Below are 122,377 nucleotides of genomic sequence, written 5' to 3' on the forward strand. Positions count from 1 at the left end.
TTTACAAACCAAAAAGCCCCACCTTTTGAGATAAGAATTCAATATTTGACAAAAACTTCTGGGAAAATTGAAAACCAGTATGGCAAAAAGTAGGCATAGACCCATACCTAACATCATATATAAAGATAATGTTGAATTGGGTTCATGATCTAGATACAAAGAATGATACTATAAACAAATTTTTACCTCTCAGATTTGTGACAAAAGAAGAACTAGAAATTGTTATTGATCATAAAATAGATAATTTATATTATATTAAATTAAAAAGTTTTTTGTACAAACAAAACTAATGCAGACAAGATTAGAAGGAAAACAATAAACTGGGAAAACATTTTTACACCAAAGATTCTGATAAAGCCCTCATTTCTAAAATATATAGAGAATTGACTCAAATTTATAATCATTCCAGCTATTCTCCAATTGATAAATGGTCAAAGAATAAGAACAGACAATTTTCAGATGAAGAAACTGAAACTATTTGTAGTCACATGAAAAGGTGCTCCAAATTGATCAGAGAAATGCAAATTAAGACAACTCTAAGATACCCTAAACACATGTTAAAATGGCTAAGATAACAGGAAATGATAATGATCAATTTTGAAGGGAAGGGAAAACTGGGTGATACATTGGAGGGAATGGACCACCATTCTGGAAAGAATTTAAAGCTCAAAAAAGTTATCAAACTATCATACCTTTGACCGGTTTTCTGATTTTCCCAAAGTGGGGAGGGGGGGCCCGGCGGTTTGGGAGTTTTTGGTGGGAAAATAAAGGAGGGATGGATACCGGAAATTGGAGAAAGGGAAAAAATTTTGGATAATCTGAAACTATGTGAAAAATGGGAAGAGATTTGGAGCGGGGCGAAATGGAGCGCTTAAATGGGCCAATTGGGATGACAATTTTTTTTTATTTTGCCTTTTTTTAAGGGTAAGTGGGTAATTTAAATTAAAATTGCCCCTTTTTTCTTTTTACCTTCCCCATTTGTGGGGATGACCGTAGATGTTAAATAATTAAAAAAATTTAGATAAAATAAGTAACATTAAAAAGTTATTTTGTTAAAAAAGAATGTCGAAATTTGTAAATTAAGTGAAGGAAAAAAATGGGGGCATAGGGATTGGGGTAAGTTGGTTTTTTGGTTTTTTTTTGGCATTATTTGTTGAAATGATTTGGTTATTTTGCGGGGGATGGTTTGGTATGAATGGTTTTTAGTTTGTTGTTGGTATATTTCCCTGGTTGCTTTTACCAGTATTGGTGTTTTCCGGTTTGAAAACCCTGTTGGTTTTTTCAGAACGTTTTCCATAATATTTTAAACTTTTTGCCTTTATGTGGGGAATTGTTTGTTTTGCCATAAAGAGGGCCCAAAAAATTTCATAAGGTTTTCCCTTTTTATAATTTTTTGGGATAAATGTGTAACATTGGATGGGTATGAAGGGATAATTTTTGAGATAGTTAAAACCCCGGTTGGGATTGTTCCAACCCCCAAAAGGATAATTAGTTTTTTCCCAATTTCCCCCAACAATTTTTTCCCTTTCTTTGCCAATTGCAGGTGTGTAGTGGTATTTAGGTTGTTTTAATTTGATTTTCTGATTAATAGTTGGAGATTTTTTATGATAGAAAAGTTTCTTTTTTATTTGAAAGTTGTTTTTTTGAATTTTTTTAAAAACTGTTTTTTTTGGTTAATTTTTTTGGTGGCCTTTTTTTGACTGAAAAATATTTTTTTATTGTTTTTAATTTGGCCTTTTTTGTTTGTCCTTTTTATTTGTAAAAAATTTTTTTTTTGGTTTCTAATTTTGTTTTTTTGCTGTTTTGGTTTGGGGTAAAAATTTTTTTTAAACCCGGTGGTTTAAAATTTTTTGCTTTTTTGATTTTTGGGTATGATTTTGTTTTTTTTTTGTTTTTTCCAAGTAATTTTTTCCAAAAGGTTTGGGGAAAGATATTTTATTTTTGGTTTTTCCCTTAAAATTCTTTCCCTTTATCCTTTATTTGTTAAAAATGTTTTTTTTTTTAATTTTTTTTGGTCGTGTTTTATTTATTTTTTTTCTTTTTTGGAAATTTTTTATTTTTTTTCCAAAAATTTTTTCTGGGTCATTAAAATAGTTTTTGGGGTCTGATTGGTTGGCCTAAATAAATGTTGGGTTTTTATTGTTTTTTTATTTATTTGTCAATAAGAGGTTAATTTTTCCAATTGGTTGACGCTTAATTTTGTGTGAAAAGTTGTTGTAATTTTGTTAAAGTTTTGATTTTTTGGCAGATGGGTTAAATTTTTATATTAAATAGTTATTTTGGTTTTTTTTAACTTGCTTTGGATTTTGTTAGTGAAAAAGAATCATGACGTGGGTTTTTTTATAAAGAAAATAAAGGTGGGATTTTTTAAAATTTTTGGAATTTGGGGTTTTTTGTATTATGTTCCGGAAAGAGTGATAATTTGCTTTCTCCTTTTTTTTTTAATTTTTTGTTTTTGCAAAAGTAGGTTTTTCCCTTTAGTAACGGTGAGGAGGGTTTTTGGGGGTTGATTTGCTTTTCATATGTGTTCTGGTGGTTTTTAAAGATGCTGTGATTTTTAAAAAGTCCTTTTTCCACCCGGGTTTTTAATAGGAATGGGATGTTGGATTTTTTCAAATGTTTTTCGATTATTGAGATGATTGGTTTTTTAATTTGTTTTGGCCTTTTTAAAGTTTTTTTTTTAAAAGTGCATTTGGTAAAAATTTTGCTTTAATTTTTTTGTGAGATTTTGTTTTTTTAAAATTTTATTTAAGTTTTAGCCAATTTCTAGGAGATTGGTTTTTTTTTTTGTTTTAGTTTGGTTTAGGTTCATCCATTTGTTCAAGAAAATTTGGTGGACCCTTTTTTTTTTTATAAATAATTTATATAGCTTGGGATTTTTTAAATGTTTTAAAAATGTAAACCATTGGCCTTTTTTTTGGGGAGTTGTTTTTGCCTTTTTTTTTTTTTGAAAGGGATTTCCAATTTTATTCCTTTTTGTTTGGGAAGTTTTTTTTGAGGTAGTTCCTTTACTTGGTTATAAATTTTTGGATAAAGTTTAAAAATAATTTTTTTTTTCTTTTTCCTTTTTGGTGGAAAGTTCTCCCTTTTCTTTTTAAGATACTAATTTATTTTTTCTTTTTTAATCGGGTTTCTTTTTTTTTTAAAACCAACCTTGTTTTATTAATTGTTCAGTTTTTTTTTCTTTTTAATTTTTTTTAATTTTAGTTTAAATTGTTTTGATTGGGTTTTAATGGTTTTTTAGTTGGTTCATTAATTTTTCTTTTTTTTTTTTGGTGTCAGGTTTTTTTTTACACTTTTGGTGATCCCCTTTTGGTAGATTTTCTTTGTTTTTTGGGAAATTATTATGTATTTTAAATTTGTGTTACCCAATTTTTTAAGATGGATTGTTTAGCCAATTTTTTTTTTTTTCCCAATTTTGTTGAGTGTTTTTTTGATTTTGAAAGAAAGATTTCTTTTTTTTGATTTAATTTTAGGTTTTATGTCCTAAAATTGGTAATTTTGAAAGGTTAGAACTGAAGATAGATATTCCTTTTTTCTTTCCCCAATTTTTCCAAAGATCCCATTAATTTTCAATATTTTTTCTTTTTTTCTTTTTTTTTGTTTTTGAGGTTTTGATTTGTTTAATTTGAGGTGAAGGTTGAGATTCCTATAAAGTTTTGTTGTTTTCTTTTTTCAACCTTTAATTTTTTAGGAAATGGATGCCAACCACGGTATTATTTCTTTGATATTTTGTTGTTTAATGTTTTTTAGAGGAGGTTTTTCCCTTTTTTTTTGAAATTTTACTTTTTGCTTGATTGAGATGGTGGTCCCCGCTTTTTGATTTTACCTGGCTAGTTTTTGTTTTTATTTCTTTTATGTATTTTTTAAATGTTTTTTTTAAAAAATTTGGGGTTTTGAGTTTATCAGTTTTTTTTCCCTTTTGGGGGGTTTCCCTTAATTTTGGTAAAAATTTTTTGTATTTCTATTAAATTTAATTATGTTTTTTTCTTGCCTCCCCAACTTTTTTTTAAAATTTTGTATTTTTGGGTTGGGCCCCTTTTTAATCCCTCCCTCTCCCCTTTTTTTTCTTTTCCCTTTTTTTTTTTTCCCTTTTCCCTTGTTTTTAATAAAGATTTTTTTAAAAAAATGTATTATTTTTTTTGGAAATTTGATGGAGGATTCAAAATTTCCCCTTTTTTAAATGATGTTTTTTGCCTTTTGTGGGGTTTTTTTTATTCCCCACCTTTTTGCCATTCCCTTTTTCCTATTATTTCCCTTTTTTTATTTATATCATAAATAAAATTATAATGATTTTTTGTATATAAAAAATAAGTTTCAAGAGTTATTTTATTTTCTATTTTTGAGTTTTGGGTTTGGAGATAAATTTTTTTTTGTTTTGTTTTTTTCTTGAAAAATTATTTTTATTAAATGTCATCTTTTCCCTGGAAGAAAATGCTCCCGGGTGTTTTTTTGGCTGATCCCAAGTTTTGTGCCTTTGAATATTATTCCAGGCCCTTTTCCTTTAATGTAGAGGCAGCCAGATCTTGGGTGATCCTTATTTGGGCACCTGGTATTTAAATGGTTTTTTTTGGCTGCTTTAAAATTTTTCCTTAATCGATAGTTCTGAAATTTCCAATATTCCTTGGGGTTTTATTTTAGGTTTTTTCAGTTTTTCATGAATTTTCAATGCCTATTTTAATTCTGATTTTACATCTTTCGGATTTCTTGTAAAATAGTATCTAGGCTTTTTTCATATTTTTCAGAAAGTCCAAAATCCTCGATTATCTCCAGATCATTTTCCAAGTCTTCGTTTTTTGCGACGTAATTCTGGTTTTTCCATTTTATTTTTTTTTTTGCTTGACTGATTTTTGCGTCTCAATGAATCATTAGTTTCTTTTGTTCAGTTCTAATTTTTTGAATTATTTTCTTCATTAGCTTTTTTACTTCTTTCTGTAATGTCCAATTGAGTTTTAAATGAATTGTTTTGGTCGGAATTTTTCCATTTCACTAATTTTTTTTTTTGTAATTATTTTCTTTTTCCAATTCACAGATCCACTTTTTTGGGAGTTCTTTGTTTTTCCAATTGCAAATCCACTTTCTTGCCAGTTCTTTTTTTTTCCAACCCACAATTTTTTTCCCCTGCCTTCCGGGAATTTTTAACTTTTCCAACGATTTCAGGAAGTTTTGTTTTAAGGCTTCCTTTTTCCTTTCCCCATTTATCTTCTAACTCTTTTGGACTTTTAATGGTCTTTCATGAACTCATTAAAGGAGGACAGTCTGATGCTTTTTGTGTTTGAGGTCTCTTGGTTTGCTGACCTCTCTTTTCTGCATAGAAGCGTGATCGTTCTTTCATCTTTTTATTCATGTTTAAAGCCTTTTGGGTATGTCTCCTAGGCAAGGGGGTTACACTTCCTCTCAGAGCAGGGAGAATGTAAACCACCCGTCTGAGGTGTGGAATGTCGGGTAGAGTCTTCCCTTCCCCCCAACAGGAAGTGGTTCAGATGGCGGTCGGGCCCAGTTGGGCTGTGGGTTAGCGATTGCCCTCGGCTAGAGCTGGGGGGTAAATGTCACTGCCCCAGGCCGGAGCCTCTAGTGGGACTGTGTTTGCGTGACCGCAGACCGCGACCACTGCAAACTCTGCCCAAAGGTCTGCCTGATGCAAATCGGCCCTGGAAAAGCTCTTGGCCCCAAGCCGAGCTCCCACGTGCAGATTAGGCTAACCGGCTCGCCCCTCCGGGCAGGATCACAACTGCCCCAAGGAAAACCCCCGATGGGGTTGGGGCTCGAACCACAGATCTGTGCTTTCACTTTCGGTTTGAGGCCCTCCTTGGAACCTAATTTCTCTCCCAGTCTGCCTGATCTCCCCTGGCCCCGGGCCCTTTTTTTTGGCGAGACTGCAGATTTTCTTGCCAGTGAGTTGTTCTACTTCTTATCTTTACAATTGTGAGTCAAGACATTTTTGAGGCTCGATATAATATTGATAAAGAGGGTAAGAGAAGAGCTTAGAAAGTCGCGTGTGTCTTCTCTGCCATCTTGGCTCTACCCTAACAGTCTTATCATTTATCAGAAAATGCAATGATTCCTGAGGGCTTTCAAATCCTACACAGTCTTTTGTCTCAGAGAATCCAATAATTCTTGAGGGTTTTCAAGTCCTACAGCAAATCTTATTGTATCTCAGAGATTCCAATGATTACTGAGGGTTTTGAAGTCCTACAATTTTTGATGTCCATGATTCAAATGCCATAACTACCATGCTCTTTCAGTGGTGGGCACAGTCAGCAATGGAACCACCCAATGTTTCTTGGGTCTTCTTTGTTCCAAGGGTCTGCTCCATCTCGCTCCAGTGGACAAGGCAAATATAGCTCATTGGCACCCATCTGATCCTTTCTCTACCTGTAGAGATAAAAACAAACCCTCTCCCCAAGCAGTTAATCTATCCGATCCCTTCCATTCACTACTTTCTGGATCTCTCCACATCACCTGGCAATTATCTAAAACTAGAGGAGCTGCTTGTACTAGACATTGCCCTTCTGGGAGGTTATAAAACCTGTCTGCCAGAGCCAGTGCATCTTTATCAAAAATCAAGAAGTTAATAGTATAAAGAGCTAGATTTAGAAGTTCTCTAGGGTTACCTGTGGCTCCCCCCTTTCTTTTGTTTTTGGAGGGGCATCTTAAGGTCTCTGTTTCTCCTCTCTACTACAGCCTGTCCTTGAGGATTTAGGGGTATGCCAGTGGTGTGTAAAATTTTATACTGTGCACAAAAGTGTACAAAATGTTTAGAAGTATATGCAGGTCCATTATCTGTTTTTATTGCTTGTGGCACACCTATAATTGCAAATGCTTGTATAAGGAATTCAGTGACCACTCAGGCTGTCTCTTTTGCTGCTGGTATTGCAAAAGTGAATCCTGAAAAGGTGTCTATCACAACATGGATATAAGACAGGTGACCAAAAGATCTATCATGGGTCACATCCATTTGCCAAATTTCACTGGGTCTCAAACCATGAGGTTTGAGGCCTCGTGGCCTCGTTGCCCTGGAGGCAGTGTAGGAGCATGGAAAAGCAGGCAAGCTGTATAGGCTTTTACTATGCTCCTTGCTTCCCCTCTTGTTATTCCAAATTATAAACGTAAAGCTTGAGCAGCCTGATGATATTTAGAATGAGATGCCTGGGCTTCTTGGAATAAAGGAGTATTGGCCAACATAGTTAGAAGGCTATCTGCCTTTGAATTACCATCAAGTCCACTATGGACTCCACTATGGGAAGTCCACTATGAGAGTGGACATGCAAAATATAAATCTTACCTGATGCTTTCTCACTTGCTCTTGAAGTTTCTTACAGAGCTGATATATATATTAGAGGATACAAATTTTATTTGGGCTGTGGCAATTATTTGTACCACACCTACTGAATAGGCCAAATCAGATATTATATGTGTATCTTCTGGATAATAAGTAAGAACTAGAATGATTGCATACAATTCATTCTGATGAGTGGACTGAAAAGTTCTGACTGCTCTCTTTATAGTTAAGTCACAAGAGTATACAGCACAAATATTATGTTTGGATGCATCTGTAAAGATAGTTGGTCCTTTAAGAGGAACTTTAGAAACCTTTTCTTCAAGAATCCATAGCCAATTATGTAATAGTCTGGTTATCTGTAATGGAGACCTGTGTGTAAAATTTGGAGCCATAGCTAATAAAATTTGCCACTCTGGGATGGTTTCACAGCACATATTAATTTGTGTATTAGTATAAAAGGTGTATATCTTGTCAGGTCTTATCCCAGATAATTGGTACATAGAAAACAGAGTCAAATTTATAGGAATATGAATAATTTACCAATTTATAAATGATCAAATGATATGAACAGGTAGTTTTCAGAAGACTAAAATAAAAACTATGCACATGAAATTTTCAGAAGAAGAAAATATAAATCATTTATAGTCATGTGAAAAAAGCTTTACATAACTATTGAGAAAAATAAATTAAAATCACTCTGCAGTACCACTTCAAAACTATCATATTGTTAAACATGAAAAAAAAATTTCAAATATTGAAGAGAGTGGGGGAAAACTGGAACACTAATGCATTGTTGGTAGAGTTAGGAATTTGTCCAAACACTCTAGAGAATAATTTATAACTATACCTGAAGGTCTATAAAAGTATGCATATATTTTTTTGATCTAGCAATACTATCGTTCAGTCTATGTCTCTGAAAACAAATGTATAACAATTTCATTATTATCTAAATGTGATTCCATCTTTGATAGGAAAAAATATTTATGGTCCAGTCTTTTTCCATTTGTAGTTCTTTCCAGTACATACATAAAAGTCTTCAGGACTTTGTTAATAGAATATTTTATCAAGAATTCTTTAAATTTGTAGGGCTTTTTGTCCACAGATTCTTAGGTTTTATTAAAAATATACTGTTCAAATTTCTGACTGTTCTCTCCATAAGATTTACATAATAAGTTTCTATTATTGTGGTCTTATAATAACAATAAACGTATATTGGATAAACTTCAATGAAATTGTCATGATTAAAATCAATGAACTTCCCTTCAAAGTAAGTGGTTGAACTAAAATTGGTTCATTTATGATGATAGTAACATGTCCTTAATCAGACTCTATATATAATGTAAATGGTCATTGCTGCTCTATGGCAGTTTGAAAGGAAACACCGAATAAATTTGAATTTTGCAAAAATTACATCTTTGTAAAGTGAAAGTCTGTATTGAAGTGCTCGAAACTAGAGCAAAATAAGTGGGTGATGAGAACACTTTATTTCTAACTAGTGTAAGTTAAATCTTATTGTAATAGGTCAAAAAGTGGAAAATTCTTTATTTTGTGTTTTATTCTAGTCTTTTGCCAGGTAAATTAAAGCATAAAATACCTGAAGAGAAATTAACTGGAAAAAGTGATCCAGTTTAGAGAAAGACAGGATTTCTTATGAAATCTTACTAATGTAGGGTTGGAAAGGAGTTTAAAGATCAGAAAAGGATTAACAATCAAGAATATTCAAATATATCATCCCTTTGTAGTGAATAATGAAATATCTCCATTATGTGACAATAAAATGAAATGAAGGAAAAAAAATCTATGTCACTTTTCTATACACCTTTCAAGACAGAATAGCATTTTGGGATTAACAAAATAATTTGATTCTAAAAGACAGAAGCAATAGCTCTGGGTGGTATGAAAAATAGTTCCTGACCTTAAAGAATAATCTACAAGTCAAACAGAAATTAATTACTCTCTTCATTAAAGTATATTTTTCTCATGTAAATTTTCATGTTGACCCAAAACTCTTAATGCAGCTATAACTTTTTTCCTGTTAATTTTGCTTAAAATTCAATAAGACTTTTTAGTCACCACTTACATGAAGCAAACAAGATAAATAACCATTATAAAGTTTTGTGACAATAATTTTTTTTAATGCAAAGAAGGAAAATACACAAGATATTCATTTAAAGCAATGGAAAAATGTCAGCAACATGCTTTGGCACACTGAGGTAATAGGAGAATCAGCTTGAGAAACATTGGAATAGAGTATGTTATCAACATGACTCCAATAATGTTGACATTCACATGTCACATGATGACCTGCAATGAAATTGAAATATATTCTTTACATATTAATTAAAATATTAGGAAATTTTTTTAAAATTCACTAACTGGCTGATCAGTCTCTTAATTGCTACTTTCATGTCTTTGTTCCTGAATGCATAAATGGAAGGATTTAAGATAGGGGTAATAATAAAATCAACAATAGCAAGAAACTTATCCATTGGCATTGTAGGAAATGGCCACACATAGATAAAAATGCATGGGCCAAAGAAAAGGATTACTACACTGATGTGAGCTGACAGAGTAGAGAGAGCCTTGGATAATCCAACAGAGGAGTGTTTTTGAACAGTGACCAAAATGTAAATATAGGAGATGAACAAGAGAAATACAGTGCCAATAGAGATGAAACCACTGTTGCCAGTGACAATGAACTCCAATTTATCAGTGTCTATGCAAGCCAATTTGATCAAACGAGGAAGGTCACAATAAAAACTGTCAATTTCATTAGGGCCACAAAAGGGCAAATTTACCACAAAAGCCAACTGAGTCAATGAGTGTATGAGACCAATAGCACAAGCAGACATTTGGAGAAAAATGCATGTTCTTGGTTTCATGATAGTCAGATAGTGAAGAGGCTTACATATAGCTACATATCTATCAAAGGCCATGGAAATGAGTAACACCATCTCAATTCCTCCCATGAAATGAATGAAGAATATCTGAGTAATACAGCCTTGAAATGATATGGTTTTGTGTTCATGGAAAAGGTCAGAAATCATCTTGGGAACTACAATAGTAGAGAGACACATGTCAATACAGGAGAGATTAGCCAATAGAAAGTACATAGGAGACTGTAGTTGAGGGTCAGAAGTAACTGTGAGTACAATGACAAGGTTTCCCAACACAATGGCAATATAGAAGATGGAAGAGAACACTAAAAGGAGATGCTGCATGGACCATGATCTAAAAATTCCCAAGAATACAAACTCAGACACCATTGAATAATTCAATTCATTCATTGGTCTGACTATGTTGTAACCTGGAAGGAAGAAAATGAGGAAGAAGTCAAAACAGTTGTATTACAAAAGTGTTTAATATTAAAATTCTAATATTCCACATATTGTATGAAATTGAGGAGGCAGACTCAAGGTGATGGAATAATAGAAAAAAATTCAGTGAGCCCTCCCCCAAAACTATAATGTACCAAATAGAAGACTGTTTTCCATGAAAAACAAAAACAAGATAGATTAAAACAAAATCAAAAGACTGAAAAGATCTTTCTCATGTTTTTTTTTTCTTTTTTGGTCTGATTTTTCTTATACAACATGACAAATATGGAAATATCTTTAAAAGTATTGTACATGAATAACCTATATCAGATTGTTTACTGTCTTGTGAAAAGGGGAATTAAGGGAAAGAGGGATTTTAAAAAATAGATGTTGAAAATTATCTTTACAATTGAGAGTGATGCAAAAGAAAATGCAAAAAGCTAATGAGGAGAAGAATGCCCTAAAAAGGAAAATTGGCCAATTGGGAGAGGAGGTACAAAAGCTCACTGAGGAAAAAAAAATCCTTAAAAATAGAATTGAGCAAATGGAAGCTAATAACTGTATGAAAAATCAAGATATAATAAAGCAAAACCATAAAAATGAAAAAAAAATTTAAAAATGTAAAATTAGAAAAAACCACTGACCTAGAAAATAGATCCAGGAGAGATAATTTAAAAATTATTGTTCTACCAGAAAGTCATGATCAAAAATAGAGCCTGGACATCATCTTTCAATAAATTATCAAGGAAAACTGCCCTGATATTCTATAACCAGAGCTAAAAATAGAAATTGATTGACTCTGCCAATCACCTCCTGAAAGAGAATGTAAAATGAAAACTCCCAGGAATATTATAGCCAAGTTCTGGAACTCCCAGGTCAAGAAGAAAATACAGCAAACACCCAGAAAAAAAATTCAAGTATAGTGGAGCCATAGTCAGGATAACATAAGATTTAGGAGCTTCTACATTAAAAGTGTGGAGGACTTGGAACATGATATTTTATTTTTTATTAAAGCTTCTTATTTGCAAAACATATGCATGGGTAATTTTTTCAACATTGACTCTTGCAAAGTCTTCTGTTCCAAATTATCCTCTCCTTTCTCTCAACTCCCCCAGATGGCAGGTAATTCAATACGTGCTAAATAGGAAAATGATGTTGTAGAGAGCAATGGAACTAGGATTACAACCAAGAATCAATTCCCCAGAAAAACTGAATATAATCCTTCAGAGGAGAAGGTAGTCAGAGGATTTTCAGACATTTTCATTGAAAAGATCAGAACTAAATGGAAAATTAAATTTTCAAATAGAGAACTCTGAAGAAGCATAAGGAGGTAATCAGGAAAGTGATATCATAAGGAACTTAATAAAGCTTATCTGTTTATAATATTATTTGGGAGGATGATACTTATAACTCATTAGAACTTTTTCAATATTATGGCAGTTAGAATGAGAACGTGTAGACAAAGGCAAAAATGTGAGTTGAAAATTAAAGGATAATATCTTTTTTAAATGCTGAAATTAAAGGGTGAGAGAGAAAGATACTTGGAGAAAGGTACTGGGAGAAATGGAATGGTACAAATTATCTGTCATAATAAAGAGGCGAGAAAAAACTTTTATAGTAGGGGGGAAAGAGAGATAAGAGGGTAAGAAAGTGAACCTTACTCTTATCAGAATTGGTTCAAAGAAGAAATAACATAGTCTCAATAGGGGCATAAAAATCTATCTTACCCTGAAGGAAAACAGAAGGGGAATGGAATACATAAAAGGGAGAAGAATGATAAAAGAGAAAGGATATTGGGAGACCAAGTGTTCCATACCAAAACACTTTTTGAAGAGAAACAGTGTGAAAGGAGAAAATAAATGGGGGATAGGGAAATACAGTTGGCAATTACTAGTTGGCAATAGTAATTGTAAAAACAAACAAACAAACAAAAAACTACAAAGCAAGTTTCGCTGATAAGGCTTCATTTCTCAAACATAGAGACAACTAAGTCAAATTTATAAAAAACATAAGAGCATGACCCAATTGATAAATGATCAAAAGATATAATCTGTTCCCAAAGGACTAAAATTCAAGCAAATTCTTTTACCTAACAACACCACTTGGTATGAATACCAAAAGACATTTTTTGGGGGGGGAAGGAAAATGATGTTATGTACAAAAAATATTCACAGCAACTCTCTTATCAAGGCAAAAAAAATTGGGAATTGAGGGTATGCCCATCAATTGGGGAATAGTTCCATAAACTGTGGTGTGTGTTTATGATGGAATATTAATGTTCTATGGTGCTAAGTATGGGACCCCACCAAGAGAGATTACAGAGGCCTCCTCGACCTTTGGTGCACAATAAGTTTTCTGCCATGTTTCAGAAATGCCTTTGTTGATCAAGGAGCATTAATGCATGACATGGGAATGGGTTGAGCCTGAGGATCACAGCTAGTTGCTTGTAAACAGGGATGCCTGAACAGGGCCTCTCACTTGTGAGTGAATTGCTAAATCACTGGATTGGCTCTCCTCCCATTGGGAGATACCATGCATAAGCAAAACCCACAAGCTGATTCTCTGAATGGTGATTGGGGATTGACTACTACTCATGTGCTGATTACGTCTGCAAAAATGTATATCAACAAGGCCATACAGCATAATAAACTGGAGCCCTCTATGAGTATCCTGCATCATTCATCTTGCCTCTGAAAAGAGCAGAATATAGTAAAAGCAAGTGTGAAGCAAACTCTTACATATAACAATATTTATACTTCTTTTTGAGAATAAAGAATGGAGTGCCAAACATTTGGGAATGGCTGAATAAATTGTGATATATAAATGAGATGGAACAATGTTGTGATATAAAAAACAATGAAGGAAAATTCTTGAGAGAACATGGGAAGCGCACATATAATGTTTTCTTTCATTGTCATTTGAAAGACAGGGAGACAAGGTAAGATGGAGAAGAGAAAATTCTACTAAAAAACATATATGTGTATGTATTAACATTTAAAGAAAAATATTGATACCATTTAAATGTATTTTTTCACTAGTATTCAAAGCCTAGCCAATTCTTTTTTATTTTTCACATAACCTCTGGGGAGTTTAGTAAATTTTACATTTATGTCAATGGGTCCCAAAGCCTGAATTTCCTAATTAACTCCATTAATGCTATTAAAAAACATTCTCACAGCCAACAGACCCTATTGTTCTTATCTAGTTAAACAAGTTTCTTAATCCTTTTCCTTTAATATCATCCAATATTTTTGCTCATTTACTTCAGAGCCTATCATTGCTCATTGTATTGTTTTTATTGGAGATGGGTTGGAATCATTAAAATCAGTGTAATTTGAGAATTTTGAAATTTTAGTAATCTAGTAATCTGATGAATGAAATGAAATAATATATTTTCTATACTTTAGAAACACAAAAGTGCTATGTAAATGTTATATTTTATTCTCACTATCAATAAGATATGAGTAAATAGTTGCTGTGTTTCAATCACTGAAACAATCTCTATCCATAAGTAATTTGCATTATAATGAAAGCCAGGGATTTTATGAATGCAGAGAAGGTGCTAGTAGTGAGAGATTTTGTAAAAGTTAGATTGATGAGATATGGAAATTAAGGGGATCCTAGACTTAAATGAAAGAAAATCATTAGAGTTGTCTATAAAACTGCAAATCTAGGTGACTGAAAAGTTGGTGTTGTCATAAATGGAAATAGGGAAATGGCTCATTATCTTTCCTTATTATCTCTTTACTCAGCAGATATTTATTAAGATTCTAGTATAGTGCATGACATCCTGGTTAAACTAAAATTCACAATTTCCTCAACTATATCAACCATCATTTTTTAAAGCCAAATTAACAAAATAAACATTATTTTCTGAAAAGACATAAGAAAAAGGGCTTCAAAATAGAAAGAATGTATAATGAAGCATGTTTAAAAGGTCTATTAGTTCTGATTCCAGACCCCAGATGATCTTTAAAACTGTCTTGTAAATAAATAACCCTTCTTCCCAAAATATTAGTACCATATTAGCAGTTGTTAGTTGAAGAGATATATTACCTGTATCTCTCAAAAACAATATGAACAAAACAGAAATTCATTTCTTCCCAAATCCATTCTTCCTACATGCTTTTCTATTTGTGCTGATGGACATCTCATTCTTTCAGGTTCCCAAATAGAAACTTTAGGAATGTTCCTTTTCCCTCAAACACAAAGCTCAATCAGTTACCAGATGCGGTCATTCTATCTCCACAAAATCTCTTACTTTGGTCATTTTTTTTCTCTCATAAAACCCCTTAACTGATTCAGTTCTTAATTACCTCTTAGTGGTTTTGGAATTGTTTCCTAATTTTCTTTTCCTTCAATTCCCTAAACCTAATCTACATTCCACAATTGCTAAATTAATATTGGCAAAAGGCATCTCTAACCAAATCATGTAGGCTTACTAACACTTTGTCATTGATAAGAGAAAAGAAAATTTAAAACAATTCTGAGGTATAATATTACACCTTTCAGATTAACTAAAGTCATTAAAGGGGAAAATGGCAAATTTTGGAAGGGATGTAGACATTTTGGGACAATTGGGTTTGTGCAATTGTGAATTGATCCAGCATTTTTTGAAAGGTCATATATAATTATATCCCAAGATTTATTAAACTGCCCATACACTTTGACTCAACAATACCACTATTAGATCTGTTTCCAAAGAAACAAGGAAAAAGGCAAAAATATTTATAGCACCTCTCTTTGTAGTGATAAAGAACTGGAAATTACAGAGATTCCCATCAACTGTGAAATAGATGAAGAAGTTAGAATATATGAAAGTGATGAAAGGCTATTTTACTATAAGAAAGGATAAATTATTGAATTCATTTTTTTAAAAAAAAATTGATGTACTTGCACAAAGTAATGAATACTGAAATGAGCAGAACCAAGAGTACTGTATACAGTAAGAATAATATTGTTTGAAGAACAACTTTGAGTGAATAAGTCATTGTAAATAGTATATAACCCAAATTACCTACAAAGGATCCATGAAGGAAGAAGCTATCTGCATTCAAAGAAAGAAGTGATAAATGGAGGTATGTATAAATTTATATACATATACATACATATATATGTGTCTACTAATAGCCATCCCTGGGATAGAGAGAAGGAAGAAAAAAGAGGGGAGAGTCACATAAGTTTATTATATATTTAAGAGGAATAGCAAATTGTACATAATATATTTGCAATGTCATATGCAATCAACTTTATTCTATTATGTATGGAAATGTTTTCTTATTAATAAATTTAAAATGAAATTAAATTTTAAAATGTGATACAAGCTTGTCATCTTAGAAATTTAAAGTTTCTTTAAAACTTTAACAAAGACAAGCTTCTCATTTTGGAAATTTAAAGTTTCTACAAAATAGTTCTCACCTATCTTTCCAGTCTTATTTTAAAACACTTTTGTTCTAGTCAAACTACCACACTAGTTCTCATAATTATTATATTCTGTTTCTTCCAGACATGATTTTGACTTCATGATAACATACAGCTGAAATTCAGTGAACTTGAAACCTTACTCAACCCCACTATTTATAAGAAAACTGTCCTTCTTTATATAGTTTATGTTTAGTTGCATAAATATTTGAATATATGTAAAATTTTATTTATAATAATTAAGAATACCAATTGTTTATTTTTTTGTTTCCATATTCTCCTTGCCTAAAATAATTCTTTATTACAGTAGGTGGTTAATGAAGACTTTTTAAAAATTGTGATGAATGAATATGTAAACAACTGACTTGTCTGTCAAAACCACATCTATAAATATATAGCAAGCTGGACTCATACAACATGTAACCCCTTTGAAATTCTTCTGTAACTATTAAACCATCTTCTTGATCTTCACCTTGAGTCATAAGCTCAGATAACCAAATAAATATTTAGATATTTAGAAAACTTGAAATTACCTTCTTTACCCTAAATATTCAGAACTTCTACATTTTTCTTCCAGAATATCCTACAGACTATTAGTTTTAAAATGACCTAGCTCAAATATTATCCACATGTCAAAATGCTCTGTAGTCATTATATTTTATGCTGTCCCATGTTAATCTGTCTATACTTCCAACTCATTTGGAATATTTAATGAGTTACAAGGCTTTACAAGCCTGTAAAGAGAAGTTACAAGGCTTCTCTACAAAACGAGAGAAGTTTTGTACCTTCTCTAGTACAAAACAAAGCCTCAGACCCTTTTGCAACTGGAGTGAGCATAGATCTAGCAAGGGTCCTGAGTATTAGATATAAAGTAGATTCTTTTAGAAAATAATAATGCAGCTCAAACAATATTTATTTTTAGAATATTTCAGGATTGAAATTTGGTGTAATATAAGGCACTAGTAAATATTTATACTTTTTAATCTTTCTACCTTCTTAGTTCATCAGCCCTTTCAATATAGCAGTTCTTAAAGCATAATCCATGGATGCTGAGAGGTTCCTAAAATCCACTCAGGGATTCCTTAAGGTGAAAACTATAATGACATAATGACACAAAGCTGCTATATCTATTAAAGTGCTTCCCTATTTTTCAATTACATATCTTTCTGAGGTCAGATTGTCTTAATTTATTTCAACAAAAATAACATCACAACATACTGAATGCAGAAATAGGTATAAGAATTCAATTTTCTCCTATTAAAGGAGATATTAATTTTTTCAAAAGCAGGTAAAATGGTACAACACTTATCTATAATTTTTGCTTTTAGAATACAGTTATTTTTCATTAAGATATTATGGTAACATATAATGATAAACGATTATTATAGATCAATAAATGTAGGATTTTAAATTTTCTGGACATAACATTGAAAAAAAAGTTGCTTGATACAAAGTTTTTATCGTTTCTACTATATAGTTCTTACCTGTCTTTCCACCTACATTTAAGAGAGTAAAAGTATTTAGTCTGAAAAGCAAAAAAGTCTGAGATGTGCTGTTCTCCAACAAAACTAGAATGCCCTGTTCCAAAACCATGCCTTTCTTTGACATGTTTTATCAAGATATTATTATAGCTGAATATCCAGTGCCCTGACTATTTCCTATCTGAATTCTACCCAAACTTCCAGGACCAGTTTAAGTTACTCTGTGAAGTCTTCAGGATGTCTCACTTTTCAAAAATTGACCATTCTTCTAAATTCCTGCAGTATTTATGTCTATCTTATACTATACCCATGTCTATTAAAACATACCTTCTTTATTGAACATGTTTCACCTTTATCAGATTGCTTGCTATCTTGGGGAAATAAGAGGTGGGAAAAAAGAGAAAAATCTGGAACATAAAGTTTTGCAAAGGTGAATGTTAAAAATTACCTTTGCATATATTGGAAGAACAAAAAATATTATTGGAAAAAAGGTTAAAAGAACCTACCGTCTCTTTTTCATATGTATCTCACTTCATAAAATCCCAGTTTAAGCACCTTGTGTTCAAAAGTATGATTTAATCTTCATTTCATTCTCCTATCCCCCTTCACAATAATCTGCATATATTTTGTGTACAATAGATATTCTTGTACAAAGTAAATTATAACTTAATTAATAAAGCAAAAAGAATTTAAAGGAAGAAATTGGTGTAGAAAATTGAAGTGGAGAAAAAGATGGAGAAAAATATGAGAAGACAGAAAAATAAGATAGAAAAAAAGAAAAAGAAGGGATCAATGAAACATGCATGTTCATACAAAATTATGCAATGCTAAATGACTTGATTACATGAAGCTTCATTTTTTTTATACTTTTCCAATCTGGACATTAATTCTGACCCTGTTCCAAACTTGATATACATAAGCAAAGTTGAAAATAAAGTTCCATGTAGTTGGACAATATAGAATACTTGGGCTGACCAACACCTGATTTGTTGTCTTTCATTGACTAGTATATTAACTTCAATAGATGATATATTCGCTATAATCCTTTATATGTTCCTATGCCCTAAAATATATCCTGCTCCAGACTTGATCATACTTCAAGTGTCTATACAATTTGAATTCCATAAGGATGTCTCAGAATCACAGAACCTCATTTGAAAGGTATATAAGTTAATCTAGCAACCCAGAAAGATATGAGTATTCTTTCTATCTAATGCCCATAAATGACCTATTTCTTAAGGAACTCCAGTTACAATTGAGTGTACTGCCTCTTAGGACATACCAGTCTACTTTTTCTTAGTTCTGTTTTGAACCAAATGGTATTAGAATAAAGACAAGGACAGTAGGTCCATCATCATCATCATTCAGGTCACTCTTTGTTATTACAAAATAAGATCCTATTATTTTATTATTATTATTATTGCAATGTACAACACTTCACTTGTATTGAGTTGTCCATCTGCTAAAACCATCAGGACTTCTTCACAGGAATTATCTAGTTACAATTCTCCTTTTTTGTGTCAGTTGCTTATCTCAAACATAATACTTTATCTTCATCCTAATTAAGTTACATTTTAGATAGTATATATTGCTAGATTTTTGAGATCATTTGCAACCTATCTCTTACAGTCACTTTATGTCACCTTCAAATTTGAAAAACATGCAATCGGGTTTCAGGAAAGCTCTCTGGATCTAGAGTTAAGAGATATGGCCTTGAATGTTATTTCATTCTAATAATCTGACAAGGTCCTTATTGAATCAAGAATATTTCAGTGAAGTATTTTCTTTACTATATGTCCTTTGTGACAAGATTTCCAGAAACCCCAAGTTTCTCTTTTAGGTCTTTCCATTAATATTTTCACTTCAGTCTGTGTCTCATTTTCTATCTCAGTGATCATCACATCTCTATTAATTATTTTTACCTGCATGGTATTGTATATAATAGTATTTTAGCCTCTTAAATTTATTGAAGAAAAATACATGGGGTGCCATAGTGAACAGTGTGGTATATTAAGAGCCAGGAAAACTTAAATTCAAATCTGGACTCAGATACTATGTAGTTGTAAGCAATTTAATCTTTGCTTTAGTTTTATTAATTTCAAATAGGGAATAATAATAGCATCTATTCCATAGAATTGTGAGAATCAAATGAGGTATTTGGTTTTTTAAAAGCACTTTGAACAGGAGCTTAACACAAAGTATGAACTTGGAAAAGCTTATTTTTAAAATATTAAATGGCTCTTAAATGTTTTTAACTAATGTTTCTGATAGCTAAGTATATAAGACAAGTACTGTAATATTGATGTCACCTGGGTATATGTTTATGAGTTTCTCTGTGTGTGCTGTGTTTATACTCTGCTTATCTCTCCATGTTCTCCCTTTATGATATTTCCTCTTTTATGCTTTATCAAAACTTACCAAACAAACAAAACTATGGTTTTTAAAAATGGACCATAAAATAATCATTATCTCATATATTTCAAGAAATAATTAATGCAGAGGATTGCAACAATTGCTAAAATTTCTTAGTATGAAGGTTTAACATGAGTATGTTCTCTGTCATTCTTATAATTTATTAAATTGGTGACCAATAACTGTAGAAATCTTGTGTGATAGTATTTAGAATCCAAGACCAGATAGATAGTACAGCCACAAATGTATGGGACCCAACTATACCCACCAGCACTTCTATTAATCTTTCCAACAGATATATGAAATCATTATACTACCTTTGTGATTTGGTTAGTGACTGCTACCAATTGTCCTAATGCCCTTGCCTCAAATCACCTCTTCAGTCCAGTCACATATTCTGTAAGACACATAGAACAGTCAAAAAAGAATTTCAGTGTAATACAACATAACATAGAGTAACAAGAGGTTTATTTTGCTCATCAGTTTTCATCAATAAAGTTCAGAGATTGGGCTCACACTCCTTACTTTCACTATCATTACCACCAATGCCCATTCCCCATTCTTGAATTGGTCTCTATAACTCACCAGGCAGACACTCATAGTCTTCCACCTTTTGAATAACCCAGTGTGGAACAAATGTGTGTGCTTCACTCCAACTGCTTTTTACCATCAGTTGAAATCCACTTCTCAGAATCTGAATTTCCAATACCTTCTTTATCTCTTCGGTGCAGATGAGCTATAGGCATTTTCATAAGATAATATTATTTATAGATCATATTGGCATGAGGTTATTGCTCCCTAAGGGGATTTAAAAGATACAGTTCATACTTCAGCTCTTTATTTTATGAAACACAAAGTTTACTTGACTTCAAATGCTATGGACAAACCCATTTATATCCAATTTCATATAAATCCTGGCATATCCCTCAAGTATTACACCTGCCTCCCAAGCTATCTTACTACATATAACAGTTATTTAAAGTTTGGGATGGGAAGAAACTCTGTTTATAAATGGTCTCAATAGTGATTCTTGCTTTAGCTCATTTCTTCTATGAAAATTCCCTGAGTGCGTCCTCTTACACCCTAAAGTAGAATAGGAAGAGAGGGCAGATACAACCTAAAAGACCTGAGGTCCTTAAAATTTATCAAAGACAGTCTTACTATGAAAATTGCACCTCAAAGCAGTAGAGGATAATTTTGGTCCCTATATTTGTAATCCCAAGAAACCCTGAAACTTTTGGTGGCACAAAATATCAACATAAATTAAAATGTGTTAAAAAAAAAAAAAAGTTCTGTAGGACACTTGACTTAGCCAAACATTTCAGGGGGTTCTTGTGACCACTAAGCTACAATGTTCTATATAAAACCTTTCAATAATCATGAAAAGGAAACTAGGCCATAGCTTATTTCCATTCACCTGGGAACAGTAAAAATTTCAGTGGATTTTTGCCATAAGATCTAGTTTGCCTCTCTAGGTCTGTTATTTAGATGCTTTGTGTTGTTGGTAAAGTCACTTTTTTTCTCTGAGTACCAGTTTCCTCATTGATATCTAAGAATTCTCTCATCTATAAATATGTGATAAAGCCTTTGTCCTATGAGTCTATCATCTATAAAATTTAGCAAATGGATTACATAATCTACAAAAGTACTATCTGCTTCAAAATATGTGATTATGAAAGTATAAGTATATGAGCTTTCATCTGTTGATGTTTCCCATTTTCCTCCTCACAAGAAAAAAACAAAAAACAAAAATATATTTGTGTTGTGCCTCTTACACACCATTTTCTATTTTTAGTAAATTTTATCAATACACAAGTAATATGTTTTTGAGTTGCTTCAGCATTTGTATTGGCTATTCCCCTAAATACAGATGAATTTAAATTGTTAAACATGGCCTCTGGTTCCAATACAGACCTTTTCCCACCCCTTAATGTCTTTTTCTTTGATGTCATCACTTTAGAGTCCATTCCCAACAATACCCTCAATTCATGTGAAGTGCTCCCCCTGTGTGTCCCAGTGACAGATACAGTTCTCAAAAGAGCTGTACTGGAAAAAGAGGAAAGGGGAGGTATAATGGCACAATAGGATCACATGAAGAGGTGCAAAAGACCTATTACAATCAAGGAAAGAATAGAGGGGAATGAGCATTGTCTGAAGCTTTATCTCATCAGATTTGGCTCTAAATGGGTATAAGTTAATCATTTAGTTGGGTACAGAAATTTATTTGACCCTGTGAAGAAGTAGGAAGAGAAAGAGGAAAGAAAAGGAGGAGCAGGATAGAAGAGAGAAACACCAGGGAGAAAAATAAGAGAAAGGTGGAAGAGTGATAGGTGATAAGATAGTGGGTGAAGGGGTAAAAAAAATGAGTAAGGACAAGGTGAAAAGAGAGAAGAAAATTAGATATGGGGAAGAAAATATGATGCTAGGGAAATACAGAGCTGGTAATCATAACTGTGAATGCGAATGGGATGAACTTTCCCATAAAATGGAAGCAAATAACTTTATGGATTAAAAAACACAATCCTACAATAAGATGGATATAAGAAATGCATTTGACATAAAGAGACACAGAGTAAAGGTAAAAGGCTGGACCAGAATTTATTATGCTTCAGCAAAGTTAAAAAAAAAAAAAACAGGGATAACAATTCTGATCTCAGGTAAAGAAAATGTAAAATTACATTTTATTAAAAGAAATGAAGGGGACAGTTAATTGGTATAGTAGATAGAGGACCAGCCCTAAAGTCAGGAGGACCTGAGTTCAAATCTGGTCTCAAACACTTAACACTTCCTAGTTCTATGACCCTGGGCAAGTCACTTAACCCCAACTGCCTCATCAAAAAAATTAATTAATTAATAATATTTTTAAAAAGAGAAATGAAGAAAACCTAAATAATTGGGAGCTATTTTCCCCAGCTATATGGCAGCAAGTCCGACAACCTAATTGAAATGGATGAATATTTACAAAAATATAATTTACCCAGATTAACATAAGAAGAAATGTTTCTTCAATAGTATTATTTAAGAAAAAGAAATTGAAAAAGTCATTAATGAATTCCCTAAAAAAAATAAAAAAAACCTGCAGAGCCAGATGAATTCATAATTGAATTCTACCAAACATTTAAAGAACAATTAATTCCAGTACCATGTAAGCTATTTGCAAAAATAGGTTAAAGAAAAAGTCCTGCCAAATCATTCCATGACACAAATTTGGTACTGATACTGAAACTAGGAAGAGCCAAAATAGAAAATGAAAATTCAATCTCCCTAATAAATATCAATGCAAAAATTTTAAATAAAATATTACAAAGAGATTATAGCAACTTATCAGCAGAATAATATACTATGACCAAGTGATATTTATACCAGGAATGCAGAACTGGTTCAATATCCAGAAAACTATTACCACAATTGATCATATCAATAGCAAAATCAACAGAAATCATATGATAATCTCAATAAGTAGAGAAAAACTTTTGCCAAAACACAGCACCCATTAATATTAAAAACATTAGAAAACATAGGGATAAAGGGATCAGTCTTTAAAATAATAAGCAGTACCTATCTGAAACAAATAGTAATCATTATTTGTAATGGAGAGAAGCTGAATGCTTTCCCAATAAGATCAGGGATGAAACAGGAATGGTCATTACCACTACTATTGTTCAACATTGTACTAGAAATGTTGGTTTTAGCAATAAGCAAAGAAAAAGAAATCAAAGGAATTACAATATGCAAAGAGAAAGTAAAACTATCACTCTTTGAAGATGATGTGATAATATACTGAAAAAATCCTAAAAAAAATAATTCACAACTTTAGCAAAGTTGCAAGATATAAATAAACTCACACAATAAACTCAGCATTTCCATATATTACTGACAAAGCTCTTCAGCAAGAGAGAGAATGAGAAATTCCATTTAAAATTACAGTAGACAAAATAAAATACTTGGCTGTCCACCTGCCAAGACAAACCTAAGAATTATATGAACACAATTAAAAAACCCTTCTCAGACAAATAAACTCATATCTGAACAATGAGAAAAATATTAATTGCTCATAGGTAGGCCAAGCTAATATAATAAAAATGACAATTCTGCTTTATTGTTCTACTTGTTCAGTGTCATACTAATCAAACTACCAAAGCATTGTTATAGAACTAGAAAAAAATTAATAACAAAGTTAATCTGGAAACACAAAAGGTCAAGAATATCAAAGGAATTAATGAAAAAAATACAAAGGATAATGGCTTAGCAGTACCAAGCCTAAAACTATATTTTAAAGCAGCAGTCATCAAAACCATTTGGTATTGGCTAAGAAATAGAATGCTGGATAAGTGGAATAGATTAGATACACAAAACATAATAACCAAAGCCTAAAATAATCTACTATTTGATAAAGCCCCAAACTGCAGCTTCTGAAATAAGAACTCACTAATTGTCAAAAATTGCTGAGAAGACTGGAAAATGATATGTCAGAATGTCAGCATAGAACTACATCTTATACCCCATAGTAAAATATCAAAATGGATTCATTATTTGGGCATAAAGGATGATATCATATACAAATCAGGAGAATAAGACATAATTTATCTATCAGATCTTTGGAGAAGAGAGGAATTTATATCCAAAGAACTAGAAAACATTATGAAAAGCAAAATGGACAACTTTGATTATATTATATTAAAAAGTTTTTGCATAAATAAAACCACTAGAAACAAGATTAAAAGGGGAGTTCAAACCTAGAAAAAAAATTTACTGCAATTTTTCTGATAAAGATATCATTCTAATATATAGAACTATGTCAAATTTATAAGAATATGTATCATTGCTTAATTTATAAATGGTCAAAGGATAGGAACAGATAATTTTCAGATGATGAAATTAAAGCCATTTATAGTTATATGAAAAAATGTTCTAAATCACTATCGATTAGAGAAATGAAAATTAAAATAACTCTGAGGTACCACCTCACACCTCTCAGACTGGCGAAGATGACAGGAAAAGATAATAATAAATGTTTGGAAGGTGTGTGGGAAAACTGGGAACTAATGCATTGTTGGTGGAGTTGTGAAATGATCCAACCATTACAGAGAACAATGTGTAACTATGCCCAGAAGGTTATGAAACTGTGCATATCCTTTGATCCAGCAGTGCCATTATTGGGTCTGTAGCCCAAGGAAATCATAAATGAGGCAAAAGGACCCACATGTGCAAAAATGTTTGTAGCAGTTCTTTTGGTGAGAGCGAAGAATTTTAAAATGAACGGATGCCTATCAATTGGTAATGGCTAAACAAATTGTGGTATATGAAGGTAATGGATATTGTTGTATTTTAATAAAAAGATGAACAAGCTGATTATAGAAAGGCCTGGAGAAATTTACATGAACTGATATTAAGTGAAACAAACAGAACTAGGAATACATTGTACAGAAAAACAGCAAGAATGTGAGATGATCAACTGCAAAAGATTTGATCCTTCTCAGTGATTCCATGATCTAAAGCAAACCCAAAAGACTTTGGACAGAAAATGTCATCTGCATCTTGAAAAAAAAAAACTAAGGAGACTGAAAGTAAATCAACACATGCTATATTCACTTCTCCTTTTTTGTTGTTTTTTTGTTTTGTTTTGTTTTGTTTTCTCTTTCCCATGGTTTTTCAGTTTTGTTCTGATTTTTCTCTCCCAACAGGATTCATAAAGGATTGTGTATTAAAAATAAATAAATTTAACCCCCCAATAACATAAATAAATAAATAAATAAACATGGCTTCTGCGAACTTACTCATAATTAGAGGAAGACTGGAACTAGGTTAGCTTATAGGGAGCTTTGTGCCAAGAATGGGATAAAAAAAGACAAGAAAAAGAAAAAATTGTTTTATAGGGATGTGGAAAGTTTCCCTCTAAACTGTAGCACATTAACTTGCAATTTTACCTGCATTATTATTTGTACAATTCTTTCCAGTTAAGTAAGGTTACAAAAAAGATGATGCCATTCCTCAGAGACTTCAGACCATGTCTCACTCTTCAGCCACCACCCAAACATAGACAAACTTCTCATATCTCTCAAATTTTTTTGACTTAAAAGAACTGTATTTCAATCTTGGTTTTTCTTCTTAATTGATACATATTTGACTTTGTATCACTCACTTCCACTTTCTGGTTCCTAGTGTACTCATCTATAAAGTGAAAGAAGAGGAAGAGATGATTTCTATAAGATGCTTTCTAGAGCTTCATATAATTCTATAATTGATTCTCTAATCTTTCTCAACCTTCTCCTCATATAATATCAGAGATATGTTGTGCTTCGTACCCACTGATCCATTTTCTGCTAGCAAATCTTTTCAGGCAATATGATTCTTAGGATATTTAAGTGCACAGTGCTTACTTTCCTTAATTATTAGTTTTTAATGTTGGGATGATCCTGATAAAACTAAAACCAATGTATGGAGAGAAGGAATAAAAAAATTTTGGATACTCTGATATATGAAGAGCAATTAAAGAAACTCTGGATATTTTTTACCAGAGGAGAAAAGACCATGAAAGAATGAGTAATTATAGGACTGTTCTGTAAAGAAGGAATTTGACTAATTGTGTTTAGATCCAGCATGGAGAACTGGAACCAAGTGACACAACTTAGAGGAAATTATAAAGAGGAAAATTTCAATACAATGTAAACTTGAACTTTTTAATAACTAGGGTGGTACAAATATAGTTTTGATGCCTTGTGAGATAGTTGGTTTCTCATCCTTGAAAGCATTCAGTCTGGACAATTAATGTCGTTAATCTCATGCCACAATAGCAGACTGTATAAATGACCTAATTGATTGATGCATTCATATATATATATATAATATATATATATATATATATATATATTATATATATATAGATTTAAAAAGAACAAAAATCAAAAACATGTCAGAGAAATTCTATGATTTTAAAAAGATAATATTAAAATTCACATACACAGAACACATAAAAGAAATGAATTGTTGCTTTTTTACTATAAATTTAATCTCAATATTATGGGTTAAACAGAGGAGTAAATGTTTCATATCTGCCATTGATCACATATTATCACTTATTTTTGTCACAATATTAAGAATAAAAATGATTTTTACATAAAGTAATTCGTTTTACAGATCAGGAGAATGTCTAGTCCAAGGATGTAAAGTCTTCCTCCAGCAGAATTGATGTGTAACAGTAAACCATGTTCTTATGAACAACCATGAAGGAACCAGAAGCTGATGCTATGGAGCACTTAGGACTTAGATAAACATTGGCGATGTTAAGGTTATATACTACATTTCAGTTCATTTGTCAGTTGCATCATCTTTTCGCCTTCCACTGATATAATGACTATAAAAAAGAATGGGGCTGGTCCCATCCATTAAATGGACCACTTGGTCCATTTAAATCCAATCCAGAGGCAAGTCAAGATATCATCCCATGATGCCATTGATCCTCTGAAAACAAAAGGTGAACATCAACAGTTGTACAACAAAACAGGGTAGTTCCTGAAACCATGAAATCATCACCTTGAAAAAATAACTGTAGAGATGATCAGAGGATTATTACTCAGAAAAATATCTTTGAAGCAGACTTAATCTAAAGGTTTTTATTCTATGTAATGATTTTACTGATATAGAAGTCTCTTCTTTAACAATCCAAATTGACATCCTGTGAGATTAGCAATTACCCTTAAATTTATGAACTTAGAAAATTTCAAGGATATATGAGGCACACAACCAACATGTGTTTAAGAAAAGACTTGAACCAAAGTCTTCATGATTGAAGTCATCTCTCTATTGAGTATACCAAAGCTTACATTGTGGATCACTACATCATATGTGGTCAAATAACTGAATGTGGGGGTCATAAAAAATCTGAAAGAGTAAAAAGATTCTGATTGCAATGACCAAAAATTAATTCAAAATAAAATGCATAATGAATCCCAATTGTTTCTGGCAGCACTTGCCTGTGTTATATTTTGGAACTTCACTGCTGCCTAGAGAACCTTAGTGCACTTCCATGGACAAATGCTGCCAGAAATATCTCAACTAAGATTTGAGACTGGGTCACATAAAATGTATTGGACTTTTTGTTGCAAGTGAAAAAATTTTAGAAATCCAACCCTATACCACTCTTCCACTCATGTAAAATTATGTATAGAGTACTGAAAATATTTACAAAGAGCCATTTGCTCTTCATAAGAAGAGAAGGTTCCTTTCAATATTTTGTGATTAATAAAATAATCCTATTCCTGAGGACAAATAATTACTTAGGTAGGTCCTCTGAATTAATCAAGATAGTCAAGCTATAAGTTTACATATAGATTTATAAGAAGACAAAAAAGTTTACTTTCTTTTTTGAATTTGTATTTTCTGTTACAAATCTGAATCTAAATTAAGAAATTATAAAAATATATATCTTAAAATCATAACTAAAATAGAATTGTCTAACCCAAAGATAGCAATGCTTTTTTCTATTTCATTTTCAACAGCTATGGAAATAGTCTTCTTATTAATGACAAGAATATTAAAATGGAGCATACTATCATCTTAAGTTCCAGATTTTGTAATGCCAGAGAAACTGAGACAAGATAGAGATTAGAGAGTTTTTAATATTTTATTTGGATTTCTGAGAGGGAGAGATTATGCTGGGGGCATGCTGCCCCCAGGGTTGATGTCCAAAGCATCCAGCCACCAATGTGAATTCTCAATGACATCTATACACACATACACACACACACATACACCCCTGGTTCAGCTACAGGGGTATATTGAAATAGGGGCGGAGTCAGAGCATTGAGAGCAGGAATGGACTATCAATTCAGTTCTGACAGGTTGGGGGGAGGTACTGGACATTCTGGTAAGTTGGGATAAAGAAGAACAATGACAGAATAGGGTGTAGGACCATAAATTCTTGATGACAGGAGGAGGTAGAAGCCAGGAAGTCTGAACTCCCCTTTATCTTGAGTTTATACATTGACAATTTATAACCTTAGAGCAAGTAGCCCTGAGTTACATCAGTCTTAAGAAACCTGGGGAGAGGGGAAGGGGGGGAGTGAGGAGAGGAGAGGAGGGGAGTTGCAACTAAGGGGATTGAGGCAGAACAATTCAGATACCCTGAGGCAGAACAATTGGGGGAACTGAGTCAGGACAATTATGGAAACTGAATCAGGACACTAAAAGGGAACTGCGGCACAACAATTTGAATGCTGTCATTCACATGTTACATGATGATCAGCTTAAGCACTATATATACTTTTTCACTCAAAATAATTTACAATATTTTTCTAAAACTCCCTAATTGGCTGATCAGTCTTTGCATGGCTACGTTTATCTCTTTGTTCCTGAATATATAGATATAGAAGGATTTAAGATAGGGGTGATAAAAAAAATCAAGAATAAAAAAAAAATTTATCCACTGGCATTTTAGGGAATGGCCATATATAGACAAAGATACATGAACCAAAAAATAAGACAACCACAGTGATGTGAGCTAACAAAGTAGAGAGAGCCTTAGACAGACCACTTGAAGAGTGTTTCTGAACAGTGATCAAAATAGAAATATAAGAAATGGCCGGTAGGAATAAGGTGCCCATAGAAATGAAACCACTGTTAGCAGTGACCATGAACTCCAATTTGTAGGTATCTGCACAGCCAGTCTAATGAATCAAGGAAGATCATAATAAAAACTGTCCATTTCATTAGAGCCACAGAAAGGCAAATTTACCACAAAAGCCAACTGGGTCAGTGAATGTATGAGGCCAATGACCCAAGAAGCCACAAGGAGTAAATTACACATTCTTGGATTCAAAATGGTCAGATAGTGAAGAGGCTTACATATGGCCACATATCTATCAAACACCATGAAAATGAGCAGCACCATCTCAATTCCTCCAAAGATATGAATAAAGAATATCTGGATGATATGACTTTGTGCTCATAAAAAATCATAAAGTCATAAAGTCATAAACCATCTTAGGAACAGCCACAGAAGAAAGACATAGGTCTATAAAGGATAGATTGGCCAACAGAATATACATGGAAGAATGTAAACAGGGTTCAGGGATTACTATGAATACAATGAGAAAGTTTCCCAACACAATGGCCACATAGAATACAAAGAAAAATACCAGGAGGAAAAATTGCACAGCCCATGAACTAGAGATCCCCAGGAACACAAATTAATGTACTATGGAATCATTACCTTCATTCATTGCCCTGAATATGATATTACCTGAAGAAAAGAAATTGAAAGAATGAGAATTGTTGCAACTTGTTGCAAAACAAGTATCTTGTTTTTAAATTCAGATATTGAGAAAAAACCTTCTTGATAATTCAGGGAGCTTTTAAATATTTTTTACTCATTTTTAGCTTGGAAGATATATATTTTACATGTCCTAAAAGGGTAAGGAGGAAATGATTTCAATGAACTATGTATTTAAAAGTCAGTGCATTCTAAATGAATTTTCAGAATCACTCTGCCTTTGAGACCTCAGAAGTGACTTTATCTTACCGTCATTTAACCCAAGGTCTTATGAATTTCTGTTCTACCGCAACCTGAAATAGTTCTTTGCCCTCATACTCAATACTCAAAGCTTCTTTCTTCCTTCTTGTTGTTGTATATTCATTCAATTTTGTCCATGAGATTTTCTTATAAAGATGGTATAGTAGTTTGTTATTTTATTCTCCAGTATACCCTCATTTTACAGATGAGTATATGAGGCAAATGAAGATTAAGTGAGTTGCAAAGGATCAAAAAGGTAGTAATTATCTGAGGGAGGATTTGAATTCAGGTATTCTTGACTTCAGGCATAGTGCTCTATTCATTGCACCAAACTATTTTTTTTTTTAGTTCTCCATTTACACCACTCACCCAAGCCTGTTAGTCTAACATCCAACCTTAACTAGGTGAGGGAACCACATGAGGCAGGTTTTCCAGTTGAGAAGTAAAACTGGACAATATCATCAGAAGAATTAATCCTTGTGTAGGAGTTTCATTCATGTTGACCTTGGTGTGGTCATGCCATAACCAAGAAGGCATTAGGAAAAGAAACAGATTCCAAGGATAAAAGAGAAAGCAGAGCCAGGTATGACTATTCAAGGGTTGAATGGTTAATGCTATATCCCACAAATAAGTACGAAAAGAGATTGGACAAGAATAGTTTAAATGCAGCTCTAAAAAAAAAAGTATAGCCCTGAAAAAAATAAAAAACTCAAACTTTTAAGTGATACAAGAAATGAAACTTCATTAACATTGAAATGACTGAGCAAACTATTAAAACTACTCTAATTATATAGGAAGTTCCCCAAAAGGAACCCATCTGTGCAACACATATTATCTTAGATATTCTTATATCTTTTTACAGGCTTTTAGAACTACACCCTCAGAAACATGTGTAAAACAATAGCCCAAACTCTCCTATACCATGCAAATCCGAACCCTGGGAAAAAAAAAATGTTTACACTTTTCTTCCAAGATACCACACAAAGTACCAAGCTGAAAACAGGGATCTTTGGATATCACCCATCTTTCAAAATATCCTATGTGAATATTAGCTCCTAAACTTTCTTGTCCTTATTTGTTGCTGGTAAATATTTAATGATCAGTTTTCACAAAAAAAAAAAAAAAAAAAAAAAAAAAAAAAAAAAAAAAAAAAAAAAAAAAAAAAGCATGCAGGGTATTCTTTGAAATCTAATCCTCATTGATAGGGTTTGCTAATTTCTAATGTGTAGATAAAAAATTCAATAACCTCTTACCAGTTTCTGCTGACTTCAACACATCACTGTCCCCTAACCTATTGAGAAATTTTAACAAATTAAATTTTTCTGACAAGTACTAGGGTATTTTCTGAAATTCCAGTAAGTGTGATGCTGTTTGAGTAGTCTAGATTCCTGATGGTCTAGAGGTTAATGGCTATAAGAGAATTGTTAAGAATCCCCTTTAAATCGGTTACAAGTTTTAGGAGTGAAAGAATTCACTCATTCCCAAATATTTCTTGCAAAATGAAAGTTTATTGTTAGATAGGAATCATTTTACCAAGAGACTGACTTCTATAGTGGCAGATCTATGGAAAACGGAGTTTTGGACTGAGAATGTGGTTCTCAGTTGACAGAGTTGACAGAAGGTCCTGGCAGTAAAGGGAGCTGCCAAGGTCCATCTGAAAAAGACCTTTGTAGATGGAAGCTATAATATTGGGTGTCCTAGTGGGGGCTGGGACAGCCCAAGTTGACTCAGACCCAGTAGGGGCTGGGACAAGTCCGGATCTCCTATTGGAATTCAAAGTGATTCTTTTTTATCAGGATTTGTAATTTAATCAAAGGCTCTGGCATCCTGGAAAGACAACTTGTCTGGGGAGGATATGTCTCAGCCAGGAGGGACTGAGAATCTGAAAGGAATCATAGATCAATAGGAAATATAGTTTCTTAAAGGGACCACAACTAGCTTCAAATGAAGTTTGATAATGATGTTGTTTCAATATCATTATTTTTTAATTTGTAGGAAGTGGTTTATGATAAATGGTATTTCTTGTCCTTTGACTTTTTCCCTACTACCCTCTTCATTAATCTCACTCTTACTGTTTTATTCACTCTTTCCCAGACTATTTTTCAAACTATCTTCCTTACCTGAACCTCCTCTCCCTTATCCTTTTCCTATCTAAATCCTACCTATCTATCAAAGACTAGCTCAAATCCTTTTGTGAAGCCTTCCTCACAAAAACCAGATCTCAGTAAATTCTCTCTCCTCTGAATTGCCACAATGTTTATTGTCTAAGATACTGATTTGATAATTATTGCAGAATGTTTTAGCAAAAGGTTTCCAGAGCTAATGTTGAGAAAACTCACTTTGAATTACAATTCTTTCCAGATAGTACCTATCTAGAATCAGGAGTTTTCTAGTGTATTTTTAACTTTATCATGTTATACTTTCAAATATTCTTTCCCAATGATTCCTAAACTGTGAGTTACTCTTATAAGTCTCTATTTTCTATTGTCATATAAGTTTCTGTCTCTAGCTTTTTCTCAGGGACAAGTACTCCTTTTTGGAGTCATTTTAGGTCAGAACATGTCTATACATGCATGTGTCTTATCTGTTTAAATTAACTAATCAATAAATGAGATATGAAGTTAATACTAAATGGTTATTTTACATAACTGTTTTGACTATTAGGTAATAAAAAACTGCATAATTTTAGTCATAATACTTCATTCTGCCGTCACTTAACCATTCTGCAGTTGGTAATAATGACCCTCCAGCCAGGCATTGAAATCACTATCTTGACAACTAACTTCCAGATAAAGCAAGTGTACATACTTATTTCTGAAGTCTCCTCTTCAGAAATGAGATTTTCCACATTCTTTCCCTTCTCTTAGATGATAATGATCCTTAGTAATTTACATTATTTTATGTTATTACCAAAATAAATTTACTTGATCATTAATTTCTTGATTCACTTCTTGTAAAAATGCAAGTACCAGTGTTACTTTTCTTTTACTCAAGACTGCTGAACTTCAAACTCTAGGCAAAAATAAATCCAGAACAAATGCTACACATACCCCTATCCCAAACTTATCAAAATTAATATAGAACAATTTCTATTCATACCCCCAATCCAAACTTATTAGGAGGCCTTACTCAGACTAACTTCTTGTTGGTTATGGAATACATTGAGGAATGATCTATTTGAGACTTTTTGAAATTTATGTGTTGTTACATATAAGCACATTCTAATTTAAATAAAATCCAAAATAAGACTTCAGATTCCATTTCCTCTTCCCTTGGACTATGATTCAAAGAGCAAAATCAATCCATAAGCCTTACTATTCTCCAAATCTTCTAGAGTAGCCTGGAGGCCACTATGAACTGTGACATGGTAATGAAATTAGACATGGTAATACACGCTCATCTTTGTCTTTACTATGGTGGTCCCAAACTGTTCTGAACATTCCAAACCTTCCTCAAAGCAAAGAGTGCATTCTAAATATTCATTTGGGGTCACTTTGCCAAATAAAATAATATTCTAGAATTGAATTTCAAATGCTTAGAGGAAAGAAATTATGTTATACTTTCTTTCCATAAAATGAACTTTAAATTCATCTGTGCTATGTGCATATATATTGTATTTAACATATACTTTAACATATTTAACACATATTGGTCTACCTACCATCTGGGGGAGGGGGTGGGAGGAAGGAGAGGAAAAAGTAAAACAAAAGCTTTTGCAATTGTCAATGCTGAAAAATTACTTACACATATATCTTTTAAATAAAAAGCTATAATAAAATAAATAAATAAATTCATCTGTCCTACCTAACTATTTGGCAGAATAACAAAGTATAACAATGTCTTCACGGATTGCTGATACATTTTTGAAGATATAAACAATGCTTAGAAAAAGCTAAAAGGATAAAGTACAACTCCTTCACTGACATCCTGGCTCAGTGACCAATTGATGCATCCCTATCTTCAGCATAGCCACCATTGGGATTCTTTCTTTCTGAGAAACTTTGCATTTTGACAGAACTTTAAAATTTGAGAATTTGGATCCATTCTATAAAAGTACCATAAGGAGATCACTGATAAAAAAAAGAGAGGTTCCTTACACCTCAAATGTTTATAATAACATTTTAAGGAAAACCTAGAAACAATGAATCTAGAGATGACTAAACAAATTGTGGCATCTGAACATAAAGGCATATTACTGTACTCTAATAAGTTAATAAGATGAATAAAGAGAAAATGGAAAGAATAAGAATTGGTGGAAAGACAAGAATTAGTAAGCAGAAGCAAGAAAAACATATGCATAATAAGTAAAACAATTTAAATTAAAAAAAAACGGATAAAAGTAAAAGTTGCAAAATTACAAAGAAAAAGCATGACTCCAAAGAGATGTGAGAAGACACTCTATTACTTTGCAGAAGTGGGAGGTCACAAAAATATTTTATTCATTTTCAGAATCTTTTTTTATATTGATCAGTTTTACCAATTTTTTCTCTTTTTAATTTTCCTGTACACATACACACATACACAGTGCTTTATGGGATAATTCTCTGAAGGAAAAGGGAAAGAGATAGATGAAGACTTCAAGTCATATAAGTTAATCATTCATCTTATTAGATGCTAGACACACTACTAAACATTCAAGACATAACAAAAAGATTAAAAATGTTTCCTGCTTTCAAGGATTTTGTATTCTATTGAAGGGGCCAGCATAGAAATGATGATGTGAAAAAAAAATAGAAGAAAAAAGAAAAAGAATAAAGAGAAAAAATATCAAAAGGAAAATATTAAGGAGAATCAGAAAGACTTTCTGCAGCAAGTAGAATTTTAGTTACAACTTGAAGGAAACTGGGAGATCTAGAAGGCAAAAATAAAGAGATAGAGAACTTTTGGCATGAAGGACAACCATTGAAAATGCTCAGAATCAGAAGATGGAATATCTTATACAAGGAACAGCACTGGTGAGGTAAGAAGCACTTTTGCTTCTTAAAGCATAAGTAGATTGGAAAAATAGGAAGGGATACAATATGAGGGGAGAGAGAATGCTTCATAAGCACAAAATAGCATTTTCTATTTGATTCTAGAGGCAGTTGATTAAATGAGTTGTAAAGTATGTGACATGGTTATACTCATAGATTAAGATGATCACTTTGATATGTGAATGGAAGATGGACTACTCTGGAGATATTATTAGACCAGGGATATTACAATATTCCAGGAGTGGAGAGTGAAGGTCACCACCAAAGAGATGAATATAGCAGAAGAGAGAGGGGTGTGGCAATAAGATATTGCAGAAGTAAAAATAACAAGGTTTAGGATATGAGGTATGAGACAGAATAAGGGTTTAAGGATGACACTGAGGTTACAAACCTAGGTAACTAGAAGAGTGGTACCCTCTTTTTAAGAAATCAATAAAAATTTATTTTACAAAAGAAAGATTTTAGTCCATGTAACTCATAAAAAAGAATGACACATACTCTATATCACCCATATGACATAAGATTGAAAGCACATCATTTTATGTTTGTAAATAATTGGAACAAAAATAGATGCTTATGGACTGGAAAATGGCTGAATGAACTGTGATATGTGAATATGATAGAATAGTAATTTGCCATAAGAAGCAACAAATATGTGGAAATTAATGAAACAAAGATGTAAGTGAAATGGAGCAGAATGCTGGAAATAAACAGAACAAGTAGCTTAATGTACATGTTGACTAAAATAATGAAATTTAAAAGAGCAGTGAATGGGGGTGGCAAACACCGAATTATTATAAGGACTAGTGCAGGTCCCACAGAAAAAATGAGGAAATATACTTTTCTCTTTTTGGTCAGTTGGAGATGATGGACATGAGTAATGTGACATACATTTTCATATTGTCAAAAGTACTTGGATACTTTTGTCTAAGAGGTTTTTTGTTTCATTTTTATAGAGGAATTTGATTGAGTGGAATATGGTATAAGCAGAACTGATTTTGATATGAAATGATAGTTATACACAAACAAAATATTCTATTTTGAAAAAAATAAAGCATTATCCAGAAATAAAAGAGAAGGTATAGAATATTAATTTTAGAAGAAAAAAATGTTGGAGAATCATGTAGTATGATAGAGAAAGCATTGGACGGGTATTATGGACATGGATTTTCAACCTAGTTCTCTACTAATTCACTAGTTCATCAAGGCACCAAAATAAATTGAAAAGCCTGAATTCAAACAGGACTCTTAAACTTTTTAAATTGTGTGACGTTACTTTTCTCACTTACTTTTGTAGGATTCAGTTTCCTATTTATTGTTTTAATTGGCATTCTTTTTCTTATCTTCTGTTCTCAGAGCTATTCAGAATTCAATACCACAAAAAATTTTCATGAATCATCTTTCATAATCTTTTGACTCAATTCTGTGAAGTTAAGCTAAACAGCATGATGCTGATTTTAATCCATTCAATTCCTCATAAAAAGGCATTGGGACTCTAGCTTTTGGAGTAAGAACTCATTATTTGACAAAAACTGCTGGGAAAACTGGAAAATAATGTCAGAAACTCAGCACAGACTGACATCTCATACTCTATATCAAAATATTGTCAAAAAGGGTACATAATTTGGGCATATAGGATGATAACATAAAAAATTAGGAGAACAAGGGATAATTTATCTATCAGATCTTTGAGGGATGGAATTTATGACCATAGAAGAACTAGAGAACATTATGGAAGGCAAAATGGACAACTTTAATTACATTACATTAAAAAAGGTTTTGCACAAATTAAACCAATAGAAACAAGATTAAAAGGGGAATACAAAGCTAGAAAAAAAATTACAGCCATTTTTTCTGATAAAGGCATCATTTCTAAAATATATAGAGAACTATATCAAATTTATAAGAATATGTGTCATTACCCAATTTATAAATGGTCAAAGGATAGGAACAGACAATTTTCAGATGATAAAATTAAAGCTATTTATAGTTATATGAAAAAATGCTCTAAATCACTATTGATTAGAGAAATGAAAATTAAAGCAACTCTGAGGTACCACTTCACACCTCTCAGATTGGCTAAGATGACAGGAAAAGATAATTAAAAATGTTGGAGCAGATGTGGAAAAATTGGGACATGAATGCATTGTTGATGGAATTGTGACATGATCCAACTATTCTGAAGAGCAATTTGGAACTATGTCCAAAAAAGCATACCCTTTGACCCAGCCATATGATAGCCAGCATCAAATTGAAGTATGTTCTTCACATATTAATCAGAATCTCAGGAAATTTTCTTAAAATTCACTAAGTGGATGAGCAGTTTCTTAACTGCCATTTTCATGTCTTTGTTCCTGAATGCATAAATGGAAGGATTTAAGAAATGGGTAATAATAAAATCAAGAATCAAGAATAAAATCAAGAAACTTATTTACTGGCATTGTAGGGAATGACTATACATAGACAAAGATGCACGGGCCAAAGAAGAGGGTTACTACATTGAAATAAGCTAACAGAGTAGAGAGAACCTTGGATAAGCCAATAGAAGAGTATTTTTGGACAGTGATCAAAATATAAATATAAAAGATGAACAAGAAAAAGTCAGTGCCAATGGAAATGAAACCACTATTGCCAGTGACAATGAACTCCAACTTATCAGTGTCCATACCCTGATAAAAAGGAATATCACAACAAAAATTGTCAACTTCATTAGGGCCACAAAAGAGCAGATTTACCACAAAAGCGAACTGGGTCAGTGAGTGTACAAGACTAATAGACCAAGCAGATTTTTGGAGAAAAATGAATGCTCTTGGTTTCATAATAGTCAGATAGGCTTACATATAGCTACATATCTGTCAAATGCCATTGAAATGAGTAACACCATCTCAGTTTCTGCATAAAATGAATGAAGAATATCTGAGTGATACAACCTTGAAATGATATGTTTTGTGCTCATAGAAAAGGTCAGAAATTATACTGGGAACTACAATAATGGAGAAACACATGTCAATAAAGAAGAGACAAGCCAATAGAAAATATACACAACACTGTAGGTCAGGACCAGATGTCACTGTGAGTATTATAAGGAGGTTTAACAACACAATAGCAATATAGAAGATGAAGGAAAAATATAAAAGGAGATGCTACATGGTCCAAGAACTAAAAATTCTCAAGAACAGAAACTCTGACACCATTGAGCAATTCATTTCATTCATCAGAATGATTATGATGATATCTAGAAGGAAGAAAATGAGGAAGAAATCAGAATATATGTATTACAAAAGTACTTTATATTAAAATTCTAATATTCCACATGGTATATGAAGTTGAGGAGGCATTTACAAGATGATGGAATAATAGAAAAAAATACAATGAAGCCCCCCCAAAAAAAAAAAAACTCACTGAGACATATCTACTAATTAGCACTAAATTAGTACTAAAGGTACTAATTGAATCTTGATGTGATATAAACTAAGAAAAACTCATAACATATCTTTATTTTTACAAAATGTTGACAGACAGAGAGAAGTATGTGGACAATGGCTATGTTTACCAGTAGTGTTAAGCACAGAAAACATCAAAACAGAGAAGGCCCTTACACTCAAAAAAAAGAAAGTGCATAATGCATATGTGTGGCCCCCAGACACATTTCACAATGGTAACAGATGCCAGTAAGTACCCACTACTCAAATCCAGGACCCAGATATAGGGGAAATGAGAAGAAACTTGGAAGTAGGAATGGAGTTAGTTCCTTGGTAATGGGCTCTAATTGAAAACTACTAAGACAGAAACAAGTTCACAAGCAAGTTAACAGTAGTTTTTCAAATATTGGGATTAGGATAGTATAGAGGGCCACAGATAGTATAGGAACTCTAGGTGAGGTATAAGACCCTTCAGCCCCAGAGAGAATCAGTGGACAATGTCTGATTTAGCTCCCCATCTCTCCTAAGGGCTCTCAGCCTTCCTGAGAAGTCAGGAGGCAGTGAGCAGAGTGATATCAAGTGGCAAAGAGACATCTACATACAATAGCAAGTTGTTTATGTGGTCCTGCATCTACAGTATATAGTTAGAGCATGTGCAGTGTGTTTTGGTTATATAAAGGTGTTGGAAGAATATAAGACTGAGAGAATTTGGAATAAACGGACTCCATGTTTGACCATCCATGTGAGTCCTATTTCATCACTCCTCTTCTAAGACCAAGGACTCGGGCTAGTACCAAGATCCTCCAAAAGAGCTAGACCAAAAACAACATTTCCTATCCTCTAGATAAAGCTTAATAAATTTATAACTTGTATAGCTTACCTAAACCTAAAGTTTACATCAGAGCAGATTGAAACATATGCTTTATAGAAATCCCATCATTACAAGTATCAAACTTTTATTGTAATTGACACATACTAAATAGGAAAAAAATTAATAAAAGGAATACTTTATTGATTCTTATTATAAATTTAATCACACTGTAAGGCACAAAAGAGAAGAGCAAATTTGTGATCCATATATTTAATTGTACACAATATCCTATAAATATCTTGGTTATGTCATCTAGCACCAAAAGATGTTTCTTCAGAAATGATATTAATATAGTAAAGTAACCAGAAAGGAATTAACTATATCATTACAGAATCTAAAATTGCAGGGGGCTTAAATATGTCTAACAAGTAATCTCTTCTGTTTTACCTAGGATTTTACACTACCTTTATTCCATAATAATAATACAGGAGGTACAAATAAAGTTTGTTATTCTCTATAGCCATGCCAGGTGAAAAATAGGAGGTACAACCTATTTTATAATTAGCAAAATAAATCTATTTCTAAGGAAAGAGTCCTTATGTGGCTATTTAGTATGAACTTGAAGATAAATCTGCAAGTAAAAGAAAAAACGTTAACTTATTTCCCTGAAAATTTGAGTCTACATTAAGAAAATTCACCGTTGAACATTTAGGGTTATAACCATAATAGTGATTTTACAATTTCAGAACTTCATCCAAAAAGCATTTGTTTATGTGTTTGAGTAGATGAAGTAGCAGTCAAAATGCTTATTAGGCCACTAAAGTAGTCCTCATGTTAGCTTAAAGACTAGTAGAATAAAACAAACTATAAGTAAAGCTCCTAAATTTGCATGTTTATATTTAAATAGGAGAGAGAAAGACAAAATCACTAGAACTTATATAGCATTTTAAGGTTTACAAAATTCTCCTCATATATTAGTTCATCTGATCTTTACAACTCTTTGATATAAGGACTACTATTATTCCCATTTTAGAGATGAGAAAACTGAGGCTGAAAGGCTCAGAATCCCACAACAGGAAATGTCTGGGGAAGTATATGTATTCAGATATACCTCACTCTATGCAACGTACCACTACTCTCCCTATGGTGACTATGGTGTGATCTTATGGGTACAGGAAAATTCCTGGGTGAGGAAATTATGACATATATATATATATATATATATATATATATATAAATTTCAGAGCAGGGGCTGATATATATATCAGCCCCTGCTCTGAAATTTTTTTGTTTCAGTTGAATAAACTACTGAGAAATTAAGTGACTTGTTGAAGGTTATATAGTCAATATGTGGCAAAGGGAGAACCCAAACACAAGCCTTCCTAATTACCAGGCCAGCTTTCTATCCACTATACTGTACTGCTCTTCATTTACATGTTAAATGGTGGTCATGAGCATGATGAATGTTGTTTCTCTTTATCAGTTATTTATAAAATATTCCTAAAACTCACAAGTTGGCTACTCAGTCTCCTCATTGCTGTTTTCATTTCATTGTTTCGAAAGGTATAAATGGAAGGATTTAAAAAGGGGGTGATAATTAAGTCAATAATAGCAAGAAATTTATCCACTGGCATTGTAGGGAATGGCCACACATAAAAAAAGATACATGGACCAAAGAACAAGACCACCACACTGACATGAGCGGACAGAGTAGAGAGAGCCTTAGACAATCCACTAGAAGAGTGTTTCTGAACAGAGACCAAGATATAGATGTAAGACATAAATAAGAGAAACATGCTGCCAATGGAGATGAAACCACTATTAGCTGTGACAATGAACTCTAACTTATAGGTGTCCATGCAGGCTAATTTGATGAACCTTGGAAGATCACAATAAAAACTGTCGATTTCATTAGGACCACAGAAAGGCAAATTCACTACAAAAGCCAACTGAGTCGATGAGTGTATAAGGCCAATAGCCCAAGAAGACACCTGAAGAAAAATACACATTTTGGGGTTCATAATGGTCAAATAGTGAAGAGGCTTGCATATGGCAATGTATCTGTCAAATGCCATGGAAATGAGCAGCACCATCTCAGTTCCTCCCATGAAATGAATGAAAAATATCTGGGTGATACAACCTTGGAATGAGATGGTTTTGCGTTCATACAAAAGGTCAGAAATCATCTTGGGAACTGCAACAGTGGAGAGACACAAATCGATAAGGGAGAGATTGGCCAACAAAAAATACATTGGGGAATGTAGGTGACTATCATAGCTCACTGTGAGTACAATAAAGGAATTTCCCACCACAACAGCCACATAGAAAATGGAAGCAAACACAAAGAGACCAAGCTGTATGGTCCAAGAACTGGAGATTCCCAAGAATACAAACTCTGACACGGTAGAATGATTCAATTTATTCATCACATTAACTTTATGGTTACCTGAAAAAAAGTAAAAAGATCCATTGTAACAAAATAAATTTTCAAGTTCTAAAAGTAATTCTTGTAAACATGAGATGTTTTTGAATAACTTATTCATAAATATGTTTAAATTTTCCTTTTTTTAATGTTTCATTTCTAAGGAATACAATGATTTGGGTAAATGCTGCATGAACAAGTCAAGCATACCAAACCTTGAATTTTGTGATCAAAATATGTGTGAGAGGAAGCATTTTTGTATGTACTAATGATATCATGAATTTAGTATATACAGCATGTTTCCCTTTGTTATAATTTTTGAAAGGATATAGCTCATCACCCCACAAATTGGAACCTCTTTATATTGAAATGAAACTTTTCCATCTTTTTCCAATTTTTCAGCCCCCTTCCTATGATGTGTGCATAACTAATGCAGTTAATGTGGCACAATGGATAGAGCATAGAATTCAAAGTCACAAAAACCTCTATTCAAATCCAGCCTCAGACACTTCATGTTTACTATCTGTGTGACCCTGATGTATTCATTTAACGGCTCAGTGTACTTCAGTTAACTTAACTGTAAATTAGTGATGATAATAATATCACCTATCTCTAAGGTTTGGATCAAATGTGATGTTTTTAAAGTGTCTGGCACATTTGAGGCATTAAATGAATGCTTGTTTCCTTACTTCTTCAATAAATGTTTTAGAGTGTAGTAATTTATAAATTAGATAATAAAGAGAAAAAAAGAAAAAATGGACATACAGGAAAAGAAAGGTGTAGAAATACAAGTAAAATTAAAGAAAAATATGGAGAATAGTTTGAAAGAAAGGGTAGAAAAAATGAGAGATCTGTTAAAAAAAATATTTGTTATATACTATGTAGCACATACAATGATTCTGAAGAGATTCAAAATTTTCTGCTTGAATGTTTTTTATCCCCTAAATCTGATCCTATAGATATCTACAAAGTATGGTACAGATAATCTCTCACTTTATTAAGCAGTTCAGGGAGTTCATCGAAATGGATTTAATCTCTCTTCCCAGAATAATATTATCCAATTCAAATAAAAAGATAGATGGACATTAATTGTACACAAAAATCTCCTGGAGCCACATATTACCTTCAAAATGCACATTAATAATTATATTTTATTAATTTTTATTTTTGTTAAATAATTTTATTTTTTAAATAATTTTAAAATTACATTTTAATCTTGTTTGGACTACAGTATTCTAGAACATATTGCAGTACATGAGGTGTACCCAGAGAGTACAACACCAATTCTGCTGAAAATATAGAGAGCATCCATCTCTCATAAAACACCTGACTATCCTGTCTCTGGTCTCCACTCAAAACACAACTTGATACAGGGGCTCCAATAGCAGATAAAATCATTAATAGCTTCATAGAATCTTGTACCATAAACCACCACTAACTCTAAACATTAATATACTCAAATCAATTAGGGTGCTACAGGATCAGGAAAGCTCAGTTTTGTAATGATCCTGGAGATTATAAAGTCAATCCATAGTGGAATAATAATGTTTTATGCAACATATTCTGTAATTGTCCTCTATCAAGATATTCAACACAGAGTATGTAAATTCTAGAGAGCCACCATGCTACTCCTGGAAAGATTCTTTAGAAAGCTTTTCCTTACATCAAGCCAAAAGTACTTGTTTATTATGAAAACCATCCATTTTTTCTTATTCTAACTTTGGAGGCTTTCTTTCACACAACTCCAAGTACTTGAAGACTGCTAACAAGTCTTATTTTCTTCACAACAAACATACCTGCCTCCCCCAACTTATCCTCTAATGAAATCATTTCTTGCCCCTTTGCCATCCTGATTATTTACCTCTAGATTCTCTCTAATATTTAAGGTTTTAGCCAAAACTGAATGTATTCCAAATGTTATAAGAAAAGGGAAGAAGAGAGTAGGACCATCACTTCTGTCATTTGGGACTCTACTTATTAATCTAAACAAAAATTCTATTAGTTTTTCTGGTTGTTTCTGACACAATACTGCCTCCTTTTGAGATCTCTATATAATGAACTTTCTTAATAGGTTTTATTAGTCTAGCCAATCCCATAAGCTAGCCATTTTTATTTTCTAACATAGTGTGTGACTTTATTTTTTTTTTTGCAATTGAATTGAATTGAATTCAGTCTAGTCTAGCATTCTTATAAGATCCTACCTCATTTCTTCTGACTCGCCATCTGCAAATTTGAGAGTCATCAAATTTAATATCAAGGAAAACTTTCTAGATTTGTAGTTAGGAGACATTTGGATTTAATTTCTCCATAATACCTTTACAAGGACCTACCTGCAATAATTTCCCATTTAATTTACTACATGAAAAGGTATGATAAGGTAGTGTATAAAAAGCTAACTTACAAGCTAAAGCTGTGATTCAAGTCCCACTTTTGATATACTGATTCTGGAACTATGGACAAACAACTTAACTACCCAATATTTAGGCCAAACTTTAAAACTGTACATTGTAGAGGAGATACTGACCTGGGTTAGTATGAGGGCCTTCCTAATCCAGAAGTCCCTAAATCAAGGAAATTGTAAATCTGGTTCACAATCTCTTTGTTATCATGCTCACTTTTTAAATTAATATTTTTGAAATATTCCTGAACTATTTATCCATGTCAGATCTCACTATTCATACTTTCCACTTCAGTTTTTTACTCCTGATTTTATCTTGTTGACATTCACTCCTCTCTTATAACTCATTTACATTTGTATTTGTCTATACCTAATAAAATGATTTATTTTTTAAAAGTTAAAAAATATTATGTCACAAGACTAGTAACCTGTTGTTTCACTGAACTTTCCTATTTCTGTTGTTTCACTGAACTTTCCTATTTCTAACCTGAAGAGATAATTTAGAAGGTAAATTATATGTACTAGTATGAATCTCTGGGTGTGTATGCTAAATCACTTGCTCTGGGAAGAACCAAAATCTTCTTGATGAATACGATTTTAAAATGGAGTAATAGTTAAATTAGCACCACTTATTTTAAGCAATAATAAATACAAGGAAGCAATTGTGACAATGTCTTAAGTCACTTAATAAAATATTTGACTTGAACATGCTTTCTAAAAATTAAGAATCTGTTAATTTGGTGAACCAAAAGCATATAATATTTATAGAATAAATCTTCCAGGTAAAGGATTTTATAATGACATATATAAATTCCATGAGATAATAATGCTTGCAATATTTTGGTTAACCCTTCCATTGGTTAAGAAGATCTCTAAGATATTTCTTAATATAGTCTGTAACTAATAAATGCAACTCCTTGCTTCAAGCTACCTCTTCCATGTTCCCAGTGATACTAAGAAATATATAGGAGAGATGAAACAATATTTTGCTGTGATAGAGAACAGAGGAAACAATTTTGTACATCATCTTTCACCTTTAAAATTCAATATTAAAAAAGGGTTTAGGCTCATATATTTCTCTTTCAACATCTCCATGGCTAACAATATCCCAGCCTCATTATCCTTTCCTATAGCCATTGTCCATCTGGTTTTTATAATTCATAAAACTAATAATGACACTTACCTTGCATTCTGCAACAATCCCCTAAAAGAAAACCCTCCCAAAAAATACCTGATTCTTCAGTATCTTCCTCATCAACCGAATATGGATGCTCCATAGCATTTTGTGTAGAATAGTATATTCACCAAATGACATTGATATAATGGTAAGAAACAAGGGAATTTTTCTTCAGAATGATAAAAAATATAATCCATATCATAGCATTTTATGATATGAAACAAAATCATTTTCTTAATTTCAAGTGTCAGACAGAAACACTCTTTCTTCAAATCAGAAATAAAATCTAGAATACCCCTGGATATGTTGTGCTCATGTACTTTCCCCACCAGGTACCAAATGAGAACAATTTTAAATCTGGTATGAGAATAAGAGTATGTGGTTATTCTGGAATTCTGTCACATTATACAGGAGTAGCGTTTTGGTTAAAATCTTTCCCTACAAAAGTAATTCTTATACTTGCTAAACTTTCACAGAATACAATAAATGCAGCTTACAGGAGACTAGGTAACAAAGATTCTGTAGGACATTTGCTTTACCCAAACATCAGGAGGTTTCTTGTCATAATCAAATTGCAGTATCCTGATATAGAATCCTCATGGGATGGCAACAGGACAGTAGATTCTTTCCATTCCATGAACTTTAATTTTATGTTACACACCTACTAGAGTGGTAGTCTGGAGGAAAGGTAATGGATAGCTTTTATCTTCAGAAATTTCTGATGTAACTTTCTAGATGTGTGCCTAGATGTGTCTAAACAGATTAAATATTACTTCAGCAGGAACATCAAGGATCGGTGACCAACTGGTGTAAACTTAGTGTGACAGTCCTGAGCATGTCCTCCTTTGGGATTTTGCTTTTGAAACATTTTGCTTTTTTTTCCCCCAGAGATGCCAGGAATAAAAATGTGAAAGTTTGGCACTTTTAAATGTAGAATATCAGTAAGAAGAGGAGATAGAGACAGAGATAGAGAATCTAGCAGAGTGATAGAATATTTGTCTCGGAATTGGGACTTACATTCTAGTCCTGGCTATTCTATTAAGTAACTATGTAGCCCAAGAGAAGTAGAAAAACAAATCAGAGGTCCTACATTCATTTCCTGACTCCATTAATTATTGGCTTGTATGTCCTTGGGCACCTCATGATCTGTCAGAGCGTCTATTTCTTTGTCTGTAGTCTCTTCAATTTTTTGTCTTGATTATCTATTCTGATAGGACATCTATAGAAAATATTATAGATCAATATTTCATGTGTGTTTTGTACACTTAGGATGAACCTTTATTCATCATCCTCTTAATTATAGAAAGTAAAATGTATCCAAATAAACTCCAACTTAGGGAGCTCTATTTCTTATAGAAATAATGCTTGTTTTATTAAGGAATTTCTCTTCCTTCTCCTTATAGTGCCAAATAGAGCAGGAAATATCTAGAAAAAATAAGATAAAATTCTATAGACTCATGACAAACTCTGAAACTGATTAGGAAATATCTAGAAAAAATAAGATAAAATTCTATAGACTCATGACAAACTCTGAAACTGATTTGTTATTTTGTTGTTGTTTTTATGAACCCAGTTCTCCTTATGATTCCCTTGCATCTAACAGTGTCCAGAAATTTTAGAATTTATTTGTCCCCTGCTACTCATAATCCCTATCAAAGCATTCCATCTAGATATGCTCAACCCAAGAACTCTATTATAGGAAGTAAAATGAGATAGTGGAAAGATCAGTAAACACAACAAAAATTTTAGTTTTAACCTGCATTTTAAAAAATTTCCCATTTTCAGGTGGGGGGAATGGCAATAGGATTCAGTGACTTGGCCAAGGTCACACTAGTAGTAAATGTATGAGGCTGGATTTGAACTTAAGTCTTACTAAGTCTAGGGCCAATGTTCTAATCACTGTGCTACCTAGCAGCCCCTCATAGTATCTTTATTACAATATAACAATGTGAGCACTAATAAAGAGAAAATCCTCTTCTCTAGACATTTGGAGCAAAATAGAAAACAATCCCCTATCCTTTGATCAGTAAAATAAGTCCTTCTAAATATAAGATCAGTGTCTTTGGGCAATATGTGAACACATAGAGAGATTTCCAAACAAAATGTGTCCTTTTTTTAACATTTTCCACTGAAGATTTGAATCTACATTAAAGTATCTCAAAAGAAGAACATTTTATAATTGTCACTAAAATGTTTTGCGAACTCAGAGAACATATCTACAATTATTTTATTTTTATTCCTTGTTTAAGCAAACTGTAGCAACCAAAGTGCCTATAAAATCAGGAAAATGGCCTAAAAATAAATTTGAAAAAGGCATGATGTTAAGCAAACTTCTGGTTTCAGATTGATGTTTACATACTAATGTTAAATGTTGGTCAATATGAACATGAAACCTATTCTATTTCTCATCATTCCAAAATCATTTCCTTCAAGCTTACTTGTTGGCTGCTCATTATTCTCATTGTCACCTTAATCAATTTAATCCTCAATGTGTAGATGGAAGGATTTAAGAAAGAGATATAATAAAATCAGGCCATAAACATCCACTAGCATCATGGAGAATAACCACATACAGACAAAGATGTTAGAGACCAAATAACAGGATCACTACAGTGATGGGAGCTAAGTGAGTGAAGAGAGCCTGGATAAACCATTTGAAGAGTGTTTCAGAACAGTGAACAAGATATAGATGTGGAAAATGAATAAAAAGAATAAGGTACCAAAGGAGATCAACTTACTGTTAGCAGTGACCACAAACGCCAATCTATAGTTATCTACGCAGGCCATTTTAATGAACTTCATTGCCAATTTCATTAGAACCACAGGCTAATTCATCACAAAAAGCAATGAACTACTGAGTATCTGAAGACACATTATCAGATACCTTGAAGAAAAGAAACATACATTTTCTTAGGTTTATAATGGTCATGTGATGGAGAGGCTTACATATGGCAATATATCACTCAAATGCCATTAAAGAGAACAACATTATCTCACTTTCTCCTATGATATGAATGAAGAATATGTGAATGATACAACCCTGGAATGAATGATATGACTTTATGTTTATGGAAGAAGACAAAAATCATCTTGGGATCTGCAACAGTTTTTAAAAAAAGAGAAGGCGATATTGGTCAATAGAAAATACATGGGAGAATAAAAATGAGGGTCAATCAACTGTTGCTATGAGCACACTGGAAAGATTTCCCAACACAATGACCACATAGAAGATGAAGTAGAACACCAGGAGGAGAAGTTGCATGGCTCATGAACTAGAGAGTCTAAGGAACACAAATTCAGATACCAAAGAATAATTCACTTCATTCGATTGGATGAAATACAGTATTACCTGAAAAAAAGAAATTGAAAAGAGAATCCAAAACTATTGTAATAAATCTTTTTCTGATTTTAAATTATAACGTACAAAATAGGACTTGAAATCAGAGGTACTTTTAAAACCAATTATTCATCAAATTCCATAGCGCAATTTGTTTCTTTGCTTATCAGTTTAGTTTGCCTGTTGATATGAACTATTACAATGAACACTGGAAATATAAGTCAAAGGATTTTGACCCAAGATTTTCGCAGCCAACCAAGTTTTTGGATCTACCAAAATTATTCTCATAGTCACTTTATATGGCTTTATAATTATTTTATAATTGTTTTATATTACTAAATAATTACTACATGATATAATTTCTATATACTAATACTATATAAACATAAGTTGCATAGGTATAATCATGAAAAATAGATCCTTATCCTACATGTGAATCACAAATTTTCCACTACTTACTCAGGCTCTCAAGCCCAGGAACACTTTCAATATTGTATTCCCAACTGTTTCCTTCTTTTTACTTTTCTTGTTTCATCCACATAATTTTAACACCACTATTGCTTCTTCAATGCTACCATTGAGGGGCAAAGGTTTTAGCTCAGAATTGTATTTGGGCTGTATCAATACGAGGTTGGAGAGCTAAAAGCTGTATATGGAGATAGATTGCCATATTGTTAGTAGAGTTGTTATGTGTAGAGTTATGATTTAGTAAAAAGAAATATTAAGCAAATGGAACAGAGTATATAATAATTTTAGGAATGCAGGAAGGAACAGTATCAGGCATGCATCTTCAGTAATAATAACATATGAATAATGAGATAATTGTAATTAGTGGAAGAAGTAAAATATGGAATGAAAGAAAGTAGAAAAAATGACTGCTGAAGATTATTGGAACTCTGGTTAATTGTTTATATAGTCATTGTGTGATTGATTTTCAGATTTTGAATCTGAATCTGGGATATGCACAATATTTCATTGTGATTCATTGATTTAAAAATATTTAAAAATCAAATACATGTATATATTATGATACTGCTGAAACTATGGCTTTTTTTTAACTACAATAACCTTCCTTCTTTGAGATGAATCATCCAAAAAATAAGATTTTCATAAGAAAGTACATAAAAAACTTTTCAAAATAAAACAACTTATGATAAAATTTATTTATGGATTCCAAGATGCCCTTTAGTATTTGAAACTGTCTTAGAATTAAAAATTCTCTCATAAAATCAAATTTTATGCTATTAAATGTCTGTTGGACATCCCTATCTGAACCTGCACTTCAAATTTCACATGACCAGAAAGGACTTCATATCCTACTCCAGCCCTTGCAAGCCAATATGCTCAACTCCTTGAAAGGATTGGCCTGATTTTGTTTAGTTCTTTGGTTTTTTTGGAGGGTGGGGGTTAATATTTCTTTGATTGTTTTGTTTTGCCTACATTGTATCCCTAGGATTTAGCATAGTAATTGGCAGTAGTTATTTGATAAATAAACTAGTAGTTAACTGAGAGACTTCCTACTTACATTTTTACCTTTGTAAATGATATTCCTGTCCTTCTAATCATCTAGGTTTGTAACCTTGAATTTGTCCATGATATTTCCCTGTTCTTCAGCCTTCATATAAAATAAATTATCAAGTTTTGTCAATACCGTTTTTACAAAAGCCTTGTTTTTATGACCAATTTTACATTCAGTACAATCTCTACTCTATTTTAAGCCTTTATCTTTCTTATTCTATCTCAATAGTTTCTTAACTGTACTTTCTTCCTCCAAACTCTTTCCCTTAAAGTTCTCACCACTATTAAATTGGCAAATTTTTAAAATTTCATATCTTACCATGTTACCTTCTCCACAGTAAAATTATAGTAAAGTAGAGAGAAATGAGCAGATGAATAAACAGATCAGCAAATAAATAAACAGATGAATAGATAGATGAATGAATGATTGGCTCTCTGTTGCCTCCAGATAAATATAAATTACTTAATCTAACCTTAAAAGCTTCTACATTCTAGCTTCCACCACATTTTCCTGATCTTATTATTCTCCTTTGCTAACAATTTCAGTTTTCCCATTTATTATTATAGACACATGGCATTGTATCTCCCACCTCATATCTTTGCACAAGTGATAACCCTTTTCTGTAATGAACTTCTTCCTCATCTTGTCTTCAATCTTTAACTTTATACATAACACAATTTAAGCACAACTTCCTAAATGAAACCTTTTCTGGCTGCCGGTGACATTCAGCAACTTTTCCTTCTTTATATTGTTTTATGCATATTTGTATTTACTTACATTTGCATAAACTATATTTTCCCCTCATCTCAAAGAATAGGATTTTTAAAGGCAGCATCTTTGCTGTCTTTGTATCCTGAAGGCCTGCCATAGGACCTTCCATAAAGTAGGTCAATGTCTTTTTAAAATTAAAGTTAATAGACATGCAAAAATGGACATGTGTATACTCTGTGTGTATGCAAATATACATATGCATATGCATATATGAAATTTTCAGAAAAAGATCATTTTTAAAAACATATATCACCATGACACCTTGGACAACCATCTTCTGGGTCAATATTTAACAATTATTGCTAGTCACTACAATTATTTCTTTTTTCATTTGGTTAATTGGTTGTTTTGTTTGTTTAACCATCATTATTTCAACATGTTTTAGAGTCCTTTTTTTTCATGGACTACAACTCTTATTTGCTTATCTACCTAAACAATTTAGGAATTTTAATGAGTTACAAAATTTGAAGATCTTCAATATACCTGTCAATGTTTCGCATTAAATAAGTTTGAAAGTATAGGCCTGGCAACTAATCTAAGTACTGCTGAGCCTCCAATTAACATAAGTGGACCACTATAAAATTTAGGAATGAAGTTTGAGGGAATAAAAAGTAATAGTAAATATTTATGCTCTCCAGTCATTTCTTTTTTTTTATTCCACATGAATCTTCCATTTTAAAACAACTGAAGCTGACTATTCTTCAAATATTCCTCATTTTAACCCATTTGCTCAAACTATTTTCTTTCTCAATACAACTGCTCACCATTACTTTTCCTTACTGAGTTCGATTCATACCCAACAGAGGTTGGTCCTTAAGATCTCATTACTATCTCCAGATCTTTAACAGAAGGAAAAAGAAAAGAAAGGTGAAGAGAAGAGAAGAGTGAAAAGGAAAGAAATGAAAAGAAGTGAGAAGAGAGGACCAGTAAACTATACTCTTTTGCTGAAAACATTTACAAATTAGATGATAATCCTGGACTAAAAGTTTGTAAATGACTATTTTTTTTCATTCTTCAAACTTGACTCTGTTTTGAAGTTCCTATTCAAAGAATAAGATTCAAATAAAGCTCTTTGTGGGCAGATAATTCAGAGGACTCATCTAAAACAACTCGGGATTTTCACTGTGAAACATTAGTGTAGCATCTGCCTCTCACAAAAATAACTGACTATATAGCCTGTCATCTTCCCTATACAGAAGTTCATACTGTGAGGGATGAAGAAGACCTTACTCAAAATGACTACTGAGATCACTCAGTAGAAAGGAGAAAAGTTATTTATTAATAAATTCTCATGAGAATGAGCAATTGCACTCTAAGAGGAGAGAGAGAAAGCTCACAGTCAGAAGGGCTAAAGATTTAAGAAAGATATACAGTTTTTATGGGTTTCATACAAAAGGATTACATCATAGGTTGGGGAGCATTGAGAAATAGGGGCCTTCTCCCTAATTGAATGTTAAACATTGGTGCCAAAGACAGATTAGAATGGAATGGTTTGTTTCCTGATTCCAAGAGGAATCATCAGTCAGATCTTCAAACTTCAGATTACCAAGCTGACACATTTAATAATCTAAATATTGATAACATTGAACAAGGATAAATGTCATCATTTCTGGTTAAGTAAATATATCTAGTTTTAAGTAAATATTGGCTTCTACACACCATACTTATGACGGTCATAGAAACATAGAAATAATAAAATAAAATACAGAAAAAGAATTCATATATTCCTGTAAGTTCTTTACCTTTATCTCTATTCCCCACAATATAATATATCCAATATGTTTATTTTGTATGAAACCTTTTTCTAATGTTTCAAACTAGTAATACCTTCCCTTCCTACATAATAGTTCACTGCTTGTATTAATGTATGTGTGAGTGTGTATCCCTCGTTATATTTTGTCCTCCCCTTTATATTAAAAGCTCCTTGAGAGAAGGAAATGTTTTGTGCTTCATATGTTTATGCCCAAGATCTAACACATAGTAGACATTTAATAAATACTTTATGTATATCCCCTAAAACATATTTTGTTCCAGTAAGGAGATGGAAATATCAGAAATAAATGAGGGTGCTACAGAATTGCAGAAATCAAGGGGTTTTTAAAGTGATCTTAGCTGTCAATTCATTCAACATTTGGATGGCAGTCGCCTGAACAAGATCCTCCTTTATGAAATTTCTAACAATGAAGTATTCATCTAACCTCCATGTGAATATATTGAGGAAATGAAAAATCCCTTGAGGTTTCTTGATGAAGTGAGATAAGGAAGAATTGAGTAGAATCAAAGATCCTCAATTCAGATCTTGCTTCTGATGAACTCTGCATGTGAAAATATATGTAATTCATTTAATCTATCTGTCATCCCTTTTCTCACTTACACAATGAAAGAATCAGTGATTTCCTTTAAGGTTCATTTTAGTTCAAAATTTGTGATCTTAGTATCCTAATTGAATAAAGAAGGTGATGATGATGATGAGGATGGTGGTAGTGATGATAATGATGATGATAACCAGCACTTATATGATACTTTAAGGTTTTAAAGCACTTTACAAATAACATCTCATTTTAGCCTCAAAATAACCTTGGGAAGTATGTAGTGTTATTATGTCCATTTTACACATAAGGAAAGTAAGACTGATGAAAGTTAACTGACTTGCCCGGAGACATACAGCTAATAAGTGTCAGAGGCAAAACTTGAACTCATTATCCTAATTTCAAGTGTAGCACTAGAACTGATCCACCATAAGTTTATTGAGATTTTATTGTATTCTATCGTTGTAACCCTATGTATTAGCTATCCTTTCATACATCATGTAACCTAAAAAGTGATCAATTATTCCAGCCCTTTTTAATGAATGTTTTCTAGATTGAGAAATAGAAGACCTGAGCTGGAATCCTACCTCTTTCTAATGCAATGGCAAGGACCTATCTTGAATCAAGAATATATCAGAGAATTTTGTTCTTTAGAACTTCTCAAATTTCAAATTCGCATAGATTGCTATCTTAGACTTTTTATTTTCATCTCAGTTTCTCTATATGATTTTGTTATACTTCTCCATATCATTTCTATCTAAAATGGTTCAGCAATTTGGACTAAACTGAACAGTAACTAAGATAATAAGTAGTTAATAAACAATTATTTCAATGACTTGTCCCATTCCTGAGCTTACCAGAAAATGTTAACAGTGGTCATCCTGATAGGAATATATTGGAAAAGACTCTGAATATGCCTGTGGTTATGGGTGTGCGAAAGACAGAGACAGAAAAAAAGACAGAGGAAGACAGAAGGCTAGACAGTTGGCATCTCTTTCAGTGTTGTTTCCTTGTATTAGACTCTTCTTTTTTATATTATATGTGAAAACTTATTTGACAAAGATTATGTTCAAAAATGTATAAAAATAACATTGCTAATGATTTACTTAATTTAAGTAATAATCTATGCAAAGAAAAGTTTATGACAGTCCGTTGTAAGATCTAATAGATTCTGATTTATTTATTTCCTATCACTATGAACTCCTTGAACTATATAACATATAAATATGTAACTCGTGGTGCTTCCCAATCTAGGACAAGATGGTAACAATAAGTTCACTGGAAACTACTATACTCCTAATATTTTGACTGTCTTCCATTTGAGAATTAATGGATCTTTAAAACATTCATAGTAGTTTTTTAGATGTTTTCCGTCAAAGAACCAAAAGTTCTTGCTTTACATCTTGCCTTTCAGTCTTAATAATAATTTAAATATGCATTGGGGAGCATATGTAAAATATTTTTTAAATTAACCAATGTGGGAATTTTTTTTGTTTATGCATACATGTTAAAAGGATATTGTTTTCTTTTATTTCATCAGGCAGGGAAGAAAAGAAATGGGGAGGGAAAATAAATGCTTCTTAACTGAAAAAATAACCAATAAACCAAAATATATAAATAAATTAAAAAGGGAAAGTGTATTAAAGTATATAAGAATTAAGTACAAAAAAGTTAAATTCTACTTTTGCACTGATAATAGGAATCACTGACTAATTGGTATATCTCTGATCTAAATGTCACTGTCATGTTTCACAGGCATTCTATCTTTGCATCTCTTTGCATTTTCCCCAAAATTAGAAACAAACAAAGAAAAAAAAAGCTCTGAAAATATGGTCCAGAAACCAAAATAGAATAACAGTATGAGGTAAAGTTTGGGAGAAGAGAACCTGGTAATATAATAAGGATGAAATAGGACAGAAAATTAGGTCCCATCTATAATATTAACTCATTATGCAGCATTTGTGCATAGAACATCAAAACAAGAAGACCTTTTCCAAATTTTGACGCTTATTATTACTTGATTCTTATAACTTCAATCTTAGGCACTTTCTTTTATCTCATAGTCCTAGGCTCTCATCCCCAGAAGCATTTGAACAATTAATATGCGCAATCTTATACCATTATATCAGACTCCATGAATAATCCAATAGATTTTACTTCTTCCACAATACTTAGATTTAAAAAAAAAAAAAAGCAAGACACATGAGTTAGAAATTTCAGCATTCTAACAGAGACAATATTAAAATTCACATACACAGGACACAAATAAAATTCTTACAGTTTATTTAATCTCAATGTTATGGGTTAAACAGAGAAGTAAATGTTCCATATTTGCTTTTGATCACATATTGTCACATATTTTGGCCCCAATATCTGACAATAAAGAATAATCCTTACATAAAATAAATTAGCTGTTGCACTTAGGGTAATGTCTACTCCAAGTTTGTAAAGACTTCTGAGCACTGAGTTGTTGGTGAGCCAGGCTGGAAATAAGAACCCTCAGGAAAGCTGCAGAAAGGAGCTGGAACACAGACCCAGGGCAGTCCCCTCACTATGAAGCTCCTGTTGTGCATTGCATTCCTGTACTAGATGGTGGACATGACTATATATATAGATATAGATAGATAGATATAGATAGTTATAGATAGATAGATAAACTATAACCATCACTGAAGAATCCTTTGAAAAAGCTAAGGGTGAAACAATTCATTTCCCTTGCAAATTTACAATTGACCAAGACCCAAGAAACACTACACATTGAATGGATTAAATCACCAACTATTAACCAAAAGATAATTAACCAAGAGATAATTTTATATTCTGGAGACAACATTTATGATAAATACTCTAAAGATCTGAAAAAATGAGTTTGTTTTACAAGCAGTGATCCCCGATTAGGTGATGCATCAATTAATATAACAGATTTACAGTTATGAGATATGGGCACATATCAATGCAAAGTGAAAAACTTCCTGGTGTTGCAAACAAAATAATAATAATAATGCAGCTTTAAGCCTTCAAGAACAAGATGTTACCTTGATAGATCATCAGAGATTGGCAGTGACTTTAAACTAAAATGTAAATCAGAAGATTCACTTCCTTTACATTATGAATGGCAAAAAGCTTCCCAAGGCAGAAAAAATGTCTGCCTGTCTCATTTTTTATCAGATCTCAACCCATAAATTATTTTGTACAAAATCCCACTCCAGAGTACTCTAGCACATAGAGTTGTACAGTTAAAAACAGAGTCAGTGTTGATAAATGGATTTTGATGTGAATGTCGTTCCTCCTTCAAACGCTGCTGGTACAATTGTTGGAGCTATCATAGGAACTTTTTGTGGCCTGTTACTACTGGGTCTTCTCATCTTTTGCTACTATAAAAAACACAAGGAGGACAAATATGAAAAAGAAGTTCACCATGATATCAGAAAGGACATTCTTCCTTAAAGTACCGCAGATCTCCAGCCAGAAACTACATTGGTAGCAGTCTTTTACCTCTGGGATCGATGTCTCTTTCCAACAGAGAAGACTATTCCAAACTTCAGTGTAGCTAAGAACCAAGTGAAGACTTTGATCATACTACACAAAGCCCAAGTTTTCTACCAGCTAAAGTAGCAGCATCTAATCTAAGTAAAATGGAAACTATTCCTCTGATGATAGCAGAACAAAGCAAAGATGGGTCAGTAGTATAAAACATCTCAAACTTTTTTTCCTGGAAATAGGTAAAAGCTGCCAATCTAAAAATTGCTTTCGAAGAAATACAATAATTTACCCATAACTAATAAAATGATGACCTTCAAGAAACTTGTTTAATTGACAAGAATTTTAATCCTCCATCAGAAACTTAAAATCTGCAAATCATTGAACCTTTTTTTTATCTATTTCTTCATCTGTTTTCACTGGGTTGTGGTGAGGACAAAATGCTACATATAAAGAGTGCTTTGTGAATTTTAAGATATTATATAAATACTAGCTAATGTTAATTTAAAGAAGGATCCAATATAATCTCTTGGAGGAAAGGGAAGTTTCTTAGGTTTCTTCAGAAACAACAGATTTCAATGATATTTGATATTTTTTGTTTTATTTGTATACCAAGAAAAGAAAGATTCCCTGTTATTGTTATTGTTTTCTCAGCCTTCTGTAACAAAATATATAAGGCTGAGAAAAATGTGAAGATAATGGCTAAAATAATTAAACTAATTTAAAATTATAAAATTACCATTTTGGAAATTAACTTAATGGAAGGATGTGTCTTAAGCATCTTACTGTAAGAATATCAGCTATCACTAATAACTAGCTGAGTTCGATCATCTAATTAATTTAGTAAAATGATTTCCTTAAATGTTTTCAAACAAGGAAACATTACAAGAGAGCAGTTAATTTTTTTTTGCCTTCTGGCTATATTTAGCAATAATGGAACAGCTGGCAGATTCTGCTAGTGTACTGTTCTTTTTAAAGTCACATATTTGGCTATACTTTTTATTGAGAAGCCATTCACATTATTACCTAGTCTACTTCATGTGGCCAGTACCAAACACTTTATCTACAATGGGCAGAACTGTGAATTAGGGAATTCAGTGTGTTAAGAAGCATAGTTTGTTGCTATGTGTACTCTTAACATTTAAGCTACCTAACCCAGATTGATTGAATGGGCTTGTACTTGTACATTTACATTTGGCTGCACCAGGCTGTGTTTAGGTGAATAAAATAATTACTGTTATTTTTTTAATCCAATCATAGAATAAGCCTGTCATATCTACATAAGGGATTGTTTTTTTGTTTTTCTGAAACATCCCCCCTAAAAAAAAAATGTGTACATCCATATATACCTTTTTGAATCAAATTTTTGAGAGAGAGAAAAAGTTTTAAACCACCAGAATTTTTAAAAGAATGAATCTTTTTCTCCACAATTGTTGTAAATTAATACATTATAGCTTGGGTGTTTATTACTTGCAGAAATAGTTTTGTATGATACTCATAGAGAAGCTGAGGTTTAGGAAGATTTCCTATTTAGTTTTGTGAAAATTAATTATTTTTGTCAGACTTTTTAAAAAACAGTATTTTTAATAACTATCTTAGAAACAAGAAAACTAATTATATTAGAAAATAATGTCTATTGTTTTTTCCCTTAAGATTTTAATGACTATGCTAAAAGGATTTCAGTTCTTTAGCAAATAAGATCTGCTTTTATAACTCCAATACTTTTTTCCCCTTAGATTTTTATAAGAACTTAGTTCTTGATAAACTGCTTGAGTGCTTTGGTTATAAATACAACACATAAATAAATGTTGTTGTGAATCTAAAAAAAAAAAAAGACTTCCCCCATAAAATTAGCAGATACGAACAATTTTTTTTTTCAAAAACCTATAGTAAAGACAACTGAAGCACATAGTGTAGAGCATTTAGAGCTTAGACAGGCATTGAACAGGCTAAGGTCATCTACTGCTCCTAGTCCATTTACCGGTTGTATGATCTAGGAATTTCATTCTATATAATAATTTCACTGATAAGACAAAGCTTTCATTAAGCTCTCTTCTAACAATGCAAATTGGCAACATTTAAGAAAAGTAATTGCTCTTCAGTTAAGAAACTTAGAAAATTGCAACCATAAGTGACATATTCTAAAGAAGGACTTGAACTAAAGGCTTCATGACTGAGATCTACTCTGTGTCTACTATACCAAAGCTTCTTAAATTGTGGGTCCTAACCCCATATGAGGTCATATGACTAAATGTGGTGATCACAAAATATTTGGCAACAATAAAAGATTTCTGAATGCAACACAAATTTATTCAAAATTAAATGTAATTAATCTGAGATGTTTCTGGCCTTACATGATGTGTTGTACTACACAACTTCACTGCACTTGGTTCTCAACAGAATTATATGTGTACTTTTCACTGCTATGCAAAAATGCTTACAAAAACACCAGATCTCAGAATTATTACTGGTCACCTAAAACTTCTTGGATGAAAACGGGTTCACAAGTGGAAAAAGTTTTAAAAATCCAACACCAGAACCACTCTCCCCCTAGGTAAGATTATATATAGAGTTCTGACTTTTCAGAGAGAGAAAACTTTTTCTCCCAGGTTTTTCAGATAAGAATAGGAGGTACTATGAATCCTTTGTGATTGACAAGATAACTCTACTTCTAAGGACAAAATAATTGCTTAGCTGGGTCCTCTAGATTAATCAACACAATTGATCTATTAATTTGTCTATAAATTTACAAGAAAACAAAATGGTTTACTTTCCTTTTTAAAGTGTATTTTTCTTGCAGATTTGAATCTAAATTAAGATATTATAAAAATGTGCATCTTAAAATCATAACTAAAATGGAATTGTCTAAACCAGAAACATTAACATTTTATTCTTTCTTATTTTTCATCAGATGCAATAGGAGCCAATGTGCTTTTTAGCCATGGAAATAGTTTTCATATCAATGTAAAGAACATTAAAATGGAGTTTGCTATCATCTTAAGGCCCAGATTGTTGTCTACATCTTATATGATAGTCAGTTTAAATATTAAACATACTCTATCACTTTTACAATTATTTAAAAATTTTCCTGGTGCTCCCTAGTTGGATGATTAATCTTCTCATGGCAACTATCATCTCTTTGTTCCTAAATGTATATATAGAAGGATTTAGAATAGGAGTGATAACAAAATCAAGAATAAAAAGAAATTTATCCACTGGCATTGTGGGGAATGGCCACATGTAGACAAAGATACATGGACCAAAAATAAGACCACCACAGTAAATGAGCTGACAATGTAGAGAGAGCCTTAGACAATCCACTAGAGGAGTGTTTCTGAACAGAGACCAAGATATAGATGTAAGATATAAATAAGAGAACACGCTGCCAATGGAGATGAAACCACTATTAGCTGTGACAATGAACTCTAACTTATAGGTGTCCATGCAGGCTAATTTGATGAACCTAGGAAGATCACAATAAAAACTGTCGATCTCATTAGGACCACAAAAAGGCAAATTCACTACAAAAGCCAACTGAGTCAATGAGTGTATAAGACCAATAGCCCAAGAAGACACCTGAAGTAAAATACACATTTTGGGGTTCATAATGGTCCAAATAGTGAAGAGGCTTGCATATGGCAACGTATCTTCCAATGATGGAAATGAGCAGCACCATCTCAGTTCCTCCTATAAATGAATGAAAAATATCTGGGTGATACAACCTTGAATGAGATGGTTTTGCGTTCATACAAAAGGTCAGAAATCATCTTGGGAACTGCAACAGTGGAAGACATAAATCAATAAGGGAGATTGGCCAACAAAAATCATTGGGAATGTAGGGATATCATAGCTCACGAGTACAATAAGGAATTTCCCACCACAACAGCCACATAGAAAATGGAAGCAAACACAAAGAGACCAAGGTGGTCCAAGAACTGAATTCCAAGAACACAAACTCTGACACTGTAGAATGATTCAATTTATCCATCACACTAAGTTTATGGTTACCTGAAAAAAGTAAAAGAGCCAGTAACAAAATAAGTTTTCAAGTTCTAAAAGTAATTTTGTAAACATGAGATATTTTGAATAACTTATTCAAAAATATGTTGAAATTTTCATTTTTTAATGTTTCATTTCTAGAATACAATGATTTGGGTAAATGCTGCATGAATAATTCAAACATACCAAACGAATTTTGTGATCAAAATATTGTGAGAAGAAGCATTTTGTATGTACTAATGATATCAAATTTATCATATACATATTTGCCCTTTTGTTATAATTTTTTGAAAGGATATATCTCATCACCCCACAAATTGGAACTTTTTATATTGAAATGAAACTTTTCCATCTTTTCCAATTTTCACCCTTCCTATGATGTGTGCATAACTAATGAGTTAATGTAGAACAATGGATAGAGCATAGATTTCAAAGTGACAAAAAACCTCTGTTCAAATCCAGCCTCAGTCCTTTATAACTTACTATCTGCGTGATGCTGATATATTCATTTAATGGCTCCTGTTTACTTCAGTTTTCTGTGATGATAATAATAGCACCTGTCACTGAGGTTTGCATCAAATGAGTTGTTTTAAAATGTCTGACATTTTAGGCACTAAATGAATGCTTGTTTCCTTCCTTCCTCAATAAATGTTTGAAGTGTAGTAAATTATAAATTAGATACTAAAAAAGAAAAATGGACATACAGGAAAAGAAAAGATAGAAAATAAGTAAATTAAAGAAAATATGGAGAATAATTTGAAAGAAAGGGTAGAAATAATGAGACAACTATAAATATATATATATGTATATATTTATATATATAGCACATACAATAATTTTGAGGAATTCAAATTTTCTGCTTGAACATTTTATCCCCTAAATCTGATCCTACAGATATCTACAAAGTATGGTACAGATAATCTTCTCACTTTATTAAGATTAGGAGTTCATCTAAAAGGTTTAATCTTCTTCCCAGAATAATATTATCAAATTCAAATAAAAGATGGATGGACACTAAACTGTACAAAAGATCTCCTCAAGCCACATATTACCTTTTAAATGCAATTAATAATTATGTTTTATGAATTTTTATTTATTTTGTTAAATAATTTTATTTTTAAATAATTTTAAATTACATTTTAATTTTGTTTGGACTAAAGTATTCTAGAACATATTGCAGTACATGAGTTTACCAGAGGTACAACACCAATTCTGCTGAAAATATAGAGAGCATCCATCTCTCATAGAACACTGACTATCCTGTCTCTGGTCTGCACTCAAAACACAACTTGATACAGGGCTCCAATAGCAGATAAAATCATTAATAGCTTCAAGAATCTTGTACCATAAACCACCACTAACTCTAAAATAATATACTCAAATCAATTAGAGTGCTACAGGATCAGGAAAGCTCAGTTTTGTAATGATCCTAGAGATTATAAAGTCAATCCATAGTGGAATAATAATGTTTTTATAACATATTCTGTAATTGTCCTCTATCAAGATATTCAACACAGAGTATGTAAATTCTAGAACCACCATGCTACTCCTGAAAGATTCTTTAGGAAGCTTTTCCTTACATCAAGCCAAAAGTATTTGTTCTTTATGAAAACCATCCATTTTCTTATTCTAACTTTGGAGACTTTCTTTCACACAACTCCAAGTAAAGACTGCTAAAAAGTCTTATTTTCTTCTAAACAAACATACTGCCTCCCCAAATTGTCCTCTAATGAAATCATTTCTTGCCCTTTGCCATCCTGATTATTTACCTCTAGATTCTCTCTAATATTTAAGGTTTTAGCCAAAACTGAATGTATTCCAAATGTTATAAAAAAGGAAGAGGGAAGGACACTTCTGTCATTTGGACTCTACTTGTTAATATAAATTAAAATTCTATTAGTTTTTCTGGTTGTTTCTGGTACAATACTGCCTCCTTTTGAGATCTCTATATAACGAACTTTCTTAATAGGTTTTATTAGTCTAGCCAATCCCATAAACTAGCCATTTTTATTTTCTAACATAGGTGTGTGACTTTATATTTATTTTGTGAAATTGAATTGAATTGAATTCAGTCTAGTCTAGCATTCTTGAGGATCCTATCTCATTTCTTCTGATTGCAATCTCCAATTTGAGAGTCATTAAATTTAATATCAAGGAAAACTCTAGATTTGTAGTTAGGAGACATTTGATTTAATTCTCCAAATACTTACAAGGACCTACCTACTAAAATTTCCATTTAATTTTACTACATGAAAAGGTAGGATTAAGTAGTATATAAAAGCTAACTTACAAGCTAAAGCTATGATTCAATTCCACTTTGACTACTGATTCTGGAACTAAGTTCCACTTAACTACACAATATTTAGGCCAAACTTTAAATCTGTACATTATAGAAGAGAACTGACCTGGATTGGTATGAGGACCTTCCTAATCCAGAAGTTCCCTAAATCAAGAAATTGTAAATCTGGTTCCAATCTCTTTGTTATCATGCTCACTTTAAATTAATATTTTGAAATGTTCCTGAACATTTATCCATGTCAGGTCTCACTATTCATCCTTTCCACTTCAGTTTTTACTCCTGATTTTATCTTGCTGACAGTCACTCCCTCTTGTAACTCATTTGCATTTGTATTTGTCTATACCTAATAAAATGATTTATTTTTAAAAATTGAAAAATATTGTGTCACATGACTAGTAAACTGTTGTTTCACTGAACTTTCCTGTTTCTAAACTGAAGAGATAATTTAGAAGGTATTTATATGTATATGTACTGGTATTAATCTCTGGGTGTATATGCTAAATCACTTGCCCTGGGAAGAACCAAAATCTTCTTGATGAATACGATTTTAAAATGGAGTAATAGTTAAATTAGCACCACTTATTTTAAGCAATAATAAATACAAGGAAGCAATTGTGACAATGTCTTAAGTCACTTAATAAAATATTTGACTTGAACATGCTTTCTAAAAATTAAGAATCTGTTAATTTGGTGACCAAAAAGCATATAATTTTTATAGGATAAATCTTCCAGGTAAATGATTTTGTTATGACAGGTATAAATTCCATGAGATAATTATGCTTGCAATATTTTGGTTAACCATTCCATTGGTCAAGAAGATCTCTAAGATCTTTTTTAATATAGTCTGTAACTAATAAATGCAACTCCTTGCTTCAAGCTACCTCTTCCATGTTCCCAGTGATACTGAGAAATATATAGGAGAGAAGAAACAATATTTTGCTGTGATACAGAACAGAGGAAACAATTTTGTACATCATCTTTCACCTTTAAAATTCAATATTAAAAAAGGGTTTAGGCTCATATTTTTCTCTTTCAACATCTCCATGGCTAACAATATCCCAGCCTCATTATCCTTTCCTATAGCCATTGTCCATCTGGTTTTTATAATTCATAAAACTAATAATGACACTTACCTTGCATTCTGCAACAATCCCCTAAAAGAAAACCCTCCCAAAAAATACCTGATTCTTCAGTATCTTCCTCATCAACATATGGATGATCCATAGCATTTTGTGTAGAATAGTATATTCACCAAATGACATTGATATAACAGTAAGAAAAAAGGGAATTTTTCTTCAGAATGATAAAAAAATATAATCCATATCATAGCATTTTATGATATGAAACAAAATCATTTTCTTAATTTCAAGTATCAGACAGAAACACTCTTTCTTCAAATCAGAAATAAAATCTAGAATACCCCTGGATATGTTGTGCTCATGTACTTTCCCCACCAGGTACCAAATGAGAACAATTTTAAATCTGGTATGAGAATAAGAGTATGTGGTTATTCTGGAATTCTGTCACATTATACAGGAGTAGCGTTTTGGTTAAAATCATTCCCTACAAAAGTAGTTCTTATACTTGCTAAACTTTCACAGAATACAATAAATGCAGCTTACAGGAGACTAGGTAACAAAGATTCTGTAGGACATTTGCTTTACCCAAACATCAGGAGGTTTCTTGTCATAATCAAATTGCAGTATCCTGATATAGAATCTTCATGGGATGGCAACAGGACAGTAGATTCTTCCCATTCCATGAACTTTAATTTTATGTTACACACCTACTAGAGTGGTAGTCTGGAGGAAAGGTAATGGATAGCTTTTATCTTCAGAAATTTCTGATGTAACTTTCTAGATGTGTGCCTAGATGTGTCTAAACAGATTAAATATTACTCCAGCAGGAACATCAAGGATCGGTGACCAACTGGTGTAAACTTAGTGTGACAGTCCTGAGCATGTCCTCCTTTGGGATTCTGCTTTTGAAACATTTTGCTTTTTTTTCCCCCAGAGATGCCAGGAATAAAAATGTGAAAGTTTGGCACTTTTAAATGTAGAATATCAGTAAGAAGAGGAGATAGAGACAGAGATAGAGAATCTAGCAGAGTGATAGAATATTTGTCTCGGAATTGGGACTTACATTCTAGTCCTGGCTATTCTATTAAGTAACTATGTAGCCCAAGAGAAGTAGAAAAACAAATCAGAGGTCCTACATTCATTTCCTGACTCAATTAATTATTGGCTTGTATGTCCTTGGGCACCTCATGATCTGTCAGAGCGTCTATTTCTTTGTCTGTAGTCTCTTCAATTTTTTGTCTTGATTATCTATTCTGAAAGGACATCTATAGAAAATACTATAGATCAATATTTCATGTGTGTTTTGTACACTTAGGGTGAACCTTTATTCATCATCCTCTTAATTATAGAAAGTAAAATGTATCCAAATAAACTCCAACTTAGGGAGCTCTATTTCTTATAGAAATAATGCTTGTTTTATTAAGGAATTTCTCTTCCTTCTCCTTATAGTGCCAAATAGAGCAGGAAATATCTAGAAAAAAATAAGATAAAATTCTATAGGACTAATGACAAACTCTGAAACTGATTTGTTATTTTGTTGTTTTTATGAACCCAGTTCTCCTTATGATTCCCTTGCATCTAACAGTGTCCAGAAATTTTAGAATTTATTTGTCCCCTGCTACTCATAATCCCTATCAAAGCATTCCATCTAGATATGCTCAACCCAAGAACTCTATTATAGGAAGTAAAATGAGATAGTGGAAAGATCAGTAAACACAACAAAAATTTTAGTTTTAACCTGCATTTTAAAAAATTTCCCATTTTCAGGTGGGGGGAATGGCAATAGGATTCAGTGACTTGGCCAAGGTCACACTAGTAGTAAATGTATGAGGCTGGATTTGAACTTAAGTCTTACTAAGTCTAGGGCCAATGTTCTAATCACTGTGCTACCTAGCAGCCCCTCATAGTATCTTTATTACAATATAACAATGTGAGCACTAATAAAGAGAAAATCCTCTTCTCTAGACATTTGGAGCAAAATAGAAAACAATCCCCTATCCTTTGATCAGTAAAATAAGTCCTTCTAAATATAAGATCAGTGTCTTTGGGCAATATGTGAACACATAGAGAGATTTCCAAACAAAATGTGTCCTTTTTTTAACATTTTCCACTGAAGATTTGAATCTACATTAAAGTATCTCAAAAGAAGAACATTTTATAATTGTCACTAAAATGTTTTGCGAACTCAGAGAACATATCTACAATTATTTTATTTTTATTCCTTGTTTAAGCAAACTGTAGCAACCAAAGTGCCTATAAAATCAGGAAAATGGCCTAAAAATAAATTTGAAAAAGGCATGATGTTAAGCAAACTTCTGGTTTCAGATTGATGTTTACATACTAATGTTAAATGTTGGTCAATATGAACATGAAACCTATTCTATTTCTCATCATTCCAAAATCATTTCCTTCGAGCTTACTTGTTGGCTGCTCATTATTCTCATTGTCACCTTAATCAATTTAATCCTCAATGTGTAGATGGAAGGATTTAAGAAAGAGATATAATAAAATCAGGCCATAAACATCCACTAGCATCATGGAGAATAACCACATACAGACAAAGATGTTAGAGACCAAATAACAGGATCACTACAGTGATGGGAGCTAAGTGAGTGAAGAGAGCCTTGGATAAACCATTTGAAGAGTGTTTCAGAACAGTGAACAAGATATAGATGTGGAAAATGAATAAAAAGAATAAGGTACCAAAGGAGATCAACTTACTGTTAGCAGTGACCACAAACGCCAATCTATAGTTATCTACGCAGGCCATTTTAATGAACTTCATTGCCAATTTCATTAGAACCACAGGCTAATTCATCACAAAAAGCAATGAACTACTGAGTATCTGAAGACACATTATCAGATACCTTGAAGAAAAGAAACATACATTTTCTTAGGTTTATAATGGTCATGTGATGGAGAGGCTTACATATGGCAATATATCACTCAAATGCCATTAAAGAGAACAACATTATCTCACTTTCTCCTATGATATGAATGAAGAATATGTGAATGATACAACCCTGGAATGAATTATATGACTTTTTGTTTATGGAAGAAGACAAAAATCATCTTGGGATCTGCAACAGTTTTTAAAAAAAGAGAAGGCGATATTGGTCAATAGAAAATACATGGGAGAATAAAGATGAGGGTCAATCAACTGTTGCTATGAGCACACTGGAAAGATTTCCCAACACAATGACCACATAAAAGGAGGAGAAGTTGCATGGCCCATGAACTAGAGAGTCTAAGGAACACAAATTCAGATCCCAAAGAATAATTCACTTCATTCATTGGATGAAATATAGTATTACCTGAAAAAAAAAGAAATTGAAAAGAGAATTAAAACTATTGTAATAAATCTTTTTTTCTGATTTTAAATTATAATGTACAAAATAGGACTTGAAATCAGAGGTACTTTTAAAACCAATTATTCATCAAATTCCATAGCACAATTTGTTTCTTTGCTTATCAGTTTAGTTTGCCTGTTGATATGCACTATTACAATGAACACTGGAAATATAAGTCAAAGGATTTCTACCCAAGATTTTCACAACCAATCAAGTTTTGGGATCTACTAAAAATATTCTCATAGTCACTTTATATTGTTTTATAATTATTTTATAATTGTTTTTTGTTACTAAATAATAACTACATGATATAATTTCTATATACTAATACTATATAAACATAAGTTGAATCAGTATTATCATGAAAAATAGATCCTTATCCTACATGTGAATTATAAATTTTCCATCACTTACTCAGGCTCTCAAGCCCAGGAACACTTTCAATATTGTATTCCCAACTGTTTCCTTCTTTTTACTTTTCTTGTTTCATCCACATAGTTTTTATCACCACTATTGCTTCTTCAATACTACCATTGAGGGGCAAAGGTTCTAGCACAGAATTATATTTGGGCTGTATCAATTTGAGGTTGGATAGCTAAAAGCTATATATGGAGATAGTTGCCATATTGTTAGTAGAGTTGTTATGTGTAGAGTTATGATTTAGTAAAAAGAAATATTAAGCAAATGGAACAGAGTATATAATAATTTTAGGAATGCAGGAAGGAACAGTATCAGGCATGCATCTTCAGTAATAATAACATATGAATAATGAGATAATTGTAATTAATGGAGAGGAAGAAAAGTAGAAAATAAATGACTTTGCTGAAGATTATTGGAACTCTGGTTAATTGTTTATATAGTCATTGTGTGATTGATTTTCAGATTTTGAATCTGAATCTGGGATATGCACAATATTTCATTGTGATTCATTGATTTAAAAATATTTAAAAATCAAATACATGTATATATTATGATACTGCTGAAACTATGGCTTTTTTTTAACTACAATAACCTTCCTTCTTTGAGATGCATCATTCAAAAATTAAAATTTTCTTAAGGAAGTACATAAAAAAACTTTTCAAAATAAAATAACTCATGATAAAATTTGTTCATGGATTCCAAAATGCCCTTTATTATTTGAAACTGTCTTAGAATTAAAAATTCTCTCCTAAAATTCAATTTTATGTTATTAAATGTCTGTTGGACATCCCTATCTGAACGTACTACTCTTCAAATTCCACATGACCAGAAAGGACTTCATATACTACCCCAGCCCTTGCAAGCCAGTATACTCAACTCCTTGAAAGGATTGGGCTGATTTTGTTTAGTTGTTTGGTTTTTTTTTTGGGGGGGTTAATATTTCTTTGATTGTTTTGTTTTGCCTACATTGTATCCCTAGGATTTAGCATAGTAATTGGCAGTAGTTATTTAATAAATAAAATACTAGTTAAGTGAGAGACTTCCTACTTACATTTTTACTTTTGTAAATGATATTCCTGTTCTTCTAATCACCTAGGTTTGTAACCTTGAAGTTGTCCATGATATTTCCCTGTTCCTTAACCTTCATATAAAATAAATTATCAAGTTTTGTCAACTACATTTTTATAAAATCCTTGTTTTTATGACCAATTTTACATTCAATATAATCTCTACTCTATTTTAAGCCTTTATCTTTCTTATTCTATCTCAATAGTTTCTTAACTGTACTTTCTTCCTCCAAACTCTTTCCCTTAAAGTTCTCACCACTATTAAATTGGCAAATTTTTAAAATTTCATATCTTACCATGTTACCTTCTCCACAGTAAAATTATAGTAAAGTAGAGAGAAATGAGCAGATGAATAAACAGATCAGCAAATAAATAAACAGATGAATAGATAGATGAATGAATGAATGGCTCTCTGTTGCCTCCAGATAAATATAAATTACTTAATCTAACCTTAAAAGCTTCTACATTCTAGCTTCCACCCACAGTTTCCTGATCATATTATTCTCCTTTGCTAACAATTTCAGTTTTCCCCATTTATTATTATAGACACAGGGCATTGTATCTCCCACCCTCATTTCTTTCCACAAGTGATGGCCCTTTTCTATAATGAACTTCTTCCTCATCTGGTCTTCATATAATCTTTAACTTTATACATAACACAATTTAAGCACAACTTCCTAAATGAAGCCTTTTTTGGCTGCCGATGACATTCAGCAACTTTTCCTTCTTTATATTGTTTTATGCATATTTGTATTTACTTACATTTGCATAAACTATATTTTCCCCTCATCTCAAAGAATAGGATTTTTAAAGGCAGCATCTTTGCTGTCTTTGTATCCTGAAGGCCTGCCATAGGACTTTCCATAAAGTAGGTATTTAGTCAATGTCTTTTTAAAATTAAAGTTAATAGACATGCAAAATTGCACATGTGTATACTTTACCTGTGTGTATGTAAATATACATATGTATATGCATATATGAAATTTTCAGAAAAAGATCATTTTTAAAAACATATATATCTTGACACCTTGGGCAACCACCTTCTGGGTCAATACTTACAATTATTGCTAGTCACTACCATTATTTCTTTTTTCATTGGGTTAATTGGTTGTTTTTGTTTTACCATCATTCTTTCAACATGTTTTAGAGTCCTTTTTTTTCATGGACTCCACCTTTTATTTGCCTATCTAACTAAACAATTTAGGAATTTTAATGAGTTACAAAATTTGAAGATCTTCAATATACCTGTCAATGTTTCGCATTAAATAAGTTTGAAAGTATAGGCCTGGCAACTAATCTAAGTACTGCTGAGCCTCCAATTAACATAAGTGGACCACTATAAAATTTAGGAATGAAGTTTGAGGGAATAAAAAGTAATAGTAAATATTTATGCTCTCCAGTCATTTCTTTTTTTTTATTCCACATGAATCTTCCATTTTAAAACAACTGAAGCTGACTATTCTTCAAATATTCCTCATTTTAACCCATTTGCTCAAACTATTTCCTTTCTCAATATAACTGCTCACCATTACTTTTCCTTGCTGACTTCGAATCATCCCCTACTGAGGTTGGTCCTTAAGGTCTCATTACTATCCCTAGATCTTTAACAGAAAGAAAAAGAAAAGAAAGGTGAAGAGAAAAGGAAAGAAATGAAAAGAAGTGAGAAGAGAGGACCAGTAAACTATACTCTTTTGCTGAAAACATTTACATATTACATGATAATCCTGGACTAAAAGTTTGTAAATAACTATTTTTTTCATTCTTCAAACTTGACCCTGTTTTGCAGTTCCTGTTCAAAGAATAAGATTCCAATAAAGCTCTATATGGGCAGATAATTCATAATACTCATCTAAAACAACTTGGGATTTTCACTGTGAAATATTAGTGTAGCATTTGCCTCTCACAAGAATAACTGACTATATAATCTATCATCTTCCCTATACAGAAGTTCATACTGTGAGGGATGAAGAAGACCCTTACTCAAAATGACTACTCGGAGATCACTCAGTAGAAAGGAGAAAAGTTATTTATTAATAAATTCTCATGAGAATGAGCAATTGCACTGCGAAGAGGGAAAGAGAGAAAGCTCACAGTCGAAGGGCTAAAGATTTAAGAAAGATATACAGTTTTTATGGGTTTCGTTACAAAGGATTACATCATAGGTTGGGGAGCATTGAGAAATAGGGGCCTTCTCCCCTAATTGAATGTTAAACATTGGTGCCAAAGACAGATTAGAATGGAATGGTTTGTTTCCCTGATTCCAAGAGGAATCATCAGTCAGATCTTCAAACTTCAGATTACCAAGCTGACACATTTAATAATCTAAATATTGATAACATTGAACAAGGATAAATGTCATCATTTCTGGTTAAGTAAATATATCTAGTTTTAAGTAAATATTGGCTTCTACACACCATACTTATGCAGGTCATAGAAACATAGAAATAATAAAAATAAAATACAGAAAAAGAATTCATATATTCCTGTAAGTTCTTTACCTTATCTCTCTATTCCCCACAATACAATATATCTGATATGTTTATTTTGTATGAAACCTTTTTCTAATGTTTCAAACTAGTAACACCTTCCCTTCCTGCTTAATACTTCACTGCTTGTATTTGGGTATGTGTGAGTGTATATTCCTCATTATATGTTATCTTCCCCTTTATATTATAAGCTCCTTGAGAGAAGGAAATGTTTTGTGCTTCATATGTTTATGTTCAAAATCTAACACATAGTAGACATTTAATAAATGCTTGATGGATATCCCCTAAAACATATTTTGTTCCAGTAAGGAGATGGAAATATCAGCAATAAATGAGGGTGCTACAAAATTGCAGAAATCAAGGGGTTTTTAAAATGATCTTAGCTGTCAACTCATTCAACATTTGGATGGTAATCGCCTGAACAAGATCCTCCCTTATGAAATTTCTAACAATGAAGTATTCATCTAACCTCCATGTGAATATATTGAGGAAATGAAAGATCCCGTGAGATTTCTTGGTGAAGTGAGATAAGGAAGAGCTCAGTAGAATCAAAGATCCTCAATTCAGATCTTGCTTCTGATGAACTCTTCATGTGAAAATATATGTAATTCTATCTGTCATTCCTTTTTTCACTTACACAATGAAAGAATCAGTGATTTTCTTTAAGGTTCATTTTAGTTCAAAATTTGTGATCTCAGTATCCTAATTGAATAAAGATGGTGATGATGAGGAGGAGGATGGTGGTGGTGATGATAATGATGATGATAACCAGCACTCATATGATACTTTAAGGCTTTAAAGCACTTTACAAATAACATCTCATTTTAGCCTCAAAATAACCTTGGGAAGTATATAGTGTTATTATGTCCATTTTACACATAAGGAAAGAAAGACTGATGAAAGTTAACTGACTTGCCCAGAGATATACAGCTAATAAGTGTCAGAGGCAAAACTTGAACTCATTATCCTAATTTCAAGTGTGCCCTAGAACTGATCCACCATAAGTTTATTGAGATTTTATTGTATTCTATCGTTGTAACCCTATGTATTAGCTATCTTTTCATACATCATGTAACCTAAAAAGTGATCAATTATTCCAGCCCTTTTTAATGAATGTTTTCTAGATTGAGAAATAGAAGACCTGAGCTGGAATCCTACCTCTTTCTAATGCAATGGCAAGGACCTATCTTGAATCAAGAATATATCAGAGAATTTTGTTCTTTAGAACTTCTCAAATTTCAAATTCGCATAGATTGCTATCTTAGACCTTTTATTTTCATCTCACTTTCTCTATATGATTCTGTTATACTTCTCTGTGTCATTTCTATGTAAAATGGTCAGCAATTTGGACTAAACTGAACAGTAACTAAGATAATAGGTAGTTACTAAAGAATTATTTCAATGACTTGTCCCATTCGTGAGCTTACCAGAAAATGTTAATTTTCTGATTAGGAATCCTGATAGGATTCCTGATAGGAATATATTGGAAAAGACTCTGAATATGGCCTATGGTTATGGGTGTGCGAAAGACAGACAGAGAAAAATAGACAGAGGAAGACAGAAGGCTAGACAGTTGGCATCTCTTTAAGTGTTATTACCTTGTATTAGACTCTTCTTTTTTATATTACATGTGAAAACTTATTTGACAAAGATTATGTTCAAAAATGTATAAAAATAACATCACCAATGATTTATTTAATTTAAGTAATAATCTATGCAAAGAAAAGCTTATGACAGTCCTTTGTAAGGTCTGATAGATTCTGACTCATTTATTTCCTATCACTATGAACTCCTTGAAAATAACATATAAATATGTAACTCGTGGTGCTTCCCAATCTAGGACAAGATGATAACAATAAGTTCACTGGAAACTACTATACTCCTAATATTTTGACTGTCTTCCATTTGAGAATTAATGGATCTTTAAAACACTCATAGTGGTTTTTTAAATGTTTTCCGTCAAAGAACCAAAAGTTTTTGCTTTACATCTGCCTTTCAGTCTTAATAGTAATTTAAATATGCATTGGGGAGCATATGTAAAATATTTTTTTTAAATTAACCAATGTGGGAATTTTTTTGTTTATGCATACATGTTAAAAGGATATTGTTTCCTTTTATTTCATCAGGCAGGAAGAAAAGAAATGGGGAGGGAAAATAAATGCTTCTTAACTGAAAAAATAACCAATAAACCAAAATATATAAATAAATTAAAAAGGGAAAGTGTATGAAAGTATATTAGAATTAAGTACAAAAAAGTTAAATTCTACTTTTGCACTGATAATAGGAATCACTGACTAATTGGTATATCTCTGATCTAAATGTCACTGTCATGTTTCACAGGCATTCTATCTTTGCATCTCTTTGCATTTTCCCCAAAATTAGAAACAAACAAAAAAAAAAAGCTCTGAAAATATGGTCCAGAAACCAAAATAGAATAACAGTATGAGGTAAAGTTTGGGAGAAGAGAACCTGGTAATATAATAAGGATGAAATAGGACAGAAAATTAGGTCCCATCTATAATATTAACTCATTATGCAGCATTTGTGCATAGAACATCAAAACAAGAAGACCTTTTCCAAATTTTGACGCTTATTATTACTTGATTCTTATAACTTCAATCTTAGGCACTTTCTTTTATCTCATAGTCCTAGGCTCTCATCCCCAGAAGCATTTGAACAATTAATATGCGCAATCTTATACCATTATATCAGACTCCATGAATAATCCAATAGATTTTACTTCTTCCACAATACTTAGATTTAAAAAAAAAAAAAAGCAAGACACATGAGTTAGAAATTTCAGCATTCTAACAGAGACAATATTAAAATTCACATACACAGGACACAAATAAAATTCTTACAGTTTATTTAATCTCAATGTTATGGGTTAAACAGAGAAGTAAATGTTCCATATTTGCTTTTGATCACATATTGTCACATATTTTGGCCCCAATATCTGACAATAAAGAATAATCCTTACATAAAATAAATTAGCTGTTGCACTTAGGGTAATGTCTACTCCAAGTTTGTAAAGACTTCTGAGCACTGAGTTGTTGGTGAGCCAGGCTGGAAATAAGAACCCTCAGGAAAGCTGCAGAAAGGAGCTGGAACACAGACCCAGGGCAGTCCCCTCACTATGAAGCTCCTGTTGTGCATTGCATTCCTGTACTAGATGGTGGACATGACTATATATATAGATATAGATAGATAGATATAGATAGTTATAGATAGATAGATAAACTATAACCATCACTGAAGAATCCTTTGAAAAAGCTAAGGGTGAAACAATTCATTTCCCTTGCAAATTTACAATTGACCAAGACCCAAGAAACACTACACATTGAATGGATTAAATCACCAACTATTAACCAAAAGATAATTAACCAAGAGATAATTTTATATTCTGGAGACAACATTTATGATAAATACTCTAAAGATCTGAAAAAATGAGTTTGTTTTACAAGCAGTGATCCCCGATTAGGTGATGCATCAATTAATATAACAGATTTACAGTTATGAGATATGGGCACATATCAATGCAAAGTGAAAAACTTCCTGGTGTTGCAAACAAAATAATAATAATAATGCAGCTTTAAGCCTTCAAGAACAAGATGTTACCTTGATAGATCATCAGAGATTGGCAGTGACTTTAAACTAAAATGTAAATCAGAAGATTCACTTCCTTTACATTATGAATGGCAAAAAGCTTCCCAAGGCAGAAAAAATGTCTGCCTGTCTCATTTTTTATCAGATCTCAACCCATAAATTATTTTGTACAAAATCCCACTCCAGAGTACTCTAGCACATAGAGTTGTACAGTTAAAAACAGAGTCAGTGTTGATAAATGGATTTTGATGTGAATGTCGTTCCTCCTTCAAACGCTGCTGGTACAATTGTTGGAGCTATCATAGGAACTTTTTGTGGCCTGTTACTACTGGGTCTTCTCATCTTTTGCTACTATAAAAAACACAAGGAGGACAAATATGAAAAAGAAGTTCACCATGATATCAGAAAGGACATTCTTCCTTAAAGTACCGCAGATCTCCAGCCAGAAACTACATTGGTAGCAGTCTTTTACCTCTGGGATCGATGTCTCTTTCCAACAGAGAAGACTATTCCAAACTTCAGTGTAGCTAAGAACCAAGTGAAGACTTTGATCATACTACACAAAGCCCAAGTTTTCTACCAGCTAAAGTAGCAGCATCTAATCTAAGTAAAATGGAAACTATTCCTCTGATGATAGCAGAACAAAGCAAAGATGGGTCAGTAGTATAAAACATCTCAAACTTTTTTTCCTGGAAATAGGTAAAAGCTGCCAATCTAAAAATTGCTTTCGAAGAAATACAATAATTTACCCATAACTAATAAAATGATGACCTTCAAGAAACTTGTTTAATTGACAAGAATTTTAATCCTCCATCAGAAACTTAAAATCTGCAAATCATTGAACCTTTTTTTTATCTATTTCTTCATCTGTTTTCACTGGGTTGTGGTGAGGACAAAATGCTACATATAAAGAGTGCTTTGTGAATTTTAAGATATTATATAAATACTAGCTAATGTTAATTTAAAGAAGGATCCAATATAATCTCTTGGAGGAAAGGGAAGTTTCTTAGGTTTCTTCAGAAACAACAGATTTCAATGATATTTGATATTTTTTGTTTTATTTGTATACCAAGAAAAGAAAGATTCCCTGTTATTGTTATTGTTTTCTCAGCCTTCTGTAACAAAATATATAAGGCTGAGAAAAATGTGAAGATAATGGCTAAAATAATTAAACTAATTTAAAATTATAAAATTACCATTTTGGAAATTAACTTAATGGAAGGATGTGTCTTAAGCATCTTACTGTAAGAATATCAGCTATCACTAATAACTAGCTGAGTTCGATCATCTAATTAATTTAGTAAAATGATTTCCTTAAATGTTTTCAAACAAGGAAACATTACAAGAGAGCAGTTAATTTTTTTTTGCCTTCTGGCTATATTTAGCAATAATGGAACAGCTGGCAGATTCTGCTAGTGTACTGTTCTTTTTAAAGTCACATATTTGGCTATACTTTTTATTGAGAAGCCATTCACATTATTACCTAGTCTACTTCATGTGGCCAGTACCAAACACTTTATCTACAATGGGCAGAACTGTGAATTAGGGAATTCAGTGTGTTAAGAAGCATAGTTTGTTGCTATGTGTACTCTTAACATTTAAGCTACCTAACCCAGATTGATTGAATGGGCTTGTACTTGTACATTTACATTTGGCTGCACCAGGCTGTGTTTAGGTGAATAAAATAATTACTGTTATTTTTTTAATCCAATCATAGAATAAGCCTGTCATATCTACATAAGGGATTGTTTTTTTGTTTTTCTGAAACATCCCCCCTAAAAAAAAAATGTGTACATCCATATATACCTTTTTGAATCAAATTTTTGAGAGAGAGAAAAAGTTTTAAACCACCAGAATTTTTAAAAGAATGAATCTTTTTCTCCACAATTGTTGTAAATTAATACATTATAGCTTGGGTGTTTATTACTTGCAGAAATAGTTTTGTATGATACTCATAGAGAAGCTGAGGTTTAGGAAGATTTCCTATTTAGTTTTGTGAAAATTAATTATTTTTGTCAGACTTTTTAAAAAACAGTATTTTTAATAACTATCTTAGAAACAAGAAAACTAATTATATTAGAAAATAATGTCTATTGTTTTTTCCCTTAAGATTTTAATGACTATGCTAAAAGGATTTCAGTTCTTTAGCAAATAAGATCTGCTTTTATAACTCCAATACTTTTTTCCCCTTAGATTTTTATAAGAACTTAGTTCTTGATAAACTGCTTGAGTGCTTTGGTTATAAATACAACACATAAATAAATGTTGTTGTGAATCTAAAAAAAAAAAAAGACTTCCCCCATAAAATTAGCAGATACGAACAATTTTTTTTTTCAAAAACCTATAGTAAAGACAACTGAAGCACATAGTGTAGAGCATTTAGAGCTTAGACAGGCATTGAACAGGCTAAGGTCATCTACTGCTCCTAGTCCATTTACCGGTTGTATGATCTAGGAATTTCATTCTATATAATAATTTCACTGATAAGACAAAGCTTTCATTAAGCTCTCTTCTAACAATGCAAATTGGCAACATTTAAGAAAAGTAATTGCTCTTCAGTTAAGAAACTTAGAAAATTGCAACCATAAGTGACATATTCTAAAGAAGGACTTGAACTAAAGGCTTCATGACTGAGATCTACTCTGTGTCTACTATACCAAAGCTTCTTAAATTGTGGGTCCTAACCCCATATGAGGTCATATGACTAAATGTGGTGATCACAAAATATTTGGCAACAATAAAAGATTTCTGAATGCAACACAAATTTATTCAAAATTAAATGTAATTAATCTGAGATGTTTCTGGCCTTACATGATGTGTTGTACTACACAACTTCACTGCACTTGGTTCTCAACAGAATTATATGTGTACTTTTCACTGCTATGCAAAAATGCTTACAAAAACACCAGATCTCAGAATTATTACTGGTCACCTAAAACTTCTTGGATGAAAACGGGTTCACAAGTGGAAAAAGTTTTAAAAATCCAACACCAGAACCACTCTCCCCCTAGGTAAGATTATATATAGAGTTCTGACTTTTCAGAGAGAGAAAACTTTTTCTCCCAGGTTTTTCAGATAAGAATAGGAGGTACTATGAATCCTTTGTGATTGACAAGATAACTCTACTTCTAAGGACAAAATAATTGCTTAGCTGGGTCCTCTAGATTAATCAACACAATTGATCTATTAATTTGTCTATAAATTTACAAGAAAACAAAATGGTTTACTTTCCTTTTTAAAGTGTATTTTTCTTGCAGATTTGAATCTAAATTAAGATATTATAAAAATGTGCATCTTAAAATCATAACTAAAATGGAATTGTCTAAACCAGAAACATTAACATTTTATTCTTTCTTATTTTTCATCAGATGCAATAGGAGCCAATGTGCTTTTTAGCCATGGAAATAGTTTTCATATCAATGTAAAGAACATTAAAATGGAGTTTGCTATCATCTTAAGGCCCAGATTGTTGTCTACATCTTATATGATAGTCAGTTTAAATATTAAACATACTCTATCACTTTTACAATTATTTAAAAATTTTCCTGGTGCTCCCTAGTTGGATGATTAATCTTCTCATGGCAACTATCATCTCTTTGTTCCTAAATGTATATATAGAAGGATTTAGAATAGGAGTGATAACAAAATCAAGAATAAAAAGAAATTTATCCACTGGCATTGTGGGGAATGGCCACATGTAGACAAAGATACATGGACCAAAAAATAAGACCACCACAGTAATATGAGCTGACAATGTAGAGAGAGCCTTAGACAATCCACTAGAGGAGTGTTTCTGAACAGAGACCAAGATATAGATGTAAGATATAAATAAGAGAAACACGCTGCCAATGGAGATGAAACCACTATTAGCTGTGACAATGAACTCTAACTTATAGGTGTCCATGCAGGCTAATTTGATGAACCTAGGAAGATCACAATAAAAACTGTCGATCTCATTAGGACCACAAAAAGGCAAATTCACTACAAAAGCCAACTGAGTCAATGAGTGTATAAGACCAATAGCCCAAGAAGACACCTGAAGTAAAATACACATTTTGGGGTTCATAATGGTCAAATAGTGAAGAGGCTTGCATATGGCAACGTATCTGTCAAATGCCATGGAAATGAGCAGCACCATCTCAGTTCCTCCTATGAAATGAATGAAAAATATCTGGGTGATACAACCTTGGAATGAGATGGTTTTGCGTTCATACAAAAGGTCAGAAATCATCTTGGGAACTGCAACAGTGGAGAGACATAAATCAATAAGGGAGAGATTGGCCAACAAAAAATACATTGGGGAATGTAGGTGACTATCATAGCTCACTGTGAGTACAATAAGGGAATTTCCCACCACAACAGCCACATAGAAAATGGAAGCAAACACAAAGAGACCAAGCTGTATGGTCCAAGAACTGGAGATTCCCAAGAACACAAACTCTGACACTGTAGAATGATTCAATTTATCCATCACACTAAGTTTATGGTTACCTGAAAAAAAGTAAAAAGAGCCATTGTAACAAAATAAGTTTTCAAGTTCTAAAAGTAATTCTTGTAAACATGAGATATTTTTGAATAACTTATTCAAAAATATGTTGAAATTTTCATTTTTTAATGTTTCATTTCTAAGGAATACAATGATTTGGGTAAATGCTGCATGAATAATTCAAACATACCAAACGAATTTTGTGATCAAAATATGTGTGAGAAGAAGCATTTTTGTATGTACTAATGATATCATGAATTTATCATATACAGCATGTTGCCCTTTGTTATAATTTTTGAAAGGATATATCTCATCACCCCACAAATTGGAACTTCTTTATATTGAAATGAAACTTTTCCATCTTTTTCCAATTTTTCAGCCCCCTTCCTATGATGTGTGCATAACTAATGCAGTTAATGTAGAACAATGGATAGAGCATAGATTTCAAAGTGACAAAAACCTCTGTTCAAATCCAGCCTCAGTCACTTTATACTTACTATCTGCGTGATGCTGATATATTCATTTAATGGCTCCGTGTACTTCAGTTTTCTGTGATGATAATAATAGCACCTGTCACTGAGGTTTGCATCAAATGAGTTGTTTTTAAAATGTCTAGCACATTTTAGGCACTAAATGAATGCTTGTTTCCTTCCTTCCTCAATAAATGTTTGAGAGTGTAGTAAATTATAAATTAGATACTAAAAAAAGAGAAAAATGGACATACAGGAAAAGAAAGATAGAGAAATATAAGTAAAATTAAAGAAAAATATGGAGAATAATTTGAAAGAAAGGGTAGAAATAATGAGACAACTATAAATATATATATATGTATATATGTTATATACTATGTAGCACATACAATAATTTTGAGGAGATTCAAAATTTTCTGCTTGAACATTTTTTATCCCCTAAATCTGATCCTACAGATATCTACAAAGTATGGTACAGATAATCTCTCACTTTATTAAGCAGTTCAGGGAGTTCATCTAAAGGGATTTAATCTCTCTTCCCAGAATAATATTATCAAATTCAAATAAAAAGATGGATGGACACTAAACTGTACAAAAAGATCTCCTCAAGCCACATATTACCTTTAAATGCACATTAATAATTATGTTTTATGAATTTTTATTTATTTTGTTAAATAATTTTATTTTTAAAATAATTTTAAAATTACATTTTAATTTTGTTTGGACTAAAGTATTCTAGAACATATTGCAGTACATGAGGTGTACCCAGAGAGTACAACACCAATTCTGCTGAAAATATAGAGAGCATCCATCTCTCATAGAACACCTGACTATCCTGTCTCTGGTCTGCACTCAAAACACAACTTGATACAGGGGCTCCAATAGCAGATAAAATCATTAATAGCTTCATAGAATCTTGTACCATAAACCACCACTAACTCTAAACATTAATATACTCAAATCAATTAGAGTGCTACAGGATCAGGAAAGCTCAGTTTTGTAATGATCCTAGAGATTATAAAGTCAATCCATAGTGGAATAATAATGTTTTATGCAACATATTCTGTAATTGTCCTCTATCAAGATATTCAACACAGAGTATGTAAATTCTAGAGAGCCACCATGCTACTCCTGGAAAGATTCTTTAGGAAGCTTTTCCTTACATCAAGCCAAAAGTATTTGTTCTTTATGAAAACCATCCATTTTTTTCTTATTCTAACTTTGGAGACTTTCTTTCACACAACTCCAAGTACTTGAAGACTGCTAAAAAGTCTTATTTTCTTCACAACAAACATACCTGCCTCCCCCAAATTGTCCTCTAATGAAATCATTTCTTGCCCCTTTGCCATCCTGATTATTTACCTCTAGATTCTCTCTAATATTTAAGGTTTTAGCCAAAACTGAATGTATTCCAAATGTTATAAGAAAAGGGAAGAGGAGAGCAGGACACTTCTGTCATTTGGGACTCTACTTGTTAATATAAATTAAAATTCTATTAGTTTTTCTGGTTGTTTCTGGTACAATACTGCCTCCTTTTGAGATCTCTATATAACGAACTTTCTTAATAGGTTTTATTAGTCTAGCCAATCCCATAAACTAGCCATTTTTATTTTCTAACATAGTGTGTGACTTTATATTTATTTTTGTGAAATTGAATTGAATTGAATTCAGTCTAGTCTAGCATTCTTGTAGGATCCTATCTCATTTCTTCTGACTTGCAATCTGCAAATTTGAGAGTCATTAAATTTAATATCAAGGAAAACTCTAGATTTGTAGTTAGGAGACATTTGGATTTAATCTCTCCATAATACCTTTACAAGGACCTACCTACAATAAGAATTCCCCATTTAATTTACTACATGAAAAGGTAGGATTAAGTAGTATATAAAAAGCTAACTTACAAGCTAAAGCTATGATTCACATTCCACTTTTGACATACTGATTCTGGAACTAAGTTCCACTTAACTACACAATATTTAGGCCAAACTTTAAATCTGTACATTATAGAAGAGACACTGACCTGGATTGGTATGAGGACCTTCCTAATCCAGAAGTTCCCTAAATCAAGAAATTGTAAATCTGGTTCACAATCTCTTTGTTATCATGCTCACTTTTTAAATTAATATTTTTGAAATGTTCCTGAACTATTTATCCATGTCAGGTCTCACTATTCATACTTTCCACTTCAGTTTTTTACTCCTGATTTTATCTTGCTGACAGTCACTCCTCTCTTGTAACTCATTTGCATTTGTATTTGTCTATACCTAATAAAATGATTTATTTTTTAAAAATTGAAAAATATTGTGTCACATGACTAGTAAACTGTTGTTTCACTGAACTTTCCTGTTTCTAAACTGAAGAGATAATTTAGAAGGTATTTATATGTATATGTACTGGTATTAATCTCTGGGTGTATATGCTAAATCACTTGCCCTGGGAAGAACCAAAATCTTCTTGATGAATACGATTTTAAAATGGAGTAATAGTTAAATTAGCACCACTTATTTTAAGCAATAATAAATACAAGGAAGCAATTGTGACAATGTCTTAAGTCACTTAATAAAATATTTGACTTGAACATGCTTTCTAAAAATTAAGAATCTGTTAATTTGGTGACCAAAAAGCATATAATTTTTATAGGATAAATCTTCCAGGTAAATGATTTTGTTATGACAGGTATAAATTCCATGAGATAATTATGCTTGCAATATTTTGGTTAACCATTCCATTGGTCAAGAAGATCTCTAAGATCTTTTTTAATATAGTCTGTAACTAATAAATGCAACTCCTTGCTTCAAGCTACCTCTTCCATGTTCCCAGTGATACTGAGAAATATATAGGAGAGAAGAAACAATATTTTGCTGTGATACAGAACAGAGGAAACAATTTTGTACATCATCTTTCACCTTTAAAATTCAATATTAAAAAAGGGTTTAGGCTCATATTTTTCTCTTTCAACATCTCCATGGCTAACAATATCCCAGCCTCATTATCCTTTCCTATAGCCATTGTCCATCTGGTTTTTATAATTCATAAAACTAATAATGACACTTACCTTGCATTCTGCAACAATCCCCTAAAAGAAAACCCTCCCAAAAAATACCTGATTCTTCAGTATCTTCCTCATCAACATATGGATGATCCATAGCATTTTGTGTAGAATAGTATATTCACCAAATGACATTGATATAACAGTAAGAAAAAAGGGAATTTTTCTTCAGAATGATAAAAAAATATAATCCATATCATAGCATTTTATGATATGAAACAAAATCATTTTCTTAATTTCAAGTATCAGACAGAAACACTCTTTCTTCAAATCAGAAATAAAATCTAGAATACCCCTGGATATGTTGTGCTCATGTACTTTCCCCACCAGGTACCAAATGAGAACAATTTTAAATCTGGTATGAGAATAAGAGTATGTGGTTATTCTGGAATTCTGTCACATTATACAGGAGTAGCGTTTTGGTTAAAATCTTTCCCTACAAAAGTAATTCTTATACTTGCTAAACTTTCACAGAATACAATAAATGCAGCTTACAGGAGACTAGGTAACAAAGATTCTGTAGGACATTTGCTTTACCCAAACATCAGGAGGTTTCTTGTCATAATCAAATTGCAGTATCCTGATATAGAATCCTCATGGGATGGCAACAGGACAGTAGATTCTTTCCATTCCATGAACTTTAATTTTATGTTACACACCTACTAGAGTGGTAGTCTGGAGGAAAGGTAATGGATAGCTTTTATCTTCAGAAATTTCTGATGTAACTTTCTAGATGTGTGCCTAGATGTGTCTAAACAGATTAAATATTACTTCAGCAGGAACATCAAGGATCGGTGACCAACTGGTGTAAACTTAGTGTGACAGTCCTGAGCATGTCCTCCTTTGGGATTTTGCTTTTGAAACATTTTGCTTTTTTTTCCCCCAGAGATGCCAGGAATAAAAATGTGAAAGTTTGGCACTTTTAAATGTAGAATATCAGTAAGAAGAGGAGATAGAGACAGAGATAGAGAATCTAGCAGAGTGATAGAATATTTGTCTCGGAATTGGGACTTACATTCTAGTCCTGGCTATTCTATTAAGTAACTATGTAGCCCAAGAGAAGTAGAAAAACAAATCAGAGGTCCTACATTCATTTCCTGACTCAATTAATTATTGGCTTGTATGTCCTTGGGCACCTCATGATCTGTCAGAGCGTCTATTTCTTTGTCTGTAGTCTCTTCAATTTTTTGTCTTGATTATCTATTGAAAGGACATCTATAGAAAATACTATAGATCAATATTTCATGTGTGTTTTGTACACTTAGGGTGAACCTTTATTCATCATCCTCTTAATTATAGAAAGTAAAATGTATCCAAATAAACTCCAACTTAGGGAGCTCTATTTCTTATAGAAATAATGCTTGTTTTATTAAGGAATTTCTCTTCCTTCTCCTTATAGTGCCAAATAGAGCAGGAAATATCTAGAAAAAAATAAGATAAAATTCTATAGGACTAATGACAAACTCTGAAACTGATTTGTTATTTTGTTGTTTTTATGAACCCAGTTCTCCTTATGATTCCCTTGCATCTAACAGTGTCCAGAAATTTTAGAATTTATTTGTCCCCTGCTACTCATAATCCCTATCAAAGCATTCCATCTAGATATGCTCAACCCAAGAACTCTATTATAGGAAGTAAAATGAGATAGTGGAAAGATCAGTAAACACAACAAAAATTTTAGTTTTAACCTGCATTTTAAAAAATTTCCCATTTTCAGGTGGGGGGAATGGCAATAGGATTCAGTGACTTGGCCAAGGTCACACTAGTAGTAAATGTATGAGGCTGGATTTGAACTTAAGTCTTACTAAGTCTAGGGCCAATGTTCTAATCACTGTGCTACCTAGCAGCCCCTCATAGTATCTTTATTACAATATAACAATGTGAGCACTAATAAAGAGAAAATCCTCTTCTCTAGACATTTGGAGCAAAATAGAAAACAATCCCCTATCCTTTGATCAGTAAAATAAGTCCTTCTAAATATAAGATCAGTGTCTTTGGGCAATATGTGAACACATAGAGAGATTTCCAAACAAAATGTGTCCTTTTTTTAACATTTTCCACTGAAGATTTGAATCTACATTAAAGTATCTCAAAAGAAGAACATTTTATAATTGTCACTAAAATGTTTTGCTAACTCAGAGAACATATCTACAATTATTTTATTTTTATTCCTTGTTTAAGCAAACTGTAGCAACCAAAGTGCCTATAAAATCAGGAAAATGGCCTAAAAATAAATTTGAAAAAGGCATGATGTTAAGCAAACTTCTGGTTTCAGATTGATGTTTACATACTAATGTTAAATGTTGGTCAATATGAACATGAAACCTATTCTATTTCTCATCATTCCAAAATCATTTCCTTCAAGCTTACTTGTTGGCTGCTCATTATTCTCATTGTCACCTTAATCAATTTAATCCTCAATGTGTAGATGGAAGGATTTAAGAAAGAGATATAATAAAATCAGGCCATAAACATCCACTAGCATCATGGAGAATAACCACATACAGACAAAGATGTTAGAGACCAAATAACAGGATCACTACAGTGATGGGAGCTAAGTGAGTGAAGAGAGCCTGGATAAACCATTTGAAGAGTGTTTCAGAACAGTGAACAAGATATAGATGTGGAAAATGAATAAAAAGAATAAGGTACCAAAGGAGATCAACTTACTGTTAGCAGTGACCACAAACGCCAATCTATAGTTATCTACGCAGGCCATTTTAATGAACTTCATTGCCAATTTCATTAGAACCACAGGCTAATTCATCACAAAAAGCAATGAACTACTGAGTATCTGAAGACACATTATCAGATACCTTGAAGAAAAGAAACATACATTTTCTTAGGTTTATAATGGTCATGTGATGGAGAGGCTTACATATGGCAATATATCACTCAAATGCCATTAAAGAGAACAACATTATCTCACTTTCTCCTATGATATGAATGAAGAATATGTGAATGATACAACCCTGGAATGAATGATATGACTTTATGTTTATGGAAGAAGACAAAAATCATCTTGGGATCTGCAACAGTTTTTAAAAAAAGAGAAGGCGATATTGGTCAATAGAAAATACATGGGAGAATAAAAATGAGGGTCAATCAACTGTTGCTATGAGCACACTGGAAAGATTTCCCAACACAATGACCACATAGAAGATGAAGTAGAACACCAGGAGGAGAAGTTGCATGGCTCATGAACTAGAGAGTCTAAGGAACACAAATTCAGATACCAAAGAATAATTCACTTCATTCGTTGGATGAAATACAGTATTACCTGAAAAAAAGAAATTGAAAAGAGAATCCAAAACTATTGTAATAAATCTTTTTCTGATTTTAAATTATAACGTACAAAATAGGACTTGAAATCAGAGGTACTTTTAAAACCAATTATTCATCAAATTCCATAGCGCAATTTGTTTCTTTGCTTATCAGTTTAGTTTGCCTGTTGATATGAACTATTACAATGAACACTGGAAATATAAGTCAAAGGATTTTGACCCAAGATTTTCGCAGCCAACCAAGTTTTTGGATCTACCAAAATTATTCTCATAGTCACTTTATATGGCTTTATAATTATTTTATAATTGTTTTATATTACTAAATAATTACTACATGATATAATTTCTATATACTAATACTATATAAACATAAGTTGCATAGGTATAATCATGAAAAATAGATCCTTATCCTACATGTGAATCACAAATTTTCCACTACTTACTCAGGCTCTCAAGCCCAGGAACACTTTCAATATTGTATTCCCAACTGTTTCCTTCTTTTTACTTTTCTTGTTTCATCCACATAATTTTAACACCACTATTGCTTCTTCAATGCTACCATTGAGGGGCAAAGGTTTTAGCTCAGAATTGTATTTGGGCTGTATCAATACGAGGTTGGAGAGCTAAAAGCTGTATATGGAGATAGTTGCCATATTGTTAGTAGAGTTGTTATGTGTAGAGTTATGATTTAGTAAAAAGAAATATTAAGCAAATGGAACAGAATATATAATAATTTTAGGAATGCAGGAAGGAACAGTATCAGGCATGCATCTTCAGTAATAATAACATATGAATAATGAGATAATTGTAATTAGTGGGGAAGAAGTAAAATATGGAATGAAAGAAAAGTAGAAAAAAATGACTGCTGAAGAATATTGGAACTCTGGTTAATTGTTTATATAGTCATTGTGTGATTGATTTCCAGATTTTGAATTTGAATCTGGAATATGCACAATATTTCATTGTGATTCACTGATTTAAAAATATTTATTTAAAAATCAAATATATGTATATATTATGATACTGCTGAAATTATGACTTTTTTTAACTACAATAACCTTCCTTCTTTGAGATGCATCATTCAAAAATTAAAATTTTCTTAAGGAAGTACATAAAAAAACTTTTCAAAATAAAATAACTCATGATAAAATTTGTTCATGGATTCCAAAATGCCCTTTATTATTTGAAACTGTCTTAAAATTAAAAATTCTCTCCTAAAATTCAATTTTATGTTATTAAATGTCTGTTGGACATCCCTATCTGAACGTACTACTCTTCAAATTCCACATGACCAGAAAGGACTTCATATACTACCCCAGCCCTTGCAAGCCAGTATACTCAACTCCTTGAAAGGATTGGGCTGATTTTGTTTAGTTGTTTGGTTTTTTTTTTTTTTGGGGGGGTGGTTAATATATTTTTTTGATTGTTTTGTTTTGCCTACATTGTATCCCTAGGATTTAGCATAGTAATTGGCAGTAGTTATTTAATAAATAAAATACTAGTTAAGTGAGAGACTTCCTACTTACATTTTTACTTTTGTAAATGATATTCCTGTTCTTCTAATCACCTAGGTTTGTAACCTTGAAGTTGTCCATGATATTTCCCTGTTCCTTAACCTTCATATAAAATAAATTATCAAGTTTTGTCAACTACATTTTTATAAAATCCTTGTTTTTATGACCAATTTTACATTCAATATAATTTCTACTCTATTTCAAGCCTTTATCTTTCCTATTCTATCTCAATAGTTTCCTAACTGTACTTTCTTCCTCCAAACTCTTTCCCTTAAAGTACAAAATGCTCACCACTATTAAATTGGTAAATTTTTAAAATTTCATATCTTACCATGTTACCTTCTCCACAGTAAAATTATAGTAAAGTAAAGAGAAATGATCAGATGAATAAACAGATCAGCAAATAAATAAACAGATGAATAGATAGATGAATGAATGATTGGCTCTCTGTTGCCTCCAGATAAATATAAATTACTTAATCTAACCTTAAAAGCTTCTACATTCTAGCTTCCACCCACATTTTCCTGATCTTATTATTCTCCTTTGCTAACAATTTCAGTTTTCCCCATTTATTATTATAGACACATGGCATTGTATCTCCCACCCTCATATCTTTGCACAAGTGATAACCCTTTTCTGTAATGAACTTCTTCCTCATCTTGTCTTCAATCTTTAACTTTATACATAACACAATTTAAGCACAACTTCCTAAATGAAACCTTTTCTGGCTGCCGGTGACATTCAGCAACTTTTCCTTCTTTATATTGTTTTATGCATATTTGTATTTACTTACATTTGCATAAACTATATTTTCCCCTCATCTCAAAGAATAGGATTTTTAAAGGCAGCATCTTTGCTGTCTTTGTATCCTGAAGGCCTGCCATAGGACCTTCCATAAAGTAGGTCAATGTCTTTTTAAAATTAAAGTTAATAGACATGCAAAAATGGACATGTGTATACTCTGTGTGTATGCAAATATACATATGCATATGCATATATGAAATTTTCAGAAAAAGATCATTTTTAAAAACATATATCACCATGACACCTTGGACAACCATCTTCTGGGTCAATATTTAACAATCATTCTTAGTCACTACAATTATTTCTTTTTTCATTTGGTTAATTGGTTGTTTTGTTTGTTTAACCATCATTATTTCAACATGTTTTAGAGTCCTTTTTTTTCATGGACTACAACTCTTATTTGCTTATCTACCTAAACAATTTAGGAATTTTAATGAGTTACAAAATTTGAAGATCCTCAATATACCTGTCAATGTTTCGCATTAAATAAGTTTGAAAGTATAGGCCTGGCAACTAATCTAAGTATTGCTGAGACTCCAATTAACATAAGTGGACCACTATAAAACTTAGGAATGGAGTTTGAAGGAATAAAACGTAATAGTAAATATTTATGCTCTCCAGTCATTTCTTTTTTTTTTTTATTCCACATGAATCTTCCATTTTAGCACAACTGAAACTGACTATTCTCCAAATATTCCTCATTTTAACCGATTTCCTCAAACTATTTCCTTTCTCAATATAACTGCTCACCATTACTTTTCCTTGCTGACTTCGAATCATCCCCTACTGAGGTTGGTCCTTAAGGTCTCATTACTATCCCTAGATCTTTAATAGAAAGAAAAAGAAAAGAAAAGTGAAGAGAAAAGGAAAGAAATGAAAAGAAGTGAGAAGAGAGGACCAGTAAACTATACTCTTTTGCTGAAAACATTTACATATTACATGATAATCCTGGACTAAAAGTTTGTAAATAACTATTTTTTTCATTCTTCAAACTTGACCCTGTTTTGCAGTTCCTGTTCAAAGAATAAGATTCCAATAAAGCTCTATATGGGCAGATAATTCATAATACTCATCTAAAACAACTTGGGATTTTCACTGTGAAATATTAGTGTAGCATTTGCCTCTCACAAGAATAACTGACTATATAATCTATCATCTTCCCTATACAGAAGTTCATACTGTGAGGGATGAAGAAGACCCTTACTCAAAATGACTACTCGGAGATCACTCAGTAGAAAGGAGAAAAGTTATTTATTAATAAATTCTCATGAGAATGAGCAATTGCACTGCGAAGAGGGAAAGAGAGAAAGCTCACAGTCGAAGGGCTAAAGATTTAAGAAAGATATACAGTTTTTATGGGTTTCGTTACAAAGGATTACATCATAGGTTGGGGAGCATTGAGAAATAGGGGCCTTCTCCCCTAATTGAATGTTAAACATTGGTGCCAAAGACAGATTAGAATGGAATGGTTTGTTTCCCTGATTCCAAGAGGAATCATCAGTCAGATCTTCAAACTTCAGATTACCAAGCTGACACATTTAATAATCTAAATATTGATAACATTGAACAAGGATAAATGTCATCATTTCTGGTTAAGTAAATATATCTAGTTTTAAGTAAATATTGGCTTCTACACACCATACTTATGCAGGTCATAGAAACATAGAAATAATAAAAATAAAATACAGAAAAAGAATTCATATATTCCTGTAAGTTCTTTACCTTATCTCTCTATTCCCCACAATACAATATATCTGATATGTTTATTTTGTATGAAACCTTTTTCTAATGTTTCAAACTAGTAATACCTTCCCTTCCTACATAATAGTTCACTGCTTGTATTTGGGTATGTGTGAGTGTATATTCCTCATTATATTTTATCTTCCCCTTTATATTAAAAGCTCCTTGAGAGAAGGAAATGTTTTGTGCTTCATATGTTTATGCCCAAGATCTAACACATAGTAGACATTTAATAAATACTTTATGTATATCCCCTAAAACATATTTTGTTCCAGTAAGGAGATGGAAATATCAGAAATAAATGAGGGTGCTACAGAATTGCAGAAATCAAGGGGTTTTTAAAGTGATCTTAGCTGTCAATTCATTCAACATTTGGATGGCAGTCGCCTGAACAAGATCCTCCTTTATGAAATTTCTAACAATGAAGTATTCATCTAACCTCCATGTGAATATATTGAGGAAATGAAAAATCCCTTGAGGTTTCTTGATGAAGTGAGATAAGGAAGAATTGAGTAGAATCAAAGATCCTCAATTCAGATCTTGCTTCTGATGAACTCTGCATGTGAAAATATATGTAATTCTATCTGTCATTCCTTTTTTCACTTACACAATGAAAGAATCAGTGATTTTCTTTAAGGTTCATTTTAGTTCAAAATTTGTGATCTCAGTATCCTAATTGAATAAAGATGGTGATGATGAGGAGGAGGATGGTGGTGGTGATGATAATGATGATGATAACCAGCACTCATATGATACTTTAAGGCTTTAAAGCACTTTACAAATAACATCTCATTTTAGCCTCAAAATAACCTTGGGAAGTATATAGTGTTATTATGTCCATTTTACACATAAGGAAAGAAAGACTGATGAAAGTTAACTGACTTGCCCAGAGATATACAGCTAATAAGTGTCAGAGGCAAAACTTGAACTCATTATCCTAATTTCAAGTGTGCCCTAGAACTGATCCACCATAAGTTTATTGAGATTTTATTGTATTCTATCGTTGTAACCCTATGTATTAGCTATCTTTTCATACATCATGTAACCTAAAAAGTGATCAATTATTCCAGCCCTTTTTAATGAATGTTTTCTAGATTGAGAAATAGAAGACCTGAGCTGGAATCCTACCTCTTTCTAATGCAATGGCAAGGACCTATCTTGAATCAAGAATATATCAGAGAATTTTCTTCTTTAGAACTTCTCAAATTTCAAATTCGCATAGATTGCTATCTTAGACCTTTTATTTTCATCTCACTTTCTCTATATGATTCTGTTATACTTCTCTGTGTCATTTCTATGTAAAATGGTCAGCAATTTGGACTAAACTGAACAGTAACTAAGATAATAGGTAGTTACTAAAGAATTATTTCAATGACTTGTCCCATTCGTGAGCTTACCAGAAAATGTTAATTTTCTGATTAGGAATCCTGATAGGATTCCTGATAGGAATATATTGGAAAAGACTCTAAATATGGCCTATGGTTATGGGTGTGCGAAAGACAGACAGAGAAAAATAGACAGAGGAAGACAGAAGGCTAGACAGTTGGCATCTCTTTAAGTGTTATTACCTTGTATTAGACTCTTCTTTTTTATATTACATGTGAAAACTTATTTGACAAAGATTATGTTCAAAAATGTATAAAAATAACATCACCAATGATTTATTTAATTTAAGTAATAATCTATGCAAAGAAAAGCTTATGACAGTCCTTTGTAAGGTCTGATAGATTCTGACTCATTTATTTCCTATCACTATGAACTCCTTGAAAAATAACATATAAATATGTAACTCATGGTGCTTCCCAATATAGGACAAGATGATAACAATAAGTTCACTGGAAACTACTATACTCCTAATATTTTGACTGTCTTCCAATTGAGAATTAATGGATCTCTAAAACACTCATAGTGGTTTTTTAAATGTTTTCCATCAAGGAACCAAAAGTTTTTGCTTTACATCTGCCTTTCAGTCTTAATAGTAATTTAAATATGCATTGGGGGAGCATATGTAAAATATTTTTTTTAAATTAACCAATGTGGGAATTTTTTTGTTTATGCATACATGTTAAAAGGATATTGTTTCCTTTTATTTCATCAGGCAGGAAAGAAAAGAAATGGGGAGGGAAAATAAATACTTCTTAACTGAAAAAATAAAAATTAATTAAAAGTAAAACCAAAATATATAAATAAATTAAAAAGGGAAAGTGTATGAAAGTATATTAGAATTAAGTACAAAAAAATTAGGTTCTATTTTTGCACTGATAATAGGAATCACTGACTAATTGGTATATCTCTGATCTAAGTGTCACTGTCATGTTTCCCAGGCATTCTATCTTTGCATCTCTTTGCATTTTCCCCAAAATTAGAAACAAACAAAAAAAAAAAGCTCTGAAAATATGGTCCAGAAACCAAAATAGAATAACAGTATGGGGTAAAGTTTGGGAGAAGAGAACCAGGTAATATAACAAGGATAAAACAGGACAGGAAATTAGGTCCTATCTATTATATTACTCATTATGCACCATTTATGCATAGAAAATCAAAACAAGACCTTTTCCAAATTGTGACACTTATTATTACTTGATTCTTACTTAACTACAATCTTAGGCACTTTCTTTTATCTCTGGGGCTCTCATCCCCAGAAGCATCTGAAAAATTAATATGCGCAATCTTGTACCATTATATCAGACTCCATGAATAATCCAATTGATTTTACTTCTTCCACAATACTTAGATTAAAAAAAAAGAAAGAAAGAAATGTGCCTTAGAAATTTCAGCATTCTAACAGAGACAATATTAAAATTCACATACACAGGACAAAAATAAAATTCTTACAATTTATTTAATCTCAGTGTTATAGGTTAAACAGGGAAGTAAGTGTTCCATATTTGCTTTTGATCCCATATTGTCACATATTTTGGCCACAATATCTGACAACAAAGAATGATCCTTACATGAAATAAATTAGCTGTTGCACTTAGGATAATATCTACTCCACGTTTGTAAAGACTTCTGAGCACTGAGGTGTTGGTGAGCCAGGCTGGGAATAAGAATCCTCAGGAAAGCTGCAGAAAGGAGCTGGAACACAGACCCAGGGCAGTCCCCTCACCATGAAGCTTCTGTTGTGCATTGCATTCCTGTACTGGATGGTAGATATGACCAGAACTATAACCACCACTGAAAAATCTTTGAAAAAGCCAAAGGTGAAACAATTCATTTCCCTTGCAAATTTATAATTGACCAAGACGCAAGAATCACTATACATTGAATGGATTAAATCACCAACTATTAACCAAAAGTAATTAACCAAGAGATAATTTTATATTCTGGAGACAACATTTATGATAAATACTCTAAAGATCTGAAAAAAAAATGAGTTTGTTTTACAAGCAGTGATCCCAAATTGGGTGACACATCAATTAATATAACAGATTTACAGTTATCAGATATAGGCACATATCAATGCAAAGTGAAAAAACTTCCTGGTGTTGCAAACAAAATAATAATAATAATGCAGCTTTAAGCCTTCAAGAACAAGATGTTACCTTGATAGATCATCAGAGATTGGCAGTGACTTTAAACTAAAATGTAAATCAGAAGATTCACTTCCTTTACACTATGAATGGCAAAAAGCTCCCCAAGACAGAAAAAATGTCTGCCTGTCTCATTTTTTATCAGATCTCAATCCATCAATTATTTTGTACAAAATCCCACTCCAAAGTACTCTAGCACATAGAATTGTACAGTTAAAAACCAAGTGAAGACTTTGATCCTACTTCACAAAAGCCCAAGTTTTCTACCAGGTAAAGTAGCAGCATCTAATCTAAGTAAAATGGAAACTATTCCTCTGATGATAGCAGAAAAAAGCAAAGATAGGTCAGCAGTATAAAACATCTCAAACTTTTTTTCCTGGAAATAGGTAAAAGCTGCCAATCTAAAAATTGCTTTTGAAGAAATAGAATAATTTAACCCAAACTAATAAAATGATGATCTTCAAGAAACTTGTTTAATTGACAAGAATTTTAATCCTCCATCAGAAACTTAAAATTTGCCAGTCATTGAACCTTTTTTTGTCTATTTCCTCATCTGTTTCACAGGGTTGTGGTGAGGACCAAATGCTACAAATGTAAAGTGCTTTGTGAATTTTAAGATATTATATAAATTCTAGCTAATGTTAATTTAAAGAAGGATCCAATATAATCTCTTGGAGGAAAGGGAAGTTTCTTAGGTTTCTTCAGAAACAACAGATTTCAATGATATTTGATATTTTTTGTTTTATTTGTATACCAAGAAAAGAAAGATTCCCTGTTACTGTTATTGTTTTCTCAGCCTTCTGTAACAAAATATACAAGGCTGAGAAAAATGTGAAGATAATGGCTAAAATAATTAAACTAATTTAAAATTATAAAATTACTATTTGGGGAATTCACTTGATGGAAGGATGTGTCTTAAGCATCTTACTGTAAGAATATCAGCTATCACTAATAACTAGCTGAGTTCGATCATCTAATTAATTTAGTAAAATGATTTCTTTAAATGTTTTCAAACAAGGAAACATTACAAGATAGCAGCTAATTTTTTTTGGCCTTCTGGCTATATTTAGCAATAAAGGAAGAGCTGGCAGATTCTGCTAGTGTACTGTTCTTTTTAAAGTCACATATTTGGCTATACTTTTTATTGAGAAGTCATTCATATTATTACCTAGTCTACCTCATGTGGCCAGTACCAAACACTTTATCTACAGTGGGCAGGACTGTGAATTAGGGAATTCAGTGTGTTAAGAAACATAGTTTGTTGCTATGTGTACTCTTAACATTTAAGCTACCTAGCCCAGACTGATTGAATGGGCTTGTACTTGTACATTTACATTTGGCTGCACCAGGCTGTGTTTAGGTGAATAAAATAATTACTGTTATTGTTTTAATCCAACCATAGAATAAGCCTGCCATATCTACATAAGGGATTGTTTTTTGTTTTTCTGAAACGCCCCCCCCCAAGAAATGTGAACATCCATATTTACCTTTTTGAATCAAATTTTTGAGAGAGAAAAAAATTTTCAAATCACCAGAATTTTTAAAAGAATGAATCTTCTTCTCCACAATTGTTGTAAATTAATATATTGTAGCTTGGGTGTTTATTACTTGCAGAAGTAGTTTTGTATGATACTCATAGAGAAGCTGAGGTTTGGGAAGATTTCCTATTTAGTTTTGTGAAAATTAATTAATTTTGGCAGACTTTTAAAAAACAGTATTTTAATAACTATCTTAGAAACAAGAAAACTAATTATTTTAGAAAATAATGTCTATTGTTTTTTCCCTTAAGATTTTAATGACTATGCTAAAAGGATTTCAGTTCTTTAGCAAATAAGATCTGCTTTTATAACTCCAATACTTTTTTCCCCTTAGATTTTTGTAAGAACTTAGTTCTTGATAAACTGCTTGAGTGCTTTGGTTATAAATAAAACACATAAATAAATGTTGTTGTGAACCTAAAAAAAAAAAAAAAAAAGACTTCCCCCCATAAAATTAGCAGATACGAACAATTTTTTTTTTTCCAAAAACCTATGGTAAAGACAACTGAAGCACATGGTGTAGAGCATTTAGAGCTTAGACAGGCATTGAATAGGCTAAGGTCATCTACTGCTCCTAGTCCATTTACCAGTTGTATGATCCAGGAATTTCATTCTATATAATAATTTCACTGATAGACAAGCTTTCATTAAGCTCTCTTCTAACAATGCAAATTGGCAACATTTAAGAAAAGTAATTGCTCTTCAATTAAGAAACTTAGAAAATTGCAACCATAAGTGACATATTCTAAAGAAGGACTTGAACTAAAGTCTTCATGACTGAGACCTACTCTGTGTCTACTATACCAAACCTTCTTAAATTGTGGGTCCTAATCCCATATGAGGTCACATGACTAAATGTGGTGATCACAAAATATTTGGCAACAATAAAAGATTTCTGAATGCAACACAAATTTATTCAAAATTAAATGTAATTAATCTGAGGTGTTTCTGGCCTTACATGATGTATTGTATTACACAACTTCACTGCACTTGGTTCTCAACAGAATTATATGTGTACTTTTCACTGCTATGCAAAAATGCTTACAGAAACACCAGATCTCAGAATTATTACTGGTCACCTAAAACTTCTTGGATGAATATGGGTCGCAAGTGGAAAAAGTTTTAAAAATCCAACACCAGACCACTCTCCCCCTAGATAAGATTATGTACAGAGTTCCAACTTTTCAGAGAGAGAAAACTTTTTCTCCCAGATTTTTCAGATAAGAATAGGAGGTACTATGAATCCTTTGTGATTGACAAGATAACTCTGCTTCTAAGGACAAAATAATTGCTTAGCTGGGTCCTCTAGATTAATCAACACAATTGATCTATTAATTTGTCTATAAATTTACAAGAAAACAAAATGGTTTACTTTCCTTTTTAAAGTGTATTTTTCTTGCAGATTTGAATCTAAATTAAGACATTATAAAAATGTGCATCTTAAAATCATAACTAAAATGGAATTGTCTAAACCAGAAACATCTACATTTTATTCTTTCTTATTTTTCATCAGATGTAATAGGAGCCAATGTGCTTTTTAGCCATGGAAATAGTTTTCATATCAATGTAAAGAACATTAAAATGGAGTTTGCTATCATCTTAAGGCCCAGATTGTTGTCTACATCTTATATGATAGTCAGTTTAAATATTAAACATACTCTATCACTTTTACAATTATTTAAAAATTTTCCTGGTGCTCCCTAGTTGGATGATTAATCTTCTCATGGCAATTTTCATCTCTTTGTTCCTAAATGTATATATAGAAGGATTTAGAATAGGAGTGATAACAAAATCAAGAATAAAAAGAAATTTATCCACTGGCATTGTGGGGAATGGCCACATGTAGACAAAGATACATGGACCAAAAAATAAGACCACCACAGTGATATGAGCTGACAATGTAGAGAGAGCCTTAGACAATCCACTAGAAGAGTGTTTCTGAACAGTAACCAATATATATATATAGGAAATGGCCAATAGGAATAAGGTGCCAATGGAAATGAAACCACTGTTAGCAGTGACCATGAACTCCAACTTGTAGGTATCTGCACAGGCCAGTCTGATGAACCGAGGAAGATCACAATAAAAACTGTCAATTTCATTAGGGCCACAGAAAGGCAAGTTTACCACAAAAGCCAACTGGGTCAGTGAATGTATGAGGGCAATTACCCAAGAAGCCACAAGAAGTAAAATACACATTCTTGGGTTCAAAATAGTCAGGTAATGAAGAGGCTTACATATGGCAATATATCTGTCAAAGGCCATGGAAATGAGCAGCACCATCTCAATTCCTCCAAAGAAATGAATGAAGAATATCTGGATAAGGCAACCTGGAAATGATATGGCTTTGTGCTCATGAAAAAGATCATAAATCATCTTAGGAACAGCAACAGAAGAAATGCACACATCTATAAGAGAGAGGTTAGCCAACAGAAAATACATGGGTGAATGTAAGCGAGGATCAGAGATGACTGTGAGCACAATGAAGAAGTTTCCCAACACAATGGTCACATAGAACATGAAAGAGAATATCAGAAGGAAAAACTGCACAGCCCATGAACTAGAGATCCCCAGGAACACAAATTCATATATCATCGAATGATTCACTTCATTCATTGGCCTGAATATGATATTACCTGAAGAGAAGAAATTGAGAAGATGAGAACTGATGCAACAAATGTATCATATTTTTAAATTCCAATATTTAAAAAAGGTTTGATGATTCAAGGAGCTACTTTAAATATCTTTTATTCTACAAATGAATTCATTTGTAGATTGGAAAACATATTTAACATATTCTGAAGAAAAAGAAAATGTATTCTGTATTTAGAAGTCAGTGCATCCTAAATAAATTTGAAAATCACTTTTCCTTTGAGACTTCAAAAGTGACTTTATCTTATAGTCATTTCACCTAAAGTCTTATGAATTTCTATCTTATCACCACCTGAAACAGTTCTTTGCTCTACATATGAATCAAAGATGCTTTCTTCCTTTTTCTTGTTGTTCTGTCGTGATCCAGACTCTTATCCATGGGGTTTTCTTTGCAAAAGTGATGGGGTAATTTGCTATCTCCTTCTCCAATGTATCCTCATATTACAGAAAAGTAAATCAGGCAAATAGAAATTAAGTGACTTGCCCAGGATCACATAGCTAGCAAGTATTTGAGGCAGGATTTAAATTCAAATATTCCTGACTCCAAGCATGGTGTTCTATCCACTGTACCACCTAACTTTCTTGTTAGTTCTCCATTTTCACCATTTACCTATGTTCTCTAGCTTAACACCCAAGCTTAACTAGATGAGGGAATAACATGGGGCAGGTTTTCCAGCTGAAGAATAAAACTGGGTGACATTATCAGAAGAATTAATCCTTGGATAGGAGTATTATTCATCTTGACATTAGTGTGGTCATGATATACCCATGAAGACTTTAGGAAAAAATAGATTCTAAGGATGCAACAGGAATCAGTTAATGCTTTATCCATAAATAAATAAGCAGAGATATTGGATAAGTACACAGTTTAAATGCAGCTAAGCATAGTCCTGAAATAAATACACCAGGAAAATTTTACACTTAAACTTCATTAACATGAAAATGACTAAGATATTAAAGCAATTGTAAATATATAGGAAATTCCCAACAAAGAACCTATCTCTGAAACACGTATTTCCTTAGATATTATTCTATCTTTTTACAAGCTTTCAGAACCACACTGTCTGAAACATGTCCAAATCAACAGCCCACACTATCCCTACACCAGCAAACCTGAAACCCTGAAAAATATTAGGACTTTTATTCCAAGATACAACACAGAGTACTAAGCTAAAAACAGGAATCTTTGGATATCACCCATCCTTCAAAACATCCTATATGAATATTTCTTCCTAAGATCTCTCATTCTTGTTTGTCACTGGTAAATGTTTAGCAATCAGTTTTTTCAGAAAAATGTATTAAGAACATCTTTTGAAATTTAATTTTCACAATTAACATTTTCTCCACCACTTTCTTAAGGGTAGTCAATTAATGAAACAATAAAGTCTTGATTTATAGTGTTTGCTAATTTCTAATATGTCTGAAAATTTAACAATAAGCTCTTTTCCCAGTTTCTACTGACTTCAACACATCACTATTGCCTGACTCAGAAATTTTTAACAAATTAAATGCTTCTGACAAGTACTAAGCTCTTTTCTGAGATCATTTTTTTGAGTGAAGCTTGATAATGATGTTCTGTTTCATTCAATATCATTTTTAGTTGTAGGAAATAATTTGTGATGAATGATATTAATAAATTATTATTTTAATTTTTTCCTATCATCCCCTTCATGAACCACACTCTTCAGGCATACTGATTTAATCACTGATTCCCAGACTTGCTTTAATCCATTTATTCTCCTTGCTTGAATCTTTTCTCCCCTGTTGTCTTCCTATCTAAATCCTACCTCTCTCAAAAACTAACTCAGTCCTTCTCTGAAGCGATCCCTAACACAGCTTAAATCTCAGTGAATTATCTTTCCTTTGAATTACCATAGTGTTTATTGTCTGAGACACTAATTTGTTGCATCAAGCATACTAGATTGAATTCATCATTTCATGCATGCATATTCTGCTTTTCTAAATGTGGTATTAATATCTTTGTGATCAATTTCATGCCTCCATTCTTTCATTTATCTCAGCCCTCATCACTTTGACACACCTGAAGTAAATGTTTAATAGATATTAATGGACAATATCTTTAGAAATCAATGGATAAACAAAATAAAGCAGAGAGAGGAAATGGAAAAATGCAGAAAATTAGAAAATAAAAGGAGAGTATGGAAAGGGACTTTGATAGAATAAAGAAAAGAAAGGTTTTATGGCCAGAGGAAATTTTTATTATATATATATATATATATATATATATATATATATATATATAGTGCCTATCACAATGCCTGCTACATAGTAGGTACTTAAATGCTTATTTCTTTCTTTTTAAATTCTTATTTTAAATTGAAACATAAGCAAAATATAGAACTTTGTTAAAACTGCAAGTTTTGTCAAAGGGAATGTTTTTTATGCTCCATGGCTGATGATTCCATAACTGATATCTTAAATTGAGATACAACTAAAGCTCCATATAGGTTGACAATTCAGGATAATCATCTGAAGGGAAAAACTATCACAAAAGATCAATGATAAGGCATTTGGCTTACTGGACTTAATAAATCTCTTATCTTCTGCCCAATGCACCGTGACTACATTAGAATATCTAGACCCCATGTATCCTGTGCAGGATCTTCTAGCTTAAATCACCCTTTTGTACCAGGTTTGACTATACCAGTCATGGTCTGGGAACTTTAGCACAAAATACAATGTGACAGAACCTCAAGTTTAAAGGGAACCTCAACAGCCACTTAGTTCAACCCACACCAACACAAGAATCTTTTGTCAACATTTCTCTCAAGTTTTCATGCAACTACCAATTAAGTAATTCCATAGATGAAGATTATTGTTTTTAGGTCATCACATTACACTTTGAGGAAGCTTTGTTAAGACATTTTCCCCAGCAACTGATAAAAATCTGACTTTCAACAAATATAACACACTCCTCTCAGCTCTGACCTAAGACTAAGTTTCTATATCTGACAGCTCTACAAATATTTTTAGACTTCTATCAAGTCTTTTTCTCCTTCAGTCTAGAATTTATCTCTTTCTTGAACTGATATTATACATCATATCATTTTAATTCCCCTTACTATCCTGGATGCCTTCCACTGAAAGATCTCTAATTCATAGAATATAGGCCTTCAAAACTGAACATTATATTTCAGATGTATTCTAACCGGGAAAAAGAACCATAACACTCTCATCCATGACTTTACATTTTTCCTAATTAAAATGGCTAGCTCTTTTGGTAGATCTGTGACACACTTAATTCATACTAAGTATTCATTAAAGTATTAATTAAAGTATTAAGTATTCATTAAAACTTTTGTTTTTTTTTTCCACAGGATTTGACTTTTAGTCACAACTTTTCCTTTCTTCCTTCATTCTAAAATCTTACAGTCAAATTTTGGCTCCAAATATAGGACTTAATAGGTATCCCTAATTGATTACATTTTATTATATTTGGGCCATCATTTAAGCCAATTGAGATTTTTTTGCATCCTTAAAATATAATTCAGTTTGTTACTTCTCAGTCTAATTTTGTGTGCTCTGAAAAATGGATAATTTTGGAAAAAGAGTTCCTTAGTTAGAATTCAGAAAACTGACTTTGAATTACATCTCTTTCTAAGTTGTATAGACCTATCTATAATAGGAGTTTTCTAATATATTTTTGCCTTTATCATGTACTCCTTTCAAATATTGTTTCACAATAATTTCTGAACTGTGGGTTTCTCTCTTAAGTCTCTATTTTTCCATCAGCACATAAGTGTCTGCCTTTAGATCTATCTCAGTGCCAATCACTTCTCTTTTTAAGTCACTTTAAGTCAGACTATGTCATATACATATAAAAGTATTTTATCTATTTTGATTAAACTAATAAATAAATGAGATATAAAGTGAATACTAATTGGCTATTTTACTTTACTATCTTGTCTCTTAGGTAAGGAAAAAATGCTATAATCACAGTCATCATACCTCATTCGGCCATCATTTAACAGTTCTCCATTTAGTTATAATGACTCTCCAGCCAGGCATTGACACCACTACCTTAACAGCTAATTTTCACATAAAGCAAGTGTACATACTTTTCTCTGAAGTTTCCTCACCAGAAAATGAGATCTCTTTCCTAGAATCTGATTTTCCCCATGATTTCTCCTCTCTTGGATGATAATGATCTTTAGTAATTTACGTACCTTTATATTATTACCAAACTAAATTACTTTAATTATTCACCTTCTAGAAAAATGCAAGTACCAGTGCTACTTTTCTATTTCACATGCCACAGAAAAATCTGATATACTTCAAGCTCTAAGCAAAAACAAATCCAGAACAAATGCTACTCAGATCCCCATCCCAAACCCATCAGGTAACCTTACTGAGACCAATTCTTGTGGGTTGTGGGAGTTTGATAGAGGTTGGGGTTGATTCAGTCCAGGACTTCTGAAAGTTATTCGTAGCTCTATCTAAGCACATTCTAGTTTAAATAAAATCTAGAATAAGATCTCAGATTTCATCTTCCTCTGCCCTTAGATTGTTTCTGAAAGAGCAAAAATCAACCCATAAGTTATTCTCTTCTAAATCTTTCCAGTTCCCAGGATAACACTCTGAAATGCTATAGGTCATAGAGATGGTAATCCACACTTATTTTTGTCCCTACCAAGATGGTCTTGAGATTCCCCCTGAATCTTCCAAACATTCCTCAAAGCAAATGATACATTCTTACTATGCATTTGGACTCACTGCATCAAATACAGCATTCTAGCACAGACCTTTCCAATTCTTAGGGGAAAGAAATTACAATGCACTTTCTTTTCATAAAATCACCTCTGAGTTCAATTGCCCTACCTACCTCTTTGATAGAATACAAAGTATAACAATATCTTCACAGCTTCCTGATACATTTTTAAAGATATGAATAGTGCTTGGAAGAGGCTGAAAGAATTAAATGCAACTCCCACACTGATATTAGGGCTCAAGGACCAATTGATGCATCCCTTAGACTCAGCATGCCACCATGGGGATTATCTCTCTGAGAAACTCTGTATTTTCCCAATACTGTAAAAGTAAACTTTGAAAAGTTTAGATTCTTTCTAGACAAGTACCACAAGGAGATCACTAATAAAAAAGACAGCCTTCATATGTTTATGGCAGCATTTTTGTGGCAGCAAAAATCTGGAAACAATTAATTTGGGAATGACTAAACAAATTGTGATATCTGAATGTAATGGCTTATTACTGTACCCTAAGAATTTAACATGATGAAGAAAGAGAATGGAAAGAGTAAGAACTGATGTTGAGAAAAGTAAGCAGAAGCAGAAAAACATATGCACAATAAATAAAACAATTTAACTGACAAAAATTGACAAAATCATAGAAAGTAGTAGTTGTAAAACTACAAGAAAAAGCTTGACTCCAAAGAGATTTAAAAAGTTACTCTACTTCTTTGGAGAAGTGGGAGGTCACAGGAACTTTACATCCATTTTCAGAAACTTTTTCATATTGATAAGGTTTGCTGATTTTTTCTTTCTAGTTTTCTTGTTACTATAATTATTTTTTGCTTTTTGGAGTAGTTATATGAGAGGAAAAGAGGGGTATGAAGAATCAACCCACTGCATGTCCATAATTACACTAAACACTGGGGATACAACAAAAGATTAAAGACATTTCCTGGTTTCAAGGATCTGGTTATTTAATGAGGAAGACAGCATACAAACTACTATGTACACATAATATTAAAAAGATGACAAATGGAGGAAAATCTCAGAGGGAAACCATTAAGTGGAAAAGACTTTCTTCAAAAGATGGAAATTTAGTTGGGACTTGAAGAAAACCAGGAAGGTTAGAAGGTAGAGATGAGAGGAGAGAGAATTTCTGGCATAAAAGATAACCAATGAAAATGTTCAGAATCTGAAAATGAAATATCCTGTGTAAGGAACAGTTAGGAGGCTAATGTTACTGGTGAGGTATGAAACATAAGTAAAGTGGAAAGGCAAGAAAGAGCTAGGTTATAAGTGGGAGAAGAATGAGTCATAAACACAATAGAGCATTTTCTATTTCATTCTGCAGGCAATAGGAATCCATCAGAGTTGATTGAATAAGATTGGAAGTATGCGACATGGTCAGACTTGCACAGTAAGAATAATTTGACAGGTGAGTAGAATTGGACTAAAATGAAGACATAATTTGAGCATGGATATTACAGTAGTCCAGGAATGAGATGATAAGGGTCTCCAATCAGAGTGATGAATATGTCAAAAAAAAAAGAGGAGGATGGCACATAAAATTATTATAAAACTAGAAATAACAAGGCTTAACAAGGAAATGTATCAAAATATAAGGCAGAGTGAGCATTTTAGGATGACACCAAAGTTACAAATTTTGGTAATTAAGAGTGATACCTGCTTTTTTAAAAAATCAATAAAAATTTATTTCAAAAAGGAAATTTGGTCCATGTAATTCATAAAGAATGATATATACACTACCTGCACCACACATATGACATAACATATGATAGCACCTTGTTTTGTGGTAGTAAATAACCGGAATGAAAATATGTATCCATGGAGTGAGGAATGGCTGAATAAATTATCACATAAGAATATAATAAAATAGCATTTTGCCATAAGAAGCAATGAATATGAAGGACTGAGTAAAACAAAGATGTGAATGAAATGCAATAGAATGTTGGAAATGAGCAGAACAAATAGAATAATATATATCTATTGACTAAAATAATGTAATTTAAAATAAATAATGCCAAACTGAATAATTAAAAGGATTTGCTCAAGTCCTGAGAAGAAATAAGGAAAGACACCTTTTTCTTTTTGGTCAGTTGGGATTGGAATATGTAATGAAGGAATGTAACATACATTATTGTATGTGAATGCAGAGGCAGTTTTGCCTAAATATTGGAATTGGGGTTCATTATTATAGGGGAATTTTGACTAGGTGACATGTAATTTGAGCAGAACTTATTTTGATATAAAAATGATAGTGACACACAAACAAAATATTCTTTTTTAAAAGGAAAAACACATGATCCAGAAATAAGAGAGTATAGAATATTAATGTTAGCAGAAAGAGTGCCAGAGAATTGAGTAGTATGACAGAGAAAGCACTGGACTGGAAATAAGGACCTAGATTGCAAACTTAGCTCTCCACTAACTCACTAGGCCACCAAAATAAGTTGAAAGATGCATGATCAAACCAGGTTCTTTCACTTTTTAACTATGTGACCTTACTTACCTCACTTAATTTTACTGGGCTTCAATTTTCTATCTATGCTGTTTTCTATCATTTTCTTGTTATCTGTCATATCATCAGAACTATTCCAAATCCTATACCACAAAAATTCTTCATCCATCATCATTTCCCATCATCTTTTGACTCAAATCTACAAAAAGGAAGCCATATAACCTGATCCTGATTTGAGCCCATTCAATTCCTTATAAAAAAGGCATTGGGTAATTGGATAGGCTTGTAAAATTATACAATAAAATTTAGAGTTGTAAAGGACCTTAAAGATCACCAAAACTTACTGCTGATTTTATAGACAAATAAAGGTAAGGCCTAGAAAGATTAAATGACTTAAGTTACTTAGCACATGACAGAAGAGGAATTTGAACACACATCATATGACTTCAAATACAGAGTTCTAGTATACCATGCTTCCCTCTTTTTCTTTTCATATTCAATCAATACTCAATTCAATCCCATCAATGCCAAGAGCAGCATGGTACAATAGGGAACACAGAAGAGATTTTGCATGGAAGGACTAGGATGAAAGGCCAGCCTATGACTAATTCTGAAGTAGAAATTTTTCTTTGTTATCTCCATTTTTTTTTCTTATCTTCACTATTACTCCCTCCAATCACTCTATTCATTCAAGGGGAGAAGCTAAATTGAGCAGTAGCTAGAACACCAGCTCTAGAGTCAGGAGGACCTGAGTTCAAATCCTGCCTCAGACACTTAATACTTTGTAGCTATGAGACCCTGGACAAGTCACTTAACTCCAATTACTTTGCAAAAAAATAAAGAAACAAAAAAGGCCTATTCATCTGTGCTGGTCCTTGGACATTCAGGGATGCCTAATATTATAGCCGTACTTTATCACTCCTCCCTAGCCCGCTTCTACTAGAAGCACAACCTATATTAGGAGAAAGAGCATTTCAAATCACAAAAATTGACTTTAGATTCTTGCTATGTTACTAAATAGCTGTATGATCCAGAACAAGCCATTTACCTATCTCTGGACTTCAGATTTCTCAGTTATAAAATGAGAAGTGTTGAATTAGATATCTCCCAGCTTGAAGTGTATGGTTCTATAATCCACTGTCTTAAGATCATCTAATCTTTAGCAAACTTCTCAAAGAAAGGTATATATGGAGAGATAAAATCAATAGGACCTGGCATCTGATTGGATGGGGGATTGAGAAAGTGAAATCATCACTAATGTGGTGAGCCTGGATCATTAGAAAGTTTGTGGAACCATCAGGGAATATTTGAAGGAAGGACATGTGAAATCAGTTCCATTTAATTTAAGATATCTATGGGACATCCATATGAAGTTATCCAAAAGTCAACATGGAACCAAAGTTCAAAAGGAGATTAGATGTTGGTATCATCTATGTAGAGAATATAACTGAATTGTAAACATAGATGATATCACTAAGAGATAGAGAGAAGAAATCCAGATAAAAGTGATTTCTACTTCTCAAATTTTTCATAGTACCAAAGTTTTTATTGCCTGTTACAGGAACCACCCACTAGTGGCTTCTGGTGATCTAATTCTGACCAACAGAATAGATCCCGTCATGTGAGAGGATGATAATTATACAAGAATTCTGAGAGGCAATTTCATTCTCTGACCTCTCTCTTCTTCTTCCCTCCTGCCTCCAATTTAATTCATTCTCAATTCATAAGCAACATCTGGATCAGTAAAGGCTGATTTTCAATTCATTCAAGTGTGTTATAATTCACAGCTGTGGAGGATTTTGGATAATTGATCCCCCTTCACACGTAGGCATGGTCCTTAACAATTGCCCAAATTTCTTGCCTTTAACTTATTCCATTTTATTTCATATTATAATTATTTATGCATATATCTTAGCTTCTTTATTATATCATATAAGATCCTTGAAGTCATAGCCAATGTTATATATCTTTGTATCCTCCACATAACTAACAAAATTCCTTGTACATATTTCAACATTCCATGGAACTATGACTTCATTTGGTACTCCCTTCACAGAGGCAGAATTTCACCTTTTTATAACATAGAAAAGGAATTTTGAGGGAAACAGTGGCTATAAATTTCATCATTAACTAGATTAATTTTAAGCTACGATAGATTTATGATCTTATAAATTTTCCTGAAATTTTTCTATATATTTACTGGCAACCAGATTTGTGTCTGAAAATGGATTCTAACTTCAAACTGAACTAAATACTTAGACAAATGTGATCAATATGGTTCGAAGCATTGTGTATGTCCTCCATAAAAGCAAAATGAGATTCAGTGACTTTGGAGAATAAAACATTTTTCCTGAATGAATTAATTTAATTTGAATCAATTAAGACTTCAGGATAGAACAATATATGTCTAGGAACTTCATTGTAATATTCGGGTCTGATTTGAGGGGAACAAATAGAGTTATTGCTTTAGAAAGCAACTTTATACCTAATATTTGCAACAATAATGTTAAACTTCAAATTGTAAGAATTGTGAATATATTTAAATATAGACAGATATGGAGGACTAGGGAGAAGGTTTAGGGAGGAGCAAAAGAGTATCATATGATGTAACAGAATGAGAAGTCAAATAACTATCCAGGAGTAAGGATACTCAAATTGTCTCAGCCTTGTATATTGGAGTACCAAAGGTAAGAGCACTGAATGAATGTAAAGTTAGGAGTGCAATATTAATTACCAAGTCGCAAAGCCAGTACTTACCCTGTGTGTGTGTGTGTGTGTGTGTGTGTGTGTGTGTGTGATAACACTGACAAGTTGTAGCATTTTAGCAGGAAGGTGCAGAAGCTTGGAAATATGTTCTTCATATGAAGAACAATTAAAGAGATTTAGGATTTTTAGTCAGGAGAAAAGAAATCTTTGGCAGGATTAGCGTTGGTATGCTTTGGAGGATTGTCACTCAAAGATAAAATTTGACTTATTCCATGTAGCTCCAGAGTACAGAACTGGAGCCAAATAATATCTTACAAGAGTTAGAGAGTAGTTCAACTTAAGCAAGAATTTTCTCAATAACCAAACTATCCAAAAATTGAGTGTGCTCTCTTTTGAAGGAGAGTTTCATATTCCCAAGAATGTTTAATAAAATTATTGATGATTAGAGAAAAAGACAAATAAAAATGATAGAGATTGAAATAGGAAGATACACAGTGTGTGGAGGAAGTGAGATTCCACAATTGATAGCGTAATCTCATTTGTGGTTTTCTTGGCAAAGAATATTAGAGTGGTTTGTCAGTTTTTTTCATCAGTCCACTTCAAATATGCAGGACAGTAAATGTAAACAGTGAATGTTTCTGTTCTGGCAAAAAACTCTGAGGGTCTTCCCTTCCCTGATCGATTCTTAAATAAAAACAAACTAGATAATCTGTTTGCCTCAATTGCTGCCTTACTTATCCTTTAATTATTTAATTAATTAAATTAGAGGATTAAAAATCCTCTAATTTAATTAATTAAAATATTCAGTATTTAATGGGCATTGCCAAGAAAAACTGAGATATAGGAAAGACTTAGATTTTTGAAGGGTGAAGATCCTCATTTGTATCCAAGGCAATAACCAGTTGTTTTGACCCATGTCTTGCTACTGGACTTTGATGATTCTGAAAGAGAGAGAAAGGCCGATAACTTTGCAGAACTCTGATTTACCAAAGTCATCAGTCATTTTCAAAAACAAAGGACAAACAATAAAGATAAAGAAACTGAGGAAATTGACAAGAGTGACCTGAGCAGAGTTACTTTATTAGTGACTGAAAACAGATTTTAACTGGGGGAAATGAGTCTTCCTGATTCCATGCCCAGGACTCTATCCATCATACCATCTTGTCTAGCTGTCCCTTTATTAAGTTATTGTTTGTCAAATATTATACTAAGCAATGGTAATTTAAAGATCAAGTGAAACAACTACTTTCTAGGCTTCAATTACCACTGTTAAATCCATCCTAACACTATTTCTAATATTGGCATGCCGTTTTTGCCTTCTTTCCCCATCCCTTCACTTTCTTCCACTGTTCTTAGCACCAGCACAGTTGAGGGAACCAGAAGAAGCAGAGATTCTAGCTGAAAGAGTGACACATAGGAAGGAATCCATGGATGGATATGGCAGCAGACCTATGGGAATCCAAAATCATGACATAGTCATTAAAATATTAGAGAAGGGGAAATGAATGGGGAGCAATTCTAGGAATCCAGCAGGAAGAAGCGTGAGGAATTTGTCATCAGTAAGATAACAGAAGGATCAAAATCACTGAATAGGAATGCAAAAATGTGGTATGAGGTATTATATTGTTAAGGATCAGAGGTTATTATACAATGCAATCTCTGGTTTAAAAAGTATGGTAGGGGGCAGCTAGGTGGTTCAGTGGATAGAGCACCAGCCCTGAAGTCAGGAGGACCTGAGTTCAAATCTGACCTCAGACACTTAACACTGCCTAGCTATGTAACCCTGGGTAAGTCATTTAACCCCAATTGCCTTGGGGTGGGGTTGGGGGAAGTATGGTAGGTCTTGGTCAGAGTAATTTGAAGATTTTGAAATATGAAAACTGGGACTTATTGATTGTAATTCATTCATTCAATAAATATATTTAGCACTTAAATCTACATATCATGTTAAATTCTAGACAATACTCTATTATTTCCTTACCTGTGTCAAAAGAGAGGTCATTAAAGCAAGCAAGAGTCTCATCATATAACAGCACACAAGAAGCATTGCTTCAAAAGAGCAACAGTACACGAGGAAATAAACATATTCAGCTACCACAATGACTTATTATAGAGATGGTACAGTGAATAAAGCATTGCATTTGGAGTCAAGAAGACCTGAGTTCAGACTTCAGATTCTTACTAGGTATATTGCCCTAGGCAAGTCATCTGACCCCTGTGTCTCAGTTTACTCATTTATAAAATGGGGATAATAATAATATCTACTTCCCAAAGTTATTATGAGGATAAAATGAGATAATATGCATAAAGCATTTTGCAAATTATAAAGCACTATTTAAATACTATCATCATCATTATCATTATTTAGCAAATGTCTAACAAAAATTCATCCATAATACATATCTCCTTTTTCTTCACCTTGAAATAACTACTATCTGCATTTTGACCCTTAAAAATAGACCCAAAATAACAAACCATACTATTCTGACAACTGAAGAATTTCAGTTGGACCCAATCCAAGATGTCTATACCTTTCTTCCAAAGCATCATAAGAGTGACAAGCTAAACACAGATATCCTTATTTCCCATATTTTTTAATATCCTCCCTAATCATTATCTGTCTCCTACCCCTATTTGTCTACTCTCTTGAATCACTTAGAATTTTTAATGAATAACAAAGCACAAGGAAACAAGATAAAAAATTGAAATTTCCTCCTGCCAGTGCAGCATACTGAATAAATTTAAGACCATAATTTTTCCAAATGAATCATGTTAACAATAATGTTTGTTTGAGAACCTATTCATTTTTTGCATTGTAAATTAAATAAAATAAGCAATACAAGATACGAGTGAATATTTTTATTTGCTGACCTTATCTTCTACTAATCTCCTTCATGAACCCTATACCAGAGTCAGACTACTTTATTCACTGTTTCCCAAATGTGTCTTATAAATTCAATCCTTGGTTGAATGTCCTGTCCCCCATGTTCTTCATACATTAATTCTTCCCATCTCTCAAGTGGTAGATTAAATTTTTATAAGAAACATTTCTTGACCTGCCCAGTTGTCAATAATTGCTCCCTCTTTTGAACTCCTGGAGTATTTCTGTACCACTGATTTGGCACTTAGAACATACTACCTTATTTTATTTATCTTTTCATGTTGCATGTTTTTCCTCCCTATTTAGGCTAACTTCTTGCAGTCAAGACTATGCCATCTCCCCAACTCCATCTCACTGATACAATTAAAGTAGATATTCAATAAAAATTCATGGGTGAAATAATTTATAAATCAAATTATAGAAAGGGAAAAATGAAATGTGAAGAGAAATGAAAGTAATGAGAAAATGAAGAAATAAGAGGGAGAAGATTAGAAGGTAGAAGAAATAAAATTGAATATTAAATAAAAGATTGTCACCAAATTGAGAATATTCAGATTATGAACTTGTGTAGGATTGAATTTTTTGTTAAATGGAAAATTTTTCATGCCCCAAATTTAAGCATGTTTGACAGCTGATGTTCATAGACTGAGAAGCAAAAAAATCCATGTACATGAAAAATCCATAAAATTTATCTGAAAGTACTAATAGTCACACCTTAGAATTCCAGCTTGCACCAAATACTAAAATGGACAAATCCATCATCTTCTTCCCATTATAGACCATGACACAGTGACTTCAAGAATAGGAATAGCCCCTATTTATCTTGTATAGGATCTTCTTCCTTAAGTCATCCCTCTTCAAGGTTTGACCATACTAGTCAGGAGTTCAGAACTTAAGCAGTAAATAGGAGTGACAGAATCTAGTGATCTCAGACTTGGATGAGATTTTAGCAGCCATCTATTCCAATCCAAACTTGATTTGGAATCTCCTCAAGAATATCAAGATCGCATCCAGCTTCCACATAGGTAATGCCAAAGAGAGGAAATCAGTGTCTTCTTGAGTCTGTGTCCTCCAACTAGCACCTTTTAACTTTGGATAGCACTAGCTATGTTCTTTTTCCTTCCTATAAGCTAACAAGCTAAAATCTGCCTATCTACATCTTCACTCTCCTCCTAGTTTTGACCTCAAGGACTAAATAGAAAATGTCCCATCCCTGTTCCACGTGACTGATCATTCTTCAGATCCTTGAAGGGTCTTATCAAATTTTTTTCTTCTCCAAACAAAATATACCCTATTTGCTTCAAAAAATACTCATATGGTGTCAATTCAAATCTTTTCCCTAACCTTGTTTCCTCCTTTAGATGATCTCCAGTTTGTCAATACCTATGCTAGACATGATATTCCAAAAGTGGTCTGAGTAAGCTCTTAGCAGAACCATTAACTTCTCCTTCAGGACCTTTGTGTCTCTCTTTAAAAAAAAAAAATGACTACCTCACTTCAGCTTGACTCATCATGAAATTGAATCTTATTGAATTGGTAATTCATTGGCCTCTTTTTCACGAAAATCCACATCTTACCTCACCATCACAATTCTGTAAATGTGCAGTATGCTATTGATCCCAAATGTAAGAATTTTATCCCAATTAATTAATTATCCCTATTAACTCAGATCATCATTTTATTCTACGGAGATGTTTTCTAGATCTCATCCCTGTCACCCAACAAACATGTTATCTCTAGTTTTATATAATCTATATTTTTCTATGACATGTCAATAAAAAATATCCCCAGACTTAGAATTACAAGATCAAGGCATGAATTATGGCTGTTTTCAGTATACTGGCAAAGACTAGAGTATAATCAAGAATTGTGTAATATCTTTTTTTCATTATTATATTTTCCTTTCAAAATTCACATTTCTTAACTATTTATGCACCATAGGACTCAGTCTTAGAGCTCTCAATATTTTATGTTGGATTTTTCCTCTCATACTATCTTAGTAATAGGCTTTCCCCTTTTAAAATCTACTTATGGCTTTGTCTAAATATATAATATTTTAACATTTTGACAAAATTGAACCATAATTGAGAATGTAAGTACTTACAAACATATTGATATAGTAAGTTATTCTTTCTGAAATGACTAACACTGCTCAAACTGTTTCCCTCAAATCAGTGTGTTTATGGGTGTGTCTTTTCTTCTCAGTATTTTACTCCCTTATATGGACTATAAAACTAAGGTCCTTTACAAATCTAGATCTGTGGTTCTAGTTATGTAACTCATGTGAACTAGTATTTCCTTAACTAAGAAATGATAGTTCCAGAGATAGTGAGTTATAAGAGAAATACAACCCTCCAAATGATAAGAATAAATGAGAGGAGGAAAAAAAATAAATCTCAGCACAAGCATGACACTGAAAAACAAATTACTTTAAATACCATTTGTCACCAACAAAATTCAAGTACTCCAAAAAAAATTTTTTAAACACCATAGGAACCAAGAGCAACATTAAAATTAAAATTAAAAAATTAAAAAAGAAGGTCTAATCAAGAAGCATGTTGTTTAGAGAGAAAAAGGAATGGGATTATTATAAAGAAAAGAGAAAATTGGTGTATCCCAACTTCCAAATGGGCTTGGCCTTCTCTTTTGAGTTAGCCATTATTCATTTGTCTATCCCCAAGCTGTTTCATTAGCCAAGATCCACTAGCCATGACATTGTCTACACTGTCTTTCTATCAACACCAATATAAAATAAATATATGTAGCTCTCTGTGAGGTCTCTACCTCTTAAAATATAGTACCTTCCCCAGAACCTGATTTTCCATAGTCTTCCACCTACCCTGAATATGAATAATTTGGGACATTTGCATAGATTTATACTATTACCAAATCACATTTGCATGATGATAAGAAAGAAAGAAATTATCTCTGTTAGGACAAGCTAAACCCCATTGCAAAAAAAGTTTTACATGCCACAAAGAACTATGCTGAACTTCAAGAGCCAGGCAGAAATCTAGTTGCCCACACAATCCCTGAATTATCCTCTGAATATTATGGATTCCTGCCTCACAATCTCATTTTCTACCTAAGTAATTTAAAATCTGTGACTGGAGATGAAAGTGGAGAGAGGAAAAAGGAAAGAGTTTTAGCTGATTTAATTTGGGGTTGTTGAGGAGTTCTATTGTGAACTTTGATATAGTTAAGAGTTCCTAAAAAATACATCTCAGATTCAATCCTTATCCTTAGATATCCGAGAAAAATCAATCCACAAGCCATGTGATCAACTAAACAATATAGGATAGTTCCATTCTTAAAAAGACAAAATATTGTAGATCACAACTAATTACACAGTTTTATTCTGTTCCTAACCCCAATGGCACTGAAAACTTCTGAACCTTCTCAGAAGCAAGGAGCTCATTCCAATAGTCTAAAATTGATACGGGCAACAAAATTTCTGCAGTGATCTTGGTCTACCTTAATAAAGCAGGTAATTTCTTGCAATCTTCAGTTTTCAGTGCTCTATAAAAGACCCTTTTACTTCATAGGAAAAGGAAACTATATGTAGGTTCTTTCAGTAACACTGACTTTAATTTCTTCTTTCCTATCTATATATCTGAAGAAAGAAAAATAGCAACAGCTTCATATTGGACTATTAAGAAATAAATATAGTTTACAATACTAAAGACTTACAACCCTAAAGACTTAAAAGTACCTAAAATAATTAAATACTGCTACTACACTGACATTAAGAGTTAGTGGCCAATTGATGCAGTTTTACAAGAGTCCCTAATATGGCTTTCATAGGGACTCTCTCCCTGATGCACTTGTGTTTTTCCAGAACTACAAAAGTAAGATTTGAAAGCTTGATCCTAATGAGAACATATCTTTACATATAACAAAATGCTCAAAAATATCATGTTTCTGATAGAAAAGAAATAAAATTAATTGAGGAATGGCTGAAAAATTATGATATATTAATATAACAAAATATTATTGGTTTGTAAAAAAAGAATGAATATGAATAATGCAGAAAAATAAACATTTGAATGAACTAAAGCACAGTAAGTGAGCAAAATCAGAATAATACATAGAATGACTACAACAATGGAAATGAACAGAACACTGACATAATATTAAAAATTGATTATAAAAATTAAAGGAGCAGCTAGGTGGTACAGTAGACAAAGAACTGGCTCAGGAGTCAGGAGGACCCAAGTTCAAATCTGGACTCAGACACTGACACTAGCTGTATGATACTGGCCAAGTCACAACCCCAACTAACTCACAAATAAATAAAATCCCCCTTTCCACTGCAAGAAGCCTTTTTAAAAATTAGACTTGTTGCTTAGAAGACATAGTTCACTGGACAAGGGGGATAATGGTAGAGAATGTTACATACATTATTATATGTTATCACTGTCAGTTGGTTTTCTTTCTTAATAGAAATTTGAATAATTTGAGGGGAGGATCAATGAAGTATGGTATAACCAGAAATCACTGATATAAAAATGAAATACATCAATAAAAAGCTACTATAAAGAAGAAAGTTTATGTGGTGGCTAAGGGGAGGATATAAAAAGTCAACATAAAGAGAAAGGTGGGCAGATAATTAGATAACATATTGGAAATAATGTTAGACTGGGAATTAGAAACTAGATTCTAAGTCATTTTGCATTCACTAATTCATTATGCAATCTAGATTTAGAGATGAACAAATCAAAAGATTATTGTTCAAATTCTGACTTTTCCACTTAGCTTTGTGACATCATCACATCAATTAGCATTTCTATGTATTATTTTCCTCACCTATGCAATTTTCCATTGTATTTTTTCTTTTTATCTGTTCTGGCAATGTGGCTACTCAAAATTATTTCAAAAACTGCTTTACACAACTCAGAACATTTTTTTGACATTTATCTCCCATTACATTCTGCAATAAAATGGTATGGTAAATGGCCTGGCATAAGGAAGACTGAATTCAAATCCAGTTTCAGACACTTGCTAGATATGTGGAGACTTTTATTAGTTATATGTCCTTAAATAAGTCACTTAACCCCATTTGTCTCCATTCTTATCTGTAAAATGAATTGAAGAACAAAATGCCAAACTATTCCACACTCTTTGTCAAGAAATGCCCCCCCAAAAAAAGCCACAAAGAGTTATATATGACTGAAAACAACTAAATAATCACAAATACAGGTATGTACAGATTTCAATTTTCCCTGTGTCAATCAGTCTATCTATTGATTGAAATAAAGAATTTTATGTATAAGTGTACAGATTCTGAGGTTTCCTTTTTCCTTTGCCATTGACAGAGATTACCAGTAAATCATTTTGAGTTTGTAGGATATAGAATTAATTGATATAATTACTTTGTAGGCAAATTGCAAAAAGTTTTGAGAATCAGGTAGTTCATGCTTTTATCTTCTATGATAGATAAAAGTAAAAAAAAAAAAAAAAAAAAAAAAAAAAAAAAGCACATAGAAGTGAACCAGAGAGACAAATGGATAGAAAGTAGGGACTTTTGAAAACCCCATTGGTTAGTGAGATAAAAGGCAGATCAGCTTTCCTTTTCCCTTAAATTTTCCTGAATTTCTCTTGATTTAGTCCAGACCCTAAGCTGGATCCTAACCACAAGTTATCACAATCCATAGTATGGTTGTATAGAGAGAACCACTTATTCTATTTCTTTTTTATGTTCAGTAAACTGGCCAGAGATTGAGTGACCATGCTCTATGAATTTGGGGTTTCTGTAGAATAATAGGGAAAAAAATCCATTTGCTGGGAAAATAGATTTTTTTTCCAACTATTGTAATTATATAGTATTGCCACAAGAAACCATTCCTGGAGGTAGTAATTGAATTATGTAGGATGAGTGCCCTCTGGTGATTCTAGTAGAATACTGCAAGCTTTTTAAGCTAATTCACTTAAGGGTCAATGCTGCAGATCACTTGGCTTGAGGCTTCAGTTCATTGCCACTATTTGAACAAATCATGTCCTATATTCCATCTTGGATAATTAATATCAATCAGGATAAATGTATTTTCTATAAGACTAAGTCAGGCAGGACATTAGTCAACTATATTGTTTGTTCTACTATGTTTTCCAAGCATCACATGGGATACCCAACTGGCACGTGCAATGTCTATTTGTGTCACAAAAGAAACTTGGGGAGTAAATATCACTCACACTAAAATTCTTATATGTTCCAATTTATTGAAAAATTGATAATTTTTGTTATGGAAACCTAAAATTATAGTGGTATATAGTGTATCTTTCTTCACAACCAGACTGATCTTGTTTTTACTGACACATAAACATTGGCCAAAAACAAGGAAAGAAGGTAAAAACAGGCATTTACTAAGTGCCTATTATCTGCCAGGAACTGTCATAGGTACTTTATAGATCTTATCTCATTTGATCCTCACAACAACCCTAGGAGGTAGGTGCAATTATTGTCCCCATTTTACTGTTGAACAAACTAAGTGACAATCATGCAGCTAGTAAGTATCTGAAAATTTGAATTCAAGTCTTCCTGACTCTAAGTCAAGTACCCTCTCCAGTAGGCTACAAAGTCAATTCTATAGTCCAACACTCTGTAGACCATGAGCTAACATATCTTTAGCAAGTTCTATAGGAATCCTATTTAAATGGATCACCTTATGCAAGAAAGATTGACCTTCCCCCAGACAGTGAATCAGTAACAAGGACAAGGACTGAAGGCAGTTTTATGCTGTGGATTAGCTGTTTCTTTCCTAAGCCACATATACTAAATAAGAATCAGTAATTAAGGTGGGCATGCAACTCATTGAATTGTGACTTGCAGTCATATACAGAATAAATAAGTTGCAGAAAATATAATGCCCCAAATTCAGTATCAGAAAGACCTCTTCTACATACCCCCCCCACCCCGATAGCTCCACACACTGACAAAGCAGAAGGATAAAGCTTGATATAAGTTTGATGTAAGAGCTTTAGTATAATTGATTTGTTATTCCTGGTCAAGCAATTTAATCACTTTTATAATGGAAAAACTGGAGTACCTTGCCATTTTATTCTATCTTTATTTTATGTTTATTATATATTATGTTTATCACGCAAGCATAAAACCTCCATTTTTATCAATTTGATAAATTGAATTTCCATGAAAATATTTAGCATATGATAAAGATGATTATCACCAAATTTATATATATATATGTAAGTCTGGTCAAAATATGACACTAGAAAGAGATGTGACAGTTAAATGTTTTGTCTCCTAAAACAATTCAGGATAGTATTCAATCTTTATCAACATGAAGAGATGTCCTTCTATCCTGAAATGATAGACAAAATCATGTCATCTTTTACATCTGGATGAATTGCTAAGAGTTCCTCCTACTATATTATCTTCCAACTTATATAATTTTATATGTTGAAAGTTAGTTGCATATATCCTGATGTGAACATGGCAATTCTAATGTATCTCCTGAATCACCTTGATAAATGAAATATATTATAAGGTTTCCCTAGAGCTCACAATCTGACTGCTAAATCTTCTCATTGCCATTTTCATATCTTTATTCCTTAATGTGTAGATAGCAGGATTCAAAACAGGCGTGACGACAAAATCAACAATAGCAAAAAATTTATCAAGTGACAATGTAGGAAATGGCCAAACATAAAGAAACATGCATGGACCAAAAAATAAAACCACTACAGTGATGTGGGCTGATAAAGTAAAGAAGGCTTTAGACAAATCGCCTGCAGAATGTTGTTGAACAGAGATCAGGATGAAAATGTAGGAAATCATCAATAGGAGAAAAGTCCCAATGGAGATAAATCCACTGTTAGCTGTGACCACAAACTCCAACCTGTAGGTATCTATGCAGGCAAGTTTTATGACCCGAGGAAAATCACAATAAAAACTTTCTACTTTATTTGGTCCACAGAAGGGCAAGTTTATGACAAAAACAAACTGAGAGAGAGCATGAATCATCCCAACTATCCAGGCAGTCACTACAAAGCAAATGCACATTTTTGGACTCATAATTGTCAAATAGTGGAGAGGTTTACATATTGCTATGTATCTGTCATAGGCCATGGCTATGAGCAGGACCATCTCAGTTCCTCCCATGACATGGATAAAGAACATCTGTGTCATGCAACCTGGGAAGGAGATGATGATACTACATTCACTGAAAAGATCCACTATCATCCTTGGTACAGTGGTAGCAGACAGACCTAAGTCAATAAGGGAAAGATTGGCCAACAGAAAATACATAGGGGAATGCAAGTGAGAGTCAAAAATCACAGTGAATACAATGAAGATATTTCCCAGCATGATTCCCATAAAAAACAAAGAGAAGAACAAAAAGAGTAGAATCTTCATCTCCCAAGAAGAAGAAAGACCCAGAAGCACAAATTCAGTTACCACAGAGTCATTTGCTCCATCCATCGATTCAGTTTGTTCCACAGTGCTGAAATTACCTAAGCGTAGAGAACACAGAGGGAATTTAAATTGTGGAAACAAAAATAGATGGGTTTTTTTGTCTTGTCAGGAAATTCAATAGGGTTTGGAGGAGCAAGAACTAGAAGGGTAAGGAGAGCAGGTCAGCAAAGGAAAGATTAAGAAAGTAAAAGGGAAAAATGATTCACAAGAGCAGATATTGAGAATAAGAACAAAAAGAAGAAGAAGAAGAAAGAGGAGGAGGAGGAGAAAAAGGAAGAAGAAGAAGAACAACAAAAAGAACAAGAACAAGAAGAAAGTAGGAAAGATGAGCCATAGCACTATAACAGTATGACAAAACAGAAGGTTGAAAGGAACACATTTGCTTTCCATCATGGTCTCAATACATTCCATCCTGTAAGTAATAATGGACTTTCCACGGCTTCCCCTATATCTTTCCAGATACTCTCTCATTAAATTCATGCTGAGACCATGTTTAAGCCTGCGTTTTTCAACACTTTTGTTGTCTTACACAAGTTCTTACACTTGCATAATCATATTGATCAAAATATTCCACAGAGCTTTCTCACTCTATGGGAGAAAGAGAAAAAGAGTCTTGTCTAAAAAATAGGTAAATTTAGAATGTGTCAAATTAGCATTGGTACCCAGGGAGTGGCTTTACATTTATGCAGAAAGGGATGACACAGGAGGGATAAGATTTTTAAAATACCCATATGCTCTGGTGAATACTATACATACACTACCACCCATCTGCCAGCTTATTGGGGAAGTTGGTCAAACAGGAATTTCTTCTTCCCATAGGTCATTGTGGCACTACTTCTAGAGCAGCCCCCAACCACACCAAGACCAGGAAGGAAAAGTTGAAGAGGGGTTGGGTGATTTCCAGTCTTTAAATAGATATGAAAATTTTCCCTGAAGCTGAATGATAAATTTGAGAATGGATCTCCCTCCAAACAGTAGTAAACTTTTGGTTTATCTTTTTATATGCAGTATTCCCCTAGTAAAACCAGGCACTATTATAATATGTGATGTATAAATGCCCATTGGATTGATTTGACAGCTGAAAAATGGTCTTATATTACATTCTACTATCTGTACTGGTTCCCTAGTTCTCTGTTTCTTCACTTCTCACTATCCCAACCCAAATAAAAAAACTTTCTTACTCTTTGAAACAAATGAAACAATTCCCAGTTGTAGGTTTGTTCTTTTACTATCTTTTCCTCATTTACACTAGTATAATGCCATTCAATAACATATAGAAATATTGATCAAAAGGTTCAAAAACAGGGAGTGGGAAGACGATGCTTTCATCAGAGCAGGATGGTAGTGAGAAGCAGAATGGCATATTGGAAGGAGCATTAGAATAAAATGGAGAAACAGTTTCTAATCACAAGTTTCCACTAAGAGATTTAGAACAAATCAATTCCTTGGTTTTTGTTGCAATCTTCAAAATGAGGAGATAAGATCTTTTCTCATTTTGGAGCCAGTGATTTTCTTCCCTTTTTATCTACAACATGTCTGTCTAAGGAGTGAAGGAGTATATCAAGGACAAAATGAGTAAATGGTCCAACTAATTATTTATAAATTAATTTCCCATTCTGACATTCTATAATTTTACTAATCTTCCTCTGATACTTTCCCATATAGCTCCTAACAACCATATTTCTGGAAAAGAACTAATGGTGCCTTCCCTAAGCAAAATAATATATCTTTGCCAACTAAGAGATTCACTGCATCACCTCATTGAACAAGGTCATAAAGGTATTATTTGAAAAGGTCAAGTAAGATTTGTATGAAGTCTTAAGTACTGAAAAGTAGCAGAAAAATCTTAACAAAAGTTATTGAGAGGGAAATTTAATATTTGGTCATTAGTGCAAGAATATATAAACCAGCAATGAGAAGGACGGATGGATAGATAGATAGATAGACAGATAGATAAATGAGTCCATTCAGTGCAAAATAATTGAAAGATCCTAGGAGATCTTGACTTAAATTCTAATGTGAGTACTTATGAGGTTATATGACTATGAAAAAGTCATTTCAACATTATGTTTATGAATCTTTTGTACAAGGGGATAATAATGTTTATATGTTGAGGCTCATAGGGTTTTTGTGACAAAACCATGTCATCCTTAAAATATTATAGAAGGATGAATTTGCATGACCACTGATGATCTTTATATTTTAAATCTTCAGGATCTAAAACACATAATAATAAGGAAGTTCAAGCAATGCCAATAAGCAGCTCAATGTTCTAAGGAATAAGCAGAGCATGCTGGTTTAAAAGGAAGAAGAAATGACAGACAAGAGTTAAAAGTGAAAGAGGAAAGATGATAAAGGAGTAGGATAAGACAAGAAGAGGAGGAGAATACAAAAGGGAAAAAAGACAGAGAATAATAGCTACAAAGGAAAAAAAATAAGTGACATGATTGTTGAATATTACCAATAATAACTAATTACATAGGACAGTGGTAAAAATGCTGATGTATCATAGGAAAGATCTGAAAAATATATAATGATGTTTTGGGTTTCCACATTCCCTTTTGTCAATTTATAATTAGATAGAAGGTTTGAGATTATGGGTAATACTAGTAGAGACTAGTACGTGTGTGTGTGTGTGTGTGTGTGTGTGTGTGTGTGTGTGTGTTTCCTGGATTCAACAAGAGTTTCTATGATTTTGGAAAATGAAAAATAGAGCCAAGAACTAATAATGCTAAGCAAAATAATGTATCTTT

At 32.4% G+C, this 122,377-nt stretch overlaps 5 protein-coding genes and 5 pseudogenes across 5 annotated transcripts; 3 read left to right on the forward strand and 7 right to left on the reverse strand.

Annotated features, from left to right (window-relative positions):
* Positions 1 to 9,630: 9,630 nt before the first annotated feature.
* On the reverse strand, positions 9,631 to 10,569 carry LOC100932237 (olfactory receptor 4F15-like). Its single transcript, XM_003758935.1, has one exon. It carries the CDS (start codon positions 10,567 to 10,569, stop codon positions 9,631 to 9,633), a length of 939 nt encoding a protein of 312 aa, XP_003758983.1.
* An 18,624-nt stretch (positions 10,570 to 29,193) lies between these two features.
* LOC100933013 lies at positions 29,194 to 30,133 on the reverse strand (annotated as a pseudogene).
* A 10,983-nt stretch (positions 30,134 to 41,116) lies between these two features.
* LOC116421120 (olfactory receptor 4F15-like) lies at positions 41,117 to 42,055 on the reverse strand. Its single transcript, XM_031949498.1, has one exon. It carries the CDS (start codon positions 42,053 to 42,055, stop codon positions 41,117 to 41,119), a length of 939 nt encoding a protein of 312 aa, XP_031805358.1.
* Positions 42,056 to 56,221: 14,166 nt separating this feature from the next.
* LOC100933536 lies at positions 56,222 to 57,254 on the forward strand (annotated as a pseudogene).
* Positions 57,255 to 60,114: 2,860 nt separating this feature from the next.
* On the reverse strand, positions 60,115 to 61,030 carry LOC100932494 (annotated as a pseudogene).
* Positions 61,031 to 74,984: 13,954 nt separating this feature from the next.
* LOC116420984 lies at positions 74,985 to 76,017 on the forward strand (annotated as a pseudogene).
* Positions 76,018 to 77,963: 1,946 nt separating this feature from the next.
* On the reverse strand, positions 77,964 to 79,819 carry LOC100932755 (olfactory receptor 4F6-like). The gene is made up of 2 exons (XM_031949499.1): positions 78,910 to 79,819; positions 77,964 to 77,974 (listed from the first exon to the last, which is right to left on the reverse strand). The coding sequence occupies exons 1-2, from the start codon at positions 79,817 to 79,819 to the stop codon at positions 77,964 to 77,966; spliced, it is 921 nt and encodes a 306-aa protein (XP_031805359.1).
* Positions 79,820 to 93,805: 13,986 nt separating this feature from the next.
* Positions 93,806 to 94,456, forward strand: LOC116420985 (annotated as a pseudogene).
* A 2,984-nt stretch (positions 94,457 to 97,440) lies between these two features.
* LOC116421121 (olfactory receptor 4F6-like) lies at positions 97,441 to 99,427 on the reverse strand. Its single transcript, XM_031949500.1, has 2 exons — positions 99,408 to 99,427; positions 97,441 to 98,386 (listed from the first exon to the last, which is right to left on the reverse strand). The coding sequence occupies exon 2, from the start codon at positions 98,380 to 98,382 to the stop codon at positions 97,441 to 97,443; it is 942 nt and encodes a 313-aa protein (XP_031805360.1). The 5' UTR covers positions 98,383 to 98,386; positions 99,408 to 99,427.
* A 17,757-nt stretch (positions 99,428 to 117,184) lies between these two features.
* On the reverse strand, positions 117,185 to 119,698 carry LOC100920674 (olfactory receptor 4F15-like). Its single transcript, XM_023498723.2, has 2 exons — positions 118,729 to 119,698; positions 117,185 to 117,188 (listed from the first exon to the last, which is right to left on the reverse strand). The coding sequence occupies exons 1-2, from the start codon at positions 119,628 to 119,630 to the stop codon at positions 117,185 to 117,187; spliced, it is 906 nt and encodes a 301-aa protein (XP_023354491.1). The 5' UTR covers positions 119,631 to 119,698.
* Positions 119,699 to 122,377: the final 2,679 nt, after the last annotated feature.

Source organism: Sarcophilus harrisii, chromosome 2 (assembly GCF_902635505.1).
Source record: "Sarcophilus harrisii chromosome 2, mSarHar1.11, whole genome shotgun sequence".
Lineage (NCBI taxonomy): Eukaryota > Metazoa > Chordata > Mammalia > Dasyuromorphia > Dasyuridae > Sarcophilus > Sarcophilus harrisii.

What these genes read in the sequence shown, in the direction of transcription:
- LOC100932755 (XM_031949499.1), bottom strand. Translation starts at nt 79,819, where the DNA reads ATGGATAAATTGAATCATTCTACAGTGTCAGAGTTTGTGTTCTTGGGA.
- LOC116421121 (XM_031949500.1), bottom strand. Translation starts at nt 98,382, where the DNA reads ATGAATGAAGTGAATCATTCGATGATATATGAATTTGTGTTCCTGGGG.
- LOC116421120 (XM_031949498.1), bottom strand. Translation starts at nt 42,055, where the DNA reads ATGAATAAATTGAATCATTCTACCGTGTCAGAGTTTGTATTCTTGGGA.
- LOC100920674 (XM_023498723.2), bottom strand. Translation starts at nt 119,630, where the DNA reads ATGGATGGAGCAAATGACTCTGTGGTAACTGAATTTGTGCTTCTGGGT.
- LOC100932237 (XM_003758935.1), bottom strand. Translation starts at nt 10,569, where the DNA reads ATGAATGAATTGAATTATTCAATGGTGTCTGAGTTTGTATTCTTGGGA.